Source organism: Embiotoca jacksoni, unplaced genomic scaffold (assembly GCF_022577435.1).
Source record: "Embiotoca jacksoni isolate LCO1_2020_lvr unplaced genomic scaffold, fEmbJac1.0.p SCAF_2, whole genome shotgun sequence".
NCBI classification, from domain to species: Eukaryota; Metazoa; Chordata; class Actinopteri; family Embiotocidae; genus Embiotoca; species Embiotoca jacksoni.
In genome coordinates, this window is record NW_027185340.1 from 7,753,793 (window position 1) to 7,897,971 (window position 144,179).

General features: G+C 41.3%; 1 protein-coding gene across 1 annotated transcript; it reads right to left on the bottom strand.

Annotated features, from left to right (window-relative positions):
• Window positions 1–29,393: 29,393 nt before the first annotated feature.
• On the bottom strand, window positions 29,394–104,257 carry klf7b (Kruppel like factor 7b). Its single transcript, XM_069154344.1, has 4 exons — window positions 103,804–104,257; window positions 57,399–58,050; window positions 47,249–47,372; window positions 29,394–38,637 (listed from the first exon to the last, which is right to left on the bottom strand). The coding sequence occupies exons 1-4, from the start codon at window positions 103,903–103,905 to the stop codon at window positions 38,586–38,588; spliced, it is 930 nt and encodes a 309-aa protein (XP_069010445.1). The 5' UTR covers window positions 103,906–104,257; the 3' UTR covers window positions 29,394–38,585.
• Window positions 104,258–144,179: the final 39,922 nt, after the last annotated feature.

Here is a 144,179-nt window from a genome sequence, read left to right on the forward strand (position 1 = left end):
AAAAGATAGACTTATTGTTCACACAGTTTTTACTATCCTCTGTTTAGCTGAAGAATTTGGGCGTCTCGAGCCGCGCTGGTCTTTTCATGCCGTCTTCACTTCCCTGCGCTCAGACTGCTACCTGGTGTCTTAACTACTGTTACTAATGGATTTCCTAGTTCAGTGTAATGGAGTCGTTGTGATGGTTGACGATTCCTCTCCGACGTCCTGATGGGTTGAGTTACTCCTGAGTCATTGCTTTTTGCTGTCTCTGATTGTTCTGTGATTTGATGTCGTCTCTGAACCAGCATTCTTTTGACTGGTCTGAATGGGGTTCTTTTCAGGGAGGTCTGGTATCTCGGCTGAGGGGTTATCTGGTATGGATGGAGGTGAGTTTGGGGAACTGTCCTTTCTGGAAAATGACTCAAGGAAAAGGATTCCGCATTTGTTGTGTTTTCCACATCCGGTGAGTATGATTCTGTTTCATTTTCTGTTTCAGGTAGAGTCAAGGGTTGGCTGGGCTCCTCATTATCAGGCCTCTCAGTAGAAGGGGTTCCAGGTGAGTGAAGAGCTCCAGTAACTGTCTCTGTTATGTCGTGTCCAGAAGGCAGGGCTTCCAGTTGTTCCAATGGACCTGAATAAGTCAAGTTCATGCTTGGTTCACTTCCAGGTTTCTGAAGTTCCTCTCTGTGTTTGTCTGGTTTTGGTATTGGTGTATCATAGATTTTGATAATGCGCGTCTCTGTCATCTCATGTGATGGTGCAAACTGAAAAACAGATTTCATCATCCTCTTTTGCGAAATTGTAACCTCTACACTTCCTGAATCTGTTTCAACTTAAAAGCCATCTGGCGTGTCAGTACACAGAAACCCTTCATTTCTTGACAAGGATTTTATTGTGAAACATTTAAGGCTACCCATTAAAATGAGACAACCGCACTGTAAAACTACACCTTAGAAACAAGCCACAACTGAACCATGTACATGCCCATGTGTGCACTTCATAGACTATTTATAAAGTAGACACAACGTCTGGGTCTGAAAACCGAGGCCAAGTGCCTTAAACTGCAATGCCAGCGAGGGCCTCCAGGCGTTGGCTCCAAAAAGCCTCCAGCTCAGTCGACTCCCATTTAAATTCTCTCAAGTCAAGAATTTTTTTCCACTGAGCTCGTCCAAATATGGTCACTTCTGGCTCCAAAAAAACCAAGATGGTGAACACAACTCTGCTTTCATTTTTGGTACTTGAGTACATCTGTATAAAGTACAAAGTTGAAGTGAACAGGTTTTCATCATTGTTTTCCAGCTGTGTTGCTCTCCTGTTCTCGGGTGTCTAGTTGCATTCGCGTGTGTGTGGTCACTGGGGACTTTCAGAACAATGGAGTCTGTTCTTTTGAGGCTCATTAGCTTCACTGAACAGAGGTTAGTTAATTACAGGAAGTGTTCTCACCTTTTAATTGGTTCCTCTAGTTTGTAAGTGACAAACTGTAGAAAAGCCGCTTCACCAGCCACAGAATCTTGGTCCTAACATACGAGTATAGACCCGGAGCTAACTGCATTATAAATTGACTGAGACTTTTTGAGAGTACAAAATAAATATCTTCTAGTTGGTTTTTTTAATGAGAGGAAAGATTGTTTCGAAAAAAACCAAACATTGAGTTTGTGTGTGTGTGTGTGTGTGTGTGTGTGTGTGTGTGTGTGTGTGTGTGTGTGTGTGTGTGTGTGTGTGTGTGTGCGCGCGTGTCTCGTATCTCCTCCCTCCGCAGTACATCAGCAGGAGCTGTCAGATCAGCATCAGGCCTTGCCAGTCAGATTAAGGCTGTTACAGCAGCAGCGCCCTGTCCAGCAGCCCAACAGCTGCAGATAGATTACACACTCGCTCTGTTTATCTCTCCTCTGTCTCGGCCTCTCTGTCTTGTGTGTCTGTGCAGGACGCCGCTGCTCCGTCAGCTCCGGTCCCAGGGTCGATTGGAGGAGAGCGGCGCTGAGTGGAGAGGTGAGGGGACAGGTGGCACCACGCCACGGTTTCACCGCTGCCACAAATGAATCATGAGCTAATGAAAAGTCCTATTATTGGATAAAATGCATTTCCAACTCGGTGCCAGTTGCAGCCGGACTACAGTAACAGAAGAGATTAGTGAAGACGAGTTTTGCCAGGAGGAAAGGTACATTTTCTAAAGTCTATTTTACTGGTTTATTACCACTCACATAATCATGCAAATGCCTCATTTAGTAGGGATTAATTAAACACCTACTCTCTGCCAGACGCACCGGTGGCTCTATCTTCCGTCCAGCCCACACAAGTTTCCAAACATGACAAATACACTGAGATGAATGTGGGGTTGGGGAAATGTGTCTAAAAGGATAGATAAGATATTTAGATTATTTTCATTTGCTGGAAAGATGGAATTACTGAATATCTTACTGTGTAAGCATCAGTAAAACTGTGCCTTAGAGCAGAAGTGTACCCTAGAGAATATGACTGAAAGTGATGCACAATTTCAACAGCGGGAGAGTTTTTTTAATGTATTTTTTGTTGCTTATATTATATAAGGGCTCTCGACGGGCTCATTCTGCCTCGTTTGAACACAATCCATCTGTTTTTACCATTTAACAGAAAGTTGTACGCTTTTTAGATTTGATTGTAGTTTTTATTTATTTATTTTTTTTAAGCGTAAACACTCCTACAAATATATTTCAATAAGGAGAGTTCATAAGGAGTGAATAATAATTTATAATGACAGTTAGAGTAATACGTTTTGGCAATTAGACGATGAGAGACCACTTCATGAAACTAAATCCCAATAAATGTAGGAGATATGACCGGACCCCCCCCGGGACCTATAGACGCTGGAGGTGGTGGAGTGGGGTATGCAGATTTCAGATTTTATGTAGCCATAAATCACAACATAAGACATGTTAGGGGCACTTATGACAGGAACTCAACTATTTAACAGTTCCCACAGGAGCCAAAGCAGGAAAGAAAAACTCCCTTTTAAGAGGAAAAAAAACCCTCCTACAGCAGGAAAGAAAAATTACCGTTTAATAGGAAGAAAACCTTCTAAAGCAGGAAGGAAAAACGACCTATTAACATGAACAAAAACCTTCATTAGAGAGCAGGAAAAACTCCCTTTTAACAGGAAGAAAACCTCCAACAGGGAGGGAAACCTTTCAGCTGGACGGAAACCTCCGACAGAAGCAGGCTCAGAGGTGGGTGGTCATCTGCCTCGACCCATTGAGGTGAGGGGGGCGTGGAGATGCCTGAAAACCAGTAGGATGAGTTGGTGGTGGGTGGAAGGAGGCTTGCGCATCAGGAGGTCTGTAAGACAGAATTAAAGAATTACAATAATATTTAAAGAACAGGGATGAGAAAACTGATTGGCCCAAAGAAATGTCCTGCTTATTTTCAAGGCGTTTCGGAGTGAATAATACCTCACATTAGCAGGCCGAGACTATTTATACCACAAACCCACTGTGAGATTGTAAGACTTCAGTGTGTAACATAAAGCTGTTGTGATTCCTGAAGCTGCATCGGGAAGGAAACCTGATATTCATGCCAGACTGAAAGAGGGAGTATTCGGGGCCAAAAAACTGTGCACGGTTCCAGCACAGAGGGTTTTTACTGAGCGTGACACGACCCCGTGAAGGTCACTCATCCATGTAAATAATATGGCGACTATGAACAAACACACACACACACACACACACACACACACACAGCGCAAGACAGCGATACAAAGACACAAGAGGGTATCAGATACAAACGTGAATAAATCCATAAAGTTACTATGAAATATGAGACGCATAAATGACCCAAGAGATACACTTCACGGTCAAAAACACATATTGAAATCTGGATGAGGCGCGAGCGCACACACACACACACACACACACACACACACACGCACACACACACACACACACACAGACACACACACACACACACGCACACACACACACACACACACACAGACACACACACAGACACACAGTTGGTTTTACATCCCTTCAGAGGACATTAGATTGACTTTACTGCAAACCATAACTACTACTTGTCTAACCCAAACTTAAACCTAAGCTAAACACAACCCAACTTGGTTGTCACTTTAGAATACATCATTTACATTAAGGGGAGTTCTTTTTAGTACCCAAAAGGAAGGCAGGTCCCCACAATGTGCCTGTAAACAGATTTATGTCCCTATAACATGAACAATACACATGTGCCCAAGAGAATAGTCTCCTGGTGGGGAGGAGGGGTGTCAGGACATGCTCACAAGGCAAATTCTAATAAAAACACTTTGTTTTAACCTGAGTCGGAGTTCAAACTACTCAGAACAACCATAGTTTGAGAATTAAGTGCATTGCTTAAAGGCGCGTTCACCTCTCCAACCTTTAGGGCACCACTGGGATAAACACATCATCAGACACGTGATAGCAGTTTGACGTCAAGGTGACACGCGTGGTTGGGTGTCTCGCACCTGTTTCGTGTCGCCGTTACCGGTCTGGAAAAATGGGATGCATCAAAATAAAGTAATACAAAGCACACAGAGCTCTTTTCTCATTAGTTTCCCTCAACCTCCGTCAGGCCACTGTATTCCCATCGCTGTACGTAGGTGACAAGCTGATGACCTCTTTCTCATCTCCCTTATTGCACTCAACGGCACCAAAAAACAAAAACAAAAATGTCACCATCTAAAATATCCTCATATGCTGCTTTTAAATTTTTTTCTGGTAAAACCAACTGCAGCTGGGCTTTCAGTCTGGTTGCCATAGTAACAAAAATGAGAGAATTGATGAAGTCATTTGAACTTTGTGGCAACAGTTTGCCTTCCCCAGACTGATGCTGAGTAACTGAGCTGGCTTTCACCAGAAGCCTGACATCAACCAAAAAAGCAGCTCCTCTGGTATCAACTGGAACTGTGAGCTGGGCCTCGCTGACCGACACCAATATCAGAGCCCACTGATGCTCTGGAGGCTGAACGGGACCAAATCCCTGCAACCAGTTTCACAGATCTGGTGGAGCATCTGAAAGCCAAGGAATGGAGCTTGTTAAAGCAGCAAACACTCATGGATGTAATGTTTGTATGTCCACATAGGTTTTAGCCATGTACAGTGTATTTTAAATTTGTTGATTGATAATCAAATGCTAGCAAATGAAATATAAACATTATTTCTACGTAGGGCTTTATTTATTATTTATATTCCATTGAGGAGGAAAAAAATGCCATATCTGTGAGAGCTGAGGTTGGGAACCCCAGGACACTATGCTCCGCACACTTTTAGCGGAAACCTGACTGCACCACAGACCTGTCAATCAAACAGCGTCATGATACCGTGATGAATGATTTGATGTAATGAAGACGGCTGATCGCTTCTCGTTTCCAACCACGAGTCGGGACAATTTCGTGAAAACATGTTCAGCATTGCCATGACAATGAAGGCGAAGTAGTAACCCTAATGACAACACAGCTCAAGTCCTCATTTTAACACAAACTATTATTTTTTTTTTAAGTGTTTTTTGAGCCTATACCTAAACAGGGGCACTATTTTAGAAAACACTTCTAGGTCTTATTTCAGGGTAGATGTAAACAGCCCACATGGTTATATGGCCTGGAGGACTTGGAAATCTACATCCTCCAAGAGAAACGTAGCAGAGCGAATCCCATTTCTCTACTCCATTAGGCTGATTACAAAAACAGTTTTTTTTAATCAACTTCCTCAAAACAAAATGGATATAACTCGGTCACTTAAATTAATGTCAATGCACTGATTTATATAGGATACCCTTATCTATCTGATTAAATCCTATATATCTTCATCCGGGCTTCTAGCTGTTTTCATTACAATATGCCAAAGTAACATAAATCATAGAGCTAATTAGTCATAGTTGTAGAAAGCACAATTAGGCAACAGTGTAATTTCCTGATGTTTTGTCTGAGTGTCACAGAAAATTTCACTGTAATCTTTTTACGGCATGACAGTGATTGTATAATGATAATATTACATAAAGCAGAGACACGCAAACAAAATGACACATGATCAGTAATGACAGTCACACAGCCGTCTGATCCTTGTTCTGTCGTGTGTGTGCGTGTGTGTGTGTGTGTGTGTGTGTGTGTGTGTATGTGTGTGTGACTGGAATAGCAGGTGACTTGTTTTGGTGCTGAGCCCCATATGTGCCATGTAAAAGTGCCTGTGTGTGTGTGTGTGTGTGTGTGTGTGTGTGTGTGTGTGTGTGTGTGTGTGTGTGTGTGTGTGTGCGTGCGTGTGTTTGTCTACCTAATCATGTGTGGCTGAGTGCACTCAACAACAACAACACCCCATCACCAGACAGACAGGCTGGCCGGCAGGGACCCCTGTCCACCATCTGTGTGTGTGTATGTGTGTGTGTGTGTGTGTGTGTGTGTGTGTGTGTGTGTGTGTGTGTGTGTGTGTGTGTGTTTGTGTGTGCGTGTATATGACACAGACAAACACACACACACACACACACACACACACACACACACACACACACACACACACTCTGACTGGTGGTAGTGATGGTCTGGTCTCCACCTGTCCCCCCTGTCATTACCCATGAGGTGATAGAGGGGAACAGAGAGGGAGCGAGAAAGAGATGAGGGATGAGGAAGAGGAGGAGGGAAGGTGGAAGTGAAAAAAGGAGGAGGCGGAGGAGAACAGAGAAAAGAGGAGCGAGAAAATAAAAAAACAGACAGAAAGCGCAGAGAACTCAGTGTGACAGAGTCGCGGGTGGGAAAAAAAAGAGACATTGAGAGACTGTAGAGTCGACCTGATGTGACAGAGACCGAGTAGCAGGATGAAGATGGACAGACTGAGATGTGGGAGGAGAAGTAAAGAACAGATGGAAAAAAGGAACAAGATGAAAGTAGAGAAGAAGAGAAATGAAAAAAGGTGAGCAGCTGGAAAATTGATGAAGAGGCGCACTGGTCGAAAATAAAAGAGATAAAGTCCAGCCTGAGGACTTATTTAGCTGTAGTTTATAGTTTACAGCTAAAAACAACATATCAAACATATAACATCTAGGGAAATAAAAAGGTCCCTTTAAAGTTAACAGTAGATCTGTGAAAATATATAATTTATTCAGAAAGCATCTCAGAGACCTCAGGTGAAAACCTGAAGAGCAGGGAGGAGGACCTTTAAGAGGCTAAAGATTTCCTTGAGCAATCAATAGAACTGTCTTGCAAAGAATTCGTCTTGCACCTTTAATGGATGTTTGAGCAGTTAAAAGTGCTTGACAGCTGACAAAGTGAGAAAAACAGTCAAAATATAAGCAGTTAAAACACGAGAGCTCAAAAGTGAGATTAAATACAATTTTGAAAGAACCAGATAACATAACCTGCTGTCATCCCTTCACTTTATGGAGTTTCATCATTTCACATAACAAGCATATTAATTCCGGTTTATTCCCACTTGGAAGACGAGGGTAATGTATCACCTGCGTTCCCTCTCAAAGAAAAGCTAGATGTTTGCGGACGAAGTGTTTTGGACGTTGTCATCATAAACTGTATATAAAAAGTGGACGTAGGTTCCCGGGTGAGACCGATGCAAAAGCGCCATAAAGTGCAATACCACTGAGGCCCGCTAGAGGGCGGCTCCAAAAAAGACTTTTAGCTCCATAGACTCCCATTCAACTTCTCAAAAAATGCAAAGTCAATAAATTTGTTCCGCAAGTCATAATGGTGTCATTTGCCAAAGTCACTCTTTAGTTTGGGAATATTTCGGGTTCACACCTGATGATGCAGCTGACACATTGAGGAAGCTGTGTTTTCCGTGTGCTCCATGGAAGTTGTGGGCGGTCTGTGAATCCCTTTGCATGTGAGCTTTAACAGGAAAGTCAGGATGCCACAGTACCAGAAATGCTTAATGTGAATGGTTGATGCCTTTATTCCTGGTGAGTTAGCTCAGAAAAATGAACCTCCTTCTGAAAAAAATCGGAGAAAGTTCTCATGACGAAAAACACAGCTCGAAAAAAAAAAATATTGATGTTATTGTCAGTTTGCAGCTTGCAAAGTGGCCGTTACTTACAATCAGACTCACAAACAAAACCAAGTTGTTTGGAAAGCCGAAGGGAACTCGTGTGTGTGTGTGTGTGTGTGTGTTGGCGCCAGTATTTGCCATTTTTTGTGTGAGTCTTCATTTCAGTGTGCAAAGTTATCATGACCCACAGAGCCACGGTAGTAATAACCCTGAAATATGCGTTGATGGCGGCTCAGCTGACCGTGTGCGATGAACAAACACTTCCATCTCTAACAGAAGTGAGATGATAATCATGACACTGATGCAGAGTTCATAGTGTTTTCTCCGGATATGACTGCTGTTTCGCTCTGTGGACCAACAACATCTTTGGTGTAAGAAACACATCGCAGGACTGAATATGGTTCTTCCGTATTGGTGTGATGAAGCAGTTCATTGTCCATCTGTCTTCTGCTTAACTCCCTCCATCTGGTGGGGCTATGTGCTTACAGAACAGCTAATTCACTGTTTCCTATTCCGCAGTGTTGTTTCAGTCCTGTTACAACAGAACAACGAGACGGTTTTCACCCTCACGACACCAGAGATGTTTGTCAATCGACTTTGAAAGATTTGATTCTACAAATACGATCCTCGTCAAGTTGGTTTTCCAATGCCAAAGACTAAATTTTGTACCCTTAGAAACATTACATGCTTTGTGGAATAATATTAGGACAAGATTTATCGTTTAAATAATCAACTATCGCTCTTTTACTCCAATCTGACACATTAGCAACAATAATGTGAACAAGGAAAAGACAGCTGCTATGGCTCCACAAACATTCAAACATCGAGGGAAGGGTTCAAGTTACAGCTCAAGTCTAAATGTAATGTATTGGGTGAGTTAACACCCAACATTGGCATTTTTTTTTTTTTTTTACTGTTCTTTTTCATGTCAGGAACCTTATTGTACAGACGATGATTTAGAGATTACCCTGAATGTCTCAAAGTGGGCTTTCAGGTAAAATAAGATAAAACTTTATTAATTTAGTTGTCACAGCAGCATAGAAACACAATTAGGAAAAAAAAAAAAAAGAAAAGTCGCACACAATAAGAAAAAAATTACAAAATAAGAGAAGGGAAAAAGTATAAAAAAATAAAGACGATTAAGTGTCTTTGTAATTTGAACCATGATTAAGGGCATCAAACATGCCGACCAAATTCAACATTTGTAAAAAACGTAAAAGTAAGAAAACTTTTCCTGCTTTGCTTTGATTAACCTTTTGGCTTATGTAACGGTTTACGGCAGTGAGAATTAACCTTGAACTCTTGTGCAGCAAAAAGCCAGCCTGACACACACACACACACACACACACACACACACACACACACACACACACACACACACACACACACTTTCCAGGAATCCTCCCATCCCTCCAGTTCACTCCAACTCACATGTCATATGTGTATTCTCCCTGGATCAAAGGGAGGTCATGTTAATTAGCCAATTTTACACTCCTTTGCCAGCACACACACACGCGTGCGCACACACACACACACACACACACACACACACACACACACACACACACACACACACACACACACACACACACACACACACACACACACACACACACACTTCACTGTCACACAGACATGTTAATTAAAGACTTGAGACCGGAGCAGTGAGAGCCAATCGTCGCTCATCGTCGGGGGTTACGCGCCTGTTTATGATGAACTGATGAACTGATGAACAACGGTGATGAAGTCAAGCCTGACTGCTGATCTGCTGTGACTGCTTGACTTTTACGACTAACTCAATTTAAAGTGACATTTCGTGTCACATGTGCAGTGATCTGAGTTCTACATGTACTCATAAAGTTCCCATGCTGAGCTGCAGTGGAAGGATTGTGTAACAAAAGATGAGGATTTACAACTAAAAACACTCTTCTGATCATAATGAGTGATGACTGATGGAGGGTTCCCGCTAGACTACAGGTGACTTGGTAGGTAAATATAATCTTAAGAGTCTGGACTATAGATTGTATATAAATTTGATGTAGCTTCTGGATCAGAGAAGGGAGGCCAATTGCTGGAGTGCCACGATATGCAATACTACTGAGAGCCTCTAGGATTTCCAGACGTCAGTCACGAAAGTCAGTTCTTCTCATTAGTTTTCTGGCGCTCCGTCTGAAAATAATCCCATAATTAGTGAGATTATAAAGATCAAAAAGCGGTATGTTTGGGGGCTCGTCAGTTTGATTGACATGCCAGTGGTGCAGTCAGGTTTCCACTATAGGCGGGCGGGCAGTTCACAACCAGATGGAGTCAGATCCAGCGCTCGACAGCTCAACCAAATATGTTCACTTCTGGCTTCAAAATAGCAAACTGCCGACGGCCGAAATGCCGAACTGGAGGCTTCAGAGCGGCAGTTCACAAACGAATGGGCGAAATTACGGCTGGTTGCTATGTGGTCTGTACAGACACGGCTGCAAACTGCAATTTGAGTGGTTGGCGTACGCAGTACAAGCACGAGGCAGTAACTGTGCCTACTTCAGATTCTAAGGCCACCACTTTCCCTCACTGCCCAGAAGAAACAAAATCGTATTCACAGGGTTAATTAGTATCACAGAACAGTGAAGTGAAAGCCTTCAGTTTTCTCAAACCTCATGTGTTGAGTGTTCTTAATTTACTACCAAAACAAAAAAGGGATTTGAAAGGATTCAGATTTGAGTCAGATTTGATCAAAAGCCTTTCGCTATGAACACCTGATTATTGTTTTAAGACCGCCTTGCTTCATTATCTAAAACTTGCACAACTAAGATTAAAACAGACATTTTTTCGAGTAGTTCATATTTTTCTGATATTTTTGAGGCAGTAAGTATTCCTGCTGCATGATGCTGTTTACACGTGCATGTGAAAGACTCTGGAGATTTTGGCCATCTGTGCGTTTTCTGTCTCTGCATGATCCACACCTGGTGACCATCCACCCACCCACGCACACACACCCACCCACCCACACACACATGCACACACGCATACGCACACACGCACACACACACACGCACACACACACACACACACACACACACACAATGCACTTTCATACATGGACAAATACACATAAATACATACAAGCTCAAACTCAACTTTTTTTAAGCATTAAAATATAGTTATTCTCAACACTTATGATACCGTGAGAAAGAGTTTTTCTCACCATTTTAATGGCGCCAAATGAGAATGACTGGAAAGCAAAGGTCAGATTATCAAATCAACACAATGAAGGTCAAACTGCTCTGAGACCAATGAGCTTTACATTTCCGTCAGAATCTCTCCCTTCGTGAAACACACAACTCTCTTCAGCACAAATCCCCAAATGCTAAAAACCTATTTGGGCTTTACAAAAACATCACTTTAACCTTTCACCATTTCCTAAATCTGGTCTCGTTCATATATTGAATCTGGCAGATACGATTTTTTATCTCTCCAGGTTTATCAAAACTCTAAAGAGGTCCTCGGTTCTCCTTTGAATAGATTTCTCAAGCAGCTGCCTTAATATTGACATCTCAAGGCGTTGCAGAGAGATTTATTTTGAAATAAATCAATATATGATGAAAATCTACAGACTGATAAGGTGTGCAATGTGGCCACATATAAACTACAGCCTGAGGCGTGTACTGTATACTTGAGGCAATGGCTCCCAATGACGTCCCCTGACGTCTCGTCAGATAAGCGTGATGGGTGGTGAGATGATTGATAAGACTGGAGGGAAGAAAAATGGCTCTACAAAATATTTGCTTTCCTCTGAAATTGAATTATTTAATACCAATTTAATCATTTGAAAAGGGAACAATCATCTCACAGCTCATAGACCAGGGGCATATTCATAAAGCGTCCTAGATCTAAGAGTTACAATAAAATCTAAAAATGTCCCTTTAAAGTTAACAGTAGATCTGTGTAAAGATGAAAGTTATTCAGAAAGCATCTCGGAGACCTATTATTAGAGACGTACTCACATCTCCCACTCAACGCAAACAACGCCAGAAATGAATGTGAACGCAACGCAAAAATATTTGGGCAACCGGAAAAATATTTTCTTATCCGTTGGATAAGCAGTCTGTTTCCATTATCACATTTTTTTGATCAACCAATCACATCTTTTAAAAGGGAGCAACCGTGTCGGCCACACCTCTTCACTCAGATCAAAGTTCCTGTCCCTTTTTTGCTTGGAGTTGCTCTGGGAAGTTTTTCTAAAACTCACCTAAGCAAAGCTAAATCACCCTTTTAGCCTAAATTAGGAACTCTCTAAGAGGATTCGGAGAATTTTTGTGAATACAACCCTGGGGCTGTACGAACTCAACAGCAAGAGGAGGATCACTGGGGGCGAGAGGGCCGAATGGTCACAGCGAGTTGGTCCAGTGCAGCAATAAGCTGCCGGTTAAAAGAAACGCTGCAGATACGACAGTAAGGAGACATTGATGTGACAATTTATGATGGTGAAGTTAGCTTCAGGTTCACATTCGGCACCAAAGGGGGAAAATCAAGGGAAACCTGACTTCAATGTTAATGTGGAATAAACATGACATCAAAATACAAAATAAACATAGTAAAACAGTCAATCAAATCTATCTGCTACTCTTACCGTTACTGCTTGTTGATCCAATACTTTAATTCTGGTCTTATAGTTTTGTTAGTTTTGGTCAAAGAATTTTGCGTATGAAAACAGAATCAACAACTTTCCAAACAAGAGTTTTCGCTTCGCGGCCCAAAAGTCCAGTTTAAGAAAAACTAACAAAACTGTCAGAGCAAAGTTGTTTCAAGTTTATTCTCAGTTCATATATTTTTAGTCACACTTGATTTTTGATTGCAGTGCGAGAAATTTACTCTCAAAACTTTTTTTTTTTTTGCTTGCATAATAAAGACACTAAAATACCTTCATAGTTAATGGTTACTTTTAATTATTAACCGTCAACTCCGTGTTTGGGCTCCCGGCTACATCGATTTAATATAAATTTGTCAATTAAATTCCTATCACTTAATGTCATCACTTGACACAACATTGTTTGTCTGTCTGGAGTCATTGAATTCACATTTCAACCACAGTATTCCTGTAAATTCTAATTTAATTTTGACATCTTGTGGTTTGATCATGTTGTCCGTGAGACACATGATTTTTATAAAAAAAAATATTCATTGACATCGAGAGCTTCATCCTCAAACATGAAATGGTTACGGGGCTCCTAAAAGCTCAGCCTCTTTCTCTACAAAGATAAAGCACCCTCATTGATCCCGCCTGTTCCGCTCTGCTCTGTCTTCACTCATATTGTTGTGTTAAATTGAGTATAAATGGATGGCGTGGGGCTGTAACATAAAAGGTCAGAGGTCAAACCCTGAGGATCCTAAACAGCCTCAAGCAGCTGCTGCACCCTCCGACCCCGAGGAACCTTCATAAAAGATGCTCAGAGGATGAAGAGAAAAGGAGGACAACAAAGGGAGGAGAGAAGAGACTGACAATAGATCAGTAATGCACTTTTGAGCGCACAAAAAAATCACACATTATGACCATGTACACACATAAAATGATTATTTTTCTCTCCAGTTTGGCCTTCAATCCACATCCAGGTTGTACGTTCAACCTGAAGCTTTTCAGAAACGTTCCTCCCATTGAATAATGTCTTTAAAGATGGCCTTGCTTTTCAATGTGAGGAGAACAAAAAAATTCAGGAAAGCAACATCCGACCACAGAGGGTTTTAAGTTTTAGTAAAGAAACGACTGTTGAGGGAGGGAAAAAAATGAATATATTTATACATTTTTTTGCCTATTCATTGACTATCTGTCCTCCTTTGGCAACAGAAGATTAACTCGGGCTCAACAAATGCCATACATTTTTTAAACCCCTTGCCTCGGACAAATCTGATGAGAAGCAGGTCTTTAGTTTCATCTTTGAGATGCGGGCCGTAGCTGTGCTCGACTGATGATCTGCTAGCTTTACCTGCAGAGGTTTGCACTGCACCTCATGAGTCCCACTCAGAACTTTCTGACGGCTGTAGTTATGTTTGCACGTTTCTGCTGTTCGCCCCGGGACATCCAATCCCCACAGCATCAAACTGTTTTTTTTTTTTTTGGCAAAACCTGGCAGCAACGTGTTCATCTTCTGGTCCTTCTGTTCTGGAACAGCTTTCAGGTGCATTACCGCCACCTTCTGACAGGAGTAACAGATTACAACCAGGCGCCACTAAAAACAACAGAAATAAGTAAGAACGATATAATATTTGATAACTATTTTATAACGATTATTCCAATATTCAAAAATCATGTCCCAATCCTAATTTCTATAAATAAATAAAAAAAAGTTAAACGTCAGAAAGTCAGATTCAGGTCGAAGCCTAATTTTGACCAAATATGTAATTGCAGCGTTTTATTTTTGTATGATTCTCAGTGACTTGAACTGAACCGTGTTGTTTTCACGGAATCCCGGATAATCAGCTGTCACTGCCACCAGCGACTCTCCCAGTGCTCCCATCAGCCAGTCTGGGTCTGTCTGAACAGCATTACTGTTCACGTGGCGTCTGACTACGACTTTGCTTGTTGCTCCGTCCTGGACCAAATGGAGTTCAACCACGTCTTTCAGCAGCTAGATTAAAGCTATAGGAGCGTTTTCACAGCTCCGTGTACCCTTTAAACATCAGCGCTCGCCAGCCGTGTGAGGCGTGGAGTCCAAACGCCCAACAAGGTTACTGAGCTGCGGGAGAATCAGACCGGTAATTACTGAAGCAGCCGCACACACACACACACACACACACACACACACACACACACACACACACACACACACACACACACACTAGTCAGATACACACACAGCCGAGCATCCGACATCTGCAGGCGACTGGTGCCTCGGCAGCTAGCAGCTAATTGGATCATTGTCTGCAAAGGAGAGAGGAGGAGCGAGAGATGAGGGAAGAGGGAAGAGGGAAAAAAAAAAAGAAGAGAGGAAAGCAGGAAGGGGAGAGGAAACGAGATTAATGAGACCAACAGCTCTCTGAAGACTGCTGGGCAAGGTGAAACTCAGCAGGGAGAAATGCTGGAGATTCATCTGTTTTTCTAACTGCTGTGCAAAAACTACTCACATGTTATGACCATTTAATATGAAATGAATAAGGATTTCCTGCTAAATATAATGTGACCTTTTATCGTTCAAGCTGCTTTGGTCTCAAAACAGCAGTAAAATAAAATACTCTAAATTCTATAAAGGGCTGACGGGTTACTCATTTAATAAAAAAAAATATCCAAACGCACTGCGACTTCATTCTTCATTCATTAATATTGTTCAGCGAAATCCAATGACTACGTATGAAATGAAAGTGGTTGTGTGCACTGATGATCAAATTATTCTTCGGTTCAGTGGAGCTTTCCAGCCTTTTAGCTCATAGTTTGGGTTTTTGCAGCACATTTACTGCACCGTTCCGTCTCATAACTCTCATCAGCCTTGTTTACAGCAACAGCAGGCGGCTGTTTTTCATCAAACAGGCCGCTGAACACGTCCTGTCCATCTCCAAACAACTCAACGCTATTGACTTGTTGATTTAGTTAAAGAGCTGACGAGTGAAAGCTCTGAAAGGAGAGTGAATGTCGGACTTGAAAGGAATCACTCTGTGTGTTTATATGTTTTGCCAATAAAGATGATTCTGCTAGAGCACAAAGTTGTAGCAGCTAAAAATCATAAAATGGTGATAAAACTCAAACCGACTCCACAGAAGATCTATACAATAAGCACAGTTTAGGGGCGGACACCCCCATATTAGTGTCACCAATTCAGTATCCCACTTTTACAAGAATGAGTTCACGTGAGGTCATCGTGGCCGTGAACTTTAACCCCTAAAAATCGAATAAGTTCATTCTTGGGACCAAGTAAACGTTTGTGCCAAGTTTGAAGCAATTCTCTTTAAGGGGAAGCTTTGAGATATCGGATGAACAACCCAAACACACTCCTTAAAACTTTTTTTGAAAATATTCACTGTTTAAATTTTAATTTCTGTCTTTATGACAAAAAGCCCCATTTTTAAATTTTTTTTTTTTATTTTTTTTTTTGTGCCTTAAACTGTTTTACCTCTCAGGCCGAGAGACAAAATCCAGGGAGACAAGGAAATCAAATCACCGCCTAGCGCTCGAGAAGAGGACGTAAATGAGTGGTCATTTAATGAATGGAAGTAAACAGAAACTATAAAACAGATGGGGGCAAAAAAAAACAACAGGGTTTTACTGTAAAAGTAAGGAGAACATGGCCATCGCGTCCCCAGTGGAATTTAGCCTATTTTCTTTTGACCACATGTGTTGATGTTTATTGTTGCTGAATAAAAAAGAAAGAGGGACAAATTGGTGTGTGTGTGTGTGTTTTACTGTGAGCTGTAGGGGAAGAATGACTCATATGGATACTCTAGTGAGACAATGAGGGCTGCTGGAGGATATCGTTCAGCATGTGTGTGACCATGTGTGTGTGTGTGTGTGTGTGTGTGTGTGTGTATATGTTTGTATGTGCGTTGCAGTGCTGATTGAGGGAATGTCACAGAGCACTGAGAAGGAACCAGGCCAACTGCCACCAGAGTGCTGGCGGTCAATTTGGACGGACTGTCACAGCGGCTCGCCTCACATCGATGTCGCCTTCTTCCCCCTGTTGCTCTCCAAGTGCTAACAGCACACAGTCTGGATGATCAGTCTGTGAGTGTGTGTGTGTGTGTGTGTGTGTGTGTGTGTGTGTGTGTGTGTGTGTATGCGTTCATTGGCCTATATTTGACATCAGTATAGCCTTATAGCCAGATGGTAATGATGCCCCACTGGCCTCCATGTGGAACAGAAACACTGACACGTTGTGAGCGCTGCGGATGTGAAGCCAGGATGAGCAGTGACAGGACCAAAGCTTCTGCTGTCACCGCTGGACACAGCAAGGACGGGCTGACAGCGCACACACACACACACACACACACACACACACACACACACACACACACACACACACGCAATAACACAAAACATACTAACTTCACATTTGTCTTGGACCTTATCCTTGATCGCTGAAGTTTCCATCGAGGCCTTTTTTTTTTTTTTTTTTTTTTTTTTTTTGGACACAATCAATAAATCAGAAGTCTCACTGGAGTGTGATAGGGCGGCCGCTGAGCTGCAGCTCGAGTCTTTTATTTCAAGTCACGTCTCGAATGTTCATAAGCCAGCTGTAAGTCAAGACGCACGTCTTTCAAGTCTCTGAATCTCGACCTTTAAGATGAAAGGGTGTTTAAACATTTTCCCTTTAAAGTCGTGTCTCTGTATTCTTTCTTTCTTCTGGGGTCTAAAGCTTGAATGTTTCTGCTTTTAAGTCTAAAGTTGGATTTCTTAGGGATTTAAAGGCTCGGTCTTCAAATGTACATTGAGAGCGGTTACTGTAATTGTTCATGCTGTATGATGGTTTTCTCATGAACACAATTTTAGTACAACAGATGGGGAACAATCCGAAGTCTCGACCTCGTTCTGAAAGTTCAAAAACACAACTCTTCTGCTGCTGGAGATCAAATCATGTTTGATTTGTTGAATCCAGACTGCTAAAGCCTCATTATCAACTATATCTCAATTTTATATTTACTTTTTTTTTTTTTACAAAAAATGAGGATTGTGTATTTCTTCCCTCATCGCTTACTTCACACTAAGTTTGGACACAGGGTATTATAGTAGGTATTGTTGTATAATAGACATGAAGACATGTTAACCTCACCTTTGGGATTGAAATAGGTCAAGTCCTACAAGCTCAAGCCAAGTCGAAAATATTTGCGTCTTTAGTCCCACTCAGGTCTCAAGTGTCCTGCTCTGGTTTGTAAAACACACTCACAAGCAAATCCGACAGATTCCAACCACTTTCCGCTCGATGGTAAAACCCACTTAAACTGAACGGAAAGGAGATGTTACTTCAGTCAGATGTTAAACAGAAATAGTAACCTCAGCAACGAGGAGGAAACTGGAATAATGTAACTAAGACAATCAAATTTGTTGAATTAGGTCAGTCAGACCCGAAGCAGACAGGGTAGATAATCACAGCCCAGCAGCATGATATGTGCATGTGTGGACTGTCACTGTCAGATGCCCCCTTTTTATTTAAGCTTTATGTATCCAAAGAATGAACACACAAAAAAAAAACACAATTAGTGGCTAGGGCGTGTTTTTCACCTGAGTGGAGCGCTGAAGTTTTAAAAGCACAGAACCAGATAATTAAAAAAAAAAAAAAAAAAAAAATCCACTGTGGGCCACCGGTCATGTATATTTATGAAATTTTCACCAAATTATTCAGACTAAATCTTTCACGAGAACGAGGCCGCTATTGTGACGGAACAATCTGCGCTGAGAGGGAGAGGGAGGAGAGGCAGGAGGGCGGCTGCAGACTGAATAACAAGCAGATTATCGCGATGCACTGTGATGGGCCGGGCCCGCTTCGACCATCTTGCAGTGGCGCTGACTCATTACCGCTACTGACCTCTTCGAGCGCCTTTGTGTTCAGTCCGAGCGTCCTGTAAGCTTGAAGAGAAAGAATGCTAGCGTTGGTTCTTAGTCTTGTTGGACCTACAGTGTCTAAAACCCCATTTCTGTGTTGTTGTGGAATATTATTTGATGCAAATGTCGCAGAGGGCAGCTTGAAACGGACACTACAGAGAGGTCTTCCTGGGTGAGGATGTGACATTGTGACGGAAGAGGAGTGGGGAGGGGAGACCTAAAAACCCACCGGAGTTCAAGGGCGCATTTTAAAGCTTACGTGCTAATGTGTGGACACTTACATGACAGTTCTCTGACATCACCGTGTACAGTATTCGTCTGTTAATGAACGGTGAGAAAACACGCAAACGCAAACACACTGTGGGGAACGTGTCTTCGTGTGTTGTGTTGGTGAGTCTTCTGTGGTTGTTCTTCTCTTTGTTTCAGTTCAATCACAGCAGATCCTCAAACGATGACCTCAGACCTTGACTCAGAAGAAAGGGCTTGCGTACGTGTGTGTAAACTGACTACGTGTGTGTGTGTGTGTGTGTGTGTGTGTGTGTGTGTGTGTGTGTGTGTGTGTGTGTTCGTTCGCTCATGCTTCCTCTTCCTTTTCCTCTCCCACAATGGGCCTCTGCAGGACGCACCAGGTGCAGAAAACACACAAATGGACTCCCTCCATACACACTGAGGAAACTGAAGAACATTCACAAGAGAGAGCTAAATAAATGACCGGGATGTTCTTTTTACTTGATTTCTTTCAGATGGTTTTCAATTCTCTTTTTGCTTTTAAATAATTGCTATATTGTCTGTCCACCTGGGGCTGACCGACCGACGTACCCTACCTACCTCACCGGCCTACTGACCTTACCCTCCATCCCTTAGCTATGCTGTTGAATGCTGAGGCTGCTGGGGGACCTCGTTAAACACTGAGCATCTTTCCTCTCACTCTTTCACTCTCTGTACACTCACATCTCATCATTACATCTCATTAACTTCATGCTTTTTCTCTCCCATAGTTTCTGCTTATTGTCTGTTGCCTCTCCATTCAGTTCCCCCGCTTGCGTAGTTTCTCTTCTTTCTTTTGCAGATGTCTCCGGCCGTGGAGCTGCACGTCTCTGCTCTGTGATTGTCGGCCCCACCAACAGTTCATGTGTTGGATCTCTATGCTGTCCTTTTCTCTCTCCGCTCTCCTCTCACTTCCAACCTCCGCCCACCTCTGAGCCTGGTTCTGTCGGAGGTTTCTTCCTGTTAAGAGGGAGTTTTTCCTTCCCTCTGTGTGAGGTTTTTCTCCCTTAAAGAGGAGTTTTTCCCTCCTAGCTCATGTGGGAATTGTTGAATTGTTGGGTTCTTCTGTATAATGCTGTACATTTCTGCTGTAAGGACTTTAATGTGTTAAGTGCCATGAAATAACCTGTGTTGTGATTTGGCGCTATATAAATACAATTTAATTGAATGCCAAAAAGCTATCTATCTATCTATCTATCTATCTATCTATCTATCTATCTATCTATCTATCTATCTATCTATCTATCTATCTATCTATCTATCTATCTATCTATCTATCTATCTATCTATCTATCTATCTATCTATCTATCCCTGCCGACTGACCTTACCTACCTTAACTTTTATCTATTCACCTATCTGACTGACCAACCAACCGACTAACCACTCCTTCCTTACCAACCGAACTACCTATCGACTGAACGACCAACCGACCGACATTACCTACTTTACCTACCTGACCGACCAACCAACCTACCTTTTTTGAAATGCTGGAGGATTACTTCTCTTAACACTCACGGTCATCAGTAAACTCTGCGGTTCCCTCTTTTCCTCCCATTTCATGTTCAATGATTACAGACTGAGAAGAAAGGACACATAGAGCCGAAACATTTTAAGTGAATCGGCGGGAGGAATCCACAATGCTCTTTCAGGTCTCTTATCAAAGGCGTGAGTTTGATAAGAGTCATTAGCTTTTTGATTAAAGGAAAATTCCTGGTTTCTGTACAAGCTCGTTCTAATTTCTGCAGATGTCTCGACACCGCTTGAGCTGAGTCCATTAGGACGAGTAAAGCGAGCCGAGAATCAAAAAGTCGTATAGAAATTCTAAACCACGCTTTTAGTCATCAGTGTAGATATGTACAGGTTTCCTGGATGAGTTGGTGCTTTGGAGAATTGGAATTTCTTTTTAAGAAAAACTGTTCATTCATTAGACTTGCCTGCAGGCCAAATTTCAAATTTTTTGCGCATTTGAGCCGCCTTACTGAGGCCTGAATGAAAGACTCTCCAGGTTATGATAACCATCAATTGGATATAATAAACTGAAAGTGTTCCATTTAAACAGTGTTTTCTCCAGGTGCTCCAACTTCCTTCTACAGTCCAAAGACATGCATGTTGGGTTCGTCGACAATTGTTAATTGAATGGTTGTCTGTCCCTCTGAGTCAGCCCTGTGATTGACTTGAGGCCCATCGAGGGTGAACTCCCCCTCTCATTTTAGGACACTAATTACACTGTGGAAAATAATTCAACACCAAAAACAACATATATGGGCACCCTCAACATAGGAACACAATATATCATATAAATCAATCTAGACCAGAGAAGCACAAAATCTTTCCGATGAAGGGCCAAAAATATATCTGAAAAATAAATGTTTATGTGGAATTAAATTTCATTAAAATGTTATATGTTTCATAGAAAGTCAACATTCAAAATGTGATCATTTAAACACGATCGTTTAATCTGTTTCATAGAAAGTATCCATATGTTTCTTTTTGGGAGTCAAATGCCACAGTGGGCCAAAACAAAGAAATTAACGGCCAAACTTGGCCCGCGGGACCCTAATTGGGCAGCTCTGCTCTGGACACTGTCGAGCAAGATTATCTGAAAATATAAAATTAATTTAAATGGTTTCCTGGAATGGAAAAAAGACTACACACAGTATTGTCAAGGCTAATAAAGAGGTGTTTCCAAATTCTGTAGTGGCGGTTTTGAGAACGGAACTCTCAACACTAAAACAGCTAAAAACGATTTAGAGACTCAGACGTAGGAAACGGTAATAAATACCCTGCTGCAGTATGCCATATTTTAGATGCCGCAGTCAGTCAGCAGTTCTCTGACTAGTAACACAGTCTTTATCTTTAAATGCTAATGTAAATTCAACTGACGCATGTGTGGATCGGCATCACCATGGTGTAGATAATCAATAGTTGTTGAATAAACTCAACACTTCTGTTCAGTAATTTACCTCCAGAGAAAAACCAAAGGAATGAGAAAGCATCCAGCATCCAGCAGACAGCAGAGATGAGGAAGCAGGACAGAGTTTATTCTGGTAAACATCGTCTGAACTGATGTGCGGCGAGATGGAAGAGGAGAAAATAGAGGCTGCTGTCGAAGACAATATCTCTCCCCCCCGTTCCCTCGTTCCTTCTCTCGATGTGGACATGCACTGAATAATTTAAAGCTTTACAGTACAGCCGGTGATAAAGTCAAGCAAACAGCCGAAGCTCTGACTGAGACAGAGCGAGATGAAGGTAGAAACATCACTGCTCGATATTTGACTCCCCGTGATAAGCGGTACACGCAACGCTCGTCGTCTGCACAAAGAGGACAATTTCCTAGATTACTGTTCCAGACAAAGCTGCAATGTCACCGTGTTACATCTCAATTCTACATTGTCATTTGCAGGAGGCTTTACGTAAGCGGTGTGTCTGCATTTCCCCTGTGAAAAAGGGGTGTACTCTTTCCTCATGAGGACAGTGTAAATATAAACATTTACAACAACATATTTACATTTTAATGTAGCCTTCTTACAAGGAAAAAAAAACATTTTGGGGTAAAAAAATATTTACAAATGAATCTCTAAAATCAATGGAGATTTTTGTTTTGTTTTAAATATGGCGTAAGGACTTTTTTTTTTGTATTAAGGGTCAAGAGTGGTGAGATTTCAGCATTTACAAAGATGATGTGCCAAACATGAAATGAAAAGCCCAACAGGGGCAATCAATGTAAATTCAAACATTAAAATTGTGTTTAATTCAGACAGAAAGAGAATATTAAAAGGTCATGTGATTTACATGTCAAAAATGATCAGAGTTTGAAGTGATTTGAATGTTAACTGTGAATATTATTATTATTATATATTATTCTCTTTCAATCAAAGTTAGCTCAGAAAGAAAGATGAAAATTGATGCTTTTAGACTAAAAAGTGTGAAATTCTGTACTGTACTTATTATCCTACAACAGCATATCAGGATATTCTTAACATATTGAGGCTTTATTCTCGATTTATTATTAAATCATTCTCATAAAATTCGAAATTCATTAGTAGTAGCAGGTGTGGCCATTTCAAGCAAAAAAAACCTGATTCGATAATCGCTCAGAACTAATTGACGTTTAATCAACTGTTTGACGGTTGTTTGCATGTTTCTCCTGTTTGCCCGTCTTATCTCACAGCACCACGCGGTTATTCTTCTTCTCCTTATGTTGTCTTTAATGGCAGCTGGCGGACAGCCTTTAGATGCATTACCGCCACCTTCTGATGGGAGTAACGCATTACAACCAGGCGCCAGTAAAAACGGGGGAAATAAGGAAGAACGATAGCCGTACACTACTCGATTTATTATATTTTAACGAAGATTCGAATATTTGAAACTCATCAGCCATTCCTGATTTGTGGAATATCACAAACTTTTCTGGAACATCAATTTCATAATTGCAAGCAAGCATTTTACTCTATCATTATTTTTTTTAACATAATATCCAGTTAACCCTTCAATGACCTTCAGCATTGTTATCAAATTGTACTATTGGTATTGATCTGTTTCTTTCTTTTATTCCCAAATGTCCACCATTGAGTTACTTCTCTATACTATCTTTGTCATGTGCACATGGAAAATTCCATTAAAAAGCTGTTTATGAGTTTAAATGACTACTAAATCGGACAGAAAGCTTCTGGCGTTACCAGAGTACCTCTAACGTTACAGAAGGAGACACGTTTTCTTGTTCACATCACGTTTTAAGAAATCAGCGTTCTTTGGAAAACCAAAGATAACCTGGTTATTTAAATAACGTCTGTCCCCTGTGTGTGTGTGCATGTGTGAGTGTGTGTGTGTGTGTGTGTGTGTGTGTGTGTGTGTGTCTGTGTGTGTGTGTGTGTGTGTGTGTGTGTGTGTGTGTGTGTCTGTGTGTGTGTGTGTGTGTGTGTGTGTGTGTGTGTGCAGGAGAGAGAGCTATTGAAGTGGAGTGAGGAGGAGGAAGCACAGACTGACAGGGAGACAGAGATTAGCAGTGATAGCAGGCTAATGTGTGTTTGACCTCCTGAGTGGCTGTAAGCAGCAGATAAGCTAAAGACTTGATTGTCTGCGGACCTCTGCCGACACTCGCCGTAATTAGTTCATCTATCTGAACATGTAAAGACAGAATTTACACAGACCACTTCTCTGCCGCGGTGACCCACGGGAGTCCAGATTTCTGAACTTTGACCTCTGCAGACTAAGCCGCTGGACTTTCAGAATGGTTCTTTTGCCTTTTTTTTTTTTTCCATTCTTCAATTAAACATCGCTCTTTGTGCAAGCTACCATCTATTTAAACAGAATAAATGATGTCGCGTAAATCTAATGAATGATTTTTTTTTAGGGCTCTACTCTTTAAGCCAGAGTGGACCCGACGAGATTCAGGAGACAAGCAGTTAGTTGCTGTCAACACGGACTCGAACCTAAAGCTTGAGTTTGAAACTCGGGAAGACAGAGTCACAACTAATCAGGGTTCCCACCCCAAGAAGCTGGCAGGAGCTGTATTGAATTTGGCAGCCTGAAACGAACCAGAGCTCCGGGAAACCAACGGCAGAGAAACACACCTGTCCAAGAGAAACACAGCAGGAGCTCTTGGTTCATTTATTCACACTGCAAACACATCACAAGTGCATTACACTCCTTCTGCAGGCTACTACTACACAAGGAGGAAGAGTTTATGTGGGATTATTAAGGTTGTTTTTTTTGCATATTGACAGTTTATAAATGACCAAATCCATAAAATCAACATCTGGAGATCAAAAACCAAACTGATCTGGTCAAAAGATATTTATGAGGCCCTGAAAACATCCAGCTGGCAGCGCTTACGAGTGCTTCGGAGGTGCAGCTTTTTTTCAGCAGCGATGCTTTAGATGCTATGATACAGAATATCCGCTGAGTTAACGGTTGATTTATATGTTGAAAAAAACCTAATTGCATAGATAGTTTTTGTTTTCAACAAATACTGAGAGCGAAAAAAATTCCCTCACAGGGAAGACTAATAACTCCGACCCTCGTTCTGGACGGAGGCTGAAGCTCGTACGGAAAGAGGACGGACCCACCGATCTATGTGGATTCATGAAATTTGGGTGAGGAAACACCTCGGCGAGTACCAATCGTTTGGTTGGAGAGCTGAAGTTGGACGGAGCCCGGTTCAAGGAGTTCCGTCTTATGCGCAGGACACAGTTTGAAGTGTTGCTCCGGAAAATTGGACCTTTCATTTCAAGGAAAGACAAATTAGCGGGAGGCCATCAGTTCTGAAGATATGATGTTAAGTCTTTGTGGCATTTGTCCCACCACTCCTTCACTGTGATTGGTCAGCGAGCGGAAGTGACGGTAACGAGCGTGTAGCATTTCACTCAAATTTGAAAATTTGAAAATGTCTGCGACTGGTAAAAGAAAAACTCAGATCGTGTCGTGCTCAGCACCTCGTCACACTGCTGTTGAAAAAAAATGCGGCGCTACAATTAAAACACAATTTAACAAATACGCTTACCTAATAACCTTCCAACTTTTGTAATTGCAGATGGACTGCTGTCTCACTGTAGATGAAACATTTTCTGCATCCGTCAGTGCAGCAACTCGCCAACGTATACATTCAGTCTGCTTTCTAATTGTTGATCTACAAAGGGTTGATAAATGGTCTCTTATTTCGAATTGTCTGGATGACAATTTAGAACTCACAAAAAGTAAAGTCTTTTGAATTTTTTTTTTTTTTAATGATTTCTGGCACAATCCCTCTCAGGCAAACAAACAAGATTTTGTTGTGGATAAATGTTTATATAGTCCAGATGGTTGAGGGTTGACTAAATAATCTGCTGCAGAGGGATCAATATTCAACACCCAACCATTCTTCTCCTGTGTGTGTGTGTGTGTGTGTGTGTGTGTGTGTGTGTGTGTGTGTGTGTGTGTGTGTGTGTGTCCATGTTCTTTCTGACTCTAAATGGACCAAAACGGACAACATCTTTGTTGAGTTTAAGCAGCTGTGACTCTACATCAGTGATCTGCATGACATACACTAATGCTTAAATGAACATTAGAACATTCAGCTTTCAAAATTGGGCTGTTTGTGGGCTATTTTATTATTTTTAAGCACTTTGTGATTTAATATCTGTGAAAGGTGCTATTAAAATAAAACTTATGTTGAAAGTCTTTCACATAGTTGATTTTGTAACAACTGTGCTGACAAGTTTACAAACAATATTCAGTTTTGTAGCCGACATATTTTCATTACTTTAATTAGGTCAACAATATAATCCTTGCTATTTATAATGGTTATTCTAGATTACTTATCTCCAGTGTGATTGTTTTATTACAAACCCTTCCTACAAGTGGTTCACAATAAAATAGAGAAATAAGATCTGTATAGTTTCACTCAAAAGGATGCACAATAAGGAGAGAAGCACAGGGAAACTACTTTGACGAAATTTAATTACTTAGAAATTGTCAGTTGTTACCTCTTGAATATTTAACTTAAGTAGAAAAACAAGATATTGTGGTTCTGTGAGCAGGGAAGTTGGGTATGTGGTTCACCTATAGGGTTGCTGTGTGGTTTCAGAGCCTATGCACAAAGCCACCGATGGGTCCCTGGCCTATGTGTGCCACCTCAAAATCCCCCAAATTATGATTACATCTCAGGGCTATAGCACAGATATACAACATGGAGACTGCAAAACCTGTTTTTCCGACAAGGTTCTGATCCCAATAACTGATGCTTAATAGTTAGAGACTAGGTACACCAACTCATTGTCGCTCCGGATCACAAAGTTCATGAAATGAGGTAAACCCAGTTATTGTGGGTATCATATATTTATTTTAGATATTTTAAGGACATTGAACAAATCTGATGCAGTTCAAAGATTATAAACCTACATGTTGACCAAAAGCTGTTGGATGTAACGGCTGCAGGCAACATGTCAATGTCCCGTCCTCATCATTATACCAGGTTCAGGCTGCTTCCTATAACATTGAACAAAACCCATATTCTGAGCAAAGGCAGCACGGCATGGGGAAAGACAGTTGTTATAAGGTGTGCTTTTTCAGCTTCTCTGCGCTCTTAGTTTTGATGTTATAAGCAACATTAAACACATCCTGGACCTCTGAGTCGAGTGATACGAAATAACATTTAATTGATATCTTCTCATCAAGCTGTCTAACTCCACATTATTGATTCTGTCATTAAGAGGCAACTAACTTAACCATCCGACAGCCCACCCGCGGGCCGTCGTTTTAACTTCCTCGGCTTAGTCTACAGTGCTACACTTCACGTGTAATCGTGAAAAATCTTTGGAAATTGTTGTAAATGGACCATTTCAAGATACAATCGTAACAGCAGGTACAGTACAGTAAACAGCTTTGTCAGACCAGCACTGAACAAACAAACAATAATGATAGTGATTTAACTCACCAATAAAGCATCACAGTCCAGCAACGATCCATAAAAGTCAAACGACAACAGTCTGGTTCAGTCAGCAGAGATCCAGTAGATCCATTCCAGAAAAGTATTTAGTCCAAAACACGTTATTATATCTCTAAGACACATGGTCTTGCTGTGCCTGGGCTTCTTGACAGCAATGCACTTTGACCTTTTGATCGACACCTCACTGACCAATAGGAGCTTCCATATCATGTCTACAGCCTGCAATAGCCAACCAGAGCCCATGGTTGGCACACCATGGGGGTTTGCAGATGCAGCCAGTCGAAAGTGATACTGCGATTCATTGACGCTTTTTATAGCCAATGAGGTTCTGAACATCAGGATAGGCAGCTTCAGTGGGTGTTTTTTTTTAGTTTTTTTTTTTTTTTTACCAGAAACAAAGAGTATGACAAATAAAGATAACTACCTGCCATTTCGGTTCTTGTGGCTCCTGCATATTGTGTGACTACACTTTCAGAAAAGTTAAAACACACAGATATGGCTGTAGCTTCTCTTAATATTACAGATGCAATGTTCTTGTATTTAATTTGCATCATGCTTCTATTCCTATTTTTCCATCTTTTTTCATTGTCATAAATCATTTTAGAGCCTCTGTTGTTGTGTGCACAGCTGTTATGGGATATTTTACTCTTTTAGTACAAAGCAGCATTACACTGGGTATGTGCTGGTGGACAGTGTGGTCTAAGAGTCACTTAAATGAGCTGACACGGTCCTTCTGGGAGATAAGTATAGAATACGCTCTTGGGGGAGTCACCACATTTCTGTTTATTCCTGCTGTTATAAGGAAAGCTGATGGTTGCTGTTTCTATAAACACTTATCAACACTACACCGACTAATGCTGCTGAATAAGATTATAAACAGCTCACTCGTCTTCCTTCTCCACCTCTGACAAGATGTGAATAAGCTTGCACAACTTCAAAATGCCCACACTAATCAGCATTGTGAATTCCCATTTTCTAGCCAACACAGCCCACTGCTGAGAAACGATAATAATCCTCTGTGTTCACTCTGCTGAGATGTCTTCATCTGAAGCGCTCTGTAAGCAAAGAAAACACGTAGAACTGCAAAATCTCTATTTACAGAAGAGCCAAGAGACGCTGTTAAGATGATTTAAATCAGAGGGATGAATATCAAGTCCGTCCTTCGACAAAAAAATACAGTTTCAATTTGGTCCCTTTTAATTAGTTAATTAGCCATTTCTATGTAAGAGGACAAACCTACAGAGCAGATATGCTGTATATGAGCTCCCTATCTTCTGCTTAATTGATCCCCAATTAGCCATTAATTATTTGATTACCTCATTTAGTCTCCATGACATTGGCTTGTGTCAGCTCAGTCAGTGACAAGTTAGCTCTAATTAAATACCATGAACCCATTTATAGGGAGGGGGAACCATAGATATTCATGAGATTGTTTTAATTTGTAATAAAGACCTTAAATTACCGCCGGTCTTGAGAAGATGAGCTGTTCTGTTGTAGTTATGAGACGCTGGTTCCCCGTACGCCCACGCTCTGGCCAGCGGCTGGACAGGATGTGTCCATCTGCCTTAAACGGCCATTGTGAAGGAATAATGTGTTACCCTTTTACTCATAATTACATCAGGGCAGCCACACAGGGGTGATTTTTCAGTCCTTTTCTACAAGGTTTTTCTGCCTGTCTTGTCTGAAGTGAAGAGGTGCAAATAAAAAAAAAAGTGACAATTTTGAAATGTGAACCCATACTAAAGGAAGATTTTGACGGTAATGAAAATCTAATGACTAATATTTATGAAGCAGAATTTCAAGGCAGAGGTAATTTATCACACAGGTGTACTTAAAATAAATAGATTGTAGTTTTTCTTTGGTATAGTTTAAAGGTACAATATGTAAGATTTTCAGCTTGAAATATTCAAGAATTAACAAAAAAAATATCAAAAGAATGCGAAGAAAAACTGTTTTGACTTCATGTCAAAGATGTCTATGTGCCGCAGAGATATCTCCTGAAGTTAGCATGCTAACCCCAGCTCGGCTAAACTTTTACAGACCCAGTTAACTCCATGCAGACAGTTTGACAACTTCCAGGAACCATTTTTGTCATTCAAAACGGTGAATTTCAACAGAACAGTTTGCTGTTTTCAAGAATGTTTAAAATTAATAAATGGTTCTGTGAGATTATTCTACAAAAATCTTTGATTGAACAAAATACAACAGTCACAATCAGATTCTACCATTTATTACACATATTACATTCTTAAATAAAAATGCTCCACTTAACAGTTCTTGCATAGATATCTTACAATACCAATTTAGAAAAGAATTATGAAACAGACCAGTAACAAAAATAAATTTTCTTCTTCCTTAATAAAGAACATTACCATACTAACATCATATAATACAAATAATATTTTAAACACTTTGTACAGCAAAAAATTGTAAGTAAAACAAGAGAACTGAAATGAAACCAAGTCAACAGAGATGACGGTGATAGAAGAGAGGAAGGCGGGGTGGAGTGAAGGCTTATGGATCCGAGGTTGATGTGAACGGTATCAGAGCTCCAGAGCCCCGACATGTGAGACGTGAAAACACATCTGCTTGTATTTTTCAGTTTTCTGCATGTCCATTCATCCCAAAAATATACAGCTGTGGTGTGAGTTGACTGCAAACACACACTGGATCGTACAAAGGTGCTAAAATATCGCTTCAGGGAAAAGACCAAATTGGATCGGCCACAAAATATGCAGCATGTGGATTGGCACCAAATCAATTTCTGTTAGAGTCGACACAAATGCTCATCATTTTAAAAGTCATTTTTATATTCAACATCATTGCAGCCATTATTCCTGTTGGTTATGATAACAGTATCTGTTATTCAAAAGACGCAATGCAGAGATTTTTTTTTTTTTAGTCTCCACTTAAAATAGCTTTTACAACAGCATCCAATTACAACAAGGGTAAGTGTAATAAAATTTCACATTTGAAATTACCTAAAACTTTTGTTCGGCACTTGAACTGAAGGAAACATTAAATGTCTTGCTGGCAAGCGGAAGGACATGTTGTCATAACCAAGAGGAACAACCCCGTCTCTTAGAAATCACAGTTACCAAATGAATGCTGTTTCCTTTAAAACATATTCAGTGCTGAGCTTTAGTTATATATAACTTCTAAGAGACAAGATTGGTAGGAACAATGGGCAAAAGTATGAAAACAAGACCCACATTTAAAAAAAAAAAAAAATAACAAAATCATTTAATTTTTAAGTAACATTTTATGAAGAAACTAAAGAATCCTTTACATAATCGGCATCATACGAAGATCTGATGACTGAAATGTTGAAGGATTTTTAGTTTACTGCAGTCATGAGTTTTTCACCATAACGCTTTATTGTATACAAAATTGTTACCTTGTGGAAAGCTGGAAAGTAATTGTTGCAATACAACCAATAAGAATACAGATTGTTCTGTCCACATCCGAATAAAAAAATGCAGGTGCATAGGACATAAACATAAACCAAAATTAGCCTCGTTGAGGATTGCGGAATTTGAAAAAAATATTGAGAAAGAGAAACACATTTTCCAAAGCATGAGATCTTGGATTTAGCATAGCTTGTTCTGTTGCATTAGAATTTTGAAAAGTTAATCGGCATATTCCATGTTTCCTTTTTCATTTTCTTGAACTTGTTGATTACCAAAAAAATTGGTTGAGGTAAAAATCACCTCTAGATTCAATGTTTCATAGAACAATCGAGCATAGACAAACTGAAAGGTTTGGTACCAATCCTCTTTTCACATACTGACAGAGAGAGCGGGCCAGACTTTAAAAAGTGGTTCTTCAAATAAATCGACAGGCATCGACAAACTGAGCAGATAAATCAACAAAGAGGGTATAAGCACCTTGCAAGGATGGATCGACTGAAGTTGAACAAACTGTACTGACCGAGGACGTGTAGCTAGGCAAGGTGGAAAAGTTATTGCAGCCTCACTGAAGAACTCCTCGGAGCTCCCAGGCTGCATTAGCTCTTGAGAATCACGTCTCAGAACAGCAGGATGTCTGCAGACTGTGAACATGTCGGGCCCCGGAGGGCTCTGATGGTGGTGGTTGTGGTGGAGAGGGTTTGGTGTGGGTGAAGTGAAACATACAGACACAAGGAGAAGGGTAAAGACCTGTGAATCTCTTATATACTGACACATCAAGTATGGACAAACACAGTAGTTACAGACAGAGTCACTCCGGGATGCCACTGATACCAAGAAAGATCAACCGGGTCACAGCATGACTGAGTACAACAGACTCCCCCAGAGTAACAGGGATGAAAAAGGCATTTCCCTGGAGGGAGAAACAGACTGATCTTTCGGGACTGGACCGGTAGGAGATGGTTCTTGGTGCCAAAGTGCATCCTGGTCGTGTAACAAATGTTAAGTGGATATTTTTGACAGAGTGCTCCAACAGACTATGCTAGCAGTGCGCGCACATGAAGAGTGCAATAGCTAAGTATGATGATGATGTAGTGCAATGTTTGCAAGAACTAAAGCAGATCTATAGAAACGCTGTAATGTCTGAGATGGTGCTGTCGCCACATAATTTCACACAGAGCGGTCTGTGCGTTAAGATCTCACGCTATTTACAAAAGCTGCTAGAAGTGACAATCCTTCTTCAGGATGATATGGTGGGAAAACTGGAAACTGAAGCCTGGTTCCTCGAAGGACTACGTCTGAACAACTACCTGCAGTGACAAGAGGATGTTCGAAGGCTGTTTTCACACTGGGTTTGTCGGTTTGAATCTGAACCTGAGCAAAGATCGCCTGCTCCTGGGACAATTCACGTTAAAAGGATTTGCAAGCAGATTGAAGCATTCGAATCACAAATTGCAGAGAATGAGGAGGATCAAAAAGTTTCGAGACTGCTCCTGTTGCACGTGAACACTTAAGTGGCACCCATCATGTGCACGGAGCTGGGTGTGTAAACACTGTAACCTTCAGGAGTAAGTAGTCGCTTGAGCAACGTCTGCTTCCGAGTTACATTTTTTTGTGAGCACTGGTCTGGAATGAGCTTTTGCCATCAACAAGAGACTGGAACAAAAAACGCACATCAAAGTTGGTGTTAAAATTTGAGGAGAACAGAAAGAAGTTGCAGGGAGTCAAATCCAACTGTGTTTTTGAGGGTGAGGAATTCGCCCGTTTTCAAGGTGCTGTGAGCGGGGGAGGGGGGGGGTTGTCGTCATGTTGGAAAGTTCAGTTCAGGTCGTTTGCACCGAAACTTTTCTCTCAAACTCCTCAGAACATCGCGGTAAGACGAGGTGTTGACATGTGTACCCTGGGCGACAAATTCCCGTTGCACCACCCTACGAATTGCAACCTGATGTGCCTTTTCTGGGTTTGGACAAGAAAAGTTCTGCCCCTCTTGAAATGTGAATGAAGGCTGAAACTCCTCGGTTGGCTCATTGCTCCATTGCTGTAGGTTTCCTGAAGCAAGGATCTCTTTTACCAATTTGATTTGACACTCAAGACCAGCACTCGCAAAAACCACTTGTAACTGCTCATTCTGACATACAAATTAAATAGCACGCAATATAGAGTCCTGCTGAGCTTTTGTAGGAAGAGTTTAGTTTATCTACATCAGCATTCAACTCAAGTGTACTCTTTATTCAGGCAGCCTGACTGAAGCGCTGCCATTTTTTTTTTCTTTCTTGTAGGCTCCAATCTGCTTCCCAACTGCACGTGACCCGCACCAGAGTTCATCAGCAGCTACTGAATTCAGACGGACTTGGGTATTGTTTCATCTTCTGCACCCGAGGCAGAGAAAAATGCTCATAATACCAAATGTGCAGGTGAGATGAGCCCAGATTCCGACTAACCTTCCAGTGTGAAAGCACCTTCAGTAGATTTTCTGGATTTCCTCTCCACTCTCTCCGTTTGATGTATGGGAATGGTAAACTTGTCTGAAGTTTGTGATCAAGCATTGTATTCCACAACAGTTTAACATTTCCAAAGACTCAAGCCCACCTCTGACTTTGAAATGAGACTTGACAGTGCTATCTGCAGAGTGCTAAGACGCTAACTTAAACTAAAGCTACTTCACTTCTGCTTAAGCTGCTAGCGCCACTATACCGGGCACCCTATAAGACCATGAAAACATTATTTTACATTTGTGAGCGATGAGTTCGGCTCCAGCTGACAGTAGACAAGAGACTGAGAATCTTATGAAGCGTGAAGAGTTGGAGCATATCAGGTAATTAAGATTTAATGGGACGGTCGTGTAAGAAAAGCAATCCCTCTCCTTCCACCTCTCATCCATCACTCCTTTTCTGCGTCTCTGCCTCTCAGCTCTTTCCACTACATCTACTACATTCACAGCAGTTAACTTGCAAATATGCAAATCTTTGGGCAAAATGTGTAAAGTGTGCATTCAGCATTCCTGCAGCTGATAGTGCATGGACAACTGCTGTGGACAGAAAGGGAGATATTTGGTGAGGATGGAGGGAAATTAGAATGGCACTTTAACAGTGAAGGGGGTAAGGGGAGGGTGGTGGTGGTGGTGGTGGTGGTGGGGGGGCACGGAGTGGATTAAATATCTGTCGGGACTTTGCTGATAAATGGTAATTTATTTTATCTGTAATCCATGAGATAAAATGCAATAGCTGATTTAATGATTTGGATATTCATGTGGGTAAATTATTTTTTTAATCCTTTTTTTTTTTTTTTTAGTGAAAGTTTCATCTCTTTGACAAACATCTCACTGTCTCCTGGTATTCCTCTGCGCTCACGGGATTTTCTGTTTATTCTCCATCAAATCTGTCCAGTGGGCGCAGACCTCTGGAATCGGTCCGGCTCAACGTCCCTGTTGTTTTTTTTTTTTTTGTCTCCAAAGCACTCGGTTTCCCTGTGACCCAGAGCTATCTCATTAGCTGAACTGCAACTAGAGAAGAGGACCCGGGAGTGCGAATGCTAATCAGAGCTGTGGGACGGCAGCTAGCCGGCCTGGAGGAGCCTGAGAGATGACAGGAGACCTGGAGCAAACGCTGTGACAGAATACCAGCTCTGACGGGCTGAGAGACACGAAGGGAACCAAATGTGGATTTGTATCTAAGTGACTACGAGATCTGTCCTGATGTCAGGAGGGATTTTGATTTAGGAGGAGACAAACTACGAGTTGCAGTTGTTTCATGCTGACTATCGCTGTAGCTTTAAGTGTACATTTTGCATGTCTACTGTATTCAGTTTGGGGAAAAACACAGACCTGTTCTCAGTGACAAATCCTTTAGAGCAAAGTTGACACTCACAGTTTTTGTTTTTACATGAAAGTTGTAAGAGGAGCAGTTCAATTTACGACTTATCCCCTTACTTTTTGTAGACTACATCCTCTCGATACCTTGTCTTAAAAATATGATGTTTAATTAAGCAGAATAAGCACGGACATATTTTGATTTTTTTTTTTTTAAACTCAAAGGCCAAAGTGTCCACCAAAAAAAAGTGTGAAGTGAATGTCAACTAGTCTGGCAGAGATTCTGACACATAGAGCTGGAGTCTTTGAAATGCAAGGCGTGAGTTTGCATCTCTTTAATTTGGCTCGAGTCATTGAGCTCAGTGACTTGTGTGAATGTATGAATGAAGGAATGAATGCAGAGTCAGAACAAAAACTGGATGAACACATTGTCAGCCATTGCTTAGATTAAAAAATATCCAACAGCGAAATGTATCGACTAACTTTCCCCCCCCACATAGTTGCACACTTGTTCAGCAGTTACGGACCTCTTCGCTGAATGACTGCTTCCCTCACAGTATGCCTAACAGGGACACATACACACACACACACACACACTCACACTCTTTCTCTCTCACATACACACACACACACACACACACACACACACACACACACACACACACACTCATGCCAACAAACGCCTCTCAAAAGTGCTACGATCCCCATCCCTCTATGATTGTACGTCCTGTATAGGAGGCTTCTTCTACATCCCTTTGCGTGCCTCAACATTTCGGCACGACTTTGCATCATCCAAGCTGAAGAAAACAACCATCAACACAGCATTTGTAATAGAAACCAGTAAGAATGAAATGAAATCAAAAGTGAAACACTGGATTTATCTCAATCGTGAGTTGCTTTGTCACATTTAGCAGAAAAGAGAGAGTTAGTAGAGAAAGCTGCCGCTAGATACACAGGACTCGTATGGAGGCGGTCTCTCCTGACCGGGGAGACTCTACCCGTGGCTGAAGGGCAGTTCCATGCTGGAGGTTTTTGGTATCGATTGTTTGAAGCTGCACCATAAACCCCCTTCTGGAGGGGAATGTTTTTACTGTTTCACCTAATGAAGGCTGGCAAGGCCAACTGGCTCGATGACTGGACACACTGGGATGTGAAATCCCCCCGCCAGCTTCAGGAACCTGCACCCTCACCCAGCTGCACCAGCCAGCAGCAATAAGTATTAGACTGTTTGCATGTGCTACAGGGCATATAGGTGGTGGTGGATGGATGGAGCAGCGGTGTCAGTATTGGTGTTGAATGCCCCGATTGCAAGGCAAGTTTTTTTTTTTTTTTTTTGCAACTATAGAGCAAAGGAAGCAGGTGTCATGGATATGTGTTTGCTTTAGTTTTCTCTCATCTAACGTGCTTTACATTTGAGATATTAGTGATTACATCCAGGTTACAGTTCAAACTTAACTGTTTTCATCAAACATTACGGATAGCTTTTAAAAAAACAGCTTGTGATTCGACAAACCTTTTGGCTAATTCATGGTATCCACATCTGCTTGCGCAGGCCGATGTTCACAAGTGTGTTTAGGTGTCATCTATTGAAAGCATCGAAATTCGACAGCTTTCCTGCTGCCATGTGTGCCCAAAATTTAACGTGGGCCGAAGCATAACAATTTTGCTCAATAGCACCACAAGTGGTTGTAACTTTCACAGGGCTTTATTTTTTTTTTTTCAAATAAAAACTGGAGCTGGGAATTTCATGAGCAGTCTGTTATGATAATGTAAAATTTTTAGGAAGAGCTTGTGACCCCACTGACTGTCTGCTGAACAACTTACAGGTTAAATCGCTGTTTCCCCCCGTTTCAATCAATTTTGTCATTTTTTTGGGGGCTTGTCAGTGATCAGAAACCTGATTCATCCGTTTTTTGAAGAGCCAGCTGTTAGCGTTGCTTCAAGCTGCAACTTTTTTGCTGTTGTTTTAATTCTTTAAAGATCTGCTGCAATTGCTTTGCTTCCTTTCATTTCTGATGAAAACAGTGGCTAATACACTCAACTGTAACCAACAATGTAAGCACAGTCTCTGAAGTAAAAACACTGATTAAATGAGAGGCACAAACTGCAGCGAGGGATATGTGGGTGATTGTTGGAACTGAGAACAAGCTGATTTTTCACTTCAAAGGATTTGGAATCGTTTGTTACCTCCAGCCGAGAGCTAAGATACTCTTCTACTAAACAACAGTTGCTAAATTCCTACTGTGAAAAAAGATTTGGGAGCAGAACATATAATTCCAGGAAGAATGTGTGCGTGTGTGTTCATGAGCTGGTGTGTGTGTGTGTGTGTGTGTGTGTGTTTGCAATAAAGCCTGCCATGCAATGTTTTGTTTTCCAACTCTGTTCATTAGTTTAATAATTATTTTCCTAAATCTTATTAGTCTTATCTCGAGAGGAGCCGTGAGCAAAGGAACTGCGGTGTGAGTGAGTGTGTGTGTGTGTGTGTTGATTGAATATGTGTGCTTGTTTTGTATGCAACGTGTAGAGTCAGACAGAATTGTTTTTGTGTTGTATTTTTTCAAGCCTTTTATGATTTTTTTTTCCTTGTGTTCCTTTTTTCCTTATTTTCGCTGTAGAAAAAAAAGCACAAATAACATTGAAAAAAAGTCAGTGCAGTCAATGGATACGAAACAGGCAAATTTGACGGGTCGATGTGACCATGTCTGTTCAGAACCACCACACAGAAGTCGGTTGGTATCTTTAGTCCCACGTGAATTACCAAAAAGCAGCTCTTCAGCCTTCGTTCTTGCCCTGCAGTGCTGCCAGGGAGATGAGATCTCGGAGTCTGTGAAAGCGCTCGAGGATGACTTTCAGAATCAACAAATAGGAGAAAAAAAAACCACAGCTAAGAAACGGGTTTCCAGTTTTTAGCGAGTCCTCTGCCTGACTGGTAGAGTGCGAGACCACAGGAGGTCGTACCAGGGTTTTGTTTTTCAGCTGCAGTGAATCGCAGAGCAGGAAGAGCAGCACAAAAAAAACATGAAGACCTCTCTGCTTATATTTTAGTCCAAATAAAATACAAATTCCTTTTCTGAGAGTTGGTATGATTGTTTTTTTTTGTTTTTTTTTCATCCACTGGTTGCTGACAGACTGCAGATGCAAAGTCAGTGCACATGAGGATTAAAAGACCAATAACGCTCTCCTTCTCATCCCACACATTCTGTTGAAGTCATCTTAGATTTTCTTTTTTTTTTTTTTTTTCTTAAACACCTTTCAGTGAGTTTTAAGACATTTTCTCCAAGAGAGAAAAAGAACAAAGTGTCATTTTCGTTAATAACAACAATAAGAAGAATCATTGTCCTTTAAGTAGAAAAAAAGGGAAGAAAGTGTCGCTGCGCATTTCTGTCAGATGGCCTGCGGAGGCGGCAGGCGTCTCAGTGAAGGTGAGAGATGCAAACACCCGCCGGAGGAGAGCCTGAGAGCTGCAGCGGCACCCGCTGACCGAGGTCCCATGGGTGCACCAAAACACCCAGTGTCCGAGCCCTGGGTTCGATTGTCAGCCATTCTAGGAGTCAATCCGTACAGCCTCTCTCCTGCAGATTTGGCATTGTTGTTTTCTTCACATAGATTTCTGAAGCTGACTGCAGCAGATGATGGTTTCATGTTCCGTGTATGAGAAACATCAACAACAAAGGAAAAAAAAAAGCTGAGTATTTGATTTCAAAAGCCGGTAAAGCACTAACAGCTGACTATATGGATATTTAAAGTTTTCTCGTCCAAAGTGACTCGAGAATTTAAACACGCTGAATACAGAGAAAGAAAAAAAGGCGGCGTAATGTATCACCAAGCGAGTTAAGTACATGTCGGTTTGGCAGTGTCCAAGCCCCCAGAGCTGCTGGGGTTCACCGGGATGATGCATTCAAAGACGGGTGTGTGAAGTGTTCACTATTGCAAATGTGAGTGTGTAATTTTAAAGAAAAACAACAATCTAGCTACTCCTTGTTTTCCTCCCGTCCATGGAGGCCATTTGAGCCAACTGGTTTTTGGACGGGACTGAACAAGGCGGGCGGTTGGTAGCTTGACTGCCCATCCCTCTGTCCTCCTCATCCTCCTCCTACTACTCTACTTCTCCTCCTCCTCCTCCTTCTCCTACTCCTCCTCCTCCTCCTCCTCCTCCTCCTCCTCATCTCCCACTCCTTTACTTGTTTGCCCTCAGATGTGCCTCTTCATGTGCAGGGCCAGGTGGTCCGATCGAGAGAAACACCTGCAGAAAGAAACGGAAAAACATCGGAAATATTCATTCAATGTCCAACATCTGCATGAAATATGTGCATTAAACACAGGAAATTAAAGTTAGGACACAACAGAAGAAGCACTTTGGCAAGGCAATTGGAATAAAAATAGAAAGAGCTCACATAAGTGACATGTAAAGACGTGTAAGGGCATAATTAGTCCTATTTTGTTGGATATTTGCACAAAATAACCGTAATATATCAGCTTGGCAAGTGTTGCTCATTGATGCCACCGGCTGGGTTTATTAGCTGTGAATGTGCCACTCCCACCTCCCTTAAATACCCACTGGGGTCTGTGTAATTTTTGGGAAATCTCCATAATCCCAGGCTCTTTGAACTTCCCACCGGCAGTGTGTATTTGCTGGAAATGCTCCACACTTGCGGCCCCTCCTCCACTACAGATTGTCTGTCCATGCTTCTTTGCGAAGGCTCCACACTGCTCACAGTCCACTGAAATATTCACCGGCTCCGTGTACCTGCTAGGAATACATGTCAGTCCCAAGCTGGCTCAACTATCCATCACGTGCCCTGGTTTGAAACATGAGTGATCATCAGTGCAGCATTTTAAGGGCACTGAGAACTTCGGTACAGATGTGGAGCTGCCGTTCGGTTTGTCGGACACCAACGTGACCCATGATGCACAGTACCTAATGTTAAGCTTAAATAGATGGGTTTTTTTTGTTGATGATGAAAAATACCAAACATCCAACAATATTCCCATTGCTTTTTTTTGCTACGTGTTAAGATTTCCCAGCCTTAAAACCAGTGGTTGAATGTAAGTAAATACTTTACATTTACTCAAGTACAGTACTTCAAGTACTGAGTTACATTCATGCAACATTACGCTTCTGCTCCTCTTTATTTCAAGGGGAAATATTGCACTCTTCATTCAATTTAATTTTCACTTGCATAGTGCCAATAGTCATGTCAGGAAACTTTACATGGTGAGGTCCTTACAACTGAACCTTACAATGACACATAAGAAATTATATATTCCATTACATTTATCTGACAGCTTTATTTAATAGTTACTTTATAAAATTGAAATGTTCGCAAAGAGAACCCTAAAATTGAATTCTCTGTTGTAAATGAAACTAATTAAATCAATAGTATACAAGCAACCCTGAATTAATTAGTTAACACACTGATTAGTCAATGGACAGAGAATTAACAATTAAATTAATTTTCAATTTAATCATTTTTAATTAAATTAACTTTTATGATAATGTATTATTTTTCTCATTTCATTATTATCATCTTATGTCAGGACTACGACCTCTAAAATGTGAAATCCTGTTTTCTTTTGAATAATTTGTGTAGTTTTAATTCATTGATTATAATTTTAAAAGACAAGTTTGGACCGTTGGTTCAACAAAACCCTGTTCAAAAACAAACCAAACAACCAATAAATAAAAGAAAATAAAAATCCACAGATTGCTCCATTGTGAAAATAATAATGAGTAGCAATCCTACGCAAAATGGTCAAACGTGACTATTAAGCTGGTCTGCTTCAGCTTCAGTTTACCAGGGTCAGTTTAAGCTGCTTGAGAAGGTGATATTTGTCCATGTAAAAATGTTAGATGTCTGTTAGAAATTTTGTTCAAAACAGTGACATATTATGCGTTGGGCTCAATTAGCTAAATCCCAAATGCATACTCGCTTAAAAGTGGTTTCAATAGCTGATGTGGATGTTAGAGTCATATTTCAGTTGGAGGTAAGATTTTACAATAATAGGCAGACAGATGGGCAGAGTGAAGCAGACAGAACGCTAGCTCACTTCGTAACACACACATCTAGTGATGCAGAGAAGCACAGAGATTTCCACCACTTCATTTTAAAACTACAGTGAATTGAAGTTGTCTCACCTGGTTAAGTCACACCAGTGAGACCCAGATGTTAAGACGTATACAGGGCCGATTCAGCCTCAGTGATTTCCCTAAATACGACTCCAACACGGCCATAAATCACAGCCAGACACCCGCAGCTCTGCAGTCAAGTCCTCCAGCTCGGAGTAAAATACTACTGGAGGAACGTATTAGATATGCATCGTGAACATGGACTCTAATGCAGACAGGCTGGCAGTGCTTTCTAATACCGGGTCATTTAGCTCAGCGCTGACTGCACCTGATGTGAGAGAGACATAAAACCAGGTGCTGGTGCTCTACATTATAAGATTCACAGCGTCACGAGCATTTTAATTTTATTACATGTACTTTATCAATTGCCAGGACTGTTAAAGCTGAACATCCACAATAAAATGAATCACTAATGATATGACTAAAGGAGAGGCAAAACAAAATGTGGGCGAGACTAAAATGAGAAATTAAAAATGCAATTTGCCAGAGGCTTTATTCATTATTAATTAGTCAAGCCTATTCTTTGTGTGTTTGAGTGTGTGTGTGTGTGTGTGTGTGTGTGTGTGTGTGTGTGTGTGTGTGTGTGTGTGTGTTTAGGCAGGCTGTTGTTCAATCCAGACTTGAGTAGACGCGGAGCCAAACACTCGGATGTGGAATACATAGTTTGCTTCACTGCAGCCGACTCTACTGCTTTTACTGTGATTTATTCTCCTAATTTCAGTCTTCAAATTCTGCAGGAAACCTCATTCAAAACGCAATAATTAGGTTTCAACTTCGAGCCACAAAGATTTTAAACTTTAGCAGGGAAACATTCTCACGGATTAAATGGTAAACCAGCATATTTATTATTTTCCTAAAACTGAAACAAACTGAAGTCCTGTCATAAAGCTGCGAGGTTTCTTTGGCTGAACATAAATTAACGCTGAGGCGTACAAACCTTTGGTGCCCACCTGAAGAAGGTTTAGTAGTAAAAAAAACTACCATACTTCTCTCTGACAACCTTAGGGTGGGGGTCTTATATTTCATAAAATGTTACTGTGCAACTCTATCATGCCAAAGCGTGTAATACACCCATCAGTCCACTAGAGGATGCCGTGGCAGCGTCACGTTTTGCCTCGCTCGGGTAGGTTTAAGCACCAGATCAACACGTTGTTTAGTTTAGGGAAGATCGTCGTTTGGGGTCTAAATAAGTGTTTCTATATAAATAACGTTACGTATCTAACATAAGCTAAAGACGGTATGTTATGTAAGTAACTTACATGCGTTACTTAAAAGAAATCCCAGTTGACTTTTGCTTACTCACGGACTCTTAACACCTCCCGATGGGAGTTTATCACTTCGTACGTCGTCACGTGAACTCCTTAACTGACTGGTCATACACGCGTGTGTTTTTCACGCCTCGACGAGGCAAAACGTGACACTGACACGGTGTCCTCTAGTGGCCCGATGACTGTATTACATGCCTGATAATGGGCTGAGCTGCGTGCTGCGTGCTTCAAAGTTTGTTGGTTTGATGATGTTTAATGAAATCGACTCTGTCTGCTCCAAAAAAAAAAAAAAAATCATAAAAAAAGATGTCAGCTGAATTCACTACGTTTGTAAACTGTCTGCATCTGTCGTTAAATCCTTCTGAGGATTGTTTGGAGATGTTTAGAAATTGATCTTTTCCTCTGTTTTGGCCCTCCCTCCACACAACCCCAACACTCTCCATCCTTTTCAAACACATCGTGGTATCATGTATGATTGTCAGGCTTCACGAAACGTAGACACTGAAAACAGCAGCAGCAAAATTGAAAATCTAATTTCCTTTAGCCTCCAACGCTCTTTGTGATGATTCATTTTCTATTCCACTAATATAGCTAATAACATGATCCAGCTGCTCCCACCATTAAAATCTGTGGTTACAATTAACCTTGGCTAACAGAGAAATTAATAATCCTCAATCCCATTTGAATGACTAAACAAGCTGTCGATATTACTGCAGCACGATCTCACTCGTAAATCTGTGCAATAACGCTGCCGAGTGTATGAAGGCTTTCGCCCTGCTTGCAGCCTGTTGTGTTCAAAGCGCTTATCGAGGGCTACAGAGTGTTTAGTCATAGTCACTAAAATGCTGTTTACAAAGTTACAACAAAAAACAAGAGTCTAAATAACAGTTCAAATTTTTATGAAGAACAAGACGAAGAGAATCGAGTGCCTTCTTCTGCCGTTTCGTTTTGGACGGTTCGTGTTTTGAATATTCGCCGACAGTGTTGTCAGGTTCATTCACTTAAAATCCTGCAGAGCACGGTGTGAGTGTTACGGTTGAACTTTGCTCTCTGTTGTCTGCGCTCGAGTGTTTCCCCTCAGCCCTTTAGCTGGCCATGTGGTACCTACTGTACACCTTCACCAGTCTGTGTGTGTGTGTGTGTGTGTGTGTGTGTGTGTGTGTGTGTGTGTGGCTGGACAGATGGCCAAGCCAGTTACTGTGTCACTGTAGGGGGGGGGCGGGATGGAGCAGCCAGACCAGCTGGTACCCCCCCACCCACTCCACTCCCCTCCCCTCCAATATACACACACTTCCTTATCCTCCTCTTCTCCTCCTCTAAACTCTCCCTTCTCCTCTTCACTTTTTTTTTTTTTCTGTCCTCCTCCTCCTCCTCCTCCTTCTTCCAGCTCCATGGAAACATCAGGGGGTCCCCGCTTGATTAGGCAGGATTAATAACAGACTGCCGTGTGTGTGTGTGTGTGTGCGTGTGTGTGTGTTTCCCCTGGAGAAATTGTGTCAGATTGAACATTCTATCTAATGTTAACCTCTCCATGGCTGCCACTTTTAGCCATTCTAATGGTAATATTTGGTGGGCTCCTCCCACCACAGATGTATGTGTGTGTGTGTGTGTGTGTGTGTGTGTGTGTGTGTGTGTGTGTGTGCGTGTAATTCTGTGTGTGTTTGTCTGTCACTAAAGATCAAGACGCATCTTTGCTATGTTAAGCTTGTTTCTATCCACTTTGTACTTTGTTAAAGGGAAGCACTGGGAAAGTGAAGCTCTGCCCGGCTGTAACTCTCGTGACAATTTAAACCAAAGTGCTGCACAAATTGACATTTGAACTTAATGATGAAAAGAGCCGGGACCACTAGAGTTCACAAAGACCCTGAGTGTCTGCAGAAAATTGAATGGCAATCCGTCCAGGACTTTTTGAGATGCCTCGCTTTGAATCAGAAATGTCAACCTGCTGTCAGGGGAACACCGAACGGCATGAATTTCACATGTGCAAAAAAACTCATGTAAATGTGAAACATGTATTTTGGGAAACGTGGTTTAGGGGGAAAAAAATGTAATGGTGCAATGTGTGACGTTACCTTGAACAGTAGAACTTTAGTAGCACTTAAAATGGCACTTACTGAGAGCACTTTGTAGTTTGGCTTTCTTGAAGAAATAGTATTTTCTTGATTCTTGTTGTTCTGGGTTTTGTACCCTCATTGTTGAAAATGCACTTATTGTAAGTCGCTTTGGATAAAAGCATCAGCTAAATGAAATGTAATGTAATGAAGCCCATATATATTCCCCTGTGGAAACATTTCCACATATTTTCCAGATGTTGCAACATGTGGTAAACATGTTTTGTTTCTGTAAGAGGGGGGGGGGGGGGGGGGGGGGGCTTATCTTCCGTGGGAACATGAATGTTGAGATATATTGTAGTTCAGACTAAATCGGTAGATCAACATTGCAATTCAGAGGGCCATTTTACTTAGTTTATAACACCTCAATGTGAAAAACAACAATAAATACAACAAAACAAAACAAAACAAAAAACGCTCTAAAATCCTGAGCTACCACTAAAGTAATGAGTAAATTGAAACTTAACTTATTTAACTCTTAAACAGTACAATACGCTAACATTGGCCTATTTAAACACTGGATTACCCAGCAGCCTTAGTGCCTGTTGCTATGGCGAAGATGCTTCAGAATGTTTCGATAATACGGTTAAGGAAAAAACACATGGAGCAATCTTTAGCTTGAGATCTTAGGCGCTGTGATTGGATGTATGTTACTGAAACACCCCTCGATAGGTGTAGTTCACGGATCTCCACACACTGCCTTACTGTTGACACATCATTTCTGACACCGATGTTCGTGCTTTGCAGCTGTGATTCACTTCGGGAAGTTTCAGAGGATGAATGGGGACCTTGACCTCAGACTCAGAGGTGGGCGGAGCCTCAGTGGTGCTCACCGCAGGATCAGCTTTCGTCTGAGCCGTTGTGCTGTTGTGACGTCTGGACATTTAAATGTTCCTGTGAGTCAATAATGACTTTGCATCTTAACGTCTTTGTACTCAATGTGCATGTGTGTGTGTGGTGTTTCTGCATTATGTGTGTGTGTGTGTGTGTGTGTGTGTGTGTGTGTGTGCCAAAAAAGAGCTAATACAGTCCCAGCTCTCAGCCTGGATTAGAAGCTTCCAGCAGGTTTCTGGGGGTTTTATGTCTAAAACCCAAACTAGAGGGAACCCACAACAGCCAATTACACTGTCTCTGGGGCAAAAGTTTTTGTCTGTGTGTGTGTGTGTGTGTGTGTGTGTGTGTGTGTGTGTGTGTGTGCCTGCACTGCCTTTCCAAAGAACAACACACACACACACACACACACACACACACACACACAGAGACTGTATGTTAAAGTGGAGCTGGCATCTGGTGCCACTCAATTAGCTGCGACCTGCTTGCCAATAGCCAGAATCCATTTAAACTGCCAGCACAGGGGCATGAGTAAGCGCGCGCATGCACACACACGCACACACACACGCACACGCACACACACACACACACACACACACACACACACACACCACACACTCTCTGTACCTTGAGGACCAAACAGTGATGATGTGACTCTCAACAGACACACAAACACATCCCTTACTTTCATCTACCAGAAGATTTAGTTTGGCTTTCGTTTAACGCACACACACAGACACACACACACTCCTCTTCTTCTTCTTCTCCTTTGTTTTCCACAGACTGCAAGTCGGTGAAACAAACACATCGACGCAGGATGAGAAAACAAAATCTTCTACCAGCAGCCAGATAACATGACTTGAAAGTCAATAAGTTTCTGAGCAGAAACAAAACACTTGTCCTCCGTGTGTCCGTCTGGCTGCCCTTTAACGTGACTCCATTAGGAAATAACTTTATGTAAGATAATAACATACTTATCATTAAATTGACCACACAATAAGCTGCAGTTTAAAATCTGTGGCCGACGATGAGGGACTCGGCTGCGCTCCTCCTGCACGCAGCGGCTGAAGGAGGAAACCACCTTAAAGTAAAATGCTCACGTCCCTTTTCAAACTGCCGACTCGTTACTTCGTCTCTAAAATGTTTATTTAAAGGATCTGATTTCGCCCCCCCCCCCCCCCAAAAAAAAAGAGTTGAAATTTGTTGAAGATTATCAGTGTGAACTCCACATGAGACGCATGTAGAACAAGGCTGGATGAAAAATGTTGTGTTATTATCATTTGTCAGAGACTCTGACTTGCCCCCCCCCCCCCCCCGCCCCCCGCTGTGTTGAATGCTCTCCCGAGCAATGTTCAGAGGAAGCTTTCACAGAGAAAGAAATTGTTGTGCTGTGATATCGAAGCCAACATGTCTCCATCGATTTAATGGTGAGGCATCAGAAATTGGAAAGAAACCCCATTTACAAGCTCATCTTTTCATGTCAGTGGGATTATTTTTCATTATTGGTGGGTTCACTGTGGCGTATTTAGCCTAGCTTAGCACGAGTTTTGTAAGCAGGAGGAATCTGCTTTTACTCATAAAAACAGTGAATTAGATACGATAGTTCTTTTAAGCAGTTAGTTTATTCATTGGACAGTCCATCCAGAACTTTGCCAAGTTTTCCTCTTATTGTTGCAATCAAAATTGCTGGATTTTTGCTTGAAGTTTGCGATGTAATTTGCATTTTAAGTGATTTTTTTTTTTTTTTTTTTTTTTTTTTTTAGTAATTAGTTGCAATTTTTTTTTTTTAAACTACCACAACGTAATAAAGAATCACATGTAATCACGTCCTCTGATAATAAGCATGCTGCAGGTCACAGAAATATTTGAGTTCTAATCTTTATTTTAGTCTTTTGAACTCTATGCACTCAAAGTTACAAAAAAAATAAAATCATATAAGTGATGTAGGTTTAAGAATAATAATAGTAAGAAACAACACAAAGGCTAAATATTCTGTAAAAATAAGTGTTTTAAAAACCTTGTGGGAGGTTGTGATGGGCATGTTTCGCTATTTTTTTTTTTTTTTGTTGGACATTTTTAAAGGTTTTAACGATATCATTGAAAAAAAATAATATATTGGGTCTGTTTTAAACAAAATACTTTGACTTGTCATGATAGTAGACGCATATTGTAGGTGTTACTGATAAGATGGATGATGGCTCTGTTCACCTCAGTGTGTGACAGTGTGTTCCTCTGTGACAACATGCACGACACCAGGACCCCAAAACTGAAGCAGTTAAATGGAATCCAGCAAATTGTGGAAGTCATTATTTACACCCGTGCTTTTCTTTCACTGTGAGAATAGCCAGTTGCAGGCTTAATATATACAAAAACATCCCAGATATGTTCCCTGTATAACCCAGGTCATCTTTAATAGCAGATGAAACGCTGGTTCTTGCCACATAAAGGTCACGAATATCCCGCAAATGTAACGTGTGCCGTGTTGCTTGTTGTTTTTTGTGCCTTGCGTGTTTTTACCTGTCGCAGTGGTTGCACTTGAATGGCTTCGCTCCGGTGTGTTTGCGGTAGTGTCGCGTCAACTCGTCACTGCGGGCGAAACGCCATTCGCAGCCCTCCCATGAGCACTTATAGGGCTTCTCACCTGCCACAGAGAGAGAGAGGGAGAGGGAGAGGGAGAGAGAGAGAGAGAGAGAGAGAGGAGAAGGTGTCACGTCCTATTATAGTTTCTGCATCTAATTTCACACGTCTAAACTACAGCTGTTCACTAATGTACAGGTTACCACCCCTGGCTTTCTCCAAACACGCACGCACGCACGCACACGCACACGCACGCACACACACACGTCCCAAGGGCTGGCCAGGCAGACCAGTTTCAACACAACAGCCATTTCAATGAGCCAACACACTCAATTAGCTGTAAATGAAGTCTTTCAGCACTGCGGCGTGTTAATTCATAATCCCAAATTCACCCTGAAATGAATCTCGTTTTGTTCCCTATTACCAAATCCCCCCTCCCCCCCTCCTCTTGCCCACACGCACACGCACACGCACACACGCACACACGCGCACACACACACACACGCACACACGCACACACGCACACACGCACACACACGCACACACACGCACACCCCCCGAGGTGGGTAGATCTGAAATGTAAATGAAGTTCTATCCTCCGGTTCGCCAGATGGGAGAAGAGATGGTCTATTGTTCTCAGCCTGTAGTTATCTCTCCATGATAGAAAGCCTTCCAGCTGTGTGTGCGCGCGTGTGTATGTGGGTGTGCCTTTTGGTTAAAAGTGTGTAGTGTGGAGGAGCAGACTGTCTTCAGATGGGACCTGATGATGTCTCGCTGTGTAAATGCTTGTATGAGAGTATGTTTCTCATCTGTGCGTCTGCGGGGTCAGAAGATAAAACAGCAAATCAGCAAATCTGGCCTTCCACCCAAAAAACATAAACCACCACAAATATGAATACCACAACCAATAGTAGGAAGAAAAGAAAGAATAATATATTTTCTTTCATTTAGCGACATTAAAACAGTCTCAAATAGCTATAATAATATAAGCAAAAACACATTTAAAAGCTCATGAAAATGTCCTTCATTCATCATCAACTCAATAACAAAAATTGATAGGCGGCTTCATTCGGCACCGAGCTTTTTAATTGTGCCATTTTGGATATTTCACCCAGCAATAAAGGTTTCATGCACAAATGTGTGTCTGTGTCTCTGTTCTGCACTTCAGGCAGACTAAGCTTTTCATTATTTGCTAAATTCCCCCTCCTGCTGTTTGAGTTGGTTTTTTTTCCACAGTGTTTCATAGGAAACCTTGAAATGCTTCTCTTTTGGCGTGACCCTAATTGTGCGTATAGTTGGCGTGTCTCCTTTTATTTTATTCATTTTGCTTCCAAACCTGAAGCACTGGGAGCGAAGCTGGGTTAAAAAAAAAATAAATAAATAAAAAAATAAAAAAATAAGGGGTCTGTGTAGCTACAGGTACCGATGAAAAGATGATCCAGGAAGTCACGTTTGCAGAGTCTGACTGCTTATCAGCGTCTAGCAGAAACATCCACGTATTTGATTGGACAAAGCTGTGTGTCGCTGGATGGTTTTCCAACGGTTTGTGGCAAAAGCTCAGCCAGATTCAATTTTTTTTTTTTTTTTTTTTTGGTGATGACCTTCATTTTTTTTTGTAGACATCAGGACGTCTCAACACAGCAGCTTCATTTGACGTGAACATCGACCAAACCGGCAAATCCCTCTAACATCAACCAAATAGTCATTTAAATCAATTTGATTAAAAACAAAATTTAAATATTGATAGAGACGAAACACGGGCCTTTGTCCACTGCACACACAGTGTTACAAAAAAACAACTGTCCAACTATAATTGCAGAACCCTAGTGTGTGTGCATGTGGACCGGGGGGGTGGTAACTATAATTGGGGTCTTAATGACTCTTAATGGGGAGTAATGCAGCAGCTTACAGTCAGTTAGCCAGATGTCCAAGCACCCCCTCCCAAACACACACACACACACACACACACACACTGCCATCACATCACACACCAATCTTCTTAAGGAGACAAACACAAACACACACCAATTCAGAGTTAAGTGGAACTAATGTGAAATCTGAAGCATTAAGAAATATGGTGGAAGCCTAAACGGTTGCAGTAAAAAAAAAAAAAAAAAAAGATGCTTTCACACGTGTCAGTCGTAATCAGCAGTCGGAATTATCACTGAAAAAAACTGAATGGAGATGAAAACAGTCAACAAATGCTGTCAGTGGTTGAAATGGGTCTGATGCTGTGTTCGCTGATGCCATCTTCCTGATTGGATAAAACGATAGCGCCAATTAGAAGTTTGTTGGCAGGATAATCAATTTAATCATCCGTCTCCTGTGCCGGAGCGAGAAAACATAAAGCTCAAATAAGTTGCTTCTGGCAACTGCTACGTTAGTTTCTGTGTCGTCTGAAATGATGTTGGTACAGTTAGTCACTTGTTTGGTTTGCCCAAATTAAAATCTGTTTCTAAAACAAAACATTAAGAGAAAACAGAGTGATTTGATTTTTAGGCCGCTTCAGGTACAAAGAGGCGTTTAGTCTGGTCTGATTGTTTGTGTGTTTGTCAGCTGTTTTTATGATGAAGTGGCGTGCCCCAATAGTATTGCACACTATATTAACATTACATAATTTGTTTTAATGGTAGCTGCAGTACGTACTTAAAGTAAAAAGAAAATGCATGTGATTTGGAGCGCAGCTGCAGTCTACAAATACGACGACTCCATTTCAGCCCACATTCACAGGTACTGGTAATTCTCTGGGACACACACGTCCCAGTTCAAACTGAATCCAGCAAGCAGTCGTTATGAAGCGCTCAGAATCGATACAACAGCTGAGATGTGAGGCTTCGGCGTATTGCGACATAATTCCGACAGTTGTGTAAATCTATCCAGACATAAGCAGTGGTTCCAGTTGCATATTTGAATATCATAGAAAACTATGGTGAAGGTCTGGACTCTCTGAGCCTGAATATTACATTGTAGTTGAATATTAAAATACACCAGTTGTAAGAATTTTTTTTTTTTTTTTTTTTTTTTTTTTTTTTAAATCTGAAGATAAAAGCACAAAATTTCATGCAGACATATTTATATATTATGCAACCATCTCGCCTTTCAACTACCTTCTTTATCTTTTGTGCTGTTTAAGTCCCCAAACATACACGAAGGACATAACGTCATATTGCAACAGGAGTAGGAAATATGAACTTGCTTGTGTGAATATAAATTGTTTTAATTCACCACCTTGAATCGTCACGCCACAATAATCCAACCAGAAGAAAGTACACCTTCCTCTGCGGTGCAGACCAGCTCTGACAGCGAGGTGATGCAATGACAAGTAAAATATGATGTGCTACAGGAACATCCAACAGTGAATGATGCCCTCTTCCCCTTTATTTCCCCACAGTTCGGGTGTCTCTTTGATCAGAGTTGTCTTTTATCCACAGACACAACATGACTGCAGGTGCTCTTGGACTAAATTAATTCCAGATCACGAAGCTGTGCTCTCCAGGATTTGCATATTCAAATTCATCCAGTCAAATCTCATGCAGTCGGTTGCAGATTCCCACAACAGGGATCTGGCTTTCGCTGCTGTTCCCCCCCCCCCCCCGTGCCTGTTTCAGTGACAGGCCTTTTCTTTGTCGTCTCTTTGACAGTTTCTGATCTGTTTGTGGACGAGATCCTTCTGGACAGAAGACAGAGTATCCTGGGGTCAGTCTCAGTGAAGGGAAGTCTCAACTCTCCGAACTACTGCAGCTTCTATTGCACTGCTATTTGTCTTTCATTGTGTTTTCACATTCGGATTTCATCATCAGCTTAGATTTTGTTACATTAAATGACAACACAGAGAATGAAATGATTCTTAAGAGGAAAGCTCAACCAATTTTACACCTCAAAGTCCGTTCTCTGGAGTAATACCACATATGAGGACGAGGTGTATGGAGCCTTTTTTGCAGCTTGAAAGTCGGGTGAGGCTGAAGAATACTAGTTTAAAAGTTTCGTTTATCATACCCTCTTTAACTTTTCCACTTGCGCGATATGAATTAGACATCCTCATCCCTGCTACACGAGCTGCTATCACACACTCAAATCTATGACAGAACTGTGGGTAGTTGCGATGCATTGTGGGTAACGAGGATGCCGGGTTTTGACAAAGAGAAACAATGCGGTTGAGGGTGGTTGAATGGACTGTTCAGGCAGGAGGTGTGCTCTGGTAGCCAACGATGTATGGACCAGTTGTTGCAGTTCACAGGTCTGACACAGAATCTCCACATAATATTTACATAAAGGTCAACAAGGCTTCGCACGGAAGCAGCCTGTGACAAATAAAACACATCACACGCAGAAGATAAAGTCACACTGACCTGGGCAGTTATATATACACACACACACACACACACATTTAAAATGTGATCGTGAAATGTATGCATTTCATTACGTATATGATTTATTGTAGCGTTAGAGGTGCTAACAGTTACTTATTTGTATTTCAAGAAGCAACCTCAATTTAAATTTGTGTTGCTTATGGGTTTAACTAAAGCTCCCAATTACTGGATGGACCCTGGATTTCCAGGGACAATATTACTGCACAGGTTCCAACACCACCGGCCCGATGGCCTGGAGCCAGTAAAAGTTTATGCAGGGTACATTTATTAGCCAGTCACCGACTAGCCCAAATAGGCTGGATGAAATTATGCATTGTAATTTCCTCGGTCAATTATGCAATACACATGGGAAAGACGAGTGCATTTTGAGATATGCTCTCATATACTGAAAAAAAACCTCTCTTTCTGCAGCATCATATATTTCTTCAGCAGAGGAGCTTTTTAGTTTTATGGACAGAAAACTCCTGGGAGAGAAAAACAGCCACTAGGGTGTGCTTTCTATAGTTTTCTGGTGATTATCTGCTTAAGTGCCCTAAAACATAATCAAGACAGACTGAAGCGGAAACCTGAGTGTAAACACACTGACGAGGCTGCTCTTCAGAGGCCTGCTGCCCTGATGGATAAAAAGTCTCTGTTTCAACGTGAGTAAATCTTAAATTACAACGCCTTATTTCAGCTTTTTCAGACTAACTAATTATTGGCCGCACACCCCACACCCGTCTGGGTTGCACAGCAGCAGCGACCGGACGCTTCTCTGTGTCTAGGGATCATCTCTAAATTGTAGCTTGAGAAAAGAACCTGGGTTATGCTCTCCCCCTCTAAATTACATGAGTATCTGCATGAGCATCGGCCACACTCTGCACCACCCACCACGACAGCAAACGGGTAAACAATAAACTTGTACCGATTGTAATAACAGAAAATAAATTAAAAACAAAACATGAACCTAAACTCTACTGAACTTCAAATTAAAATCATATACACATAAACTGCAGTAATAAAATATTTATTGCTCAAGTTTGCTGTTATGCTGTTTGATTTTTGCATAGTTGCTTTCAAATTTGGCTGATATGTTGATGCAGAATTTATGGTGACAGTTCAAGATTTAGTTGTAATTCCTCTCACCTATATGGTACTTAAACTGGATTAATAGACCTCTGGGAGGCTGAGACAGCCAGAATCAGCACAAGGACATTCCAGGTTATATTTGTGTTTTTTAAGGTGCATGTACTGTATATTTATCCTTGAAGGTACAACAGGAAGGTTTTGGGGGTGCACAGTCATCTGCTACAGCTCAGGAAGAGCTCTGACAAATGTGAGCACATGATTTTACAGCAGATTACTTCAAGCTCTGAAAAGAACTCCCAAAAAAAATCCTCCATGTTCGGTGTGTAGTATCTGCATGTGTGAATCCTCCTGCTCGCTCCACAGAGTCCTCATCACACAGGACTGAATGTAAGACCAACATTTTCAACATACAATAGCAAACCACTTGGCAACGTATCCTCAAGGCCTGTTGGAGAAATGCTACATTCTCAACCTTCATGTGTGTGTGTGTGTGTGTGTGTGTGTGTGTGTGTGTGTGTGTGTGATATGGGGTATGAGTGGGGGCCGCAGGTGCCAGACAGGCGGCCGTTTCACACCCGTCTTCTGTAATTGGCCAGAGCACCCCATCTTCTTTCAAACCCCCCCACCCCACCACCCCTCCCACCCCCCCCCACACACACACACACACTGTTGGAGGAATGAAGCAAGGCCAGCTCGGGCCTGACGCCACAGCTACCATGACGGCAGCCAATTATAGCACGGCAAGGCAAGGATGCATGATAAAGTCACCTAGCAACTGAGAGAAAGGGAGAGGCGGGGAGGCGGGGGGTTGAGGGGTGCTGGGAGAGAGAGAGAGAGAGAGAAAGAGAGAGAGAGAGATTAACAGGCATGGACAATCCACCAGCCACCAACCAATTATGGAAGAGTGATGCAGTTGCTTGGCAACCCAAACTGAAGGAGCAAAGGGAAGAGAGAGGGAAAGAGAGGGAGAGCAGGTTGGAGGTTGGATTCAGAGGGAGCAGAGGAGAGTAGAGGTTCAGGTCTCAGGGTTACAGCAGGGTTTTCCCTGCATCCACATGAGGTCGGCACGACCGACAGTCGGTGGGGGTTGAGGTGTTGGAAAGTCAGACTTAAACTGGACTGACGATGCCAGTGTGACCTGAATATCCCAGAATTTGTCCTTTACGTCACAACTAGCTGTTGTGCAAACCATGAGTCAAAGTTCAAGTTTTGTTTTCGATTGGTTTCTAACTATCAGTGAGCACGTGCTTGAAACTTGCTTCAGTTACATGAAGCCTGCATTGCTTTTTGTCAAAGATTGAATTATCATTCATTCAGATGTGCTCCTGATCTACAAGTTTCACATATGTCAACGCAGACTCCGTGATCTCTATTGGTAGATTATGAATTTGTGATTGGTGTTCTGTTATTTTGTGTCTGTTTGAAATGTTAGTACTTGGCTTTTCTATACTTATTTATATAATGGAAGTATAAGATCATCTGACATCAGACAAGCATATGATGATAATGATGTTTATTATTCCTGAGAGTTGCAATGTAATGTCTGCACTTCCAAATATTTCAGTTGGTCTGTTTTGTAATTGTGGAACAAGACTCCTCCATTTAAACACTGCTGCTTAAAATGATTTACATTTATTGCGACCTCCATTACTTATGAACCTATGATGGGACCAAAGGGAGGAAGTGAGGTGATGTAGTGTAGAGTAATGAGGTCTGTAGGGAGGCGGTTGAACGTGGTTGGATTGATCAAACACAGGACTTTAACCCAGGAGGCTGCTGTCTATGTTGACTTATTTTAACTTATGAAAGGTATTTAACACAAGTTATTATTCTAACTCAAACCAGGATCTTTTCCTAAACCTAACCAATGTCCGACTTTTTCACAATGGTAACCTCCGTCTTTATTATGGTTCACTAAGATCCACTATGTCTGTTTCTCGTACTCTCCAAAGGTCAAATATATATCATACTGGCACGTGAGCTATTCTGTCGTTTTTGGCATGAGCACGTGTTGCCCAAAAAGTAATTAAGACTTTCCAACACCCCATCCAAAAAGAGGCTCGTCTATTCTTGGGTGCCAAGTTTGTAATTACGTAAATCATTTTGGACGGCAGCTTGAATAACAAGGAGGATACAATGATGAGCCATCTACTTTTAGAGATCCAACCAGATCCAACAGTGACAGGAAACTCTGGCTCAGAACATCTCTGACTGAATTAATTTGTACATGTATTAATGTTACATCTCATCCCTCGTTGAACATTTTCAGATAAGAAAATTAACCCGTCATAGCTGCAGCTCAGAGAAATTGTTTTGAATGCGAACCCTGCTATATGATTACCAGTATAATGTGAAATTGCGGCACATGTACAGTGTAGCCCCTGACAGACCTTAATATAATGATGCTTCTAATGGCCTCTGGTGTGCACTACGTGACAGTAAGTGTATTGACACTGTGCAGGCTTTCTGCAGCTGCTCCTCCCCGTAGTCTCTGCTACGGTAATCCCTCCCTACATGTATGTTCAATGATTTATGGTTATAATAACCCAAAAAAGAGGATTAAGCTAATTAAACCACAGCGCTGCGCTTGTAATGAACACATCAGGAGGGAATACACCACCCCCACATTTATACCACACACACACACACACACACACACACACACACACACACACACACACACACACACACACACACACACACACACACACACAGACACAGACTGAAGAAGCTGCAGTTTCTTCAGGGCGTCCTCTGTTTTTTTTTCTTTTCTCCATGAGTGTTTCTGCCTCTAAAAGCTCAACGCTGGTTAGCATGACTCGACTGTTGAATCATCAGAAGATTAAAGATACTGCAGCCAGCGGTCATGGTACCAGAAAACCAGCAGCTCCATTCTGGATTATCTATCATAAAGCTCCAGTGGTGGGTTCCCCTCAGCGATTGCCAGGTGCTGCCCTCGAATGTAATGCTGTATTTAAAGCCAATGCAATGGTTGCTGGGTTCATATAAGCCTGTAACACGCTGGATTAATGACGCCAAGGTTGCCAGTATTAACACGGTGGATGTCTGCGGGCTATGTACCGTGATCCTGGTGAAACTGCTAACACTGGATGATGACAACTGGAGGCCATGAACCGCTACGGATACTGTAAATGATGGTGTGGTGAAAGCTAAAGTTGAATAATGCTGGCTTCAGGTGGTACAAGTCTGCAGAGGCCTTGTGCTGCGGATAAATGAGTTACTCGCGCAGGAAAAACATCACCGATCTGGGAGGCAGAGCGGCTTAAAACCGCTGAGCGGGTTTCTGGGAAATCAGCGGAGCGCTGGTTCCTGTCACTTTGAAAGCAGTGACAGTAAATTAAACCAACTTCAAATTTGCTAAATGTATTTAGACAAACTATTCATGCAGTCTCTATTCCGAAGTGTTTAAGTGATTTTGCTTGACACCGAGTGTGGTTTTCATTCATTTTAACCAGACGACAGCAGGGGTGCTAATATAGCTAACAGTGACTCTTCATCAGGCAAAACATCAAACAGTTGCCAGCAGTGAATCCCATACTTCTGTTGTTGCCCTATTGAGTGCTGTGATTGATGATAAATGGTCTTTGTGTAGTAAAATCCTTCCTAGTGTACTCCAAACTACCGTGTTGTGTTCTGACCGCTGAGGAGTCTTCAAACTCAAGGATCTGTTTCTCGGTGTGATTACGGCTTCAGAATGATGCCACAGATAGTTTATCTCGTTTGTCTTACCGAGTAAAATTCACCTCATCGTCATGCAAACCCTCAGGCTTTCCATTCAACACAGTCTGCATCAGTCAAATCCATCTTTTCTCATGTGTCTCCTTCATCAACCCGGGAGCTCATCTCCACACACGCTGCACCGCAGACAGCTCACGGCTTCCTGCCCCAGGACACATTAGCCTGGTGTGTGTTCTGTCTGAGGGTCACTGAGCGGGCAGCTGCAGTAAGCAGCTAAAGCTGCACGTCAGGCCCAGTTGGACACGGCTGAATTTGCAAAGTCATTTATGACCAGCCTATCAATCATCTGGCAATTACTGAGGCAGGGCCTTTTGGCACCGAGCTGCTATCAGGACTCAAAGTAATAATTCTAGAGGATCATCTCAGAAGCACAAGAGGGAGAAAAGAGGTCCTAATCTCTTTTTAGAAACTCAAACATCAGATGTTCTCTTTGCAGATGTCTGTCAGCTCACGGGGTGAAGGTTTATGTGCTGGTTGGTTATGAGCTTGGCATTACTCAGAGCTCCAGGTTCATGCACAAGTTATTAACGGAAAAGTTAAATATACATAAATAAAGCCTATAGATGTAATCAGACACTTCTCTCCTGCTGATGTCCTTAGAGGCTAGGATTTTGGTGTCTTGCATAGTTATTCATGCATAACGAACACAATTTTTTTTTATAATTAGTATGACATCAAAATAAGAAAAACATCTCATGTTGAAAAAATTGGTAAAAAAAAAGGGCCTCAGGTATAAAAAAAAGACTGTGACGAGAATATCCTCAAATTATAGCCAGATGTCAATACTGTAATCTTACAATTACACAATTGACACCATCATTTCAAACTGGAAGTGTTGGAATACAAAGCAGTTGTATTGAAGGTAATGCTGATAAACATAACATGGATTTTACCTGTGTGGGTCCTCTGATGTGCCTTCAGATGGGAGCTCTTGGTGTAAACCTTCCTGCAGCCATTAAACTGGCAGCGGTGGACTCTCTTCTTGTTCTCTGGTACGTCTCCTCCCACACTTCCTCCACCTCCCTGCTCGCCGTCACTGAGGGCTCCGCCCCGGCTCGGCAGGGACGGTAACGCTCTGGCTGCCACCAGTTTAGCTGCCCCTAATCCCACCTTCTTCGCCACCAGTTTAAGCGTTAACGTACCGTCTGCTGTCGCAGTGAGTGTTTGTGTGGGTTTGATCAGGTGCCGGCCGAGCTCTGGCGATGACGGCGGTGTTAGGGATGTGACAGCAGCACTGAGCTGTGCGGCACTGACTCCTCCGAGGACTTGGTCCTTGGCTGTGAGGGTTTCGGTCGCCGCTTCCGCTTGGTTCTTGTTGGGATTGGGGACCTGGGGGAGTTTGGCCTGGACCTTGGGGAGGGTTACCAGCAGCGGAGGCGGGCTGGGCTGGTCGGGGAGGCTGGGTAGGAGGGGGTCCATCAGGTCCTCGTCACTGTCACCGCCCTGCATGAAGGCCGGCGTTAAGAGACAGTCCAGCTCCTCGTCAAAGAGCTCCGAGAGTCGCTTAGGCTCCGTTTGTAGATACCGCTCCAACTCTAGACATGTCTGCAAGGAGAGGACAAACCAAGAGTCAAAACAACAACACTTAATCCATTGTGTCCTAAGGCTCGAAGTACACCATTTTCAAAAACTGGCTGCTCTGTAGAGATTTAAGGCTTACACAGGTCACTGTATTAGTTTGACAACACTGGTGATCAGCTTGGAGCTGACTGTTCCCAACACATTCATAGAGGTTTGTTTCCATGATGGAGGATTAGTTGTTGGTTTTTAAATTCTTCGAGTGCTCAAAGAGTGATCACTCAAAAGATAATTCAAATAAGCAGTTTCTGATCTACGGTCAAGATCAGGCTAAATTTAGGGCAACTAAAATCCCTTCGTTAATGATAGAAAAAGGCCATGGTCATACTTAAAGCAATCAATTTGGGGATTTTTTTTTTTGTTGTTGTAGTAACTGGGACAAGAACAGCACTCTCCCGAGTAAAAGTCACAGCTCGTATGCACTGTCATTGTGATGACAGTCAGTATTTGTCAGAGTGAATTATTTGAGGAGAGTCTTGCCTCATCCAATCTCTTCACACGTGTATCCTTCGAGGTTTTCTTCGAACTGTAGACATTTCAGGGACCCTGTTGACTCGTCTATTTAAATTCAGATACCCGCTGCAGGCTCTATATTTCTCCGCAGCTGTTGACCATGTCACCTGGCACACGGCAGTCCTGAGAGAGGAGGGATTTAGTCTGTGATTGATTGCTGCTGCCTGGCGGAGCTCTCTGGAGCCGTGAACTGTGGAAGCCTTGCCCGCTTCCCTCTGCTCACCCAAATCAACCAGCCATGGAAGTTTTATCACAAGATAGAGAGAAGGAAGCAAAGTCAGATGACAGAGGGAAAGTCAAACAAAAGAAGAAAGGGAGATACGGACAGAGAAACATGGAAAATAATAAGCAAGTATTTCTAAGAAATGGTGTATTTTTCCAGAGATAACGGAGGCGTTTGCATTTTATCAACAACCATCCAGCTGCTGTTGGCAGCCGAGCAGTATCGCCACAGTTGTTGGTCTTCTGGCCTTCGATGCCTTTTGGTCAAGGGCACCTGCCACATTACCTCAAGGGATCTGCGCCAAAAGCCTTCCAGTCACTAACCTACTTTTATAACCTCGTGGCTACACTTCTCCTCTCGAAACTTTCTGTAATTCTTTCTTCCCCTCAGTTGAACTATGAACTGCGCTTTTGAGGTCTACATGGAAGTGTTTGTTCGATCTTGTACTGGCTTTGATCTCTCCCACCTGCAACACCGGTTATTATCGATTTTTCTGCCTGTCCCGTTAGACTGGGAAAAATAAAACACTTGTAGCAGCTACAGAAGATCAAAATCTAAAGAGATAAAAGTAACACACATGTTTAATAAAGATGTAAACTACAACCAGGGGGGTAAAAAGAGGGTCTTTAACGGTATAAACTGTTTAAAATTGAAACGGATGCAAACCGGATGTTGGATGAGATTCCAAATCAATTATTATTTACATTGATTGATGTAGATACCTTCATGGTAAAGCAAACAACATATTTTCCTTTTTGAAATTTAACCCCAAAATTAAGAGTATTAAGACACTCGTCATTCAACATCTATTTCCCTTTTATAGAAGTCTTCACACGCTCAAAACAACATAGACAATACAATAATGTAGATTATGCTATGATCACTTTTTATTGCTTTGGAATAAAGTACAATCCATGCCCGCAATATATGCAATGTTTGAGGGCTTTTGATTTGAAATGAGGGCTTTTAATTTGACGGATACAGGAAGTTGCGGAATTCAACCAACCAATGAGTCGGTGACAGATATTCATGTTCGGCATGTTGCAGCATTTCTGTTGCATTTCTGTATCACATAATGTAGATGTCACAATCCATGCAGTACAGAAGTATCCTTAAAATCTTAGTTTATGCCAAATAATTAAATAGAAGAAACTTCAAAGGCAATGATACATATTGTCATGCTAAAAGCTAAATGTGTTGGTTTTTTTATATCGCTGTGTAATGAGTAACACTGCTATTGTTGAAAACTGTTTGGAGAAAAATGTCAGGGCTCAGGTAGAAGACTTAAACCTGGTTTTTGGCAAAACATTTGAGCTATGGATTTTGATATTTTACTTTAACACTAGCTGATACAACTGGTTTGTTTTGGAGATATATGAATATTGTTTCTACTTCCATCTGGTCAAATTAGCTTTTTAAAGAACACAAGGTTAAAAATCCCTGCCTTAAACCAGAGTAAAACGAGTTATTTGATTTTCATGTGTTTGTCTGTTTTTGACAAACCACAGCAGGCCAGTCCCCACATCTGTCCGCTCAGCACTTTCTTAAAGCTACCTGGCTCTGGCTCCGTCTTGCAGCACGGTGCCTTCACTCTACCCCCATGGAAAATGCATTTCCTGTGTTTGGCCAAAGGCCTTTGGCAGCTGAATGTTCTCGTCCTGATCCTTTGGCTCCTTCAACCTCTATCATTGGAGCAAATTACAGCCACTGTACAAAGATTTTTTTTTTTCTTTCTTTTCTAGCTGCAGCTGGTTGACTCCGTCCAGCCAGACAGGCCAGCTCTGGAGCTTTACCCCGCTTAGCGTCAGTGACGAGACTAACCAACACACTCAGTCTGAACATCTGTAGAGTGGTGATAAGCTGAACTTCCCTCTCTTTCTTTTTTGCTCTTTCTCCATACTTTTAAAAGAATGTCTTTTTTTCACCCAAAGGATGTACATTTGCATATGAATGCAAATCAAAGATATTTCTTTGGAAGGGGGGGGGTGCACTGTTTCATAAAGGAATGATAAGCATGTCTATATGTAGAGACGCCCAGTAACAATGTCTTTTGTAAAGCTGATAGTAGCGCTGCGAGGGAAACCTTTTTCTTAGCCTTTTGTCCATATGGTTGCTTTTTTTTTTTTTTTTGCATTTGTACTATTTTTATTGATTGCTGTGTGTGCAAAATCTAGTAAAGTATGCTAAAAGGGGCCATTATATCTGTCTTTAAATTAGATTAGTCACTGTTAATGCATCTAGAAGCCAACGGAGGAGATGATCAACTAGCTGTCAGATGATCTGGAGTGTGGTGTTGGTTTGGATAGTAGAGTGGTGGGAATTCATAATGGCGAGCAGCTCTACATGCCGGGAGTGAGCCACAAAAAAACCCCCTATGAAATGCCACTTTAAAGGATGATAAACACAGTGGGCAGAGCAGTTTTACATAGTTTGGGATCTTTGAGGAATTGTTTTGTTCTCTGTGGCAAGGATTTTGAATCAAGATATCACGGTGATGTCTACAACAATGAAAGAAAAAAAAGTTTTTACACATTTGTGTGTCTTGTTCTATTAATGGTTATCGGGTTTTAAAGAAACTGAATTCTTTGGTCTTCTTTCTCTGGTTTTGCCCATCAATGGCGCTAATATGTAGCCTCCCGCTTAAGGTGTTGCAATGTAGTTTTTTAGAACAAAATTACTTTACAAAAGAGAATTTGAGAAGCGCTGGTCAACTCAACCTATCAAATGGGTTTAGTCTCAAAAACAGTCCTAACAGAAATTTGTATTACCCATAGTATCGTAAAACATGTTTAACATCAAACCAAGAAGTTTGAATCAATATTTTAGGATCAAATGTTTTTCCCCATAATTGGTTTACATTACAGGTCAAAGAAGTGCTTCTTACTAACTGGTTAGCAGGTGACTTCTGCTTCAAGGTTTAAAATTCAGTGTAACCGTAGAAACAGCAGATGAGCATGGGAAATCCCTAGCTATATTTTGATAAGTTCCAAAAATAGTCTTTTTCTGTTTCACTGTTATCTCACCCAGTAAAAACACCTGTCAGCAATAAGCGAGGTCATATAATGACACCCTGAGCAATTCAGTTAGCAGAAGAAAGCTGCTGGAGACAGTTGAAAATTCAGAAAAAAAAAGAAAAAAAAAAGGCGAAAGAAGCTTGTGGTTGGCATATTTTAAAGCAGATAGCAACAGCCTTGATGCAGTTTCAACAGGTAATATCCTTATTTTGCTGTGGAAGATGGATATGACATAAATCGGACGACAGAATTAAAGTAAGCCTGGAAGAAAATAAAAAGTCTGACCTGTTAATTGTGTCAATGCAGTTAGGTTGGCAAAGTTACGGTTGTACAATACTAAAACTGCAGTTATAAAACATATTTGGAAATTTGCTTTTAAAGTGTACCTTTGAATTTTACCAAGCGTGAACATGGAGGAAAACCTTTTTGATGGGAGAGAGAGACTCATGAACATGAGCACTTTTATGTATAATTTATTCAGTTTAGCCTTGAATTGAAGTGATTTTTTTGTATTTTGTTAGTGTTATTGGACATGATGCTTTTGTCCTAAAGGAGCCAGGCTGTTGCTGCTTGCAGGACAGCCTGGCTAAATATTTCTAGAAATTGAAATGGAAATTTTCTAAGAAAATGAAAACTTCTAATTTAAATATTGTTCCACTTATTCTTTCCAGATCTCAGCAGAATTTGACTTGGCTACTGTACTGCATGTGTTGCATACATTATTCATCATCCTCAGACACAACTGCAGCACCATGAATATTAGTTCTCTTTGATACACTAAATGCAGTCTGTGTCAGTGATTTCTGAGAGCATACTGTACTGCGGTTTTAACTTGGATTTGGCAGAAAAATCAGAAATAGAGAAAAGGTCTGTGTGTCTCCTGGTGGGGGCTGGACCGAGGCTGAGGATTGTGGGAGGTGGGTGGGAAGGACAGAGGGTAGAGGGAGCCCGAGGCTGCCCGAGAGGAGAGCGAGCGGCAATCAAACCCGCGGCCAGCAGTGAACGCACTGCCTGTGACATCACACGTATGACCTTCTCCTTCGACGGTTTCTCCTACACACCATGAATATCAGGTAACAATGACATGATGGGCCTGCAGCATGTTAGTGTGTGTGTGTGTGTGTGTGTGTGTGTGTGTGTGTGTGTGTGTGTGTGTGTGTGTGTGTGTGTGGCTGGCTGCTGCTGGCTAACAGCTCAGACTGATAGCATGTGTAAGCTCACCTCCTGTTCCCCTATTCAGTCCCACACCATATGGACAAAGGTCACATGAAATAACACACACACACACACACACACACACACACACACACACACACACACACACACACACACACACAAACACAAACACAAACACTGGGATGGACATGAACTGAACAATGACACAATGAGCTGAGGAAAACCTTCCTCTCTTCACTGACAGAAAGTGAAAAGTAACAACTGAACAAATGGTTTCAGAGCAGAATCGACCAATCAGAGAAGCTTCAGATTCAGTGTTGAGCTCATCTTCAGATTGTGGATTAAATAGCTAACACTGCATTCACACACATCATTCATCGTGCCGGGAAAAAGGAAAACTGATTCTGACGTGAAGGCTTGCTTATTGTTAGTTGGTTCCTTTATTAGCCTTTAATGGCAAATTAATAATGGCAAATTAATAACAACGTATACAACAACAGCTGCTTTCTTCATCATGTTTTGTGTGTTAAATTCCAAGTACATCCACAGACAAACAGAAATTATCAAACATTTTAATTTATGGAAACATTATAGTTTATTAAATATAACTATGAGCAACAGGGGCCTTGCAACCAATTCTTTAAATTTTTTTTAAATTTATTTAGTTTTACAGGGGCAGTGTACAGAGATTTTAAGGTGGCCATTAACACAGGAAAAAAAACACATTTTGCAGCTAGTTTTTCTGATCTTCTTTAGTTTTATAAATTGCCGATTTCAGTAACAACTGTGAGGTTTTCCCAGGAGGCTTTTCTTACTTATGTTCGGCGTGATTTGATGTGAAAGCAGCACATGCTGAACTGCAATAATAAAGTGTAATTGTAGAACTCATGGCTGTCATCGTCTCAATGGTAAAGGCTACTCAAAGGTAAAAAAAAAAAAAAAAAAAAAAACAAGGAAAGGAAAAGAAATGGCTGTACTGTAACTCTGTCATAATATTAAATTATCCAGAGCAGTCGAGTGTTTCTTAATTTTCAAAGGGAGAAAGACTTCTGGAAACAGAAGCTTTCAGTTCAAGCTGTACAGTTTCCATTGTTTAACCTGTGTAAGAGGTCAGTCGCATCAATACACTATCACACAATACATGTGAACTGGTATATATAAACACAGGGAATAGGTTTTGTAATATAGTTATTTCAGAATCACAGATGTGCTGTTGATTTCATGGCTTTCAGTGTTGAGTGCTTTAATAATGTATTAGTATGAAAGGTCAAGGTCAAACAAGGTTAAGGGCAAATGCAGGGTCACTACTGAAATGGGAGCCAGCTGTGTTTATCATTATCCACTTTTATTTGAAAGCTGTTAATGTCTATGTACGGATTCCACTTTTCTTTTTTTTCTTTTTTTTGCGTGTAAAACGATATTTGTGTGTGATCAGTGTTTGGATGTATTTCATGTGACCAGCTCTGCCTTCACACACAAACATAAAAACAATGGAGAAATTCCACTTTCTCTTCCTACATGCTCAGTTTTGTTTTTCCTTTATATGTGAGTGTTTGATTTAATATCTTATCTAAAATAGCTCCCAGTGATGTACAAGTCCTGCCTCTGTGTGTGTGTCCTCAGCCTGCTGAGGGCCATTAATAATGAATGCAGAGAGCAGAGGGCTCTGGATGGAAGCGCTAAGAGCTTTTGACAGACAAAGGATCATCGAGGACGAAGCTCAGCAAACAGACTGAAGTGGATTCAGCAGGGGATGCTTCGTCTGTGTTTACATGCGCACCGTTATGTGACTGCTACCAACATTTCCATTAGGACAATGGTGAAATTAATCCATTTGCGTGATTCTGTAAAGTGACACTTGCTATAAGGGTCTGCTTCACATGCGGTTATTGCCACACAAAAGATTGACTAAACAAGAGAAACATCACCGGCGTTCCTGCTCCGAGCTTTCCGATTCTACTAAAAGGAAGACTCTAATAACTATTACAACTAGGTTTTGTAAAATGATTTGATTCTGTATATTTTCCAAACAATCCCAACAAATTCGACAATGTAAATTTTCGGGTTCCCAGAAATACCCTCGCCTAGTTTGAAATAGTTGTGATGAGCGGTTGTCGAGATATGCAACTTTTCAGAAATGGTTAAGGTCACGGGAGTTAGTTTTTTTGTTAAATGGAAAGTTGATATATTTCAATTTCAGGTTTTCTTTGTAATCTAAGAATACATTTGAGGAAAATGTTGATGTTCCAAACAGCCTCATTTTTTCCCTCCGTCATTACACGTTTGCATTTCCTGCGTTACGTTACACAACTTGCTAGCTCGCGAAATTGCTAGCCTCCGAGGCTTCTAGACATCGTCCACGTCGCTGTTGCCGAGCAGCAAAGTTCTTACACTTGAACGACAAGCAAACCGTGCACACGACTTCCCATGTCGTAACCACGAATCCACAAATTCCATTTGAGGGCTGCATAAATCACATATTTCCCCTTTACAATAATCCTAACAACCGAAAAACAATACGTCTTATTTAAAACTCCTTTAAGGTGTACAGAAAGAGAACGAATTGCCAAAAGTGACTTACAGAAAAACCTATTTCACACTAGAGAGTAATTGTTTGCTTATTCACGAGCGCCCATAAACATTGAGTTTCTCATGCCACTCTGAAGATAAAGACATCTGTGTAACGACAGGGAGACAGATGAAGCAGCAGCAGCTCAGCCGGTGGGGGATAAACATGGTGGGAATCACATGATGTGATTGTGGAGGTCAACAACGCAGTAACAGAAGAAGAAGAAGAAAAAAAAAAAAAACGGGCCTATTTGCATGTGGAAGTTCTTGCTGAGCATTATTTATCTGCACTCCAGCTACCGTCTGATGTGTCCACGTCTGGCGGCTTCAACAGTATCACCTCCTTCTGGCTCACAAATCCACGAAGACGCCGACAGCCACATCTTGAGAAGCACGAGCTGTGAGGCAAATCATCAGGTTTTAAACAAATCACCAGTAAATCTCAGTTCTATAAACATCTCCTTCTGCGGCGAACTCAACATCATGTCGGTTTCCACGGTATATTATGAAGCAGCATGCTTTCACAGCCACAGTTCGGGTAATGAGGTGAGGATTTCAATGCCTGCTTAGGCTTTCTTTTTCTAATGTATTTTACGAGATTGACTTGTTTGAAACCTTTTAAAAAAAAATCTCATGCACGTAGCTGCTTTGACCACAGTGTGAAACCGTGTCTTGCTGGTGAGTAACAAGTCCCAGCCTCGAAAAGAAGCCACGTTTTCCTTCATATTTCTTGGACACACGGAATTCTGGATCAAAAACACGCATGATGTGAATGAAAATGGTGACATTTTCAGTAGATTTCTACTTAATGCAATTTTGGCCTCAGAACAATAAAATGGTTGATATTTGAGGGTTTTTTTTGTAATATTTTGCCTCTTTTTACTCCAATAGCTCCAAAAAAGGTCCTCGGGCTTAATTCGAAGACATTTGGCTAACAGAGGCAGAAAGGCTGAGAAACACTGGTCCTTTTTTCCCCCATGTAAACAATTCATGATGGGTTTCTGTTCATAGAAATAGGATTCTTGTGTCTTACGTACACAGCATTTCAGTGTAGGTGTTGCACCTACTCACGTGATTTTGACCAGCTGTTTTCATGCAAACCTCCTCACTGACTACGAAGAAAAACTGATGTTCTCCTGCGTGGAATCAGTTTCCTCCCTGTGAGGATCTCATCTCCTCGGGTCTAATCCTTTTAGTTTGTTCCTGTCTCTCTTTATCTGCGGGTGCATTCGAACATGTTTATTTTCCCTCCACATTTTACAGCTTTTGGCTTCAAATTATGTTTTTTTTTTTTCCTCTCTTCGCTCTCTCGTACAAATAGGTCCTAATTAAAGTGCTTTGGCTTCCATAAACTGTTCTTTGAAGCCGTACCTCTTGATGGATCTCGCTCTCTCCACACAGCGGGCTCTGATGGCTAATTAGCCACTCAAAAGAAAAGGCAAAAAGAGGCTCTTTATTCAGTTAATTTGCTGATGTGGCTGTGTACACAGAGGATGTGCATGTTTGTAAGAGTGAGAAGAGCATAATGACTTTTTACTGATGTGTGCGAATGTGAGATGCCTCGTGCCTGGGAGTATGTACCATATCAAACGGGTGCCATTGGCATCGGGGCTGCTGCCTTTCTGTCTGAGCAGGCTCCAGTGCTGCCGAGTAGATGTGTGTCTGCTGCTTCGTGAGAGACTGAAGTGCGGTTCGTGTGAAGCTGCCTGAGAGGATGCCGGAGCTCACTGCAGCAGCGTCTGCATGGAGTCACATTGGCTTTACAACGGCGCATCCTGCAGTCTGATCATAACAGCCTGAAAGTAGACGGTCACGCGGAGAACACAGACCTCCAGCCAGGCCAACAGATCACTTCTCTCTGAAGTGCAAATGTGCAACCACAACTACGATATATTTCCGATTGTGGCGATGTTACAATTGTTCCTGTTCTCCTGTGATTGCTGTATTAAATCTGAGCAAGTACATGTGTAATCCAGAGGATTACTAGTACCCGTTAAAGTGGATTGTAACATGGAGTCATCGTGTTTTTAAGTCGGCCTATGTTTTGTCACAGATTTTAAGATGTATTGCATTCAGGAGGTCAAATGTCCAATCTCACAATGTAAATGAAAACGGAAATGAATTTGTGAATTTGACTCATGATTTAAGCCACTCCAAAGTTGAGTGGGTTCTTCGATTACACCCTGCCATCAAGTTTCATGAAAAGTCGGGCAAACAAACGACAAAAAAAAGAAACAACGAAAACATAACCGCCTTGGCGTGGATAACTATGCATTAACTATGGCCTAAAGTAAATCCAGTTTTCCTAAAATGTATTCCATCTTTACATGGTGTTCGATTCACCAAATCGTTTCAGCTCACACTTAAAGTGTGAATTCTGAACATTAAAAGTCCCCAAAATATGTCTGTCTAATGTTTCAAAATCTTCATGTTTGCAAGTTAATTTTGTGAACAAGAGCCTGAAAAGCACAATAGAATCTGTGACTTTCACTTTAATGATGCAAAGAAGGGTATGTGTGAATCCACGGAAGCTGGATCCACTGGTGTATTTTGATAAGTGCAAATCTTAAAAATATAAAAATGGGTTGATGAATCCAACATCCTTGGAATAGGAGAATAACTATCCTGCTACAGGTTTCTGTAATTTACTTAAATTGAGTGTTAAAGCATCTGTTTGCTTTACATTCTTCATTGTGTAGTGGCATTTTCCAAAAAGATGCTACAAAAGCCGATGCAACTTCAACTTGATACTTTAGACTGATAATACAAAGCAGGCACAAACCATAAGAGACATAACCGACTGTTGAACATTTCTATTCTACTACAACAACCTCCGCTCTTCTGGTTTCAATCTTTCCACGATTTCTGAACCTGGCTTCACAAATTCGATCCCATCTGGCCACCAGAGCATTAGTGAGGTCCAACACTGATGCCGGGAGATAAGGCCTGGCTCACAGTCGCTGTTTCAGTTTATCTCAAAGGCGTTGGACGAGGGCTGTGAGGTCAGGGAAGCACAGTCCTGTCGAAACTAAAAGCCTGCATCCCATAGCGTTTTATCATTTCCTCACCAAAACCCTAAAACAAAAACAGCCCCGGACTAAACACACAGGCAGGCGTGTTCAAATTCATGTTGCCATGTAGTGTATCACAGCATCATGAATAATGCAGCACTGAACCTCGGGTTGCTTGTGGACAGCTGCCATTTTGGAGACACCGGTTTCCTCATGCCTGCACTGCACCGGTCCCAGAGCCAGCTGCAGTAATGAGCCAAAATCACTGTGCTGGATGGTGACCATCACAACCTGCCTCTGCTTCCAATAATGTCACTCTTACTGCTTCCAATAGCAGCGAGACCGCTCTCCACACTGCAGCGTAGTCGGGACAATATCATTTCACAGCCTTTATCTGTGTTTTAAGAGTCACTGATGTGCAAGAGTCCGACATTTTAGATCCCTTTGAAAACAGACACAACAAATCATTATGTACATAACTTGTCACGTGGTTGTAATTATAATAGTAGTTATTAATACATTAATCAATTCATAATCTATTCCCCAAATGTGTAATGGTAACACAGCATAGGGGCTGTAATAAAAGCTATTCCTGGTTTTTCTTACAGTTTATTTTTGTTACAGCTCCTGAACACAAAAAAAAGAAGAAAAAAAAGACCATCAAACACATACACACACACACACACACACACACACACACACACACGCTACTGAATACTAACAATAAGTCTAAAATACGGTCCAGGCACGTCTCAATGAGCACACACACAAACATCAGATTGTGCACGAACCTCCCGGCAGTCACAACGAAGAAGACACAACACAATATAACGAGAGTGACAGAGCTGCCACTGTGTTAGTGTGAACACCTGTGTGCGCTGTCACTGTGTTCAGCCATCCTCTCGCTCCGCCGTGATTGAAAAAGCAGCATGACAAACGGGGAGCGCTGTGGGGTCTGCGTTTGAAAAGCAGGAGGAAGCCTCGATAAAAAGAGGCTAATGGAGACGAGACCTGATGGAGGAGCGAGGCAACGTCACTTTGATCTGAGATCTGAGAGGTTAGTCGGAGAAAACTCAACACGGCTCAGTCTGAAGCAACAAATGTCCATTATCATATATATATATATATATATATATATATATATATATATATATATATATATATATATATATATAATTGTCTTTTTTTTAATTTTTTTTTTATCAAATATCAAAGATATTGTTAATTCTAAGTGTAAGTGACCCAGAAGAAATGTTAGCAAACAGATTTGAGCAGCAATCAAAGGTCTGACTGGAGTCCAACATGTGTCTGCAGCACTAAGTGTTAACAAGCTGACATCAAATGTCCGGTCAGATTTTTTTGGAGGCTTTATGGCTTTATGGTTTTTTTCTCTAATCAGATATTTCACAAGTTAAACCATCATTTCTGGTTCAGCTGCTTGAAACATTGGAAATTTGAGAACTTTGGCTTCATGTTGACAGCTTATCTATAATATTGAAATGAAGCAGGAACGATGGTGTCTCATTTCATTTTAGTTTCAGATCATACCAAACCTGAATTCACATGAAAAAAGCAACAACAACAAATTAAAAAATAGAAATGATTTATATGTAAACCAATACATATTTAGCAGTGTTAATAGAAATGTAACTTTATCAGTCAATTCCAAATGACCATAATCATTTGTGTAGTAATTCAATGATTGCAACAGTTCAAGGCTTTTAATAGATTTTGATAGATTTGACGTGCTTAATTGCATTTTGAAGAAGCGCAGCATTCATTTCTGCACAACCCAACCTGCCGAAGTAAAGAGAGACATATCGGGTAGAGCTGTGATGCACATGCTAACTAAAGTCGTGACTAGTAGGTAATAACTAAAGGAAAATAAATCATTCTCTCTTAATCTTGATATTTGACAGCGAGCTAGAAAGAGACGAGTGTGACGGCCGGGAGCCAATTAGAAAGAAGTGAGCTCAAAAGAGCGACAGACAATAGAAAGATAATTAACCAATGAGAGCGAGAGTGCATGAAGACAGGGGGCTCTGAGCTTTTATTCCCCTCTCTCTCTCTCTCTCACACACACACACACACACACACACACACACACACACACACACACACACACGGAGTGTCACCTCCGACCTCCAGCCTCAGCCAATGAAATTTTAATCAACAGTCTCTGATGGAGGAGAGCACTCAGACTCTCCTGCTGTGTAACTGCTCTCTCTCCATTTCTTTCCATCTTCTTTCTATTCTCTCCATCTTTTCATGCCTTTGAGCAGCCAGCCAGCCTCCTCCTCCTCCTCCTCCTCCTCCTCACCCCTGTAACATGCCCTCCCCTCCTCCTCCCCCTCCTCCTCCTCCTCCTCATGCCCGCCCCTCTCTTTTTCCTTCATCACACACACATTTCACTTCTTCCTTCCTCATTCACAAAGCAAAGGTCACCTGCTCCTCTTTCTCCTCGTCTACCTCGTCTCTTTGTCTATCACCCGGCTTCTTTCCTTTCTCTTTCTCTCACCTTCATCCTCTTCCTGTCATCTTCTTCCTCCTCCTCCTTCTCTCTCCATCTCCTTCTTCTTAAGCGGCTGAAGCATATCAACATTTTCACATGAACTAACTTAAATAGCACTCAAGTGCAGCTAGTTGCTCGTAGACTTGACTTTGAATTATTCCAGTTTTGTGTGCACCCTGTTATGTTTTCATTTGATTATGATTAGTCATTCGCCATGCAGTTGAATACACGACGAAATCGATAAAGCAAACAGCCTCAAGAACATATTTGTATCTAACCTGAATTATAATAATGGAACCTTTTGAACTTCAAGTATCGAACTAAGTATTTTTATTTGTATTATTGCACAAGGCGAAACATGTCACCAAATCTTCCAGCTTTTACGTATGATTTGAGTGAAATATATTTGTATAACAATGTTAATATACAATCACACTGAAGTAATGTTCAGCTTTTATTTAAAGTGATGTGGTGACCTCCTTCAGCTGAACAGAGAGACACTGAAGATCTCCGTCTTTCACAGAAAAATGAAATCATCGTTTCTGTGAGACAAATGAAAAACAAACGCTACGGAAAGTCCTCAGAATTTACTGAGCAGCGCGCCTGTGTGGGTTTAATATGGAAACAACAGACACTCAGCAGAACACACAGTCATCCTCTCTGTCAACCACACACACACACACACACACACACACACACACACACACACACGCTCACACTCCATTTTCACTGTCCATGGTAATTAAATACACGGACATAAAATTAATTAACAGCTTAATCACACACACACACACACACGCACACACACACGCACACACACACACACGCGCGCGCACATGCACACAGCTCTAAAAGGACAAGGCAGGTACAGCCTTTTAATTTGAGGAATAATTTAATACTGCTTAACCAGGCTTATGGCCTCTCTCTCCCTTTGTCTCTGTACGTAACAGAGTGTGTGTGTGTGTGTGTGTGTGTGTGTGTGTGTGTCCATGCTATTTCATTAATTGGCTGAGATGGAGGGATTGAAATCTGTGGCAGAATCATCTGTTCCTCTGTCTGTTGTGCTTTCTGTTAATGAAGCGACTCCCTCTCTGTATCTCTCTCTCTCTCTGTCTGCAGGTCGTTAGTCATGTCGGACGGCCTGTCCTCCACCATGAGGCACTTGTCCAGTCTGGAAAAATTATGGCTTGCTGTCTACACATTAGAGACACACACACACACACACACACACACACACACACACACACACACACACACACACACACACACAGAGAGACGACAGTTTAACCTTTAAAACAGATTGTACATGATAAGAGTCTGTGTGTAAAAAAAAAAAAAAAAAAAAAAAAAAAAAAAAAAAAAAGTTGTAGTACCTCTTAAAACCCACTTCCTTTTTGTAATTTTTGAAAATTTCCTGATATTTTGATCTAAAAACTGACAATGCAATTTGCTCAAAATGTGCAATGATTGAAAATTGCCGTTTGTTTTCCTGCAAAAAATCGTACCAGTGTTGAACCTTCTGCTGACTCTGAATGATTAGTCAAACTGACTATGGTGGCTAGGCTAGCATTAGCTCCGATAGCCGAGACCAGCTTTAATACTTGCTTTGTATGTACGGTTGGAAAAGGAGCGACATACCATCAGACACTTTTCAATCACGTGGTTAATGGGGAAATAAAGAAAAACGTTAACTTACACTTCAGCTTGATTTAATCATATTTCATTCTATATTTAGAGAATCTTTTAGTTTGAACTCGAACTAAAACTAAACATTATGATCTTCATGAAGGTAGTTGCAGGGCTGTTGATTGGCTACTGCCTACCGTTGAAGAGAACAAGGATTACTTACTCGCATATGATTTAAGATAAAAATGTGTAATAATTGCTGGCATTATAACAGCATTGTTTCTAATATAAAAATAATCAATAACGACATCTTATTATAAAAAATAATCAAATCAAAGTAAATAATACGTACCTTCTGTTTTCGGTCACTCCTGTTTTGCATTTGTGTTGAAAGATATTGATGTGATACAATTACACCCCCCACTAACGACATGCTTATTTATATTCTATTGTCTTTGCTGCATCTCATTTCAGTATTCTGCTAGAGTGACTCCACTTCCCCACTGGGATCATTAAAGCCTGCTCCTATTCAATTTGAGAATAAAGCAGAGAATAAATCTTACCCATGTTTTTCTCATGTAAATATGTTTTTTTTTGTTCTTTTTTATCATCACCAAAATCGGAGCTACTCGAAGCACCGAGTGGTTTTCTCTCCGAGCGCTTTTGTTCACTTCCATTAACGCCGCAGTTTGAGGGCCGCAGACTAAAAGTGAACGTTTAACACTTGACTCCAAAACTTAAACGAGAGTAAATGTGAGAGGTAAAGAGCCACTTCTGCCAAGTGGGTTGATAAAAAGCTTCATGCAGTTCCAGCGGAGGACAAAGAATGACATGAACGTAAACAACAAGAAACCCTTCGTGCAATTCACAAACCCACTCGTTCATATTTAGAAAGTTGCAGATTCTCCACAAAGGAGAAAAGTTTTACATTTGCGACAACCACTGATCAAAATGTGATGAAAATCGACAGTAACCAAAGAAATACTTCCTCGTTTTCTTATCACAACATCTAGTGAGGTCATTACGAACTGGTTCCCCCCCCCCCCCCCCCCCCCCATACGAATAATTAATGTTAGTGTTGTTTTTGTAAGAAGTACTTTGTTCCACCCGGGCCAATGTTAAAAAGATATTTTTTTCCATTTTGAATCCTTTTTTTTTTTTTTTTCTCGAGAATGAGCTGGCGTGAATCTATTCGAACCTTCCTTGAACAATGTTTTGCAACTGTTGTATCTCTGCCGGTATGAATAGTTTTGATGCAAACTATCACCGGCAAGTGTTTTGTATTTTTACATTGTTTATTGTTCATGCCACCGTTGTGTAAAGGCCTGGCCACTCACATGTTACTTTAGGAAAACTTGTTTCTGCCTGGTGAGGCTTCATTTCAACAGCTTCATCTTTTGACAACCGTAACATTACATCTTCCGCAGCAGCAAAATTATGAGGACAAAACAATCAAGCCTTCACCACTCGAAGTTTGCTGTCGTTAACATTTAATGTTTTCATGATTTCTGTTATAGTCACACATAAATTCAAGCTTTAAGGAATGACTTCTTTTCTAGGTTTTTGAAAACTGCTTCCAGGTTTTAAGGTTAAATTCAAGATGCATGTTTCAGATCAGCATTAAATCAATTGACTCCTGGGTAAGTGAAATTATAGTTAGTGCCACGATTCCCACAGAGAATTAACAATTAACTTTCACACAGCTGTCAGACCGTCCAAACCAAAGGTCAAACAATTCATAAAGAGACTTTTCCTGATAATCTGCAGCACCAAAACAGATCTGAGGGATGTTGAATACTGCACTTAAATTAATGAGGTGAATGTGAACATGACCCCAAATTAACGACGTTAGATGTGTTCGAGGGTTGCCTGAAAAGGGTCTCTTTGTTCAGTCTTTCTGGTGGAAAAACTGTGGGGTTTCTTTTGTCTTTATGTTCAGCAACGCATATTAATATCATTTTCTTTGCATTCGGCCTGTTAGCACTCTGCGACTAACATGGATTGATGACTAAATAACAACCGTTTCATGGCAAAATTGCACTAAAGTTTGCAGTGGCCACTCCACTCCATTCAAACATTTCTCTCTGAATGCACCGTGGAAAGGAAGAGGGGAGAATGAGAACAACCTGATTCACTTTTTTTTTTTTGCACACTAAAAATATCCTCCACTGACATCGCCTGCCGCACCAACTCTCAGAGGGGAACTGCAGGAACACAATGGAGGCGGTGCAGTGGTGGAGGGTTTCTGTGTGTGTGAAACAGGGAGCAGCACATGTGCGACTTGTGAGAAAGCTGTGCGCACAACTCGCATTGTGTTCCGTGTTAAATACACTTTCAATGACAGTCGTTGTGGTTTGTCAGCGTGAGAGTGTTTTTGACCAGTGTCGGCTTTCAAGAACAAAAGAAATGTAACTTTTTTTTTTTAAGCTCTTGTAAAACACCACTGATGAATGGAGGAAAGGACAAGGTCAATGACGCCAACTGTTAGTGGTGCAACTAAATGAGATTAAAAAAACAAAAAACAATACATATGATGCCCTTTTCTATGTAAATACATCCGATCCAAATATCATACCGCATCCAACATCACAATTCATTCAGAAGCGTTACAACTCCGGTTGAAGGGTTTCTCTGTTTCGCTCGTCTACATCCCAGCATGCAACGCGTGCCTACGAGAGCTGTTGGGCTCAAACTTGCAGAGGATGCCTTGAAATTGAGGTTGACATTTTCGCTCGAAATAAACCGTTCCAGAATTTAAGTTTGACCAGATCGAGACCACTTCTTTTGGTCCACAACCAAACACGACGGCTGCGTTCAGATCAGCCAAAACAAATCGGAGTAAACCAGAATCTGTTTCAACGAGACAAAACAACATGTTAGTGTTAAAGCAGTGAATAGAAACCATGACAACATGGGGTCTTTTTAAACAAAGCATGAATTCGGAGACATAAGACATTTCTTGTTAGACCAATAATTAAGACTTTGGTTTTATGTGTTGAGATTTAAGTGGCCCGCCCATATCTGCAGCTCTGATCTTTGTTTTTTGACATAAGACCCCCCACCCCTCCCCCACCCCCCGAGGGCATCTAGAAATTTTCTGAGGATGAAAGGGCATTCGGTCACACCTGCAGTCGGCTGTGTAAAAGGTAATAAAGCAGGTGATAAGATGATTCCGCAGAGAGCTCAGTTTTCATAAAAATAATGTCGAGCTCTATCATTCAGTCGGACATAGTGAGGATCTGGAGAATTCCCAGGTGAGTATTTGGACTTTTATTGGTTCAACTGTCCACAGGTCCACCTCTAAAATGACATAGTTTATCGCGTTTGATTGACAAGATATTTACTGGGAACAGTACATACATACTGATCACATTCACACAATCACAAGTTGTATAAATCAGGCCAATATTGACTAAAACAGGCTTAACCCTGTCTAAAGCTAATAAGCTCATATGACACACACACACACACACACACACACACACACACACACACACACACACACCGTAACCTCCCCGATCAGGCCTCTCTCCTCTCTCTCCCGTCCTAATTGACCATGAAAGTACCCCATAAATTGAGTTACTGCATTGTGCCTGTCTCGTCATATAAAAGTGCTTTAATGGTTTTGCTAGGAGCTCTGTTGGGAACATTAGGCAGAACTCTCCACATTCATTAGCCCATTAGCCTGTTTCAATATTGACACTGTCTCATTTGTCCCCTCCCCTGTCTGTCAGGGGCCGAGACACTCTGGGACCAGGTCTGCAATCTGCCCTCTGGCTCTGCTTTGGTCCAAATCAATCGGTGCTGGGCCATCGTTTGCTAACAGATTGGACATTATCGCTCCGGGAAATGTCTTTAAGACACATATTGGCGAGGCACGGAGTAAAAATCTTTTGTTTGAAGTAGTCTGCTTTTTTATTTTACTGAGCTGAGCACAATAAACAAACAAAAAAAGACGTATTTACAAAGCTTTATTCATCATCTGGTTTTAAATGTGTAATAAAAATGTCAAAGTGATCTACCATTTCTTTTCTCCACAGGAAGACACACAGATAGAAGGAGTTACCCTCTAAGAAATTCAGTCGAAAAAAAATCCCAGATCAGACACTTTTTATTGTGTGTATTTGTCATGATTACATATCATTTAAACCAATTCCATTCGAACCTAATTGGGTTCGAATGGAATCGATATCAATATCAAATGCCCACAAACAATTTGGAGAAAGCAACATCTTGCCTTTCTTATAGTACAAAAAGGAAGAGTTTAACTCCACAATGCTCTAGAACAGATCACGTCAACTATGTCAGGTTTACTTCTGGAAAAGAATGTGTACAAGAATGCACTGAATAAAGTAAAGTTGACATGTGATGTGTGTGCTGTATAAAAACTTGGATTTCAATAATTTTCAGTGTAAAAAGATACAGAAAATACTCTTATTGTATCTCCTTTGTGAGTATACACACTCGATTTCAACGTCAGAGCACTTAACCACGACGCTGCTCACCGGTTGGTCCGCCCTTCAGAGCAGCTGAGCGAACGTTAATGCAAGCAGCATGTCCAGACTATAATAACTGTAAAAACTGAAGCTTTGTGCGCTAGTCTGGCGGAGTGAGGCTAACATAACCAAAGCATTAAAGTGTGTAAAAATGTGACCTGAAAACCAGGGTTTGAGAAGGTTAAAACTTCGTGAAAGCCGCTTCACAGAAGGACTCGACAATGAGCCTCGTGAAATCTCTTTACACACAAAAAAGAAAAGTCAAAGCTCAGAGAATAAAGCTGCTGTCGCCTGAGACAGTGCGGCAGTCGTTCATTGAATACATACAGTATGTGTATGGTAATGGCATTTTCAAAGGAAATGATCATAAAGGAAGTACATAGTTCAGCCACATCAGAGAAACACGTTTCCAGACATAAACGGAGGCAAAGTAAAGCTGCTGTGCTGCAGCATCCACCGGTCTTACAACACTGCACTGAACCCGGTGAACCCACTGAAGTACAACCTGACGTTAACGCTGAGATATGAGCCTGCATTCCTGCCAACGAGCTAGAGATGAGGCAGCATGCACGTGAATCTACGTGCACAGAAACACGCACGCGCGCACACACACACACACACACACATCGTATCGTCCGTCCAAATCTGCAGGGGGGCTGCGAGCTTTACTTAGGTGTACGAAAGGCAGACCGAGGTGTTTGCACGGCAGCTGGTCCAATCATTATAAGTATGCAAATTCACATTTGATTACTTTTATACTTGTGCTTTGTGGAGTGAGGTGAGTTTTACTTCAGTATCAGCTGCTGTCAGCAGGTAGCACCGCTTTGAAACCTGCTTTGGAAAGTGCTGATATTACTGCTGCATTTTCTCCAGCGTGTGACAATATGACAACCCATCTACAACTCTGCGTGTGTGTGTGTGTGTGTGTGTGTGTGTGTGTGTGTGTGTGTGTGTGCGTGTGTGTGCGTGTGTGCGTGTGTGTGAAGTAGAAGCCCATTTAAGGTCAGTCAAGCTGTGCTGAGCTTGGCCTTTACCTTCGCGCCCCACTGTGGAGGACCGCGGAGGGCGGTCTGCATTGCGTGACCGAGTTCACGGACATTTTTTTTTTTTTTTATGCCGTGTTAGTGTCACGGAAAAGAAGTGAAAGCGTCAGGCTGTGCCACCTCAGTCCTGCAGATGCTATCCGACAGGCAGGGACGGTGCTACACACAACAAAACCCAACGCTGTAACCCTGTTTCTACGACCGTACCACCCCTGCTGCTCCCAGAGCGCCGGCTTCATAGACGCCAGGCTCCAGTGAACGATTTATGCCGCTAGCTACACACTGGATTTGTATCCTTCAACCCGATTGGGTGAACACAAACAGGGAGGATTCGGAGGTGAGAGGTTACAGAGCTCATTAGAAGGCTCCCACCTGAGGCAACTTTACACAAGCAGCAGGAACTGCTTCAAAAAAAGTAGGAAGTTGACGATGCTTTGGCAATGAACCGACGCGAGACGACAGATGTAGCGTATCGTCACTATATCCGCTACCTGAACTGACGACAGTCACTTTAGGTGTGTTTAATATGGGACGGACAAATTGGAAATTTAAATGGTGTTTTTCGGTTATTGTGAAAGTCGTGAAATTGTAAAGGCTCGACAAATTATGCTTAGCAGAGAACTTAAAAATAGCCAACATGAAAAGAAAGGTTGGCTATCAAATTCTGAGGGGAATAGTTGGACTAGTAAGTAACAATAGATGGCAAAGGGCTTTTAAAAATACAAATGAGAGAGATGAAGACCCATCTGCACTGTAAGCTTCTGTCAAATCATAGAGTAAAAGTGAACACGTCGCTTTCAGGTCTGAAAAGTGAAGCCAATGACTGCAATACCACTGATGGCCGCCAGGGGCCGGTTCTAAAAACACTCCTATTCAACTTCTCACATGAAATACAATCATTATGGAGGTATTCTCTAAAGTCACTTCATCTTATTAGTTTTCTGGGAGTCCATCTGAAAATAATTCCTTCATTAATTACATATTAAGAGACGTATGTTTGGGGCGTGTCTGGTTTGATTGACGGGCCCGGGAGAAGCTTGTCGAGAACTTAACCTCAACTGAGTTATTGATTTAGCAATAAAAAAAAACTACTTACCTACTTCATGTTTATTTGTACTAACTTGCAGCAGTGGCTTCAACAAAACCAGAGATGGGACTGTCTCGTGTGTGTTAGAGACAGACAAAACTAAAAGTGTAAACCCTGAGAAGTTGTAATATTCATGTAAACGCACAGAGTGGAAGTGGAGGACAGAACAAAGGGGAGCCTAAATATCTGCAGCAAGGCTTATCACACCATCACTAAAGAGTGAAATTCAAAAAGTTGAGTAGATAATAATCTGTTTTTTTATGTTGCAAATGTATTAATGTAAATGTGCAGACTTGACTTTTTTACTCACACAATGCACGGCGCACAATTACACGCACGACTGTCCCATTTCAACGTGGAGTGAGCGAGCTTGTAAGCTGATGCATAAATAAAACAAGAGAGTTGTTATTAATCCATTCTTTTCCAGCTGCAGCTCCAACTCTGTCTTTATGAAATCCCCAAACTGGCAGAGAGCTCATTAGCTCACCCTGCAGTTATTTGGTGAACTGTCGCTCATCGCCCATTTCTCACTCCGTTAAATGAGGTTATTGTTGCCGACGCTCATCTTGTTTTAAACGGCTGCTACTCTGAACACGCTGGAGTTTATCACCCACACATCATTCAGACACCACAAGCTGTTAAATGATGTTCTGCATGATGATGGTGTTTATGTATGATGTAAGCATCATGGTGTGTGTGTGTGTGTGTGTGTGTGTGTGTGTGTGTGTGTGTGTGTGTGTGTGTGCGTGCGCGTTTGTATGGACACACTGTGTACTACAGCACAGATGCTGACTTTTGCCCCTGATGTATTTCTGGTATACTGCTGACAGCCTGCAGTCTGAGGAATACATTAATTTAATGATTGCTGGGTCTATACTGTACAGTGTGTGTGTGTGTGTGTGTGTGTGTGTGTGTGTGTGTGTGTGTGTGTGTGTGTGTGTGTGTGTGTCAGCAGTGTCAACAACAGCCTCCTCCCTGCTCACCAGACTCAGGAGTGTGATGTGTGGAGGTCACTGCACAAAAACCACACTGACTTTTCTGATTGTTAATTTTATTAAAAACAGATGGAGCAGACTAAATTGAATTAACAGAAAAATGCGTCATAACAATAATAACACTGACAACACCCCACAAGTACAACATTTTGGATGCTGCTATGGGGATGTTTTAAACAATTAATGCGGCCAAGTTTTTTGAAGTAAGACCAAGCGCATGTCTGGCAGCTTCAGACCTTCTTTAAATTAACAGGAAATATCCATAAAAAATAATAAACTTCAATCAATCAAATAACATATATCCTACTGAAGAACAAAAGCCATCTCTTATCGCATGTGTCGGTATAGTCTCCTGTTTTTGTCAGTTAAAGAAATAACAGAGCAATTGAAATACTATTGCAGTGTTTTTCAGGCAGGGGCGGAGGCGTGAGTAAAAAAAAAAACTAAAGTAGTTTTACATCTGTGTTGCTACAGGTGCCAGTAAGAAGATTCAATAAAATCCCAGGAGTCCACTTCAACTAATACATCCATAAAGTTTGAAGGCTTATGAGAAGGCAAAATGCTGCACAGCTCTGGGAAGTTATCCCAGCACCAACCAATTTATCCTTCAAACAGAATACAAATGTAAAAATTACAAAATGATTGACTAAGGATCCCCGATTGCACATATTTGACTGACCAAAGCTTGTGTGTTGTGATGAAAACCAGGTGCAACTCTAACATGGCGATCGTCGGTCCAAACTCAGCTCGAAGAGGAAGACTTGTTCGAGATCTTTTGGATCAAGAGGCAGGTATAATCCAAAAATGGACACGGACCGTGTGCGTACACTCACTTCTGTTTATACTCCATTGAGAGTCTGCATACACCGACGTGTTTACACACTCAGTGCCACTTACAGTGTAAACATAGTGTCTCCCCGTTGTGAATTTCTCACCATATTTGGACCTTTGTTGCAGCACTCACGGCCACGTGAAGATGAAAAGCATCATTAGGGGTTCGCTCTAAGTTTGGAGACGCTGTGCATGAACTGTTTCGGCTGAAAAATGGTGTCACAGTTTGAGAACATTAGTTGGGGAAGTAAAATAGTTCTAAATATAAAGCTGAATTAATGAAATACATAATGTCACTGACGCCCTCCGCATGACCGGTGGTGACGAAGCCTCTCCACGCTTCCTGTCACTTTGTACTGTCAAGTTACGAAAACATAAAGGCAGTCGTGCTATAAAAAGACGTCGTCACTGCTGGTCTTTGTGAAGCGTCAGGTCTGTGTGTGATCAGCAAGAACAAAGATCTGAATAACCCAGAAACACACGTAGAGATGAGCGGAGCGTAAAATAAATGAAGTAGAGAAGAAGACATCTATTGTTTATTTAGGTGAACTTTGGTCTCCACTTCAGTCCTCTGGAAGTGTTGCAGACAACTTTAAGTGTGTGTGTGTGTGTGTGTGTGTGTGTGTGTGTGTGTGTGTGTGTGTGTGTGTGTGTGTGTGTGTGTGTGTGTAATCTATTCAGGATATGGAGATTACCATTAAATCGTCCGGCAGGGATTACACTCCCTTTCACCGAGGTGATTTACACGCCACACTTATAAATGGGGGTTAACAGCTTGTTATAAAGACCCTGGATTGTGTGTATGTGTGTGTGTGTGTGTGTGTGCGCGTGTCCCACGTGTCAAGATAATCTTTATTGCTCAGAGCGATGAGAGGGGCCAAAGAATAGCAGCCGGCACGGCGAACAACACTGAGACAAAGACGTGACGAGAGATGGGAGGAGAGGGACGGGGCAGAACAAAAGAAAGCACACACACACACACACACACACACACACACACACACACACACACACACACAGAAAACGATACGGTGAGACGCACTCAGTGAGCAACAACTGCATAAAGAGGAGAGGATCATCACCTTTCTCCGGTGTGGTACCCGCGTCGAAAAACTCTGTTATATAGTGTTATGTGCAATAACATCATCGCTTGAAGCTCACACTGAAGAAAATGGCTCGATGATGTCGCCGGGAATGGTTTCAAAGCGATAAGGATGATAAACTCTACAGATCTGGACCATAAACGGGTTAAACATTCATTTCAGAAGCTTTCGTCTTAATAGTGACGCCGTGTAAAAAAAAAAAAAGTAGAAATAAAAACTATGAGGGCATGCAGCCGTCTCGGCGACAGTTCAGGAGGATTCGTGTAGATTTCAGGTTGGTATACATGACGCGCTCCATTTACCTCCGAAGTCGGAAGTCAGAGCTCAGAGTGATGTCGCGCCCGAGTTGACTGCGTTACACTGCAGTGAGTCGGGAAGCGCTGAGGTTAGCCGTTGGCATGGAAACCAGCTGATAACGATGCATTACGCAGTATTTTGCACATAAAACTAGCACTGTGACTATTTCTGATTTAGTGAGACACAAAATGAGACATAAGTGTTAATAAACAGTTTTTACGCCATCTTAGATTTTAACTCAAAAACAGCAGGCGTTCAAGTTGTCAGCAAAAAGCTACACAAACACAACACACACACAATACACAAAGATTGAAGTCCGCCTGTGGCAGACTCGTGTGCGTCCCACGTTCCCTGATGTGGGCAGAGGTGCTCTAATGTTTGTCGCATCATGAACAAATGCCGACGGAAAGTCACTTGTTGAGAAGTATCTGAAGACATTTTAAAACTTTTATTTCAAAGCGAGCTGGAAAAAATAAATATGGTCCTGCGCGACCACTAACTGATTGACAGCCGAGCAGGCAGCTCCAAAGTTCGAACTCCACAGATGTGCAGGTGAATTAGACTAAATGAAAATAATGTCCATCCATTCCTTTGCTCAGTTGAACAGATCCTCTTCACGGATGTTTTATTTGTGAGGGTTCTAACTGAGTCGGCGAACAAAGGAAAAAAACCTAATCTCTGCTGAGGCACAAAGACTGACCCACACCTATTTTCTTTTTGTTTGTTTGCTTTCTGAAGCTTTTCCTGCACTTGAAAATAGGCCGAACTAACCAGGGTAGTGTGCAGAGCATCTGCTGATGTGTATCAGAGTCAACAACACTGTTGACCCTCCGATGATGCTGTTTGGTGAACTGTTTACAGATCAAAGAGAAGCAGCAAGAGAAGCTTTAAATCAACACTTGAACCGAGTGGAAAAGTCTTGGATTACTGCTGAGCTGGAAGTCTGACTGGGTGAATTTGCAGCACTGTGCCGTATCTCATCTTAAACCACTCCGACTTCACTGAAATCAGCACACTCCAAGAACAAAAGCTCAAAGCCAAAACTCTCCTTTATTGCTCTTTCAGCTTGTGTCATTTTAACATTTTATCCTTAACTCATTGGAAAATGTCGTTTTGTCATTTTCCACACAGCAAAGCACATCTGTGTGCACATCTGTGTCCTGACTCAGACCAGGGCTTCTTTACACAACAATCACCTGGCACACAAACGTTGCTGCTGGACGCCTGATAACAGAGAAAAAACAGACTTTCCGCTCAGTTTTCACATAATGCAGTCGCATGTCGAGTAAAGAGCAAACGCACGTCAACGTGCTGTTGCTGCCAAACGATGGTGTTTTATCAGCTCTCTCTGCTGCGCTGCTCTCGGTGACGGTGCACTCGGGTTTCACCCACAGCTTTGCGACGAGAAATTACACAAAAACTGCACATTTTCAAAAGCCGAAAAGCCTTTTTGAAAGCCTGTAAAAAACATCTGCCGAGGCTGCAACAGTTTTAAAACCGGACACGTCTATATTCAACCACTAATATCCAAAGACATTTAATAACTCAAGTTTAACATCTCTGAAACGGAGTATGAGTTATTAAAAGTGACCAACTTATGTGTTCACGACAACCTTTTAGCTATCCATCTGCCAAACAACATCAACATGCTGGTTAATGACATTAATCACTTAACAAAAATGAATCAAGAGAACTGTGAACATTTCATTTCCTCACTTGGAGAAAGAAATGGCTGCACTACACATGATTCTACTCGACCTCCAACAGAAACACCACCTGCAAGAGGTCATGGCTAATGTGGTAAAGAAGACCCAATCATCTCTAAAGCATATGCCATGTAGGAGTGCCATTCAAAACAAATGCCATGTTCAAAGTTGTCATATTGACATTTTAAGATGTACTGATTCGCGATGCCAACTCGAAGCCTCGTTTTGATCCGCTACCGTTTGCCCTGTTAAAGTTACGCAACAACACAAACCAAAAACGTCCTGTATTCCTTTCAAATTAAAAGCGATCGAGTTTCAGTAACCAGAAACCCTTAATTTCTTAACATTGTGAATAACGTTTATTGTGAAACAGGAACATATTGTGACTGCGATTGGACATTATTACTTTAAGGACCAACCATTGAAAATAACTTGAGTATATTGTTGACTTTATTTAATTAAAGCAATGAAAATTTACATTCGCGACTACTGTAAGTACCGTTGTAAACAAACTTGCTATTGTAGGAACTGTGGTTATAAAACCTGAGAGACAACTTAACCGTGCATGCGTCCATGTGTGCGCTGCGGTGCTTCAGCAAATAGCACTACAACCCTGAGCATAATCTACGAGTGAACAAAGCCTCATACGAAACACTGGAAGTTTTTATTTTGATTGAAGGCTTGTAGTTTCCAGTCTTTATTACCAGCCGGGGTCAACATGTGCTCGACCGCCCTGTGAGTCGGCATCTGACACACAGGCGGGTGAAACATGAGGATTTCCCAACAAATTGGACTTCTGCTTTTAGAGACGTATGCAAAAACAAAGATGTGCACTCGTTCAAGTCTTGATGCTATCACGGTGGAGACGGTTAAATGTTTCTATAGGAACAGACTCTGCTGTCTAAAATCGAGCAGAAAATGTAATTCTCTTTTTCTTTTAAGATGGCACGCACGCACACGCTTGAAGTGCTACACTGATCATAAATAAATGCATAACGAATGAAGTCATCACTTCTACACACACACACACACACACACACACACACACACCTACTCCCAGCAGTATTTATTCCACACACACACTCAAAGTCACGCATGCTCACACACCACAATGACCTCATCCCCCACATCACCCCCCCTCCACCCCATCAAACACACACACACACACACACACGCACACACACACACACACACACACACACACACACACACACACACCCTCATACACAGAGAGGTTTAATCCATTAAGATACAACAGCAGCTGATCCCTTCCTTTATGTTCCACTTCATTGTCTCCAATAGACTTATGTAAATACATCAACGAGAGTCATTCGATCATGAGGATTAGTAATTGAGTTATCACGGTCTGCACTGGAACATCTAATCATATATACAATGTCAAATATTTCAAAAAAAAATGGCGCATCTGTTTGAATTTCATTGTGTTGTTAAGGATTGTCATTAATTTCATCAGAACAGAAACCGTTCTTCTAAAACACATGACACTATTAATCTGAGAATTACAGACTTAATTTTCTTAAAGCATCATAAGCTTCTGAGAACAACACATTTTTATCACACTGAATAATTTACGATATGTCAACTGCTATCACTTCAAGGAGCTTAGATGTAATGAACAGATTGTTTTTAATCAGAATATTGTCCCTTTTGAAGTGAGCATCAATGCCACAGCAAACGAAGACGTATGTAGAGGAAGCTAACAAATAGAGTTAGAATATAAAATAAGCAATATGGCATTTTAAAGGCAAGTGCAAGAGAGCTTCAAGAGTAGCGAGTTAAAGGCTGTCCACTTTAGTCTGAGAGTCTTGGCGAGGTATTCCTTGCAGAAAAGATCTCTGATGGCAGTTGACAGGTAAAAAAAAAAAAAGGCTAAAGATAAAACAATTTAAAAACATTAAAATGTGTTTTAAACTGCTACAAGTAGGTTTAATAACAGACACGTCAGAATGAGATCAAATCAAAGTCTGAACCCAACTTATCGCGTTTCTTGCCAGGTGATGATGTCACCTGTGACTCGGCTTGTCGAGTCGTTTTAGAATTGAATGCATGCGACCTCTTTCAACAGCCAATCAGATTGTAGCAAAGTCAGCTGGTCACGTCAGTTACAAACTGTCAGCTGATCGAAATGGCAGAGTTTTGGATCACCTCATCCATTTACTTAAGGAACAGCTGTGCCTGTATGACACAAGCCTTAAGAGGTAATCAAACATGACCAGCAGGATCCTTCCGCTCCTCTGAAATGTTCCAGAAAAAGACGGTGGACATTGACAAAACGGGAGAAATCACCTGTCTCAGCCATTGTATAACGTCCCATTGAAGCACCCATGCTTGGTTTCGCCATTTCATTACTACTAAAAAGGCATCTGTCACTAGCGACTCATGAGGACATTATCCTCACTCACGTTTTAGGACGCAACAAATTTTATAGGTCCTCGAAAAAAGCCTGAAAACCTGACAGTTAAAACCGAAGTACGGAGAGTCGTTAATGTGGAGAGGTTACGTCGTTTCGTCCGGTTGCTTTGCGGTAAACAGAAAATCGCAAGCAGTTTAAATTTTCAAATAATCTCGCAAATGAATCGTTGGTTTGAGCTCAACTTCGGAGGCTTTAGGAAATGTGTCCATTATTCTTGTAAACAGACAAATAAATGTGAAACTGACGTTAAGTGTCTTGAACGGCATGCTTAACGATGACGGCAGCGGAGAGCACTTCGGAACTAATTGCTGTAAAATCCTCCAGAGTTGCTTTTGGTGACTGAAGGTCACAGCTTATGATTCACATTATTTTCACAAACATTAAACTCAGTTTACCCCTGAGGCCCCGTGTGGAAGCACGTGCACTTGTTTGGCTTCTCCACACAATTATTCAAGTTTTTTCTTTCGTGTGTTATCCCTTTGTACAAGTGATGGGCGAACGGATTCCCAAAGAATCGATAGTGTGAATATGATCCCTATACTATTAATAGGATCGATACCACGAACAGAAAATGGATCCATTACATGTTACACAACGTCCTGGTCACGTGAACACTTTTCTGTCTGCTGCAATATTTGCAACGTCAGCTCTTTTGCTCTGAGATTTCACACTTCATTTGCTTCTAAAACTGTCCTTTGCTTTAACATGTGCGACCATGAAGCAGTTCAGAGAGAACAGAAAAAAAATAGAAAAGCCTGTTTTTGGCAAATTACTGTTGTTCAGCCTATTAATAATGTATTCACCCCATAAATCATGTCTTATTTCTCTCAATTACATGACTGAACATGAGCTGCCTTCAACAATAAAAAAAAAAAACACTACAGCTGCTTAAAGTTCAGATGTGATTTAGGCATTTACGGTCGTCACTAGAGAGCCCTCAAAAGGGTACATGTACAGGACAGCGTGTGTGTGTGTGTGTGTGTGTGTGTGTGTGTGTGTGTGTGTGTGTGTGTGTGAGAGAGAGACTCCAGGGAGTCTGTTCCTGTCATCACACCTTTTATTTTTACACCAGGGTCTCTCTCTCTCTCTGTCTCTCTTTTTTACCTCCAGAGGTCTTTGTATTTTGAGGAACTCACTGATCTCATTGGCCTTGCTGGAAAGCAAAAGGGGGATGGACACATGACTCATACAGGCGTGCGTGCGCGTGCGTGTGTGTGTGCGTGTGTGTGTGTGTGTGTGTGTGTGTGTGTGTGTGTGTGTGTGTGTGTGTTTCCAGATGAGGCCGATGAAACCCTCTCCACATTAGAAAGTCTTGGGGGTAAAAGAGAAACACTCTCTGTTTCCCCTCTTCTCTGTGTCCTGCAGTTCATCCTTAAATAATTCAGATGTGTCCCCTCTTCCTCCGACCCACTCACACACACACACACACACACACACACACACACACACACACACACACACACACACACACACACACACACACACACACACACACACACATTGTGTCTACAATTGGCATCAAAGTGAAGTTTGCTTTTCATCCAGCTGGAAACAGAGGCCATGTCCCCTCTAATGTGCGTAACTCTGAAAATGCATCTCTGTCTGTGCTTCGGGCTCCCGGCCAAATTGTCTAGCTCTCTGCAGCGGACACGCTGGTCGCAGGCCGACTGGGAACACCATCCACACCACAGCCAACCGGGTGATATTTAAAGTAGGGACTGATTCATCTGCTGATTATTTTCGCCGATCAGCTGTTTTGTCTGTTCAATAGAAAACACATTTTTATCAGACCGACAGTCCTTATTTCAAAATATCCAGTTTACAATGATCTAAAACGGAGGAAAAACAGCAAACCTTCATCTTTACCACCACTATGTTCCCTTTATATTAATAATATCTGAAGATTCAAAAGCATCACCTCTACACAGGCGACAGTATCTTCCTCACAGTGATCTCCAACATCCAACAACTCGCCGATTTCTAGGTCTTACAAGCTCTAAGCTTTAAACTGGTGTTACAAGCAAAATGACAACAACAAATGATAAAAAAAAACAAAAAAAACAAGAAAGTAAATGTGCATAAAGGGGCAAATGTCCATTCTAAATTATATACTTTAAATTGCTCAACGACTGAACAAATCGCATCATTTAGCTGTATAGATGTCTATTTGTGTCCGTTTCTGTGTCTGAGAAAGTAACAACTGGAGTAAAATTCCTTGTATGTGTGAACATACCTGGTCAATAAAGGTGATTCCGATTCTGATCATCAAAAAAAATATATTTAGGTGAACTTAAACTCATTGAGGAACGTACACACACAAAAAGAAAATCTCCACAAGTTCAACTTTCAGCAACTTGTTTGTGCATTAGTGCAGTAAGCTTGTCTGTCCTGGACTTTAATGTTTTTAATTAATAAACCACAGCCATCCACACTTCAATTAAAACATATTTTTGGCTTTAGGGCGCATTAGGGGGAGTATAGATTGACCTTCTGTCAGTGAGCAGGGACTCACAGCCTGCTTATGTCACATCTCTTCTTCAGCTCGGTCAAAGTCGTTGCTTCACTTAACTTCAGGATATGAAAACAGTTCAGATGATTTCTTTGATTGAATTTAAGAGTCCAGCACTGACGACACCCGTGTGGACACGTCAAAGTGAAATGTACATGCTGGGTTTAACTTCTCTTCATCACATTTGCTGATTGTCTACCGTGTTCCTATTTTCATCGTCTTTGCAGTTTAAAGGTTTAATTCTGTCTCGCCTCAATTCCTTTTTTTGTTGTGACAACGGTCGGCAAAGTGTTTGTTCATATCTTTTATCTACAACTTATAAGTTTGAATGTTTTTTGTCGCATGAGACGTGGTTTAGCATGTGCGTGTTTGGTATCAGTTTGTTATTGTTCACGTAAAAGAAGCTTATTCAGCTGGTTTGGTGGAGCTCTGCTATGTGAATAAATGCTACGGTGTCCGAGAACTACATGAGCAGCTCCCAGAGGAAACAAGGTTGGAGACCCCCTGCTTTAAATACATGCCGTCTCTATATACTGCAGGAATGTTGATGAATTTTTATTTTCCTGCGACAACATCTACAAAGTACAAAACAGTGAGTTTGCTGCAGGCTCTCAGTGCCGCAGCACAGGGGAACTGGTGCCATATTTATTTTTAATCACTGCTTTTCCTTTGTGCTGTCATCGAGGCATAAAAACAACAGACAGACACGGTATTTTAATGACGACACCTGTACTATTTGATCACGTACACAGTGGAATTTAAAGCTGCCGAGTTTCAGCTCGTCTGAAACTGTTTATCCATTTATTTAAGAGATGAGAGCTTTAATGCACGAGGGTGTGTGCCAGCTAAAAATTTAACCAGTCGTCAAACAGCCTCTCTGCGCCTTTAGAGAGCGACACAACTCTGTTTGACGTGTATAAGATGTTTTTATATTAACAAATAAACACAACTTCTTCTAATTCCCTGTCTTTTTCTCAGATATATTTTGACATTTTTCACTGTTCTTTTCCATGCGCGCACACACGCACACACACACACACACACACTGCAGCCTTTGTCTATTCCCTCAGGTATTCCAGGCAACATTGTGGATTAAAATAGCTGGCGACCCACATATCCCAGTATAGCAGGCATGGCACTGTTGGGCCAGACAGACACCACAACCATTTGTCCACTTAGAGCAGCGCAGCTGGCCTCATTCAAAACATGCAGTTATGACAAATGTTGAATAGTGGTGACCTGATGGGCTGCGGCTCAAACTCTGATGATCAATGGTTTTACCCTCATTATGGGCTGCATAGATATTGGGTGGCGTTGGGGGAATAAAAGAAAGTTAGGCTACAAGGATTGATAAAGAAAATATTTCACTTACGGCTGCACAATTAAGGGTAATAAAGTTTTTAAATAACAACAATTCTGGCCACAATTTCCTTCAGGACATCAGCTGCACCAAAACAAACGCTCCTGTTCTTCACCAACCAGTTACGACGCAGCGTTACACCACGTGATGCCGAGCAGCAGAAACCTGCAGCAAAGTAATCTGGCAAAATGCCAACGCTCAGGAAAATAGATGACATGAATGTTTTTGTCTTGAGTGATTCATTATGTTTAAAACGGAGCGGTCCCTTTCTGTTGTATCTATCCATCTATCTATCATGCCAGGTATCCTGCAGAGTTCTGCCCGCCCGCTGAGAATTACATTTCACCTCGCAGCACCGCGAGGGAAGCTGAAGGAAAACTCCCCGACATTGTAATGATTTGCCTGCTGTTTAAATACGATGTAAATCTTCTCCGTCAGGTTCACCAATGATGATAAATGATCTGAAGGCTTTAAACATTTTGGGTCATCGGTGTTTTATTCAACTCAGTTGTAACATTTCATTGACACGACTCATCTGAAATTAACAGTTTCCTTGATTAATCTAATTTTATATTATTAATATTTCATATTCCATATCAAACACCACCATATTGTTTTAGTTGTCTACTGTAGCAGGTTAATAAAAACAATAAACATTTATATTGGAAAAAAAATTGTGAGAGAATTTGTGATCTCAATTCTCAGCCCAAAAATCATGATTCTTATTTAATCCAGAATGACAGTCACTGAACAGGAGCAGGAGCTCTAAACAAATCCAATCAGGTATATTTTAGTTTCAAACATGAGGCTCATCCCAAACACTGATCCAGATCACTTCATGCTGCAGGTAATGGTAAAATGTGGATGAAGTTATGACTCAGACGTTTAGCATTGTTGGTCTTGGAGCTTTACTGTGTTTGTTTGATATATAATGAACAGATCAGGTGGATCCAACCAATGGGAACGGGAAGAAACATGAAATCAGAAGAGACACCAGGCAAAGCCAATACAGCTGTTTGGAAGCGCCGGCTATAAATTGCAAATAGCATTTAACTTCTGTACACCAAGTTTTCATTTTCTTAAGAATGAGTGTAATTAGCGCTCAAAATTCCTGCAGTGGGATCAAAGACAGCCGGGAAGAGGAGAGGTGAAAACATGAGACAGTTTTTTTTTTTTTTTTTTTGTTTTGGTTTTGTTTTGTTTTTTTATTTATTGTTTCCGTAGTCCCAGTTGAGAATAATCTTGACGCTACAGCATACACAAATAGCATCATCAGTGTACTTCCAGCTTAGGGCGACAGTTCATTTTCTGTCAATAACTCGAGCTCTGAGTCGACATGTCGTCTCGGAGTTGCCAACAACCCCACCCCACCCTCCTCCCAATGCAAGACAAAGAAATGCGTCGGCAGAGTGGTGAAGAAAAACAGGACAAATTCCCAAGGTCATCCTCCTCCGCTGCATCTGACCCATTTACTGCCCCGCTTTGCTCACTCACTCACACACACACACACACACACACACACACACACTCACACACACACACACACACACAGGTCATGCATGCATAAAGGCGCACTGAAACACTGGCATGCTCCGACCACTCTGCAACTGTGCCTCTTGTTCTGTCTCAACACAGTTACACCTAGATACACACACACACACACACACACACACACACACACACTTTATGTTACTGTATTATGGGCTGACATCCCCAATGAAAATCTTCAGCAGGGCTGGTTTAATTCAGACATTGACTGAGGCTTCAAGCAGGGCGTGGCAATAATTCAATATCTTTTATGAATATTTAAAGAACACAGATTCTACAAATGTTCTTGTCTGAATCTATTCAACACAAAATAAATAGAAGTTTGTGTTGTGCACAGTTCTGGCTGACGTGGAGTATGAAAATGGACCACACAGCCTATTTCATGTGTATTGCCCTCATAAAAGAAAAAAAATACTCGTATAGTAAAATTATGAAATGTTTGCCACATCTCGCCAACACTTTTTGTGAATACACGACATTCAAACAAGACCACACGGCTGACCCGTGGTGCCTTCAAGTCGAGTTCCGGACAGCCCTTTCATTTACATAAACACAAATCTTTCCATCCTCACGGGATACGAGTCCTGATCTAATTTAATGAAAACTACAGTTTCATTTAGTTTGAGTCCAACTTTACACACAAGTTTACTAAATCTTTGTGAAACCAGTGACAAGTGTGCATTTGTGAGGGCGTCCTGGATTGTGTACTGCCAACCATGGGCTTTGGCGAGCTCGCACACACACAGACTCTCATTTCCTCTGCCACAGTCAACATCCTCTGCACACTATGAATGATGTCTTTGCAGAAACACACATACAAAAGTACATGTGCGTGCCCTGGTTTCTGGTAGTTCAGCACAGGAGCTACAAACTGAAGGCACGGTAAGCATGTGTGTTTACAACCAGATGTGGCCACAAACAAATTTGCTAAAAAAAAAAAAAAGGTGTCAAATGTAAAATGCTAAGTGTTTTTAGACCAGAGAATATTCTCACAAAATCAAAACAAAACATTATAAAAAAATTAGACAATGTTCTGATCTGCAGTAATAAAGGAGAAGAAGAAGGAGAAGGAGAAGGAAACGGGTCCTAAAATGGCAGTTTACTTGGAAAATGTGTTTCAATCAACCTTCAAACGAGGCATCAAGTTTCCCACCTCAGTCTGGAGCAAAAATTATTTGCTGTAGTTTCGTATTTAAAAACATTTTCTTGCATTTCCACTCCATTTTTTGTATGTGAAAGTTCAAAATGCGCATAAACAAGAGGATGTTTGGGGGAAGATGAGGGAGCAGAGAGGGAGGGAGGGAGGAGGAGGAGGAGAAAGAGGAGGAGGAGGAGGAGAAGGAGGAGGATGAGGGGAGAGAAGAAAAAGAGAGACAGAGGGGGGGAAAGCGGAGTGAGGAGAGAATAGCAGGGCTGGATGGCTGCCAGGTCACAAGGCTTTATCCCTGAGCCAATTGGTCTGCAAACACTGGCTCAGCAGGATGTGGAGACACAAACACAGGCACAACCCAACACACCTGTGTGCACGTCTGAACGCAGCTCGGCCTGTGACCGCCGAGAGGATTCCTACTAATAAAAGAGAATACAAATCAAACACTCTCGGCTGTTCTATTTTGAAATAACTTCCCAAATACGAGTGTGTTTGACCACAAAATCCAGTCTCAAAAGAGAAAATAGAGGAGTCAGTTCTAAAAAAAAAAAATGCCAACTGAAGAGTTGGTACGAACCGTAGTGATACAGCATCACACGGTCTGTACAGCTCAGTTTATTCTGTTAAGAATACTGCACACTTTGCTGTAATCCTTAAAAAGTATTTTTTATTTAGTTTATCATTTAGTCATTCCGCACCAATAGCTTACTCAAATACCTTCTTTGTATTTAAAATGAATAGAAACGTGCCAAAATGGTACAGTTGTTGAACGATGACAATTGTAAGTGCCTTGTCAGTGCAGGTCTAAAGTTCATCAATGTTACCTCTTTACTTACTGTGGAGTTTTTTTCAGTTATTGTGGAGTTAGTTTCGCCAGCAAATCTGCTGATCGCACCGTTTCCATGAAAATTAATAGACATTCGCAAGGCTTCTCAAAGCTTTACATTTGTTCTTAAATTGTTCAAAAATATTAGCATCTTACTAAGAACAAGGTGATGCCATTAGCAACAAAGTGCCCTTTCTGATTTTTGAATGTACTGTTGACTAACCTGCTGACTAACATGCATAACAGACAGAATAAACTTGAAAGCTCTGCAAAAAAAAATTCTCTTTTGATCGAGCTAGGCTAGCAGTTTCCCCCTGCTTTCAGTCTTTGTGCTAAGCTAGGCTAAGCGCCCACCACTTCCGAAGCTACAGAGATGAGCCTGTCTTCACATCTGACAGCAGGCAGAACAGTAAACTAGCAAAGCTCCTAAAATACATTTAATAAACAGAGGGAAGGGGGAGGGGGGAGAGGGGAAATCAATATTTATATGCAACACATGACACATAATAGGATGATTCACTACGCAATAGCAGATATCCACTGTGTGCTTGAAGCATGAAGAGATGAATGGGTAAATCTCCTTGTAAACTGTAGTAATCGGGCTACACGGTGAATAGTGCTGGAGAGTTGCCCTCCATAGAAAACCAGTCATCTTGAAAGATCAGGGCTATGGCTTTCACAGTATAAGCTCTCTCCATCACGAGTGCACTTCATTTGTTCTGCTTTCCTGCCGGTGCAGTCTGACTGCTCACTTTCTTATCTAATCTCTGCCACCGTAGACTGAATGCCTTATTCACTTACTGAATTATGGCTTCCTGGGCAAGTGTGTGTGTGTGTGTGTGTGTGTGTGTGTGTGTGTGTGTGTGTGTGTGTGTCTGTGTGCGCGTTTGACTCGAGTGATTTCAAATTATGAGGAAAAGACAATAACTGTGTGTGTTTGGGAGCACGATAAAAAAAAAGTGAAAATGAATGAATGCAGTGATTAGAGCAGCTCATATTGAAGAGAGTATTGGCACCAGTTTCCACACTATAAGAAGTGAAGGAGCCCGTTTGTGTCTAAAAGGTTTCTGGGTTTTTTTGTGTTTTTTTTCGATCCATCTTCTTTTACAGTCTCTCTCTGGTCCGTGTACTTTCTGTAAAGCTTGTTTTGTTCAGCGTCACAGCGGGCTGTATTCTGTCCCAGCATGCCGAGGGCAAGAAGCAGGTCATCCAGGACTGGTAGCAAGTCAATCACAAGGCTGTCACATAAAGACAGACTGGAGTTCTGCTAATAAACATGCAAGATTCAGTTTAGAATAGAAGTACAAGGTAAAAAAAAAAAAAAAAAAAAAAAAATCTAATTCAAGTCGGAGATGTGGGTTATTTGTGATATTTGCGTGTTGCAATGTGAACAAACTGGGGCAGCACAGTTCTGGAAAAACTGAGAATCACAATGTTCTTGCTTAGAATTGAGATCACGATTCCCTCTCACAATTTAATCTTGTTTTTGGCACTTTTATGGCTGATACTGAAAGTAACTGCAGTAGCAGCATGTCAAGTTTGTTGAACAGAAAGGAAACGCTCTGTTTTTTTAGCTTTATGAATCTGACACTGAACATAAAACCAATCAGCTTCAGTCTCTTGTCTTTTCTTAACACAACTTTTGAACAACTTGCTTGCCGTGCGTTGTCTTTTCACAGCCGTCTCTAACTCTCCCTCACATCCTAAATGAAAATGCGGCAAAATCATTGTCATTTAAAAATGAGATTACAGAGAGGTATGACTTGATGTGCCTTTTTTAATATGATTGAATCGTGCAGCACAACAAAAAACTGGTGAAACCGGTTGAAACTTGACGGCAGCATCAAAACGCTCAATTCAGCTGCGGAGTGATACAGTTTAACCAAATATACAAGTCAAGTTGATGACACGCCCTGAAAATGTGCAGAATCAATGAAGTCATTCATCTTTGACAGAACATGCGTGTAAAATATCACGGCAATTCATATCATGGTTGTTGAAATGGAGTGCTGGACAGATATCACAGTCCTTAGAGGCAATGACACGTTAGCCGAGACAAAAATGAGGCTTCAACATCACTTTAGCGAGAACAAAGACAAAAAGATGAATTTTACATTATACAAGAAAAGTAACTGAACTTTTGCATTTAAAAAGCTGGAAGCAAAATATGGACATTTTTGCAAGAAATTCTTGTTTCATACATTTTCTTTTAAAGGTCCCGCTTGTATAAATTCAGATTTTCCTTGTCTTTTTTAAAAAAAATTATTATAAAGCCGGCCTAGATGTTATAAATACTGTATAAGTATCATAACACTCAGCCCAGGAAGACATGCACACAGACTGTATTCAGCCTACTCTGCTGTTCGGACTTTTCTAAGTTTGTGATGTCACAAACTCACACTCATGTCCTATATAGCACAACCCACTGTTCAACCTTTTATCTCGACGAAGACACAGAGCGGTCATTCTGTCGTGGAGCCAGCAAGCTATACAAGACTGAGGAAAACCTCTGATTGGCCTGGACGTATGTCACTCAGAACCAAGTCAGCCAATCAGAAGAGAGGTTCACTGATCTCTATGTGCTTTAAAAACAGACACAAAACAGCCTGTTCTTAGAAGAGTCTCAGGGAGAAGCTTAGTAGAGGAGATATGACACTAAATTTAAATTTTAGTCCATAAAACAACAAAAATATCTCCTTGAGGATATCAAAATACGTGTAAACGATGGGACCTTTAATAAACCGGTTGATTAATCGGTTTATTCTTCGATCAGATATGTTGTATACCACCAGACAACAAGTGAGTAATTGAAGTGCAGAAAATGTTGCAGTTTATGTATTCAAGAAAATGATCAATTCAGTTTTAAGTTGCCTTATAGAAAGGTATATTTTCTGTCATTTAGATTAGTTATTACATAAGCACCAGCTACACTCCTCCTCTTCTTCTTCATCTCTGTCGATCTCGCCGTGTTGCTCTCACTTTTCTGTTGTCACTCTCATCCTTTTCTCTTTATTCCTTTGTTTTTCTCCCTGATCTCCTTCTGTTTTTGTCTGCTGTGACTGTGAGGAAGCAGCTGTGCTCCAGACAATTACATAACTCTGTGTGTGTGTGGGGGGGGGGGGGGGGGGGGGGGGTGCGCGTGCGTGCCAATATATGCCGAATGGTTAGAGACAAAACAATAAAAAAACCAGACTGAAAAAAGGTGGAAAAATGTCTCCTCTTTGCTGACTAACTTTCGCCATTCATTCATTCATCCTCATTTATTGTGTCTACTGGTGTTTTCTCTCATTCTCATCCTGTCCTCCACTCCTCCTCTCACCGCCCGCAATCCCCTCCATCCATCCTTCCCTTCTTCTTCTTTCCCTCCTTCCCTCCATCCCTACACACAGAGTTACTGGGCTGTGAAATGTGAAAAACTGCAGCATGCATGGCAATTCATTATCTTGTCAAACTTCCCCGGGCCTGCCTCTAGCCATGGGCAGACAGAGGGAGAGTGAGAAAGACAGACAAAAAAAAAAAACCACTTCATGCAACGGTTCTTGCAGTAGGTTAACAGGTTACGAAAAAAGATGAGGAGCAGGGGGCGATAACAGAGACTGTCTACGAGAAGCTGCACAGCCTGCGAGTCTATTATCCCCGCTATGATCTGCAGCTCGGTTAATCAGCTGATAGCAGGACTGATTCTGCCTTTTAATGTTTATACCGACAGTATAATATCGGAGTTTCAGCACTGAACCCAAACTGATGCTTCTGCTGCTTGGTTATTTCCGATATTTCCATGAAACAAATAAACAACAACACAAAAAAGAAGTAAAAACGTTCTTTAAAATTAAAGATGTAGCCTACAAATCCCAGCAAATGTCAGTGCTCTTCCGCAGACTGTCCTACTCGACAAAACACCTGCATACAAGCAGCTTAAAACAACGTACGTTATATTTATAGCAATTATGACCAGAGTAAAGGAGCAAGTCGCAAAAGTATAAAGAGTGAGAAAGTGGTTGGTTCAGGACGATCCCCCAGAAGACCACAGTTTATGTCTCGTTTAAAAACAAAAGCCACGGCTGACTTTTTTTTAAATGTTTTTTTTTTTTTTTTTTAAAGGAATACTGTGTGTGATTTAGAGGCCTCTAGTGGTGAGGTTTAAGATTGCAGGATACAATTCTTTTCATAAGTCACATATCTAAGTAACCAATACCATCAACTTTCCATGTCATCGAGCTGTTAACTCGAGCTGCAGGCAAGCGGTGTGTGTGTGTGTGTGTGTGTGTGTGTGTGTGTGTGTGTGTGTGTGTGTGTGTGTGTGTGTGTGTGTGTGTGTGTGAGGGAAAGGGGATGGGGGTGGACTATTTGAAAACTCATTGATCTGTATGTACTGAATGAAGGCAAAGGTGTCGAGTTTCATCTAAGTCACTTCAAGGCGCTGGATTTTTTTTTTTTTTCTTGGGAAAAACGTCTAAATATGTGCATTACCAAGAGAACAGAATAAATTTAAATGAAACAAAATATGTGATTTTAGTGAAAAGAGATGTGTTTTTAGGGGTTTAATGGAAAACAGAGGGATCTTTTTTTCTTTTATTTGAATTTAATCTTGACTGCAGTACTTCCTCCCAGCCTGTGTAGCATAGAAGTTCACCAAGTCAAATACTTGGATGACTGCATTATTAATGGTTTTATTTAGACATATAAATGATAGCGCTTGTTGTGATGTTACACACCTCGAGAATAAACTCTGCCTGTCAAGACAAATAAAAGGGTTCAAGTTTTGGCTGTGACCTCACTTATATCACTGCTTTTTAACCCTATGATTTACTGTGAGGTGAAGAATGGGAGTAAATAGATTTGTGAGTATTTTCTTTTTGCTGAAACACTGGGGAATGGACAGAACTGCATGCAATGGTTGAATCTGCACAAATGATAGCAGTATGACAGACAGCAGTGAGGATTCAGGGTTGTATTCCTGCCTGGCTCTAATGGAGACACTGTATCTTAGTAACACAGAGCTGGCTGGTCCTGCATAGTGCTGTGATGACACCACAGCAAATAAATCAATCAGCCTGAAAAAGACCTACAGACACACACAGCATGTAAACTAGAAGACGAGATGAGAAAGAGTCAGTGAGAGTCGGCCGGCTTTAAAGCACCGTTAGTCTTATAAATAGGCTGGATAGACCTGCAGACGTTGACCACAGAGTGTCTCAGCCTGTACAGGCAGACCTACAACGACCACATGAAACCTAAACCTCTGCTTCACTTTCACCTTTTATCCTCCCTCTGTTTTCACTACCTCTACTTTCCCTCTCATACATCAGGCTCTGGCGGCGGCTCTGCTTTGAAATAAGTGGGTTTCATCTAATTGGGAAGTCTGGGTTTTCCATTTAATCCTTGGCCACTCCACACACACACACACACACACACACACACACACACACACACACACACACACACACACAAATCCCTAAAGCCCATCACATCATTCCGAACCTGCAAAGATGCACCAATTATACGCGGAACATGGGCTCATGCTGTCAGAGGCAACACGGCTGATCGACAGGCGAGCCGGAGAGTGAGTGCATTTTCCACATGTTTAGCCATGATGCAAAGCAGCTGATAAAAGAAGCTTGTATGAGGAAACAAAGAGCAGAAGCAAGGACAGAAAGGAAAGATAAACGACACCCACAAATCATGTTGCGAGTGTGTGTGTGCGAGTGTGTTGTTTGTCTGCGTTTGTGTGCGTGTGTGTGTGTGTTTCTGTCCATCTGACAGCAAACGGCCAATTACTGTCGAAAGTGGCGGGATGAGCCCTGCCAGACCATGGCTTTCCATTAGTGTATGCCAGCCAAGCATGTGTGTGTGTGTGTGTGTGTGTGTGTGTGTGTGTGTGTGTGTGTGTGTGTGTTTGTGATGGAGTGAATGAGGGGATGGAGGGAGACAGAAGGAACAAGAGTGGAAACAATGTGGGCGTGCCTGGTCTCTTCTTGCATGTGTTTGTCCTTCTCCTCTGTCTCTGACACTGTGTCGCTACTAGTGCAGATAAATTTGACAAAACACATCTTTTCCCCTCCAAAACGCTCCCTTTGGTGTGTGTGTGCGTGCGTGCGTGCGTGTGAAAACTCACATATTTATGCGTGACAGAAATGGAGATTTTCTTAAAATGGATTCCACAACCGTTAACAAACAAACATTAAAAGCATACCCTGACGTTTCGATGCCGTACCTGCGGTCAGATGAAAAAGGTCTGTTTGCTAGCCTCCACCAAGACAATAAGGAAGTTTCACCGGTGTCATTCGCCTGAAATTCATCCTCTTTTCTTGTTCTGGTTCGTTAGCTAGAAAGCAGTAATTGGCGAATACATCCTTGGTTTTGATACGCTCAAATGTTGCAGGTAAAAAAAATATAAACTAATTGCATTGAATTTGTTCATTAACCAAAAGTCTTATCGATTAATTGCATTTTTTTTTTTATTTTTTTTTGCCAAAGAAGCAAAAAAAGCTTCACACCAAACAGACTGTAAATGGTCATGCCCGAGCTATAAGTAAACCGTTGCCTACATAACGCAAATGGACTGAAGCGCCTTTATTCATGTTAAAATCTGGCTAAGTAGTCTCTTGCTGCATAATAAGTGTCAATGCAATTTTAAATTTGCTGATTTCTCTACTTTGGAAAGCGCCAACTCATAAACACACCGTGTTCTTTAGTTGCCGCTGCTATGTGCGAGAGCCAGTTACTAACTTTGTGGGTCAGCTGTTTGGTGCTGGGGAGGTGGAATACAGTTGTGTTATTTTTGGTTATTAGCTGAAAACAGCTGCCTGCTGCTGCTACTCAATCAACCAAGGCCTCACCATAAAGTAAGTGTCCCGTAGAAAACAAAACCTCAAGCTAAAAGAGGGGGGAAAAAAGCGAAGCGGGTTTTTGCCACTGTACGCGACTTCTTTCACATTACATGAAGTCATTTGTTTCATTATTGGTGCAGGAACTATTGAATGAGCTTTAAGTGCACCAGACACGATGGCTAACTTTTGCAGAGTTCAGCTGTAAGTGTTTGTGCTAAGCTAGGCTAAACATGCATTGGACCAATCTCTGTAAGGAATATGAAAACGTGTCATTTTTGCCGAGGTGACGACTCTTAAACGGCCGAAACTGTCAAAGACGACGCTGTATAAAAAGGATTCTCGTTGAAGGACTAATTAGCATTTTATCGCTACATATTCCTGATTGGTGGGTGCAAAGTCAATCAAATGTAATTAGCCAATCAAAAGTAATTAAAGGCAGCTCCACAGTGATTTGTAATATATTTGGGCCTTCCAAGTCTCTTCTGAGATGATGTACGGCTACAAATCGAGTAACTCCCTCTCTGTTGTATTTAGCATCCCGTTTCAGCTGAAGCTGCCGTTTATATTGCTCTGGATTTAATCAATTAACAAGCTTCATGTTCCCAATTATGTTCCCTAAATTTGCAAACGTTACAGATATGCAAGTTTTAAGTACAGTTGTAATTTGGTTGAAAACCCACCAGAGGGTGGCGTTAACTCCCCTCGTGTGATAAATAGGGATGTATCATTGATTTTCAGTAGAAGCAGGTATTATGCAATATGGTGTTCCTCATTCTTATTGTTTCAAGTTATGTTATGTGCCAGTTAAATTTTTCTATCTTTACAATGAGATATTCTTGTGTTGTGTTGTGTTGTGTGTGTGTGTGTGTGTGTGTGTGTGTGTGTGTGCGTGCACGCGCATCGGTTTAGAGGATATTCTGTGCCTTGAATATCCATAAGTAAACATTTATAAGAAAATCAATAACTCAGGTCTCCATGTTTAATGTATCCTGACCAACCCAGATGAGTGAATGCAGCTGCAGCCCACCAGACTAGCCCTAATTAGTTTTACTCCTGAACACCCTCAATCAATTAGCAATACAGTAACAGACAGAAAAAAAAGAAAAAAAAATAGGTTACAGGGGATGAAACTATGTGCTGTTTGCACTAAAAATAGGACGAGACAGTGAGAATTGGTGTCAGTAAGACAGTCAGAGAGGAGTGATGCAGTTTGGGATTCATTCAGTAAAGGGGGGGAAAAAAGAAAGCACACAAATGGTTCAACTCTCACAAATACACACAATGGACCATGCAGGGGATCCATGGTTTAATGAACATGAAATAGCACACGCACACGCACACACACACGCGCGCACACACACACACACACACACTCACACATGAGGCCTCCTGAAAATGGCTTCCCATTAACAGCTACTATTTGTCAAGTTCAAAGGGGGGGAAAAACTTCAGGGGAAATATTAGTTTTTATCACCTGATTATATTTAAATTCTCCTCTTAAAAACATCAAACAGGTACAAACTCGATCATCATTCAGATTTTGAAACATTTGTGAAAACAGGAAAGAAAAAAAAAAAACAGAACAGTATTGCGGTCTCCCTCCACCTGCAGGTCTATATCTAGAGCAATATCTTATTTCGTAACAATAAAATTGGGGTTTTTACATGTTGCAATGTCTGCTGTGTGTTCTGTAGTGGGTGATATGAATAATTCAGCAGGATTATCTGCAAACAAACAGTGGCAGATGTGGATATATTATTTAAGAACAAGTCACTTGCTGTTAGGCACGTGTTCATCTTCCTGTGTGTGTGTGTGTGTGTGTGTGTGTGTGTGTGTGTGTGTGTGTGTGTGTGTGTGTTGATCAGGCTGACAGACTGGTCTATCGATCACATCAGTCACACTAAAAACAGCATCACGCTCAAGGATTCAAATCGTCAAATTCCCCATCATCAGCTCAGACCGAAAAGAGCACTTCACTTTCAATGAGAGTCTCAACTGTCAGTTATATCCAGTAACAGCCTGAAGTCTACCTTATACAATATAACAGGGCAAAACACCCCCACAAAAAAAACACGTTTCCTGTTAAATTACAGGAAATTGCTGGTTTTGGAACTCTACAAACCCTTGAAACGTTTCGTTTTAGTATTAAAGTAGCATTTAAAGGAAATAAGTAACTTTAAAAGGGTAAAACAGCCGAATCTGATCCCCATCAGAGAAACGTGGAGCCCCTGTTCTCTCTCTGCTGGTTAAAAAAAAAAAAAAAACCTTTCACGTTTCCAGCTTTACCAACCGCGTTTTCGAGTTTTATCCTGTAGCGTTTAAAACGGTTGTATTCGCTCTGAAGATGTGCTCGTTCTTTTTTAAGTTAAAATCGGAATTGTCATCGTGAGGGTTTCGCGGAGCAATAACATCAAGTCCGTTTTAAAATGAAATGTTTAAGGTTCATTTGAGGAACTGTTCGTCCTGCGTAAATGTATCATTACGGCGTTCTTTTACGCATTTTTTTTTTATTTTTTTGTGCACAGAGCTCTCTGTATCCTCCCCCTTCTCCTCCTCCCCCCCACCCTCCCCTCCACTCCCTCTGTGTGTGTGTGCGTGTGTTTTCTCCTGTCAGCGGACCTCGCCGTGCTCCATGTGAGCGAGAAAAAAAAAAGAAAAAAAAAAAAAAGAAAAAGAAAAGACGCAACTACACGGGGCTCTCGCCGCCGCTCCGGAGCGCTCCGCTGATGCAAAAACATTGAAGAAAAACACGCACAGAAAACGCCAACCAGCGCACACATGATATTTTTTATCCCAGTTTCTAAAAAAAACAAAACAACCTTCAGTTTCCCGTAAAAGAAGAGAAAACGCATCAGCTCTGACCTGCTGCCAGTTCTCCTCCAGGGAAGGCATCGCGGAGAAATAACCAGTGTCATGGACGAGTTGGAGTTCCTGGAAAATACTGTAATTCGCCAACACATCCATGCTTGATGCAAAAAAAAGAAGTCAGTAAAGAAGTCCGGAATCCCAACGATGAAAAACGTACTTCTTTCTTCTTCTACGACTTAAATTAAAAAACAAACGCTGGAAAAAAAAAACCCAGCTGGTGCAGATGAGCGCACCTGAGCACTTTAATTAAAAGGAAAAAAAGCTAAGAGGAAAGAAAGTGTTGATTATTTTATCTTTGTCAGTGCAATCCCCTCTCCTCTCTGCTCGCTCTGTCACGCCTCTCTCCTCAATCCGGACCAGGGGGTGCCAGATCTATTTCCGCATTGCCAGATTGCCAATCGGTCTCCGTACGAGCTGCCAGGTTGCCAGGTTTGCTCCTCCAGCAGCAGACTGGACCCCGCTGCAATCCAGGCGACCGGCGCGAGAGGGGAGGGAGGCAGGGGAGGAGCCACCTGTCAATCAATTTCATGCGTGACCTAATAAGGTAAATAGGGTTGATGATGTCACTGGCGTCCAATTAAGGAGGCGCTGAGACAGAGGGAGTGGGCGGAGCTAGAAGGGATGCAGACACGCTATTGGCCGAAGCAGGCTGTCAGTCTGGGCGTAGATGGCAGTGAGGGGTGAGTTATTTTTAGAGGCCTATATAAAAGCAGCAGCATTCCTCTTTCAGTCATTACAGGCTGCACAGGCAGAGGAGAGAAACCGCGAGCTGCTGCCGTCGCTACCGAGAGGAAACAACAAAAAGACGTAAACAGTTCTATGAATCCGCAGAAAACAGCAGCTGAGCATGAAAAGCGGCAGCAAGTCATGATGGAGATCAACTGCTGTGTTGTTGGGTTTTTTTGTTTTTTTTTCCGGAGGTGAGACAGCTCCACCACAGAGACTCCTCCATGTGGTTTCCATGTGGTGATGACTGCACGGAGAGCAGGGATGCAGTGGAGGAGAAGAGCTCAGCTCGATCCGCCCACCTGTTCGGTTTACAAGAGTTTATCCCCCCTTTTTTTTTTTATTTGTGAACTACAAATGAATCCACTTTCGTCAACTTTTTTTTTTTTTTTTGTTACCTCAAAAAAGTCCTTCAGCCTTTGATTCCCATGTTGCCAACGTATTACCTAACAACATAGCTACTAACCAGCAGAGGTGGAAGTAGAGCTTGGATACTCTTTACATCTACCAATGTGTAACATTTATTGTAGATGTAATTCAAAATTGTACACATAAGTGTTCACAGTTAGTTTTTATGTATATACATTCTACGTATAATGATGACAATTCACTAAAAATAGAATATATGAATATCCAGATAGATGTATAGAATGAAAGCTGCTGCAATAAGTTGAGAATTGTACAATTAGTAAGCACATTTTCAAGGATTTAGTTATCTTTCTTTGGCAAAGAGACTAAATGAAATGCAAATGATAACAAGTGTCCCCTTTATTGTGAAAAAATGTAAATGGTGGGTCACCGGTCATAAATTTCAAACACAGAGACACCCTGTGGTCACGTGAAAGATAATAAAATATCATCGATGGAAAAAAAAAAATAAAAACCTGCAAAGAGAAATAGATTTTCTCAGTTTGTGTTTAACTTGAAGACATTTTATTTTCAAGAATTATACAGCAGTAGCAGATGCAGATAATTCCTGGGAGACTGCTGCACCTTGGTTTTTTTTTGTATGATGACGCACCACTCGTTCAGTGTCACTGGAACATACTGGGGGCTTTGCAGACGTTTGGGTGAAGTCAGAGAGGCTTTCTGCTTTGATTTCTCATCTGTTTTCTTTAATGACGACACTCCAAAGATCCAACTATGAACTGAAACATGAACTTCAGAATATGTATTATGCATGCACAAAGAAATAGGATGTCTGGTTTTTGTTGACTTTTTTCTCAATACAGTTAAGGGTCTATCACCCCTATTAAGCATAGTTCAAACGGGTTTCATTTAGGCATTCAATTATTTTGTTAAAAACTAAATTCAATCGTAATTTTGTCTTTTGTTGAGTCCTAAAAGTCCTTTTTTTTCTTCTTTTCTCTGTGGGATGATTTTTTTTTTTTCATTTCCAGAAACAGTTGGCACAGAATCAAATGTCTAGAAATGACATGATTTGTATTAGAAGCAGTCTGAAATATTCTCAACTCAATTTGCTGTTTTTAAGATGTTAAGTGTTTGGAGATTTGCAGAAATCAGCACACGATTTAAAGAGCTGGAATTGTAAGAAACAAGAAAATGAGCTTTGGCAGGGATAACTGTGATGGTGGTTCCTCCTGTGCTGTAAAACTAAATTATTTCTCCTCGGTCTTTAGAAGCTCTTAGAAATGTTTAAATAAAAAATGCGGGTCAAATCAAATAGTGTGGTTTTGTAACTTCTTTAGTCAGAGTTTGAAATGCAGCTGGTCAAGATGATGGGTGAGATGCTGCTGCTTGTTTAGCACCTAAAACGAATGAAGATTTACTTCAGAATTGACTGAAATAGATTTTTTTTTTGGGGGGGGGGGGGGTTACACGGTGACAATCTTCCCTCCGTTATCCTGTAAAAGTCTCAGCTGTGCAACATCCGGACCTTCCGCTACCCGGATCAAACTCTAGTTCACAGACTACTATGTTCAGTTCTGTATGTATGGAGCTGCAGCCATTACTGGTGGTAAAGATGGGGGATTATGGAAATGTCCATTATTCATCAGGCCATATTCTGATTGGCTGGAGGTGTGGCCTCTGGTTCAGTTGGACTTGTTTGGGGAATGGTGCAAATTGTATGTAAATAGCTACTGAAACATCCTGCAGGAGGACTGAAGGGAGTATGAGCTGTGAGGAAAGATGAACTCAGAGCAACTAACACTGAAAAAAATAAGTCAAAGATATGTATTTATATATAAATAAAAATTTTAAAAAGAAGTAATGATGCCAAATCTTTAAGGAACTGATAGTTTTGTAAATGTCTGTATTACCTGTTTATTTGTCACTGATGTATCAGTGATCTATTTGATGGGATCTCTTGACCTTTTTTTTCCTCCACTAACATGATTGACTGACCTGTGTTGTTTGGGTTCAGACAGGATGGTTCCTCCATCTGGTTTGTTACAGAGAAACTGTTAACGCTTTTAAAGGATCAGGTGGCAGAAATAATTTCCAAGTTCTCAAAATGTGCGATGGGCAGCTAAAGTGTATTGAACACGTATGGGAAGATTTTTTTACAAGGTGATTCTTTGGTCAAACTCGTGTATCTTTCTTTCTCTTGTTATATAACCATATTTTTTCATTTGTCCCCACTTTCATTCCAACCTCCCATCTGTTCCTCCGCGCCTTCCCTCCTCTTTTACCTTTCCATACTTCCATCATTCTTTCCTCTTCATCGTTTCTTTTCCTTTCCTTGTACTTTTTTTTTTGTAATTCCTTATTGTGTATCTTCATAATCAGTACCTTCCTTCAGTCAGTAATTACACCTAATTTCCTTGAAGCTACCTTCTGTCTCTTCCTCTGACGTGATCGGTGTGACTGACACAGACTGCAGCACACGTCCAGCTATTCTTATGAGTTACATTAATTGGTTTAATGAGGGTGCAATAATTAAAGGTCAAAATTTGAAACTCAAATGTGACGTCCCAGACAACACTGAACCTGGAGAGCGATACACGCTGAAAGTAAAGCTCGACTACTGATGGAGATGATGGTATGAAAGGTCAAAAATTCATTCAGGTAGACACTGAAAGTGCTTCACCTCCAGTCCAAGTAATTGAGGAACAATATGTTGGAGTAAGAACCTCATTCTTACTTATTTAAAGCTGAATAAATATTCATCTAAGAGGAGGGATGGCAAGCCTGAGCAGAAATACAAATCACAACAGAACAAGTTATGATACGATGAATAAATTTGCTGCACCTCACACACCTAAATGACTCTAAGACCGGCTGAGACGCCCCCCCCCCCAGACTTCTTCCCCACGTGCATCTCGTCTCCGGGGGACACGCCGCTGCCCTCTGAGGACTAGCAGGGGCCAGATGGTTTCTAGATGGGCTGTTTCAGGACATTTTTCCCCATTGATTTTTACAGCTCGGTCTGCCGCTGAAGGAGCAGGGGACGGAGAGGGGAGCCGGAGTCACAGAGGAGGGGGTAGGGGGTTGGGGGAAGAGGAGTAGGGATCAATATACTACTGTCTGCCTATAAGAGGCTCTTAGAAGATTTACATGCAATATGAGACTCCGTAAACAACTGAATCAAAGAGTCATTGTCATGTTTTCTTCTTATGATGCTGCTGCTTCCACCACAGCTGCCCAGTGCTGCTACAACCACCAGTCTACCTCCTCCACCAACACTCCTACTGCTAATAGCTCTACTTATAGAGGCTCACTGTCACCACTACAATACTTAACTTGATTTTTTTTTTTTTTTTTTTTTTACCAATAGCAGGGTTCTAGTACTGATACTAGAATCGTAGTAGTTATACAATTAGTAGTGGTCATAGTAGTAGTATTAGTAGTTATACCGTTTGAAGTAGTAGCTATACCATTACCACACCGTAGTAGTAGACTTTTGCTCTTGCTGCTATGCTTTTTCTCCAACTGCTACTACCACCACTATGATTACTCTATTTTCATTCCAAGTATGAATGCCACCACTATTATAACAAATACTCCTCCTTCTCCGACTATCAAAACAGATTCTTTACCTTTCTACTTTTACTCCTATGACCTCTAAAGCCAGCCCTATTCCATGATTATAAACACTAAGATGACAACCACTACTACAATTATTACCCGTTCTCCATCTACTATTACTATCACTCGACACCCGCAGCACTCGTACCACTGCTACTACAATCACCGACACCACCAGCCCAACCTCAGCAGAAAACAGCAACACTGGTTGCATTAGCACGAGCGGGTTAAAATGACCAATGTGTACGCAGGCGACTTCTACTGGTTGTAGTTATTATGACTGGAACAAAGTGGGAAGGGACTTTCACCCACAAGAGAACAACGTTTACATGCTGTCTGAAAACAAATGTAGTTATTTTACCGTATGTACGTACATTAGCTTACGTAAAATATTTCAGTTATTACCAGTATGAATCCTATATACCAAATGTACTTATTTGAAGAAGACCTTTCCCTGAAGCTGGCCAAGTAGTTTTGGTTTGCAAAATCGCTACCGTTTCCAAACCAGGTGTTTATAAATAGTGTTGCCATGACAACGAAGATCCACTGTTGTTGCTCTCCAACGGCTTTTTGTTTTTGAAAATGAGATAGTTTGTCGCTTAGGTATGAGGTTGTGTTGGGCCTACAGAGGGCGCTAAAAATACTCGGACGTTATTTTTGTGGGTCATTTGAAATAGAGCTGTTTTGTTGTTTTGAGGACGTGTTGTCACTTTCTCTGGGTTTCTGCTCAGCTGCTTCTCTTATTATCTTTACTATTGCATTATTTGCACTACACCAACACTGCGACACACTGCTACCGTTATTACCACCGCTGCATCGGACTTTTGTTTTTCTTTTACCATCACACCTCTGCCTTTTTTTCTGTCTCTGTTGTTGAATACGGATGGCGAGGAAGAGAAAATGGGAAAATGTATTAGTGGCACAAAGAGGATTAGGAGAAAAGAAGAAAAGAAGAAAAGAAAGAACAGAAGAAAAATAATTTCACGGTAAAGTGGATTTTCAGTGTAATTCCATGTTTTCAGTTTCTGGCTAAGACCATTAAACGCCATAAGAGGAGAAAATATAAAAGCTGTGTGTGTGTGTGTGTATATGTACGTATGTATGTGTGTGTGTGTGTGTGTGCGCGTGGGCTGTATGTTTCTCTACCACACAACCTTTTAAAATCTGGGCATCACTGCCCAGCTCCACACACACTCGGCGTTGTAATCTTATTAGTGTGTTGTGTTGTTCTGGCACAAAGAAGAACTGTGGGGAGAGGAGGAGGAGACATGGAAGAGAGGAAAAGGATTTTATCACTGCATTTCCATAATCTAATCAGAGCTGGAACTTCAAGATGGCAAGGCTGACATTTCTAGTTATTACTAGTCGAGATTTAATTGAGTCAATTTAAAAACCAACACGGGGAAAAAAACAACAAAAAAAATGAAATCATTGGGTGGCAATGAACAGAAATTGTATATACACAAATTCAACTCAGAAAGAAAGACCACAGAAATGTAGAGACGAAGGCTGAATAGTCGAGTAGCAACATCCTACAAGTCCAATAAACCACCTTGGTCATAATCATGGTTTTAAAGTATGCTTATGTATGCAAACATAATCATTACATCCTTCCTTTCTGCCTGTTAGGAGAAATGTGCTGGCTCAGTTACACAGAAACAATCAGTGTCAATTTTGTTTCCCTTCATCTTTAAAGACATTTCTTCATTTATCCAAGAACCTCCTTCTGGTTTTGGTAATGTTTCATTTACTAAATCTCACACTATTTTAATTGTTCCCATCTTTGTAAAGTTGGAGCAGGTCTTCAGATGAAATGGGACATGGACTGAGGAGAACGAAGGCATTCAGTGTTTAGCAGTCAAGATGGGAGAACAAATTATTGAATGCTCTACTTTGACATCTCCGACTGTAAAGAAAAAATGCGACAGCTGGGAACAAACCTGTATACAGACATCATTTATGATATGATTATTTTCATCAATATACATTTGGTTTTCTGGCCTTGACAATCCAAAACAAGCACATTTTTAAACAGCACACTGCATGATAGGAAGAGTATGATTTGTGTCCTGTCACCAGGCAACCACTGTAATCCTGCAGGAACAAAAAATCCCAACACCACAACAAGAAAATCAAAAGCATTTTTTCCAGTTAATGTAGTATGGAACAGGGTAAAATCCGGATGACATGCGACCATGCTGTAAACTACGCAGAGAGAACTGGAGGTATAAGAATTTTATAGCTCTGCAGTGAAACCATGAATGATGAAATTCTAATGTCACATCACAGGATTTTACTTATTATGCAGTCTCCTTATTCTTTAAAAACATTCTCTCTCAATAAAATTTATATTTATATAGTGCCAGATCACAACACAAGTAATCTCAAAGCACTTAACATAGTGAAGTTCTAACAACAGAACCTTAAAACATCAGAGAGGAACCCAACAATTTTTACAATTCTCATATGAGTAATAGCTGGAAGTAAAAAAAACTCCCTTTTAACAGGAAGAAAACTTCCAGCAGAACCATTTTCCATATTCATGGGAAGTGAAAGAGAGCGGACAGGAGCGCAGTGCATCATGGGAGGTCCACCGGCAGCCTGGGCCTATAACTAATGGATGGTTCAGGGCCATCAGAGCTAAACCTAAAAATAAGCTTTATTAAAAAGTAAAGTTTTAAGCCTGACCTTAAAATTAGTGGTGTCTGCCTCCTGGTTTTACAGGAGAGATTCCACTTTTGGAAACTCAAGGAACGTCAAACTCTCCGGCTTTGTGATGTTTACTGTCCCGACTGAAAGTATAAAATTGCATCTTTTTAAAAACGGGAACCACAGCACCTTATTGAGAGGAATGAGAATAAAAACAATTTTGAGCACACTCTATGACTGCAGACAGTTAGTTTTGATGGTCATTTCTATTCATTCGGATATTGCAAACAAAATTACAAAATCGACTCATTCAGGAACATGCTGGCCATTTTTTATGCAACAGTAAGCCTAAAAAAAGAAAAGAGAAATAAAAACTGGAGTGACAGAGCTGAGTGGGACTCTGGGACGCACCCAAGGCCTGAGCTTTGTCCCGTCTCCTGAGAGCTACATCACAAACACACAGTCCTGCTCCCTGCAGAGTGGAGTGCGCGTCTGGAAACTCCCCGATTCAGACTGGACTACACACCGGGCTGTACACATACTCGCTGTCTGTCTGGTCCTGACAGAAGGAGGCGACACAGACACCGAGTTCTGCTGTGAGAGTCACAGCTGGATCACTGAACTGCACATCGGGATGCGGCAGAACATGTTCTGTCTACCACAGAGAACCAGGGGTGAAACCACAAGCTGTGAACCGTGTGCAACGCGGTGTTCCAAAGGCCTCAAAATAACTGAGAGACACCTTTGTATACAGCACAGTAACCAGTAATAGAAAACAACAAAAATACAGGGCATGACTTTTATTACTGTAAATCCCACCAAATAAAACTGTTTTCAACCTTGGTTCAATCCCGGTCGCCCTTTACTCACCACAGTTTTACAGACACCACTGACTACTTTAAAACAAAAGACATGAATCATACACGAATGTTTTACATGACATAAACAGGGGTTTTTTTTTTTTTTTTTACATTTTCACAAATTTCTAGAGAATTTCTAGATGAATGTTCTACAAATCTGGAAGTAGCACTGCTTTGGTTTGTAGGGGGAATTTATTGTTGTTCTTTCTTCTCGAGTAGAGTTTCCCATCAAATGTAGAGCAAATACAAAATGTCCCAAACAAAATCAGCAACATAAAATTAAAATTATAGTCAATTTCCATCCACTACTGTGAATATTAGGGGTTAATTCTCCAGTCTCTAGAAACCATGTGAAAAATGTGATTAAAGAACATGTCTTTCTGCATGTTTCATGTATTAAGTTGAGTTTCTGTCTCTTTAATGAAATCCTGAGAGAAGATTGAGTCCCATGTTTTATGTATGTTTAAGCGCAGTGAAACATACATGTATAAGCCTTGTGTGAAATTTTGTTTCTGACAAATATTTGTAAATATTTCTAATGAGATTTAGCAAAGTGAAGACACACAACAAGGTGTCAATGGACGTGCACGTCCAGTCCAAGTGGAAATTACAATATGTTAATGGTAGCGGTTTCACGGACGCCCCATTAGGTCGAGAGCTGCCATGAGACTGTCACACATCCACATTTCAGTGTCAGTCAGCAAGAGTCAGTAGCTCACGGCGCCTCCACAGTCCAGCAGTAACTGTCATTATCGTCATATTTCACATGTAATGTCACTGACAGCCAGAGCGACCTGACATAATCACCCGTGTATATATAGACCAGAGACACATGCAGTCTTCCTCACACTAAATACGACACATCGCCCAGCCTCCACCTGCTAAACATGCAGCTGTGATATTTCCTGTCTGCTCCCCTCCTCCTCTCATGTCTGTGATATTTTTAATAATGGAGAAGAAGAAGCAATATATCCTCGAGCTGAGGGAGCGATACAGGGTTAAGCATATTCTCCAGCTAATTGCGCTTTCTGGTTTTTAATAAAGAAAAACCACATGCCTGCAGGCCCGCGTGTGTGTGTGTGTGCACGTCTGTGTTTGTAAGTGTATGTGTTCAAACTAGGTATCAGGCATGTGCAAACAGTTGAAAAGTGATATATTGTTTGGCTGTGTGAATGTGTGTGTGTGTGTGTGTGTGTGTGTGTGTGTGCGTGTGTGTGTGTAATAGGCATAGCGGGAGCGGTGACTATCAGTTTCTAGCAATTGGGGAACAGTTGTCTGTTTCACAGTTGTGGCTTTGTTACTATTAAACAGGGAAGCAACTAACTACTGCTTTTGGTATCAATCAGCCGTGTAGCAGTTCAATAAATCCCCCAAAAACATCCTCAACGTTTCCTGTTCTCAGTCCAACCAAAAACATCCAAACTCACCATCCATATAATTCAGTGATATAAAGGAATTAAAGCTGCAAGCAGTGATATTTGGGCCCTCGCACGGTGCACGTCAGGGATCCAGTGAGTTGGGGCCACCGGCTCCCTGACGTGCAGCACGTGAGGGTCTGCATATTTCCGCTTGTAGTTTAAATTTATTTTCTCGATTTCGTTCCTGATTCTTCTTAAAAAAAAAAAAACTTGGCTTTTTTTTTGTGGCTTTAACATCTTCAAAAAATCATGAAAGTTGGTGCATGACGCATGTGTAAAGTTCCGTGAGGTTTGGAGCATTGTTTGACCTTAAACATCAACTTCCTGTGTCACGGCAAAACATCAAACTTGGCCGCATCGCCCTGGCTATACTATATACAATACACTATATACAAAAATGACTTTTTTTTAATCTATTTTTGGAGTATGACCTTTTTCTGAACATGTATGCCTCAAGTGGCGATCGAACCCAGTTACTTCTCACTGAGGCAACTGCTCTAACCACTGCACTACTGTGTCATACTACAGCATGTCGTCCGAAATATGAAAAAAATAAACCTCTATAGCATTAAAATGTATTAATGGGATTTTCATTTTGTATTAGGGTTTTTGTATTGTTGTTGACCTCTAGTTTGGTGTCAGTATGACTGCATGTACAATGCGAACCCGAAACCTGAAACTGTGAGCACTGTGATCTGTGTGGCTTACCCTTAGAGGGACTCGCCTTAGGGGGACTTAGCCCCCGTGAACCATGTGGCTTACCCTTATGGGGATTTGCCTTGGAGGGACTCACCCACTGTGAACCGTAACCTTACACGGACTCCCCCTCCGTGAACCATGTGTAATACCCTGAGCGGGGCGCGAACCCGTGTCTTCACGAGGTCATTTCCAGCTCTGAAGCAGCATCACAGACCGTAGACCGCTGGACTATGACGCTGGAGAAGGAGAAGCAGAGACTCAACCGACAGTCTGGTTAACTCAACAGGTAAAAGATTCTACTTCACCAAGGTTGCTATTAATGGTTCAGATTTCACCTGGCCGCCACGCCACGGGCACATCGATCGACGAAAACTAATTATTTTGATAACTTGTAATTGTTGAGTGCACAGACTAAATTTCAAGTCCGTCCGACAAAATCTGTAGGAGTTTGTTAAAGTACAACATTGTGTGAATCGTCAAAAATGGCGACTAAATTCAAAATGGTGGACTTCCTGTTGAGTTGGCGTAATGGTGCACTGCAACATTTTTGTACATCTCGGTGTGATACACACGTCCACCAAATTTCATGCATGTAGGTACATGTAGCCACGGGGGCCTCTGTTTAGGGGGCGCTAGCGAGCCATTTGGCCACGCCCACTCGCGACTCCACTAAAATACAACATTTTTGTCCGGGAGAGACGAGTGTACCAACTTTCATGAGTTTTTGAGTATGATAAAGCCGCCAAAAATGCAGTTGTTTACGGAGAATAATAATAATCGCTTAAATCACAATAGGGCTTTCGCACCATCGGTGCTCGGGCCCTAATGAGAGACATTCGGATCCACTACATTACTTTTCCTTTGATTAATGCAGTGATTAACTGAACGATTATTTCAGGACGACCAGGGATGGCTCATTGTTTCGAGTCAGCTCTGCTAGTTTTGCACTCGTCTCTGCAGTAGCTACACTCACTGCAGAGACACACTGGGCTTGCCACTGTTATTATCAGTCACTCATTAAGCGCAGCAGCAAGACTGTTATTTGTGTGTGTAGCTGAGAGCACGAGACACAGAAACAGAAAGAGAAACAGAGAGATAGCTTTAACTTCAGCCTGAATGATTCAGGCCGGATTGGGCGAGCTGGTTCAGCACTCCAGTCTGGTGGTTAATTTTTGGCTCTGCTTACAATGAAACTGTCCTTACAACATTTTCAACAATTCAACATATCCCACATGAGCGACAGCTAGAAGGAAAAAGTCACTTTTAACAGGAAGAAAGCGTCCGACAGAACCAGGCTCAGAGTTGAGCAGCCATCTGCCTCCACCGGTTGTTTTTTTTGTTTTTAACATTGCTGTTGATCACATCTTGCCTCTTGCCAGAATGCCTCAGTCCAGTTAACAGGTTGGAAACGTGCTGAAATGCACTTTTTGTTGTGAGATATTCCCTTTTTATTCCATATTATATTGAAAAATATATGATCAAATTGTAATCACCCTAGACCACAAAACCAATATGTATCACATATCTACTCTATAAGCAGAAGGATAATATTTTTCTTTTTTAAATAGTAAAAATGGAAAATAGCCAAATTTTAAATGGTCCTTTGGGGAACTTGCAACTTAAAGCGGCACATATCAGGATTAATAAGCTTCACAAATCTAACAGAATCTCCCAAATTTCAATATTACTGTGTAAGCTCCGTTCATACCCACTTATTATTCACTAGCTGCTGCTTCAGGGAACAAAAATGTTAGACTTCAGCCAAAATAAAAATGTATGGGTCTAACTGCTTGTCTTGTAGCTACAGTTTTATCAGAAGGGAATACTGAGAAACAATAAGGGAGAAAGACAAATGTGGGAAAGGAAAAGCCATGAAAGTGAATGGTGGGTGGATGTTGGATAGCAGAGGAGCCCATAGAGACATTATGTTTTTTATGAAGCCATAAAACAAAAGGCTGCTGCCTTTCCCTTCAGCCTGTCATCACAATGACCTTCATTTGATGACCAGCCCTCTTCACTGGCTCTTTACAGGCTGGGGTAATGGATGTTTATACATACAAGACATATACCACCACACATAAGCACATCATCATGCCTACACCGCCACATCACTCTGGGCAATAATCTGCCGCAGGCTGCAGGGTCTATGATTGACAGATCTGAATAAATCTTCTCATTTGGATATGCTGTGACAGGAATTAATTACCAGGCAATTGTGTCTAACATATTAATTTAGAGAAGATTATACAATGCATTAGCCCGGCACTTATTAAGCATGGTTATGTACGCCCGGGTTTGTGTATTGAAATCGTACAGGCGGAAAATTCAGTCCAATTTGGCATGCTTGGCTCCCGTTAATACGCTGCTGTGTCTCTGAAACCCTCCTTCCCTTTTTCACATCCTCTGTTCCTTCCCTCCCTCTACTCTCCTCTGTCCCCCCTTTTACCATCCAGCTTCCCACATCCGAGTGATAAAAGGATGGTGAAACCCTGGGGTCCAAACTAGTGTCATGTCAACAGAAACCAATTTTGACTATGGCTTATGAGAAAATTGAAAGTAATATCATTCAAACTATCCACATCTATCGGGTTTGTACCAAATTCTTGAGTGTGGATTGCATTCATTTATGTTGAAAAGTCAAACTTGGAAAATCGTCAATGGAGAGCCTTGAAATAACACGGGACGTTTACAGCAATGAAGCAATCAGCGCGGCGAGATCTTTTGAACCGCATTCGCATTTTAAATGGGGGCAACGACTTTAACAGTCCAACACCAAAAAAAAGGATGTCACGAGCAGAATCCGATTTTTCTTTGGGGGGGAAATTGAGGTTGTAAACTGTGAATCCGTCCTCCGAGGTCAGACTGTCGACACCGACTTCTACTGTGACTTTGAGACGTCTGACAGAAAACATTCAGCGCAAACGACCTGAACTTCAACATGACAATGCACTCTCAGCTCTAGTTTCAGGTCAACGGGGGGAACTTTTTTTTTTTTTTAAATCGCAAATGCACACATAACCAGTGGTCACAAGAAAAAGCCTGATGTTGATCAAGTGATATAACTTGGAATACTTACTCACAAAGGTTAAGGCTCTCCCCTGCTCCATGCACAGACATAATTGATCCAAGACTATACAGCACACACAAGGAGAACACATGCTTAACCATCCAACCGCCCAAAGTTGGCAATTCACCGTCTAGAATTGAAAGGGACCTTTACCAAACTGATGACCTGAAGAAGACACTAGTCCATGAACACACAGAAATTACATAACATGATGCAAAAAAAAAAAAAAAAAAAAAGATAAATAAAGAGCTGGTTGGAAGACGAGACATTATTTACATTAGACCAAGTAGTATTGCGATTGTTCACTTCGTGTGAACCGAGTCAAGAATGAGTTTTGGGTTTTGGAGACAGAAGAAAAAAGCACCGAGGAGTCACTGTGTCATTGGTTGGTTTGGGGGAAAAACATTTTTATCCCATCTGTGTCCCCTATACACTTTTAAACTTGGGGAATTAAAGACAAAGTCAATGCAGACTAGTTTCAAAATTCAGACAGACTGGAATTTGGGAATCTTCCAGTGTGACTCCTGCTTTCATTTTGCTTTTACTGCACGGTGTGGGTGCCTTTAGAAATCTCTGGTACAACATCTGACAAAGCTTCTCCGGCGTCCTGGAGCATTTTGTTTCCGAGGAGTAAAAGATTTGTTGTGTCTGAGAACTCTGAGAAGTGGCGCCGAGATCCGCCGACTGTTCTGAACCATAAACTGTCGTTCTGCCGGTTTCCCGTCAACTTCACGAACGACGGAGGAACAAATGAAGGTACAATTGGACACACTGCTCACGCCGAGAGACGGTTGCTGCATCACTGAATAGATTAGCTGTTTGGAGGCTGTTGCTATGGCGGTGTACTCTGCTGGGATGTGTGTAAGGCTGAGTTTAGTGTGTGGCTTATTATGGGAGGGAATGTTTGTCATTTCCCTGAGTATTCATCTGTGTGTGTGTGTGTGTGTGTGTGTGTGTGTGTGTGTGTGTGTGTGTGTGTGTGTGTGTGTGTGTGTGTGTGTGTGTGTGTGTGTGTGTGTGTCTCTTCTATATTTTGGTGGATTTTTGTGTGACTATGAGCCTTTTCGTGTAAATATGTGTGTGACACTTTCAGTGTGTGTGTGTGTGTGTGTGTGTGTGTGTGTGTGTGTGTGTGTGTGTGTGTGTGTGTGTCTCTTCTATATTTTGGTGGATTTTTGTGTGACTATGAGCCTTTTCGTGTAAATATGTGTGTGACACTTTCAGTGTGTGTGTGTGTGTGTGTGTGTGTGTGTGTGTGTGTGTGTGTGTGTGTGTGTGTGTGTGTCCCTGGTGTGTTGCTGGTATGGCATGGCGTGTTGCTCTAACAGGCTTGTCTTCCATTAGTGGCTCAGCACTGGGCTTAAAACTGGGAGGGAGGAGAGAAGAGGGAAGATGGATAGAGACACACACATCCATGAGCGCGCGCACACACACACACACACACACACACACACACACACACACACACACACACACACATTTTAAATTCTACTTGAATAGAGCATTGGAGCAACTGGACCTCAGTAGAGCTGAGCTTTGCAGATAGATAGCTTTTCTTTGTGCTTGTATTTTCTTACCTCCACCGAGGAGGTTATGTTTTCGGTGGGTTTGTTTGTTTGTTTATTTGTTTGTCAGCAGGACTACGGGACGACTAAGAATTCACGATAACAATATTATCGCAATAATCTTCTTTTATACACTTGGAGGGGGAGGGAGCGGCTCTTCCATTGGTTGTAACCTGTACCCTCACTACCACTTAACGCTCCACCCTGCTTCTTAGCAAACACCATTTTTAAAAGTGATGAAATGTATGGTGGTTGTTCATGTTTACAATTTTGAGACCAGGACAAACCAATCAGACGTGATAAAAAAATTTCCCCAGAAAGGATGGTTTTCATGCAGTGAGCCAAACCTGAAGGGCAAAAAATTTTTTTTTTTAGATTTTGCCTTATTTTTTGTCAGCTGCAGCCAAATATTAGTATGATGGATCGGCAGAACTTGTGTGTTGTAACTACTAGATGTATTTTGTATTTAAGTGGAGGACTTTGCCTCTTTTTCCAATCTTTATGCTCAGTTAGGCTAAACATGTCTTTGACCTACCTGAATTAAACAAATAAAATTAAAAAAATTAAAAAAAAACTGAGGCTCTACATCATCATGCATTCTAGTCATACAGAACTGGTTCTAATCCAGTCAGACCACAGTGGATCACAAGCCACACTGGGAGAAAGGCAACATACACTGATTAATATAAACAGTGCACTGCAGTGCCACGCTGTACTCCATAAATCCTGTGCTTACTGACAGCGAGCTTGGCAGTCTGACACACAAGGACAGTTCGTTGCACCATTAGAAGCAGACTGACATGTCCATCTGACTGTGTGTGTGTGTGTGTGTGTGTGTGTGTGTGTGTGTGTGTGTGTGTGTGTGTGTGTGTGTGTGTCTAAGGTGGGCCTTCAGTTGGATTTTGATGAAGAGAGGGGAGGTGTTAGCTCGCCATAAATGTTTTAAGGGGAGAAAAAAGAGACTATGGAAGAAGCAGCAGCAACAAATAGGCATTCAAACGTGTGCTTTTTAAATTTCACTTTCAACCAAAAACTAACCAGAGATGTTATTAAACATAATATTTTAGTGAAGTATTTCTTCACCAAACTCCTGAACAGTCATCATCTCTTGGCTAAAAGGTGACTCTGAAAAGCATGTTTGCTTCTGGTGGTTGTGAATAACCTCATAGTGAACAGTGCTATACATGGAAGTTGTAGTTTTTTTTTAGTTTTTTTCTATTTGCCTGCCATTGGAATCCGCTGCAAACGTTATAATCCAAAGTGCGTCATCCTGTCCTCCACAAAACAACCAAAATGTCAGCAACTTTTCAAACCTCAAGCGGATGTGTTTGATCGTCAAAAAATACGTTTTCAACAGTCTGTCTGCAGACACAGCTCTAAAATTTCAACTAATTATATTATAATGGCTAAAAATAAGAATAAATTACACATCCAGAAAAACATGTAGCAACATTATTATTCCTTTGGAGCTGTCCGCTCAATAAAGGCAACTCTAATATTCACTCTGCTTTTACCTCTAATTTAGTCCCCACTGAGTCCTGCTGAGCAATCGGATTTTAGTGGCACTGAGTAATTGAGAGATGAATACATGCTGAATGAATTTGTGACATAAAAAAAATTACAATTACTATTGTCATTTATCATTGTTGCACAATTTAAGGTCAATTTCTGGATAGAATAGAATTAAGTACATTCTATAAATTGGGTTTTAAATTGAGCTTGGCTCTGCTGTGTGGCTACAGCCCACCACTCACAACGTCAAGTGCTCCAAACATTGGAAAACGACAACACAAATACCTGAAGGTTTTTGGAAATGAAAGCGGAGGGCACAAATTTAAAGCCAAGTGGGGATGATTGCGCCGAGGCCTCACGGCAATCTGACCGTGTGCCAAGTCCTGTTATCACCATTTGCTCTTATTTGGCAGAAGTTATTGTCTTCACAAATTATTGTATTTCTGCAGCACCCATTTTAAAAGTGTGCTTCATTCACTAAGCCACTGGTAAAAAAAAAATATATACCCAGATTTAACACACACCGCTTCTCCAGGAAAACAAGACGGTTTTTCTTTTCTTTTCTTTTTTTTTGCTTCCAGGGAGTGTAATTCGGAGGGTATGGTACCTGGCCAAGAAGAGGCTTTTAGGATTTCAAGCATCTTTATGAGAGGATTACTTGAGAGCAGCAGGAGTCATCGCGATAACGTGATGAAATTGGGCTCGCTGGGCAGAGCAAACACAGCTACCCAGATTGACAACACCGAAATGGGGAGTTGAGCGCCATAACCAGAAAATTGAGAATACCACGCGTGTGTTTTGACTTCTACACATGGAGGGCTGTGCAGAAAATGTGGAATCGTGCATTGTGTCAAGCTGAAATAAAATTGTGTAATTTTCTGGTCCTCCATCTATTCGAGAGGAGTTGTCAACATTTTCTACTGCCAAGAAACACCACTGTGCACAGCAGGTTGGTCAGTTTTGTTTGCTGAAAACAGCTGCTGACAGTTTTAATTGGGGCTGATGTATAAAGAGCTAAAAGGGACTCCATACAGTATTTTATGCAGCCTGAGGACAAAAACAATGATCTGGAGCCTAAAAGCTGCAAAATAACTTGCCGTTAATAATCGCAGTGAGCAAGTTATTTGAATCCCTGCACATAATAAAAATAACAGTTTGAGGTTAAAGTTTTTTTTTTTTTTCCATTTATCTAAAATATATTCAGATAAACATTTTCATAAATTATTTTACAACAATTCTCTATTTTTTTTTTCAAATTTTCAAAAGGTTTACAAAAAACTTTAAAAAAAAAAAGTTTTGTTGCAGAAATTTTAAATGAGATATAATGAAATCAAGAGGTTCTGAAATCAGACCTGCAAGGCAGAGAAAAGGATGCAGAGGAAGCATAGTAGTTATTTTACCACAGTGAGAAGCTATGTGTATATTTATGTTTATACAGTTGCACAGAGGGATTTGTGGTTTTGCATGAAAAAAAAGCTGTGTGGTCGGGACCACCAACCAACAAACCAGCTGTCAGCTGTTTGATCACATGCTAAGCACACTAACAAAGCTGCATACAAAGCTGCTAACGCACTTACTTGGGATATTTAAGTGTTTTTCTTACCTCGTCACTGAAATGTTTTCCTTGTCATTCAGGGGCAAAAGGAGTCTGTGGTTAGATCTTGTGTATTTATGCTTCCTGGTTCCACCATGTTTGAGGTGGGAGGAGGGGGAGGACGGGGGAGGGGGAGGGAGAGCGGGGGTGGGGGGGCACGTTTTACTTATGGTGACATATTTTCTGAAGTTAGCAGTTACAATTATATTCGGTTTCGTAAATAATTAGCAAACTACACGAAGCCTTGTGTAAACTAGAAATATTTGGGAGGCCATATTGCCTGTTTATATGTCCGTGTTGTCACCTCCCACTTGTGGTTTAGTCCACTCCAGGAAGTTCCTGAGAGGGTGTGCAAGGTGAGGTTGTGTGAAGTTTCAGCAGTTTTACTTTGCTGCAGTAGACAAAAATGCCTCAGCGAGGGATGATCTAACCTCTGCAGGAACCTCTTACTCATCCTCTTAAGTCAGAATGACAAACACACGTCAAAGATTAGAACTTATTTGGTTAAAACTGTGAACATACTTCACCACGAGGCACATCAAATAAACAATTTGACCTAATGTGTCTGAGTGTTCCAGGAACAAACATAAACGCATCTCTGAAAACAGCTGTCTTTGCGTACTTTGGTTGTTTGCTTTGTAGAGGTGGAAGAAAGAGAAAGAACATGAGCTGAGGGCAAAAATGGAGAGAAAATGTGTTTCGTATTGCATTAATTTTGAGGGTGTTTCTGTGGCGGGAGAGATAATCTAAAAGATAGGTAGACGAGGATAGAGAGGAAAGAACAAGAGGAGGAGTACGGGACCTTCACTTCAAGGGAAGTGAGAAAGAGACAGAGACAGAGGAGGAGAAGAAGAATCTGACCCTTTCTCCTCTAAACCCCCCACCACACAAATACACACACACACACACACACACACACACACGTGCGCTCGCGCACTTGCGTCTCCCAAAGGTTAATGTGATGCTAATGTGGCCTATATTGAGAGGGTGATCATTATTTTCAGACCTTTGCTGCACACCTCACTTGTGTATCAAAACTGTTTGCAGAGGTTGAGTGCACATTCCTCACGCGACTGGAAGCAGCAACATCACGGCGTGAAAATATTCCAGAGCAAAGACAACTTTTAGCATCAAAATGTGATTAAAAGTATTGCGAGGAATGATGTCATTCAGAGGGTTGACTTACCTTTGTAACCTCTACCCTCTATTTGATGCTGTAAACAAAGGGATTTGGAATATTTTATCTTCATCTTATAGTCTAAAAGTCCCATTAAAACACCAGCAAGGATCCCTCTAACGAGTTTAAGTAAAAAACACATGAAAGAGTCACACCGCTGCGGTGGATGAAACAGGGATCACACGCCTGAGCATGTTCAGAGGCGTCTTCTCGACACGCAGCCGCTGTCCAGATAATGACGGTGGAGCAGCAGAACTCTACTGTGATCAACATGTTCACTCTCAAAGGAAACCTGATGCAACAGCGTTTTTTTCTTTTTCACACGCTCAACCTTTAAAACTTCAAAATACTTCCCATGACGTCAGTTGTTTTTTTTATATGGAGGTTGGTATCATTAAGTATGATTCATTAACTCAACCCAAAGCTCTGTAGTTCCTACTGTTGATGCGTCACGAATATTCAGTTTCTTTTTTGTTTTTTTTTGTTTTGGAAAAAGCCTCCAAACGCTTGCTACTGTGTTTTTTTTTTTATCATTCGAACAGGAGAAACCTCTGCATTTGTTGGGGTGTTTTACACAGGTGATGAAGAAACAAATTAAAAAAAGGTCAGAGACTGCGCCCATAAAAAACAAACAGTATCTGATTTCAATCTGGCCACTACCCTCTTCAAAGTAATCCGGCGACACACCGCTCTCAGCACAACGGCCACGCTTTGCTCTGTGCAAGTCCCGCTCTGTAAGTAGGATCTCCTCCACAGTCTGAAATTGGCTACCCTTCAGCCTGAACTTCAACTTCAGGGGGCCAGAATTTCGGCGAGCGAGCGCATTGTCATGTTGGGGAACCCAAGCGCCATCGTCCCACGATTCGGGTCGTCTGTGCTGGATGTTTTCCGTCTCAGAAGGTCCCAGTAGAACTCAGTGTTGACAGTCTGACCCTGGGGGGCGAATTCACTGTGACACGACCACGCTAATGCACAAAGAAAACCATCACCGCGCCTTTAGTTGCGGTCCTGACCAGACGCACCTTCCTTCGGTCTTTCACAGCGATGTTCTGCGCGGCTTGAAACCTGAATGACGCTCAAAACACCTCGCAAGGAAGCTTTCTGAAGCATTTCAAGGGTCTTTGCCGACATCCTGAGTTTGGCACAAAAATTGAATGTGCACTTTCTGCTCGAGTATAAGGTTCATCGTCAAATCACAAATGTGCACATACCAGTGGTCGCAAAAATACATGTAGCTCAGATGCCGATGTTGAGTCAAGTGGCGTAACTTGGAATAATGTATTGCTTCCTCCTGCTCCATGTGCATTACTGCTCTGTTCCTTCTTAACAGGAACAAACTCGGAAATTTTTTATGGCAGCTTGCTTGGGGCACACAGTTTTTGGACAACACTGGAGCTGTAGGATACAGAGGAATGAGCTGTATCAGGCTTTGAATACACAATACTTACTACACATTTGTTGATACAGCTTTATCTCTATGGCCACTTCCTGTTTCATAAGCAACTCACAAATTTATAAACACGCCAAAAGCAGAAATAATACATTTTAAGCTGCTACTAATGGATACGCCGTTATATTGAAATTTTATTGTGTATTCTTTTATTTTTCATTACGCGCCTGCAAAAGGTTGGCATTTGCCTTGCAGTGATTTTTTGTTCTTGCAGGAAATACACCATTTATTTTTCCCCAGAAACACAACTCCCCCATCCCTTCAGATAAATTGAATTTGATTTAATTTAAGAAAGCAGAGCAGTTAAGTAAAAAAAAAACACCAACAACTAACTATTAAAATTTCAACAGTGTATAAGATTGATTAGTGTTTGTACAAATTATGAAATGAAGTGCTCTAAATGAGGAACGTGAGGTCAAACAAACATTGTTTCATTTGAATTAATTCAAAAGTGGGAACAACTTCTACACTGGAGGTTCGAAGCCAAATCCATGTTTACTCTCAAATTCTCAAAAGTGTTCCTACTTGCGGGATCAAGTCTTTACAATGTACGTGTCGGCCTGCCAGTGTTCGGCTCGGGTTAGTTAAAAAGCAATTTGGCTGGCAGAAGCGAGACTGGAGCTCATGTATCTCAGCAGGTGTTGGTTTATTGAATAAATATGATGAACAATGAAACAAATATTTGACTTAGATATTTTACATTTGTTTCCAAAAAATAAGTGACAAAAGCTCATCGACACACACATTTTCTTCGTAAATTGGAATTTTTTTCATTTGGTGTTTTTTGCATCGTGTTTAGTGGTGGTCGGTCATATTGTAAAGTCAACAAAGATGTAAATCTGTGTTTTTGTTATACGCTCTGCAGGATTGGACCTTGGTTACGATTAGTGATACAATAACATTTTTTTTAAAAAGACACTGCTGTCAACTTTATAGAAAATACATAGTAATGTCAAGGCACTGAGAACAAATGAGGTGAAAACAGTACACAGAATGTGTCAGTTTTCACTTTTGATTTTAAAACTAGTTCATACTTCTCAATTGTCTGCTGAAGAAACTTTCCTCCCATTAATAATGAGTCCAAGATGTTTGTGTAAGCACTTACGTGGCCCATAGCTACATTTTATTGTGACAGTGCCTTCTAATTGTTGTTGTAATTGCAACGGGAGAAAAAAAGGAGGAAGCGAAGTAGCATAGTTCTCCAGTTATGGGCTGAACCCGAGGCCCACTTCACCAACTGTGAAACACTGAATACTTTCCACCCTAAATGAGGGTGCGCCACATTAAGTGCCATTCCAAAGCGATTACCCTGAAGTGGCAGCGAGCTATAAAGCCCTCCAACACCGAGTCGGCATCGATGCAGGCTAACAAACCACATTGACAGAAAAGTGAAGCTTCACATGAAACGCCACATACCTATAAAGTTCTGTGCTGCTATTTACAAAGGATAAATCAAAAGCTGCCTCACCTTAAACAGACATTTGACAGACTGTCTTCGTGCACACATGACAGAATTGGAGATTAAATTGTATTCTGTGCCTTCTGGCACATCTTGTGCCTCAATGTCTGGGAGGGTTTGAGACTGTGAGGCTGATAGACAGGCCTAAAGACCACAGTAATGATCACCTCTACCTGTATATATATCTATATCATGATATGGTTGAATATTATCTAATTTACGTTTTAATAAAGTCATTATTTTACACATTTGTAATGTGTTATTTTTGTGGTTTGAGTCCATCATTTAAAAATAAACTTTGTCACATCTGTACTGCAATTAATTGTGTGTAATTACATCAGTGAGGTCTGGAGAAGTCTTCATCACAAGTAGACCCTGTAAGTCTGCAGAAAGTCTACATGAGGACCTTTGCACACTGGATGAATGGTGGGTTTGGAGAGCTCTCAGCACCTGCAGACTTTGCTGGCACGTTCCCCGGGAAGACTGTAAGACAGCAGAAGTCTGGATATATAAACATAGCAATAGAGTTTTGGACGACTGGACTTTAACACAGGAGATGACTGTTTATTCCCTTTTTCAAACTGATAATCAGTGGTACCTTTAATCATGACCTTTTAGTAACCGCATGGTTATTATTGTGGCCATGACACTGAAGTTACTCTATTCCAACCAAACCTTCATAATTCCGAAACCTTCCTTGAACACAACAAAAGCAAAAAATATTAGTGCTATTAACTGTCCGCTCCTCTGAGTCGTACTCAGAAAAAGGGACAAACGGTCAGAATGGCTGTTAAGGTTTGAGGACTTGCTGTTACTGAACTTAAAGAAAGGCGATGCTGGTCAAGAGGCGAAGCGACTCTTGAGAACTAGTTTGGACACTGAACCCGAGCTGCTCCGCTCTTCAGTACGCGTTTCATAGTCCGTAATCATCTAACATCCACACCCTCCCAAATTTGGTGTTTTTTTTTTAAAGCTGCAAAATGTCCCATTTACATTACATTTCATTTAGCTGACGCTTTTATCCAAAGCGACTTACAATAAGTGCCTTTCAACCATGAGGGTACAAACCCAGAACAACAGGAATCCCATCTCTTCCCTTTACCTGTCAACACATCCACCTGTAGGCTGCGGGAGGTTTAAGAAGCTCATCACTCCCCAATATCTAGATACAATCACATCTGCGGGGAGTGATGAGGCCGCTGCCTAGATACCGAACTCGAACTATCTTCTGCTGCTGCGATAAACATTTCAAACGTGAGTTGTGTGAATTATCTTTTTAAAAGATCAATGCTAAGTTTTTGCTTTTTCCCCTCACATGCCAACTCAACAAAGATACTTTTAAAGTGAAGTAACTAAGATGACTTGTTAAAGGTTCGTTAAAAGACCTTCCTCTTGGTGCAACATCCTCCATTCTCAAGATGAGAACTCAACTGGCACATATTTATTTTTAATTTTGCTCCATAAACATGACTCTGCTTTGACACAGTTCATTGGTTGTGAGCTGCCTACAGCATGAAAACCAAGCCAGAGCTCTCTTTCCCATCTCCCATCTCTTTATGAATATTTTTTTTTTTACCCACCTTGATACTTCAAGGCAACCTTTCCACTGTGTCAGATTCGGGGAGGTATTGATTTATCCAGGCTCTAATTGCTATACAACTGCCAACTGCTTCAGTGTTTGAGTTTTGCCCTGGAAGATGAAAAGAGAGTGTCTCTGCCCCGTGGCTGTGAATCTGTTGACATTTTCTTCTCTGGTGAAATCTTTAAACACTGTTATTACCTATAACTTTAACTTTTCTCACTAATTCCACATCTCCTCTCAGTTTTGTCGGTTTCTGGCAGGTTGTTTGTTTGCTTTTATTTACTTTTCTTTTCTCACGTTATTTTTCACAGTGATTCCTTCAGCCTGTAAGCAGGAGTCGAAGATCAATCACAACATCTCAATTGCATGAGTGGAGCTCACATAATAGCAGTGCCGTCTAAAACAACACTGCCTGTAGCCTACAGTATATCAGCTATGTTAATGCTGATGTGTACCTATACTCTTTGATTTTATCTAAATAGGAAAACGTATGAAAATGCAGCACCCTGATCATTTCCATATAAGCATAAGTCAACCCCTTCCCAAAGAGAAATGCAAACCAATTTTGAGGAAAAAGTCGTTCATGCAAACATGTGTTTGTGGTCCTGCAGTTCTCAGCTGGATTCATTTTGAGGTTGAAATGATCTCAAAGTTTTACTGCCACTTTTGTAATGTTCCCTCTCCAGCTTTTGCATATCCATACAAGTAATCCTGAACTGCAAACCTCCTCACGTTTCATCACAGTTGCACCACAGTAATGCAACATGTGCGGTCTGACACCTGTCAGACTCGGAAAAGTGACTTCCTGTAATTGCATGCAATACTCTGCCATCACTACTTTCTGGTAAAAATATTTGATGAATAAAACAGTCATCAAAGGACAAAACAGGAACTGAACAACGCACCAAAACATGCTGTTAACACCATATTTTATAGTCACTGTCAAAATAATGATCCTGTCAGAGATCTGCTGATGATATCTACTGTGTCTGGGTTTGGCCAGAAACACCGACATTTACTTTGAAAAGTATTTCAAATAGACACACAGGCAACATACAAACAAGATCAGTTTACATCCGTAGCATGTCTACAAGCGAGCAGCGGAGGCCGACCATTCCTGTGACGTCACCGGTTAGCTCGTTTTAAGAAGCTGGCAGAAGAGTGAAATACAATCAGGTTTTTAACCCAATTCAGGTGAATATCAAGTTTGATAATGTCATATCTTGCCTTGGGTAAAAATCAAACAAACCACAGTCATATTGGTCAGTGGTTCATTTTCACTAAACAATATGACATGTCGACGATTCAGCTCCCAAACCTCAAAATCTAAGGAAGACCAAATCAAAGTAAATTTTCATTTAAAATGCACTTTAAAAAAAGAGGCCATCTTCCATTACAATAAGTGTACATTTTCTAATTTCTGTGTCTACACAATGTTTTACATATGTTATTGTATCTCTGTTAAAAGTTACCGTTTCAAAGATCTCTGTTTCATTCTCTTTGGCGGCCCCTGTGGCAAAAAGCTGTAAATGCAACTGTGGTTTTTTTCACTGTCCAGACACCCGAACGCTGTCTGTGACGTCGGCCAGCTGGCAGTTCAAGAGTGAGCCTGTTGCGTTTTCTCCGCTTTGTTCAAACTGATCTAGACCATCCATGCATGTCTTGGCATTATTGATAACAATATCAGGGTAAGCCAATCAGCGGCAGAGTTAGAGTGGATCATGCCTTTGCCATCCTAGGAAAAAATATACTGTATATACGTAGAACCAATCTGTTTTCTAGTCTGGATTGAGCAGTGACACACCGACCTTAGTGGGTGTGGGGAGAAAAGCATTCCTAATCAACCACACTGAACTCATTCAATTCGTATAATACTGTAAATGCAAGTGCTTTCATCAGTGGGCCACAAGCACAGTCACCATTGTCTTCCCTTGTTTGGTAATAGATTCTGACTTATTAGACATATATTTATAGGAAATTCTTCAAAATGATTGCTTGCTCACAATTATCTTTGCAAATACCACATAATTATAGCTTATTAATACACTTATATTTCACAGTCTGCACCCTCTCCCATCAGATCCTTATTCACATCCATAACATTTCTAATTACCTCATCTGAGATGAACTCGGTTGTTCATTGCATCCTCATTTGCTTAATATTATAATCTCTGTTTTGTGTTTTGTGGGCATCTAATTGAATTTCTTTGATGTGTTTATGTATTTTTCAGATGGGAGAGAAGGAAGAGACCAGCAGTTATTACTGGAGTGTTTTATTGTGGGAGAGGACGCTAATTGCTAACTAACAGCCAGTTAGGGTTGGACGCTAATTGTGAGGAGCAGTGGAGCTAACATGGGACCAGAAAACTAGGTTAAATCGTGGCATAAATTGACTGAAGATAAATATGAGTTAGAAAAGCATACTGGGGTGGTTGAGTTCAATCCAGAAACTTGGAATAACTAGATAGCAGCTGTACGGCAGCACTTGAAACAAAAACAAAAAAAAATGTCTTCATGGACTCTAAAGACTGAAAAAAGCAGCTGAAAAGTGTGAATATCTTCAAAAGACAAAAACAACCTGAGCTGAGTTGAAAGTAAAGAAGAAGATACATGATTTTATATAAGCCCCATTTTAGCATCTGAAACAATGTCTTCATTTGCAACTTATAGAGTTATATTAGAGCGTTCATAAATTCAAGGGCCGCCTCATGACAACAGATTCTCCTAGTGAGCTCAAATCAGTACTTAACTCGTCATCGCATTTATGAAATCAATTTAATTTTGAGGGGCCTCAAAAAAAAAACTGTCATAATGACCTTTAAAGTATAATTTTCATAAGCACATTCACGACGAGGTGAGTCACCATTTAACAACAAAGCTAACGGCAAAAATAATTCTGAATGTGTCTGAACAACCAACGAGGAGACCCACATTTTTCTGAATTTTTTTTTTTTAACACAGTGTAACTTGTAATTTGTATCCAGGCAATAAACAGATTGACCTGTACTGTGTGCGTGTGTGTGTGTGTGTGTGTGTGTGTGTGTGTGTGTGTGTGTGTGTGTGTGTGTGTGATAGAGAGAGGAAGAGAAGGTGGAAGGTGCACGAAATTGAGGGAACCTACAACACAAAGCTTTCGCGCGTGTGACGTCCTGACTTTGTTAATGTCTTTACTTTGACCCGGTTCTTGGGCTCTTCTGTCCGGACCGAGTCAGTAATTCGGCGAAGCTGAGAGACTGCTGTAACAGTGCATGTACGAAGCCCTTATTACCCTGTCAGATGGCGGTCAATACCGATTGGTTAAAGGCTGCTCCGATAGATAAAAAAAATTAACTCAAGCTCTACGCCCATTAGGATGCAACTGGAAAAAAAAAAAAATCCCCAATGGAGCGTACCCAGACCCAAACAGTAATGAAGTGAATTCGGGTCTGGCAACACGAGGATGCCTTGCTCCACTGCACAAACATACACACCCTTTGGTAAGCAATGCTCATTTCGCTGATGGTGTTGAGAGGGCGGCCCAATGAACTGACCGTAACAATGAATCCTCGATAGACTGTTAAATTTGGGAGGCTGACCTTCAGCCCCACATCCTTTTACAGGAGCCAGAAATGAGGCACAGCTGCAGACTCTCTATACAAGAACAATCTTTATTCTGATTGCTCTCGCTCTCTCTCTCTCTCTCTCTCTCTCTTTCTCCTTGAAGCTATGTTTCTCTCCTCAGGATCTTTAGCGAAGAAAAAAAACGAGAGCTTCCCAGTGTTTTCTGTCCCTGGAGCTTCCAGCTACGATGCTAATTCGGTGCTGATATGCTAGCTGCAGAATTCAGCCTCTCTGCCTTCTGTATCAACTTGAAAGCTGAGCAACTCTGGTCTGTTTGTCTCATTCATCTTTGTTTTTCCACGAATACATTCACCGAGAGCCCCTCATTTTGGAAAGAATTCGCCTTTATTTTCCCGGTGCCATCCCCAAACATTCACCCCCACCCATATCTTCTCCTCAATTAGAATTCAGGACCGACGCCACCTTGGCCTTAGTGAGCTGGCAAAGTGCAGAGGTGTTTGCAGGTTTTCACCAGGTTGAAGTATCATTAGCACTGACATTATCAGCTGCCATCCCACAGCCTCTGAACTATAAAGACTTCTGGGGTTCAAAGACTCTAGCTCCATAAACATCGCTTTGGTAAGGGGGGAGAGAGGGAGAAGTGAAGAGAATATTTTTGAGAGATTAGGCGAAGGTGAAAAAGGGCGAAGTTGCAAAACAGGAAAGAAATCCAGTAAAGAGTGGTTGTATTTTGTATCTCAGAAGGGAAGTGAATATCGATCATTTTTTAGCGTCCATTATAATCAATAACGAGATCATGATCATTAGCTGTTCTTCTTTTTGTTGTTCTTGATAACATCTTGTCGATGGGTCACAGTTTCCAACATGTAATTGGAGAAGAGTGATATTGATTCGAGGTGGTCCAATCCCAATCTGCACCCTGAAGCCTGAGGACGAAACCCTCACGGACTAAACTGACATGACGTGCGTGTGCAGCTGTTGTATGTTAAGTGTTTGAGTGCTTGAGGGGTCGAAATGGTATAAAAATGCTGCTTCGCCATTGGAAAAAGAAAGAACGTCCAGGAAGTATGAGCCAATCACAGCTGTAGGACACACATCACTACTTCTGAGTGCATTTCTTCTCCACACCATCCATGCTTGGTTTGTTGAAATTGATGAGGGGGGGGGGTGCAAGATAACCACATTTTATAGGCTAAGTTACAAATTTCATTATGAACTATTGGAAAGTTCCAAGAAAGCTCTGCAGAAAATCTGCTTGACTTGATGAGTTGACATTGGGCCCCTCACGGATGTTACCAGGAACACACCTCAAAGTCCGCGAGTCTCTGGGAGTGTGTTTGGGAGCACAAAGGCACAAAATCAAACAATTAGACAACAACCAAGAGTTACATGACCCCAAAGACACCATGTCAAGTAAATATAAGTCAACTCATCCTTGCCTTACTTAGTCCCTAGGGAGGCAATTTACCAGTGAAATATTTTCCTTTTCGGTCCTGCACTACAAACAGTATGCTAGCTAACAATAGCTCTGTGCCAACTGACCGAGCTACATTATAGCCCACAGCGTCCTGTTACATTTCCTCTTTTTTTAGGACATGTCAGGGTAAAAAAAAAAAAAAAAAGGAAATCAGTGGGGTTTTTTTACATTAATGTTGGTGCAACTAACTCCACAGCAACTCTTGGGCATATTTAAACCAGTGAGCTTAACGTAGACGTTTTGGAGCAAAGTCTGAACTTCCTTCGGGTCAGCGTCGCCGTCTATGCAGCATGCGAGATTGTTTTCCCCCAGAAAGGGGCGGGGTGATGAGAGCCTGCTCTGGACGATGCAATGCCGGTCTGATCTGTGCTGCACAATGAATTTAGCAAAGATCAGATGCCTCACTGATTGGATGGTGTGATGGATAAGAATCGTAACATCTCAAGCGCCTTAAACTTTTGCACAGTGCTGTGTCTGTATCTCTGTACTGGGTGCACGAAGAGGAAAGTAATATTCTCTCTCTGTCTTTGGAACCCAGCACACAAGCATATTTCATAAAATGTCAAAATGTCCCTTGGACGCAGGCAGAAAATGTGGTTTGTACGCTCAGTGGTGAGAATGTTTGCATGTGCCCGCATGAAGCCACGGCAGCTGTGAGAAGAAAGTGGGATTAACAAAGCTGATTTGAAAGGATTAGAGGATCCAGCAGAACACAGGGGACCACAGGACACCTTCTGATCCACACGGGAATGTGCACGCAAACACACACGCACAAATGTCAAGTATCCTGTAATCTTTTTCAAGTGCATTGTCACAAATTGTTTGCCCGTATAATCATCGCAATGCAATCCATAAAAGCCGGTGCAACTGACAGATACGAAAGCAGAGGAGGACGGGGACAACAGACGTGGGGAGAGCATGAGAGACTACTGTGGAGAACGAAAATGAAAATCGATGTGACCTGAAATGGTCCAAGATCATCCCAGGCAGAACAAGTGCTGTTAATGTGGCCCATTAGATACTCCTCTGGAAATACGGCCGTACCTTTCGCCAGCGTGGACGACCAACGTCCACTTTTGGTGTGGGAATGTTTTTCTCGGTTTAATTGAGACCCTTTAGTGACAGTATCTGTCATTGTAATGGATTTATGGCCATGGTTTTAAGTTTCAACTGACTGGGTCGAACAGACGCTAAATGTTGCAGCAACAAAGGTCCTTTTCACTTGCGGAATATTTCCTTTGTCTTAAACTGTTCTCTTCTTAATGCGCACAGATTAAACTGATCTTTTCATCTGATCTCTGGCAGAGACTCCAAGTAACCAAATTTCCCCAAAGGTTGAAATGTTTTTATTGAAAGCTCAGAAAAGGTTTCTATTTTCAGGTATTTTATAACTATCGATCAGCTACTGGGAACAAAGCAAAGCCTTTTGTTACAGTATATTCGATTCTTTTTATTATCTCTGTGCTGTAACTCCACTTCCATCAGATGGTTATTTCATGACACAAGAGCTGCAGGACCTTCATAAACACCCAATGAGTGGCACTTAAGGTGTTTGCGGTACGCAACACTTTAATGGATGTCATCAATGTTAAAGCAATAAACAAAAACATATTCAGTGTGGTGCAAGAGCCTTCAGTTTTTCCTTTTTTTTTTTTTTTTTTTCATTATTCTTATTGCCTTAGAATAAAAAAAAAAAAAAAATACTGTGAATAGACAGCAAATAACCTCTAGGGATTCTATAGATATTTTTTTAAATACAGTTGTGCAGTTCATAAGAAACTGTTTACAGTTAGGTTCTATTTCATGATTAAATAGATTATGTTTTGGGAGGACAAATAACACTGTTTTGAAAATGAATATACCGTTCGCATACCGACAGAAGTGCCATCAGTATGTTCTGGGGTTAAACTGGATTAACTGAATTTTCACTGCAAAACACCATTTGACTTTATTTATAGTTGATCCACATCTGTTTTATCAGGCTGTCAGATAGTTGTGAGTTTTTTTTTGGTTAGGTTTGTGTTTGTCCTGCTTGTGGAGCTCATGAATTGACAGTTGTGCAGCAGGGGTGGGATCCAACTAGTCATTTGGTGATTTCTTTAGTGGCTGGTCAATGTCTGGCCACTGCCTCTTGGTTATGTAAAATGTATATTAAAAATGAATAAATAAATTAAGGCAAGTTGAAAGGCTCATATGGTGCCAGCCGGTCCTACCTCTCTCAATACCTACTCATTGGATTATTAATTGTAACTAGTGTCAAAAAATATTTACATTAAAAAAAAAATGACATTAATGAGGAAAAGCCTTTTAAAATATTAGAAAGTGGCTTATTAAGTAAAGTAAAGTTTACACATTCATGGGAAAAGCATATGTATATATCTTGGATAGTTGATTTAGAATACTATCAATATGATATTGACACAAAACACCTACAGAGACAAAGTCAAAGATTTGTGTCTGTATATTATGACATCTTGATAAGATTTTGTCTTATGATAATGATTCAAAGAAAATGTTACCACCTGAGATGCAGAGAGCGTCACCAGACAGAGGGCGGCTGGTACCTGCAGCTTAAAGCCATACCTTCAATCATTCAGAACAATCGCCACTGAAGCGTATATTCGCACAGACACTCATCGACTCCTCATTGGCTAGCTGCTGCTTGACAACCAGAGGGGCTCCTGGGGGGGAAAAAAAAAAAAAATCTTCTCATCGCCATGGCTACAGGGACCGGGGATGACGGCGACGGCATTAATTATTTTAGCATCGGGAGCGACTGAGGCTGATGCCCGGTGGGACAGCAGCGGAGGGCCAATAGTAATTAACCAGTGCCTGCTCTCACGTGTCACTTCCTGTGCCCGGGGTGTGTAAGCAGGAGGTCGTGATGTTCTCCTGTAATTACTGCATGTTCAATTTCTCATCTTTGCTCTCATTAGTTTGATTGCTTGACTGAAATTATCAGGAATGAAAATGATTGGGCGAGTTTAGATGCCAGTTCCCCTGGTACGATTGGCTTTTAACAGTTTTTTCTATATATTTGTTACCTTCTTTTTTTTTGTTGTTTTGATGAAACAGTGCAAACAGTCGATCCTGTTGCACCTGCACAGCTTGGCCTCGAGTGTGATTTCACATCACTCAAGGATAATTTTGTGATGCTGTTGTTGTGCCAAATCCAATGAATGTGCTGGCTGCACATTATGCATCCACGGTCATTATTGCATTTGTGTGAGCATGTGTGTGTGTGTGTGTGTGTGTGTGTGTGTGTGTGTGTGTGTGTTTGGCACTGGCAGTGAGGATTGGTGTGTGATTTCCCAATCCTCTTTAAAATTTCCTACAACCAAAGCCATGCAAATGGCTGTTCAGTTTTTGTACTTTAGTTCAAACAACTTGGACAATCCTGTCTCCGAGAAAATATACTCTTATGTAACTAAATTGCCAAAGGAAAATTTAGTTATGAAGGAAAATTAATTGCAAGGGGATTCCATTTTCTATCAATATAATGTGGAAATCTTGTTAATGGGACAACAGAGGTTTCCTGCTAAATTATCTGATCATGTACAGCACAATATCTACAGTGACTACAGAATTATTCCAATTTTTTAATGCTCATTTCAGGCCCTCACGGAACGGGATCAATGTTTGGCAAAGATTGCGTCCCGGTTGAGATTCCCATTCCACTTCTCTCACGAAATAAAAAGTTTATCTTTTTTTTTTCTTCCAGATGTCATTATGGTGACATTTGTTAAATTCACCCGTTCAGATCAAAGCCCAGATGGTTCTTCTGGAAATAATTCCATAAATAATGCGATATTAGGCGTCAGAGAGAGGTATGTTTGGGGACGTGTCTGTTTGACAGGCCTGAAGTGTAGTCAAGTTTCCGCTATTGGTGGGCGGGCGTGGTGTCGTCAGATTCCAGATCAGATTGAGTCAGATCAGATTGAGTCAGATCAGTCCCCCCGAGCTTCCTGCTCCAAAATACCAAGATCACGATGGGCAGAATGCCGAAACTCGATGTTTCAAAACGGCAGCTCGCAAACCAATGGGTAGATGTCAGAGTTGGTTGGGACGTTAGCTTAGCTGAGTTTACCATAAAGACCGGAAACAGGGGGGCACAGCTTGCCTGCTCACTTTTAATTCACTGATCTGGTGCAGCTATTGTGCACTTTAAATTAATCTGACACAATCAGGGACTGTATGATTAAGATTTGATGACCGGTTATGAGTCATTACATGTAGAATTTAACTTTTAGAATGGGGACAAGAGGGCAAGCGTGCGGAACTGCATTTGCATGCATTCAAATGAAGTCACGGTATATTTGGAGATATCACACCATATCACACGTGATATGGTGTGATGACACTGGCATTTAAATCTTTTTGTGCTAAGCAGAAGATTTTTTTTTTCCAGCAAAACGATGAGATCATTCTTCCAGTGGAGAACTATTGCTCTACTCCAACATGTTTTATTCAGAGATGACATCATGTTCCTGGAAGACTTTGCTGCTGCTCTCTTCAATGAAGGTCATGTGAAGCAGAAAGCCATCTGACAGCGGAGAGTGTGTGGTTGTAAAAAAAAAAAACAGCAAAATTTTGTTTCAAATCTTCCAAAATACAGTTTTCTAGTTTGTGCTTCTGGTGATTTTCTCCAAACTTGTGTGAACTAAAAACCTTATCGCACATACTGTATCCACCCACACAAGCACTATACAGACACACACACCTACACACACTCGCGAACAACAGTTATACGCTTCCCACATGGAGTGACACAACTTGAACACACATGCCTAGTTGCCCCTCTGAATCTTTTCACTGTGCCGTCTGAAAGCTCCCAAACTTCCTACCGCCTCCTCACCTCCTGTCTGTACTCCATCTCTATCTATCCTTCCATCTTCCCGTTCGTCTTTCAGTACACCCGTGCCTCATCTGTCCTCTTTTTTTGTACTCATTCTGACGCTGTTTAAAAGGTCCTGGCACAGAAGTATCTCTCGGGAATAAAAACTTGTAGAAAGCACTCTCTTGATACGGCTTATGCATTTAGGAAATGTCGAAGGAATATAAGGAGAGTATTGAGGACTCTCCCCGTCAAACTGTGGACTCATACAAAAATTGGTTTTCAAGTTTAACATACACACACTAAAACACAGATGTAGATATTCTGATTTCCATTTGTGAAAATCAATTATAATAATGAGGCTGTTAATTTGGCTTAACGGACCAAAAAAGGTGGTGACTTCAAAATAATGAGGATGTGGGTGACATTAATATTAACCATTCAAACTATTGATTTGATGAGATGTTATTTATTTTCATCCATTTTCAGGTTTGCATTTTGAATTCACAAATGATTGACGAGAAACCTTTACGCTTAAAATGACATCAGATGTACTATATACTGCAAATTAAGGATAAAAAAAACCCCCGTTATAATGCCTTCATCAAGAAAATTAAAATGTCTTTACGTGTGGAATTTATTATTTATTTGTACTGAAATCAATGTTAGATAAACACACGTTGTCCTAACGGTGAAACAGTCCCGAGAGCCGCCTGTGGCTCATGTCCTCTGAACCGTCCACCGACACAACAGAGGTGTTCAGATCAGGACACCAAGCAGCCCCCGCATGGAGCTTCCTTATCGCTCCTCTCAGCCGCTCTTCTATCTGCCCCGCACCATCTGCCATTCATTTGAATAAATGCCACAGGTATTTAGCTTGTATTTTTATATATATCTGGCTGAATATCTGCCACAGGTCTTTTGGATTTTGTCTTCATGTGCGAGCGCGCTGAGGAAGACACTATCGGAACATAAAACCACCATCTGCTGCTCTTTCTCAGATGCATATGAAAACGCAGTAAATCACGGATAAACCGGTGGCAGCAGTGGTTTATTTTCTTGCGTCAGTCAGTTGAAATGATGAAACCACGTAGATGAGTGATGAAATATCTTCAAGACTGTCTTCGACTTCCAGATACAGTTGCACCTGGTTGACTGACAAGTTACAAAGAGCGTCTCGTCTTGTTTTCCGGTTCACTGAGTACAGCGTCGAAGACTGTGTCCACGTTCAGGCCTCGTCTCCCGTTGCAGCGTCAAACACAGCCCGAACAAGTGCTGTCTTCCAAATGGCATTCTTGTGTACGAACACACACTATTTTGAGTACATACGTGCGTTCAGACTGTCAAGTATGGAAACATGCACTGTGCTACAAGTACCCGGATGATGCAATCGAAACGGTCCAAAACAACAAGTGCGAAACGCTGGACACTTTCCACACTTAACAGTCGCCGTTATGGCTTGGGCGTTACGTCGGGCAGAGGAAATCAGGGTGTTTATTGTGTGTTAAATAAAGGGCAGAAAAAACATGTTAATTTCCTGCTAAAATAATTAAAGCTGCAGGCGTGTTGGCGGGTGATGCATTCACATGCGGAAGTTATTTCTGACCAGTGCAGAACAGCATTGTGCAGTTTGAGACAACACCGGCATGTCCACATTCAAGTACAACACAAGTAAGAAAACTCCTCATTCAAAAGCAACCGAAGCAAAGTCTTTACTGAAGACACTTGAGGACATCTAGTACAAGCAAAGCAGGCAAACAAGTCCAGGGGAGGCGGGAGGCTAAAGCCAGATAAAAAAAACAAACAAACAGGAAGATAAACAGCTCAGCTGCTGAACACGGAGTACAAACCTGAGCTGCAGGTCGCACGCAGACTTTATACACAAGGGGAGGAGAGACAATTAGATACAGGTGGATCTAATCTGGGCGGGGCAGGTGATCACATGGGCGGGAAAAGACAAAAAGGCAGGAAGTCTAGCCGCAATACTGAGAATGCGAAACAAGGTAAACAGAACCTAGTGACGGGAGCAGGTTGTGACATTTGCAAATTGCAGAGGATCACCTAAAGGGGAAGGCCATAACCTGCCCCTTTAATCAGTTTGGCTCTCTGATGTTATTTTTGGCGTCTGACATTCAGCTGTCTCATTTTGGAAACTGAACTGAGTTCATCCCTCCATCCTTTAAACTCTCATTCCTTTTGTCAGCGGTGACCTTTGAAGGTGTCAGAGCCCGACCTGCAACACAACCACTGTTGACTTGGTTGAAGCTGCTGCGTGTTAAGAATAAAAGAAAATAAATAAATAAACAAAACGCATTCGGTTGCATGACTTCAGTGAATGTAATTATAATTGAGCTTTAAGCTGGCAGAGCCAACGTTCATCAGCCCAGGGGTGACAAACATTCATCTATTATCCAGGTATCTTTGTATCTGTATGTATGTGTCTGTATATGTGTGTGTGTGTGTGTGTGTGTGTGTGTGTGTGTGTGTGTGTGTGTGTGTGTGTGTGTGTGTTGTGTGTCTTCTATGATGAACCACAGGCTACAATATCTGTCTTGTTGGAAGGATGGCTGGAGGTTAAAGAAGAATCTGAAACACAAGACAGAAAGCTCTTTAATTCCATATGAGCCGAGGCGGAGTGGTATTATTATTATTTTTTTTTTTGTATTCCCTGTCGTCCCTTAGGACTTTACCATTGAAATCTGTGTGTGTGTGTGTGTGTGTGTGTGTGTGTGTGTGTGTGTGTGTGTGTGTGTGTGTGTGTGTGTGTGTGTGTATGTGTGTATGTGTGTATGTGTGTGTATGTATGTGTGGGTGGGTGTGTATGTGCGAGGCCACCTGCTGAGCGGCGCATAGAAACTAGACTGGGATTTTGGCGTCAATACTTCAGGGTCTGTCTGATAAGCTTGGCCTACGGGGAGAAACCAAACCAAAATAACAACCCACAGAGAGAGAGCTTTACTGTCAAGGAAGAAAATACGTGTCAGGGGACAAAGATGACAAGACAGCACAACAGCACCAGTATAGCTAGCTCCCAATGTGCTCGGATGCTTTTTATTTTTTTCTTCTTTTTTGTCATTTGCAGAGTAAAAATACATTTTTAAGGGCTGAGAGTTGTTTTCTTTAAGCTATCACATCAGTTTTGTATACTGAAAAGCCCCGTCCACTCAGGGGCAGAAAACCACAAAAATCGTAGACTTTAGACTTTAATAATCCCACAGTGGGGAAATTTTGTCATCTCAGCAGCATAGAAACACAGTTAGGAAGAAAAACATCCACACAATAAGAAAAAATTACAAATACGTATAAAATATGACAGATCAAAATATATATATATTTTTTAAAGACCAATGAATAAATACACGCAAACTATATACACAAAAAAATAAATAAAAAGGGGCTGTACTGTGTTTTTTGTGCGTCGTCTCCTTCTCGGCCCAAACCTCCACTGGTGTTTGAGAAGCTAAGTTTAAAAAAAAAAAAAAAAAAAATCAGTCTCAGTTATGATTGTGAGTGAACTACCTAAAATGTCTACCTAAAAACCAGCATTACTGAAGGTAAAATGAAAGTACCCAACAGCCAACTGAACGACTTTATGTGACAACTCTCATCTAAATCCCAATTCAGTGCAAAGATTTGCGAAGGGTAATTAGAGAACTACTTACAATTCACTGGTTTGCGACACTCCGAAATCTGCCAGTTCACACCAAAGCAACAAGACGAGACGTCTCCAGATTCATGATTCTCTGTGCTTCTGCTAGATTTTCAGGCTGTTTCGGAGCTGGATATAATTTGTGGTGTCTTAAAATCTGAATGGGCATAATGATAGTGAGTCACCTGCAATAGTTGGTTTTTGAGTAGCACTTAGAGGGCCAAAACGTTTTCGAGATTTTTTTGAAAACGAGTTGAATTTCTGTAGCTACCCATGGATTCTTGAACAGAATACCCACTTATGCAAATTTGAATTTGAGGGGGGAGATCTCCTTTCTATTGTAATTTATTCCATCGTTTTCCGGGGCTGTTCCGTTGTTTAGTGGATCTGGTGTCTCTTCTAAGAAGCAGAAAAAAAACACAAACTATCGTGCCTATTACTCTAAAACCACCCACTTGACAAGCTGAGTAGCAGGCGACACCGTCAGCTGGCTCGAGTCGAGCTGACACGGGTCATTTCACACTGCTGCGGCTTTTCATGCAACATTTTAAAACAGTTTAGTCTTGTCACGAAACGGTTTGGTCTGAACTGGGCTTCATGTTACTCTATAGACCCGAGAACCACACCATCTACACACATCTATAATTTGATATCACTTAATGACAGAGTAACAACAACTAAGCTGAAACTGGACCAAACAGTAAATGTGCCGTGAAATCAAAACAACGAGCTGATGAACGTTATTGTCCCCTACATTTTTTTTCATGTAGTATTAATGATGCAGCCATAGAACTCGGATCACTTGTCTCTGTGTGCTGCAGTAAGTGCTGCACCACAATCTGTAAAGCATCAAATTGACTGGTTTTAGTTGTAGTGCATGAGCGGCATGTTGTGCAAACACATATGCCACACTCTCTCACACACACACACACACACACACACACACACACACACACACACACACACACACACTGGGATGCTACCTGACCAAAGTAAAAGCTGCTGTGATGCTTGAAAAACAAACACATTGTCATGTTCAAAAAACAGAGAACATAAAGAGATTTAAAGAAAATCGTCTATGGAATGACGGGTAGTTTTTACCTTCATTCTACTTCGGCCCTGTGACAGACCTTAAGATGAAGGGGCAGTGTGTGTGTGTGTGTGTGTGTGTGTGTGTGTGTGTGTGTGTGTGTGTGTTGGAAGGGGGGGTGATACTGAATAATTCAACTGTTTTGCCCAAATTCTGTCGTGAAGCCAGGCAGAAAGAGGACAACATGCAGTGTGTGTGTGTGTGTGTGTGTGTGTGTGTGTGTGTGTGTGTGTGTGTGTGTGTGTGTGTGTGTGTGTGTGGGAAGGGGCAGCAGAGAAGGTCAGATGAGTTGAGAGGGGGTGGGGAGGTGGGGGTGGGGGGGGGGAGAAATGGGATTTCTTTCTCCTTCCTTCAGCTTTAAAAAGGTGCAGTACAGACACAGCACTGAAACTGGGTCAAAGAAATGGGTGAAGGTGAGTGTATCCCCCAAAACACACACACACACACACACACACACACACACACACGGGAAGCCCTTAATGATGGAGAGACAAGTTCAAAAAAAGGTTGTTATTAATTCATTTATTTTTGGTTAAAAATAGATTTGAGATTTTGTTGTTGTTGTTGTTGTTGTTGTTCCTAGACAGTAAAAAAAATTTTTTTTTTTTTTTTTAAATCCTGAAAATATGGGATTTTATAAAAATGGCAGAATTTATTTTTAGTTTAAAAAAAATAAAACATTTATGAATAACACATATAAGATGAAACAACCTTGGATGGATGTTTTCTTCAACTGTGTTTGTGTCTCATCTGTAATGTAGGGTACAATACTGTAATGCAATCAAGCATTTTCCCTGTTACCTTGCCGACAGTATCCATGGATGCAGTAATACATGTCTGTGGGTCTTTCTCTCTGTGGGTCTGCTTTGTGGTCTAAAAAAAAAAAAAAAAAAAAAAAAGACAAGCTTGTGTTGAGATCAGCAGGAAACAAATCATGTTTGTTGTGTGTTGAATGTACCATTTTGATTGTGAAGAAAGAGATCTGGGCTGAGAGGACACAGAAGACCAGAACGAGGGATGTGACATCCAGAACAAAGGTTTGACATTATGAACACCCCCTGCTGTCAGAGCAGCCAGAAGAGACCACCTGGAGATTAAACTCAAGTCTTTTAACGGCATGTTTATTTCATCAGACGATGTGCGATCAGGAAGTAGTAATTTGATGCATTAGTGCAGCAGAGCACAGATTACTGTTTGACTTCGCTGATACAATTCATGAGCCGCGTTTAATCACAGTTTGTTTGTTTTTTTATTTTATTTTTTTTTACTCATCCTGTTTGTCAGATTCTGAAAACAAACAAAGAAAAAAAAAATCGGGTAAATGAGAGGAACTGAATATGGAGCTCGGCTTCTTTAAAACTCAGTGATGGACCTTTTTTGCACGCCAGACATTTTTGACTTGTTATTGTAGGGACAGCCCACGTGTATTATTGATGGAGGTGTCCCATTAAGCCGTGACAGTGAACCAACATCCACAAAAGTAGGACCTCTACTTTACTCAGCCATCATTAATACACCTGTGATTCCTCTACAATGACATGTCAACATGTTAACCGTAACAAAAGGTCTATCTGCAACAGGAGGTGGGGGGAAAGAAGTTTTGACCCAGAAATCTGATTTGTCAATTGTACATTTAGAACGTGTTCAAATCAGAATAACAGCACCGTGCTGATCACTAGTAATTATCCCTCCGCCATCGACATGGCAAATATATAATTGAAATTGAATTTCATATAATATGTAAAGTAATGTTGTTTTTACTTGTTATAGGCCTATTAAATGTGACCCATTTGGTGATATCGGGTCTCTTTCGGTCCTTTTTTGTGGCTCTGAGCACCTGTACCGAAACACCACGGACAGTCGAGCACTTAAGCAGTATTACGAGAGAGGGTGTGCTTTAACGTCAATACTGGCGCAAGTTACCATCTATATATAATATGGAATCAAAATGTATTCATATTGTGGGGCAATTCGTTCTCAAAATATAAACCTTTTTGCATTACCTTTAGTA

Excerpts from the sequence above, each read along its gene's own strand:
- klf7b (XM_069154344.1), bottom strand. The coding sequence starts at position 103,905 with ATGGATGTGTTGGCGAATTACAGTATTTTCCAGGAACTCCAACTCGTC. Across the intron at positions 47,373-57,398 it reads ACATCAGAGGACCCACACAG|GTGAGAAGCCCTATAAGTGC; the intron begins GTAAAATCCATG and ends TCTCTGTGGCAG. Across the intron at positions 38,638-47,248 it reads AAGTGCAACCACTGCGACAG|GTGTTTCTCTCGATCGGACC; the intron begins GTAAAAACACGC and ends TTCTTTCTGCAG.